A 144179-nucleotide genomic window follows, 5' to 3' on the forward strand; every position below is an offset into this window, starting at 1 on the left:
CATCCTTCCAGGGTCAGTAAAATGTGGACTCAGATTGTTGGGGGCCATAGGCTGACTCTGTAAAGCGCTTAGAGAGGGCTGTAAAGCACTGTGAAGCTGGTATACTGTGAAGCTGGTATATAAATCTAAGCGCTATTGCTACTGCTACAATTCCAAGGGAATTTCCTGTTAAAATGATAAGAAGTCAGTATGTTCCATCTTGATCTTTTGATACCCCCAACCTTATTCGCTTTAGGCACGTATGCATCTTGGCCAGGGGAGGGGCACCCAGATGCCATTTCTGGACAAGATCTTTGCCAAGAGAAATGACAGCAGGCTGCCTCAAATACAGCAGACAGGCACCCCCTCCCTCCCCCTCCCCCCCAAATCTAAATGGGGCTTCCAGACACTTTAAACCAGGGGTCTTCAAACTTGGCCCTTTTATGACTTGTGGACTTCAACTCCCAGAATTCCTCAGCCAGCATACGCTGGCTGAGGAATTCTGGGAGTTGAAGTCCACAAGTCATAAAAGGGCCAAGTTTGAAGACCCCTGCTTTAAACTTCCAGTATCTGGCCTTGTCTGGAACTGTGCAAGGTGTTGACTTGCAAACCATCTGGAAAGGCACCAGGTGGCCTCGGGGTACCTCCCCCCAACCCAACAGTACGCACAGGTGTGAGGGTCGATAAACAAGACCTCGGAGGGGGGTGTGGGGGGGGGCGAATCGCCTTTCCTCCGCCGCCTCCCTCTCGGTCACGTGGTTGCGAGGAGAGCCGCCTCCTGCTCCCAGCGCGGAGGCGCTTGCCGGGGAGTCAGGAGCTTCTCCTTCGCGTCGCAGCGGCTGAGCTGCGGCCGGCCGGGGAGGTCTGCGCTCCCGCCGTTTGGCCGCTCTTTCCTCGCCCGCAATATGCCTCCGCTGCCTTCCGGCTGGTCGCCATGCCTGGGATTCGCGGGCGTCCGCCGGCCTCCACGCTGCTGGGATTGGCCGCCGCGTCGTTTTTCCTCTTCTTGTTGCTGAAGAGCCGCCCGGGCTCCGCAGCAGCCGCCACCGGCGCCGTCGGCTTCACCAGGCGGCCTCAGCAGCAGCAGCAACAGCAACAGCAGCGAGCCGGCTTGTCGACACCCTCTTCCTCCATGGCTGCTCCGGGTAGGTGCCCTCGATTTGCAAAGGGTTTCTGCCGGCGACCCAAACGCCGGGCTTTGAACGGCATCCTCGGCGTCCCCTGGCACCTTTCGACGCCTGTGTGTGTGTGTGTGTGTAGGTAGGTAGGTAGGTTGGTTGGTTGGTTGGTTGGTTGGTTGCGAGGGATGCCTCTCCTCCCTGCTTTCAGTCACCCGGAGAACCAGCCATCCCCTTTCCTTTGCATCGGCTTCCTTCCGTCCGTCCTTCTCTCTTCATTTTATTCCTCGGCGTGGAGCACTTCGCGCTTCCTTTTTTTTTCCTCCTTTTTTTTCCTTCCCCCCCACTCCCCGCTCCGCCTGCAGTAGGACTTGGCTGGCTTTCCTCTGGGGATGGCGGATTTCTGCCTGGCGCTTGGAAGGCTGGACCCGGGAGGGCTCGCCCTGGAGGAAGAGAGCATCTAGTCGTTCCTCGGGCGGGCCCGCTGCGCCGACATGCTCTTGGCCGCCTCCCTCCCCCCCCAGCAATGATGTAAACGGCCTCCTTGTTTTCTCACCCACTTGGCGGCCACTTCGCCCCCCCCTCCCTCCCTCCCCGCTGCCTTTCCCCGTCGCGTCCTTTTCTCCCTCGCTTTTGGCAATCGGAGCCGTCTCACTTGACTCGCCTTCAGGTGGACGGGTAAAAGCCAGGATGCTAGAATGGATTATTTCTTTCCCCCACCTCGGTTAAAAAGAAAAAAAAAAGAAAAGCAATCGAGCTCGAGAAGAGCGATCTTCATCAAAAGGTTCCTCGATGGTTAATGAGGCGGGGGGGGGAGGGCGAAAGGTTGGTTTCCCCTCTGTAGGGAAATGAGGTTGGCTTCCTCCCGTGGGAGGATTGTAATGGTGTTAGTACAGGGGTAGGCAACCTCGGCTCTTTTATGACTCGTGGACTTCAACTCCCAGAATTCCTGAGTCAGCTCTGCTGACTCAGGAATTCTGGGAGTTGAAGTCCACGAGTCATAAAAGAGCCGAGGTTGCCTACCCCTGGTGTAGTAGCATAAACCTCCTCTGGTCCCCAATGCTCTCTGTCTGGAGAATGTGATCTGCCTCTTCTTTCTCCACCACCTTAACTTTTATTTCTTCTAGGTTAAACCCTCCCCTCCTTTTAGCTTGCTTCCATCCCCTCAATTTGTGCCTGAGTCATAATAATAATAATAATAATAATAATAATAATAATAATAATAATAATAATAATAATAATAATAATAATAATAATAATAATAATCCTTTATTGTCAAAGTACAACATGTGTACATTGAGATTAGCTGAGCCTCCCCCCCTGCTCTCTCCCCCCCAACACACAGTGACAACAAACCCTCCGGCCCACCACACTATGTGAACCAACTACTACACCACACACCGGCCTCCCAAGTCAATTCTGCATAAGATTATGTCCCATTTAAAAGCCTAACAGCCCACAGATCAAAGCTATTTTTCAGCCTGTTGGTACGGCTGGCTATATTCCTATATCATATAACAGGATTTTCATTATTTTTCTCCCTGGAACGGTAACCTGCAAATTTCGGAAACCACAGTATGTAGCTCGGCTGTGGATCAACAAATCGGGTCTGTTCCTGGCCTGTTAAGTTTCACATTGGGGGGGGGCTATAATAAATTCATTCAATTTTAGTAGCACGTTGATTTTTTAAAAAAAAAATCCCCAAGGATTTTTCCCCAGGTAGCAGTTGAAATTGATCGGTTCTATGAAGCCCTACAGCACCTTATAGAACTAACACCAAAAAATGATGTCCTTATCATCATGGGGGATTGGAATGCTAAAGTAGGAAGCCAAAAGATAACCGGAATAACAGGCAAGTTTGGCCTTGGAGTACAAAATGAAGCAGGGCACAGGCTGATAGAATTTTGTCAAGAGAATACGATGGTCATAGCAAACACTCTTTTCCAACAACCCAAGAGACGGCTCTACACATGGACATCACCAGACGGTCAACACAGAAATCAGATTGACTATATGCTCTGCAGCCAAAGATGGAGAAGCTCTATACAGTCAGTAAAAACAAGACCAGGAGCTGACTGTGGCTCAGACCATGAGCTTCTTGTTGCAAAGTTTAGGCTTAAACTGAAGAAAGTTGGGAAAAGCACCAGGCCAGTCAGGTATGAATTAAATCATATCCCCGTTGAATATACAGTAGAGGTGACAAATAGATTTAAGGAATTAGATCTGATAGACAGGGTGCCTGAAGAACTATGGACAGAGGTTCGCAACATTGTACAAGAGGTAGCAACCAAAACCATCCCAAAGAAAAAGAAATGCAAGAAAGCAAAATGGCTGTCTGAGGAAGCTTTGCAAATAGCTGAGGAAAGGAGGGAAGCAAAAGGCAAGGGAGAAAAAGAAAGATACGCCCAATTGAATGCAGAATTCCAGAGAATAGCTAGAAGAGATAAGAATGCCTTCTTAAATGAACAGTGCAAAGAAATAGAAGAAAACAATAGAATAGGGAGGACCAGAGATCTTTTCAAGAAAATTGGAGAGATGAAGGGAACGTTCAATGCAAAAATGGGCATGATAAAGGACCAAAATGGCAGGGACCTAACAGAGGCAGAAGAGATTAAGAAGAGATGGCAAAATTACACAGAAGAACTATACAAGAATGAGCTTAACGTCCCTGATAATCACAATGAGGTGGTCACTGACCTCGAGCCAGACATCCTAGAATGTGAAGTGAAGTGGGCCTTAGAAAAGCTGAGCAACAACAAAGCTAGTGGAGGTGACAGTATTCCAGCTGAGCTATTCAAAATCTTAAAAGACGATGCAGTAAAAGTGCTACACTCAATTTGCCAGCAAATTTGGAAAACTCAACAGTGGCCACAGGATTGGAAAAGATCAGTTTACATTCCAATTCCAAAGAAAGGCAGTGCCAAAGAATGTTCAAACTATCGCACCATTGCACTCATTTCTCATGCTAGTAAAGTTATGCTTAAAATCCTACAAGCTAGACTCCAGCAGTATGTGGATCGAGAACTACCAGAAGTACAGGCAGGATTTCGAAGAGGCAGAGGAACTAGAGATCAAATAGCCAACATACGCTGGATCATGGAGAAAGCTAGAGAGTTCCAGAAAAACATCTACTTCTGCTTCATTGACTATGCTAAAGCCTTTGATTGTGTGGATCATAACAAACTGTGGCAAGTTCTTAAAGAGATGGGAGTACCAGAACATCTTATTTGTCTCTTGAGAAACCTATATGCGGGCCAAGAAGCAACAGTGAGAACTGGACACGGAACCACTGATTGGTTCCAAATTGGGAAAGGAGTCCGGCAAGGCTGTATACTGTCGCCTTGCCTATTTAACTTATATGCAGAGCACATCATGAGAAAGGCAGGGCTAGATGAATCAAAAGTTGGAATTAAGATTGCTGGAAGAAATATCAACAACCTAAGATATGCAGATGATACCACTCTAATGGCAGAAAGTGAAGAGGAACTGAAGAGTCTTGTTGCGAGTGAAGAAGGAGAGTGCAAAAGTTGGGTTGAAACTAAACATTAAGAAAACCAAGATCATGGCATCCGGCCCTCTCAATTCCTGGCAAATAGATGGGGAAGAAATGGAGGTAGTGACAGATTTTATTTTCCTGGGCTCTAAGATCACTGCAGATGGGGACTGTAGTCAAGAAATTAAAAGACGCTTGCTCCTCGGTAGGAAAGCCATGGCAAATCTAGACAGCACACTAAAAAGCAGAGACATCACCCTGTCAACAAAAGTGCGTATAGTCAAGGCTATGGTCTTCCCAGTTGCAATGTATGGCAGTGAAAGTTGGACCATAAGAAAGGCTGAGCGCAAAAGAATTGAGGCCTTTGAACTCTGGTGCTGGAGAAGACTCCTGCGAGTCCCTTGGACTGCAAGGCGATCAAACCGGTCAGTCCTAGAGGAGATCAACCCTGACTGCTCTTTAGAAGGCCAGATCCTGAAGCTAAAACTCAAATACTTTGGCCACCTAATGAGGAGGAAGGACTCACTGGAGAAGAGCCTAATGCTGGGAAAGATTGAGGGCAATAGAAGAAGGGGACGACAGAGAATGAGGTGGCTGGATGGAGTCACTGAAGCAGTAGGCGTGAGCTTAAATGGACTCCAGAAGATGGTAGAGGACAGGAAAGCCTGGAGGAACATTGTCCATAGGGTCGCGATGGGTCGGACACGACTTCGCAACTAACAACAACAACAGCAGTTGAGGTGCCTTCCCTTTGATGCCTTAGCTTTTCCTTTAAGTCTGGCAGACTCCCCTTTTCTCAGGGGATTAGGCTAGACACATGGTGTCACTTGTTATTTATGGATTGCGCTGCCGGGGAAAGGTCTTGACCATTGTGTGCTTAATGAAGCGGCTTCCTTGCCTCCTGGGAGGTGTGAATTAGCCCTCCAGTTGCTCTTCCTTCCCCACTATGCGATTTAATTGCTCCAGGAGAGCAGCTGCAGTTCTACTTTAAAGCGAATACGAAAGCAGCTCCTTTGGCATATGGCCACTTGATTGTCTTTCACAATTACCCTGTAATCACAGAAAGGAAAATATTTTATTCTTACTTGTACAAGATGTCTGTGATCTGTAAGGCCCGGGGACCAAAATTTAAGCAGAAGAGAGTTTTGGATTTATTTTATTTTTTTTTTGCATTTTGTCTGTGTAGGTGCACATATGTATTCAGTATATATCTAGATGTCATTTACACTTCTACATTAGTGCAAATGCTAGTGTTCGAATGTGCTGTTGAGCAACTCCATTTTCTGCTTTCATTGGGAATTGGTTCAAATAATGTCATCTATGACACATCCAGCCAGGAGTGTAGATATCTACAGGGAGTGCAGAATTAGTAGGCAAGTTGTATTTGTGAGGATTAATTTTATTATTGAACAACAACCATGTTCTCAATGAACCCAAAAAACTCATTAATATCAAAGCTGAATATTTTTGGAAGTAGTTTTTAGTTTGTTTTTAGTTATAGCTATTTTAGGGGGATATCTGTGTGTGCAGGTGACTATTACTGTGCATAATTATTAGGCAACTTAACAAAAAACAAATATATACCCATTTCAATTATTTATTTTTACTAGTGAAACCAATATAACATCTCAACATTCACAAATATACATTTCTGACATTCAAAAACATAACAAAAACAAATCAGTGACCAATATAGCCACCTTTCTTTGCAAGGACACTCAAAAGCCTGCCATCCATGGATTCTGTCAGTGTTTTGATCTGTTCACCATCAACATTGCGTGCAGCAGCAACCACAGCCTCCCAGACACTGTTCAGAGAGGTGTACTGTTTTCCCTCCTTGTAAATCTCACATTTGATGATGGACCACAGGTTCTCAATGGGGTTCAGATCAGGTGAACAAGGAGGCCATGTCATTAGATTTCCTTCTTTTATACCCTTTCTTGCCAGCCACGCTGTGGAGTACTTGGACGCGTGTGATGGAGCATTGTCCTGCATGAAAATCATGTTTTTCTTGAAGGATGCAGACTTCTTCCTGTACCACTGCTTGAAGAAGGTGTCTTCCAGAAACTGGCAGTAGGACTGGGAGTTGAGCTTGACTCCATCCTCAACCCGAAAAGGCCCCACAAGCTCATCTTTGATGATACCAGCCCAAACCAGTACTCCACCTCCACCTTGCTGGCGTCTGAGTCGGACTGGAGCTCTCTGCCCTTTACCAATCCAGCCACGGGCCCATCCATCTGGCCCATCAAGACTCACTCTCATTTCATCAGTCCATAAAACCTTAGAAAAATCAGTCTTGAGATATTTCTTGGCCCAGTCTTGACGTTTCAGCTTGTGTGTCTTGTTCAGTGGTGGTCGTCTTTCAGCCTTTCTTACCTTGGCCATGTCTCTGAGTATTGCACACCTTGTGCTTTTGGGCACTCCAGTGATGTTGCAGCTCTGAAATATGGCCAAACTGGTGGCAAGTGGCATCTTGGCAGCTGCACGCTTGACTTTTCTCAGTTCATGGGCAGTTATTTTGCGCCTTGGTTTCTCCACACGCTTCTTGCGACCCTGTTGACTATTTTGAATGAAACGCTTGATTGTTCGATGATCACGCTTCAGAAGCTTTGCAATTTTAAGAGTGCTGCATCCCTCTGCAAGATATCTCACTATTTTTGACTTTTCTGAGCCTGTCAAGTCCTTCTTTGACCCATTTTGCCAAAGGAAAGGAAGTTGCCTAATAATTATGCACACCTGATACAGGGTGTTGATGTCATTAGACCACACCCCTTCTCATTACAGAGATGCACATCACCTAATATGCTTAATTGGTAGTAGGCTTTCGAGCCTATACAGCTTGGAGTAAGACAACATGCATAAAGAGGATGATGTGGTCAAAATACTCATTTGCCTAATAATTCTGCACTCCCTGTAGTGATCTGTGACTGCATCTTTGGTGGTTTAATTTATGGTTTAATTTACAAAAGAAGTGTTGGCTTGTGACATTGCCTATAATTTTTAATGATAAAGAAAGGTGGGGGTTTTTCCCCTTCCTAATCAGAGTGTACTTTGCTGACTCCTTTTCTCTTAAATCTTCAAATGTTATATCATTTTGTGTTATCCTTTTAAGGATAAGTGGTGGCTTTGCAGTATATTCTGTATGCCGCTTAAAAGTGGTCTTTAGTTTGTAAGTAATATTGAACATGTCTTAAAAGTAAGTATATCTTAGAAGTTCAAGTTTGGATCTTCGCCGCAAAGGTTGATTTGAATCTTATCTCTCTTCTGATAAAAATCTATATTTGGAGAGCACACTTCCATATATATATATATATATATATATATATATATATATATATATATATATATATATATATATATATATATATATATATATATGCCATAAGAAGATTCTGAAATGAATCTTGCTTTGCAGATTCTCCTACGTTGTGTTATGAAACCATTGATACTCATAGTTGTATTATGAAGCCTTATTTTTTTATTAAAGAGTTTTACAGAAACAAAATTTTACAATATATCCCCAAATCCCCCCACCCCACTTCCCCCCCACTTCACAGAGCTAAATACAGGATTATATTATAATAATCATATTCTAAATAAGAATTATCCATAATGTACAATTAAGCAAATTCATAATGTGCTTTAACTCCCCTTTAACATAGATACATACAAAGTACTAACACTAAGATAACAATATCCCTCTAAAATCTACTCATAAGCTAAATGGAACTTTTTAGTCCCATATTTATTCTGAATATAATCTATCCATCTCCTCCAAACTGAAATATATCTTTCCTGTGAATGATCTTTCAAATAAGCAGAAATCTTAGACATTTCTGCAAGATTCGAAACTTTAAACACCCATTCTTCTATAGTAGGCAAACTATCCTTCCAATATTGTCCCACCAGTAACCGTGCTGCTGTTATCATATTCAACATCAAATTAGTTTCTTTAACATCACAATCTACAACAATACCCAATAAAAACAATTGCGGAGAAAACTTTATCTTCCTCTTAAAAATCTTTTGAATGTTCCACCAAATTTTAATCCAAAAAGCTTTTATATTTCTACAAGTCCACCACATATGAAAATAGGTGGCTTCTAAACTACCACATCTCCAACATTTAGACTGCAAGTTAGGATACATGTTAGACAACTTCTTGGGATTCAAATGCCATCTATAAAACATTTTATAAAAATTTTCTCTTAAGTTTTGAGCCTGAGTAAATTTAACATTTCTGACCCAAATTATCTCCCAAGTATCCAGCGCAATTGGTTGCTGAATATTTTGTGCCCACTTTATCATACAATCTTTAACTAATTCTGTTTCCAAGTCCAATTCAATTAAAACATTATATACCGTATATACTTGAGTATAAGCCGAATTTTTCAGCCCACTTTTTGGGCTGAAAAATCCACTTTGGCTTATACTCCAGTGAACAAAAAAAAAGAACTTCCACCCCCCAGTTTGGAGAGCTGCTGCTTTCATCAAACATGGACGAAGGCAGCAGCTCTCCAAACGGGCTGCGGCGGTTTGGAGAGCTGCGCGTGCAGCTCCGCCGCCACCTCTGCAAGCCTCCGCTGAGAGAATGGGGCGGTGGAAGCTTGCCACCCATTTTCTCGGCGAAGACTTCTTTCAGGGGATCCAGCCTCTGCCGCCCCCTTCTCTCAGCTGCCCGGGCAGCTGAGAGAAAGGGGCGGCAGAAGCTGCATCCCCCGAAAGAAGTCTTCGCCGAGAAAATAGGCGCTGAGATTTTCTCGGCGAAGACTTCTTTCGGGGGATGCAGCTTCTGCCGCCCCTTTCTCTCAGCTGCCCGGGCAGCTGAGAGAAAGGGGCGGCAGAAGCTGCATCCCCCGAAAGAAGTCTTCGCCGAGAAAATGGGCGCTGAGATTTTCTCGGCGAAGACTTCTTTCGGGGGATGCAGCTTCTGCCGCCCCTTTCTCTCAGCTGCCCAGCTGAGAGAAGGGGGTGACAGAGGCTGGATCCCCCGAAAGAATTCTCCACCGAGATGAGAGAACAGGGTGGTAAGCCGCCGAGAGAATGGGGCAGTGGAGCGCTCCGCGAAGTATGGGGCGGGGAAGCTTGCCGCCCATTCTCTCAGCGGTGAAGACTTCTTTCGGGGGATCCAGCCTCTGTTGCCCCCTTCTCTCAGCTGCCCAGCTGAGAGAAGGGGATGACAGAGGCTGGATCCCCTGAAAGAAGTCTCCGCTGAGACGAGAGAACGAGGCGTTGGAGCGCTCCGCGAAGTATGGGGCGGGGAAGCTTGCCGCCCATTCTCTCAGCGGCGAAGACTTCTTTCGGGGGATCCAGCCTCTGTCACCCCCTTCTCTCAGCTGCCCAGCTGAGAGAAGGGGGTGACAGAGGCTGGATCCCCCGAAAGAAGTCTCCGCTGAGACGAGAGAACGAGGCGTTGGAGCGCTCCGCGAAGTATGGGACGGGGAAGCTTGCCGCCCATTCTCTCAGCGGCGAAGACTTCTTTCGGGGGATCCAGCCTCTGTCGCCCCCTTCTCTCAGCTGCCCAGCTGAGAGAAGGGGGTGACAGAGGCTGGATCCCCCGAAACAAGTCTCCGCTGAGATGAGAGAACGAGGCGTTGGAGCGCTCCGCGAAGTATGGGGCGGGGAAGCTTGCCGCCCATTCTCTCAGCGGCGAAGACTTCTTTTGGGGGATCCAGCCTCTGTCGCCCCCTTCTCTCAGCTGCCCAGCTGAGAGAAGGGGGTGACAGAGGCTGGATCCCCCGAAAGAATTCTCCACCGATATGAGAGAACAGGGTGGCAAGCCGCCGAGAGAATGGGGCAGTGGAGCGCTCCGCCGAGAGAATGGGGCGGCTTGCTGTTTTCTCGGTGCAGCACGGCAGAGGCTGGATCTCCCGAAAGACGTCTCTGCTGAGATGAGAGAACGGGGTGGCAAGCTGCCAAGAGAATGGGGCGGCTTGCTGTTTTCTCGGTGCAGCACGGCAGAGGCTGGATCTCCCGAAAGACGTCTCTGCTGAGATGAGAGAACGGGGTGGCAAGCTGCCGAGAGAATGGGGTGGCTTGCTGTTTTCTCGGTGCAGCACGGCAGAGGCTGGATCTCCCGAAAGACGTCTCTGCTGAGATGAGAGAACGGGGTGGCAAGCTGCCGAGAGAATGGGGTGGCTTGCTGTTTTCTCGGTGCAGCACGGCAGAGGCTGGATCTCCTGAAAGACGTCTCTGCTGAGATGAGAGAACGGGGTGGCAAGCTGCCAAGAGAATGGGGCAGTGGAGCGCTCCGCCGAGAGAATGGGGTGGCTTGCTGTTTTCTCGGTGCAGCACGGCAGAGGCTGGATCTCCCGAAAGACGTCTCTGCTGAGATGAGAGAACGGGGTGGCAAGCTGCCGAGAGAATGGGGCAGTGGAGCGCTCCGCTGAGAGAATGGGGTGGTGGAGGCTTGCCGCCCATTCTCTCAGCAGAGACTTCTTTCGCGAGATCCAGCCTCTGCCGTGCTGCACCGAGAGAACAGCAGGCCGCCCCATTCTCTCGGCGGCTTGCCACCCCGTTCTCTCATCTCAGCAGAGACGTCTTTCGGGGGATCCAGCCTCCAGCTGCTGCATTTCCCAGCCTCGGCTTATACTCGAGTCAATAACTTTTTTTCAGTTTTTTGGGGTAAAATTAGGGGTCTCGGCTTATACTCGAGTCGGCTTATACTCAAGTATATACGGTATCCTCTTTATATGTGCACAATTTAAGTCTCTAATTTGTTTTACTAAATTTTGATCTGTAATTGTGATGCCAACCTTTTGATCTAACTTCCACCTAGCTTTCAATTGGGTATATTGAAACCAAGAGTAGCTTATATTTTCTTGTCTTAACTCCTCTAATGATTTAAGTTGCCAATCATTCCCTTCCAATCTAAGTAATTCCTTATAGGAAACCATATCCAAACTCACTCCCATAGATACGCCCTCTATCGCGTGTCCAGGAATTCCCCAAATCGGTATTTTATAATTTAACTTATAATAATACTTTTTCCAGACACGCAACAAGGCACTTCTAAGAATATGAGATTTAAAAGCCCTATCCACCTTCTTGTCATAAAGCAAATATGCATGCCATCCATATACCAAATCCCAACCCTCAAGATGAAATATTCTCTTATTAGTTATATTAAGCCAATCACTAACCCACGTCAAGGCAACCGCATCATAATACAATTTCAAATTTGGCGCCTTAAGTCCACCTCTTTCCCTAGCATCTTGTAAAATCTTAAGTTTAACTCTTGGTTTTTTACCCGCCCAAATAAATTTATTAATACCCTTCTGCCATTGATCAAGGTTGGCATCCTTTTTCAATATAGGTATCATTTGAAACAAAAAGAGAAGCTTTGGCAGAACATTCATTTTAACAACGGCAATTCTTCCCAATAAGGATAATTGTAATTTTTTCCAATTATTTAAATCCCTTTGTACCTTCAACCATAGTGTTTCATAATTATTCTTATATGAAGCCTTATTTTTAATGTTTGGATCAGGACTACTTGAAATTAGCAGCTTATCATTTATGTCTTAAGCATCATCATGTTAATTCAGTGTAGCTTGAATTTCTTTCCAGTGAGAGAGTCAAGAATACATTATTCTTTATGGAGATGTGATTTTATAATGGGTTAAGCAGCATCCATGTGAAAGATAAAGTGATATGACTAAACGAACCTGGGTTTTTTAATAAGATTAAGAGTGGGAGATAATTTTGATCCACATTTTTATGCAACCTGAGCTTATTTGCATTTATCTGATAATAGGTAGACCATAGCATAGTTATGATTTAGCTTGTGTATTCCTCTGAATTTTCCAATTCAGTTAGTGCTTCAATAGCTGAATAATAAGCGAGGAACAGCTTATTATTCAATAGTTAAATAATAAGTGAGGATTTAAAACGTATTATGGAAAATGTCATGGAAATAATTGCAAATATTTTGTGAGGCTTTTTAAAAATTCAGTATGCTACTAAAACTGAATTTATTATGGCCTGAATGTGAAACTGACAGACCAAGAACAGACTGATTTATTGCTCCATAGCTGAGCTACATAGTTTCTGAAATTTGCACCTTACTGTTCCAGAGAAAATAATGAAAATTCTGTTACATGGGATTTCAGCCAACTAATTGCCATTTTAAATAATGGGAAATTTATTGTTTTTCTTAAAATCAGAGAAACATAGATAAAACAGGAATGAAATCTAATTGTTTACCATGTTTAAAACAATGACATCAAATATTTTACAGTGAGTAGTCATAAAACAGATATAAACACTTCAAAATTTGCTCAGCTTATAAACCATCTTGGATTTTTATTTGGTTTGCATGAGATTCAGGATGAGGGACTATGGTGGAATAGGGGAATACTTGAAGATAATCTGAAACTAGTGCCACAAAATTTTAGCTTGAAAATATATATATATATTTGGAAAGAGACAAGAAATCCAGAAGAATCCCAGTAGAGGTGAAATAAATGAATACACTGGTAAAAATTATGCATGAAATTGTTTTATCGCAAGAATAATGTTTATAAACGTGTCACTTCTTATTCTGAAAGGCTATTCAGAAAAGTAAAAGGGAAGTAATTTTTATGGAAATAAAAATAACTGATCAAGAACCTTTTAAAATAGGATGTGAGGACACAAATTCTGATAAAAGAATTTAGGTATAATAATTATGTATTTAAATATATATCATAGAACGTGTAGTATACAAGTCATGAATGCTTCAAGAAAAGAATGGAAAGCAAATGTAAGAAAAATTGTGAGATCCCAAACAATAATAACCTGAGAAATACATGAAGGCCTTGAAGTGCCATCATTGGACTCAAGAGAAGAAGAAGTTCATTGGAGACCAAGAGAATTTTGGAACAATCTTGGGAAGGCACTACGAAGAGGATCAATGTTCTAACAGTGTATGGGATGAGAAGGGGAAGATGTGGATACAAAAACAGGGTGGACAGAACCGGCACAAACATGTTTCAAGCAAAATATCTATGCCCTCGGTCTGGAAGATGACAAGAGATCAAGTTATAGAATTCAACACTAAGTTAATTCCACCCAAAGAAGCTTCTATTGGAAGATACTTTACAAGGAAAGAACACAAAATTGTTTTGTTTGATCAGGGGTAAAATAAGTACTTTTGTAAATGTTGAAAATCTTATATGACTTTTCTTCCTGAAAATAGTTAAAATGTCTTGGGTGATTTTTGCTTTTCTTAATTAAAAAGGATTGAATATAGGAAGAGAAGAAAAGCGTATGAAAGCTAAAAGAGGAGGAGAGAAAATAAAAGTTGCTCATGACTACTGTAAAGAAGACTGGAAGTCGTCCTTTCTTTATAGTAGACATGTCAAACTCGCGACGTCACATTATGTTGCACAACGTATCAGGACTGTTTTGCCATTGCCGGCAACGGGGTGGGTGCGGCTTCTGCGTGATGCATCCGGCCCGTGGGCCGGCAGTTTGACACCCCTGGTTTTATAGGATCTTTTTCTTTCTTTTTTTTCTTTTCTGCATTTTCTTTCATCTTTTTCCTTTTCCTTCTGTTTTATATTTTTTCCATTTTCTTTTACTCATCTAAAAAAATTTTCCAATAAAAAGTATAAGAAAAGAATGATTTACACAGGAATTCTGTATGTGAACAAATCTATTATTATACCAAATATCAGAATACATCTGTGTTTATATACAGTAATGAGAAAGAGGATGTATAACTCTTTTGTTTGTACTTGTTTCCTTGCCTTAACCATGGTTTTACTAGAGGCACTATATTTCTTCACCATATTCAGGCTCAAGAGATTAGTCTTGAGAATTGATCCTGTAGAATAGGAGATTGCTTTACATTTTAAGAACAAAGGGAAAATGTCATGGCCAAAGTTTATCAGTCTCAGTATGCAAAATTTAGAATAAGGGAATAATAAATGAATAGTAATAACAAATAATAAAAATAATAAATTTCATGAATAATGGAAGGATTTGAACCCAGGTGTCCTTAGTCGAAATTTAACATGTAGCTGGTCTCACTAGCTTTTATTGGATAGCAACTTATATAATACTCAATCCCCGTTGGGCATTCAAGTTGGTATGATGGTATATGTAGGGCCAACCATTTAGATAGTTTAGGAAAGCTGATATAAGAATTGAATATTTCCTGCTTTTTAATTGCATGGACATTCGTGATTTGATTATTTATGTGGAGTTATTCTATAGAAATTGATCTTTTTGTTGAAATAATACATATTAGTCCACGTTTCTTCATTATAATTTGAGGTATTTGAAAGTAATGACTCGGCATATGATACATTTTCTCTTAAATTCTTTTGTAAGAGAATTGATTCTATAAGGATTGTATAAGATTAATGATTTATCTTAGCTCACTGGGCTTGTTAGTTCTTTGTCCTCATATTTGCCTCTATTGATTACTTTTCTATGAAAAATTCAATGGACAAAGTTGAAAAAACCCACTTTCCACAAATTAGCTTGCCTTCATGTAAATATCAACTTTGCCTTCTAAATATTTTATCACATATATATTATTTATTAACATGTATTTAGCTTTTAAGTTTCATGAGCAGTGCCTGAATTAATTTGACAGCAGGTGTTTGATACATTATCTTGAAGCAGAAAAGAAGGATGCCAAGTAATGGCACATATTTAAATACATTAGATTCTGTAGTTATCTCTGATTATAAATAGTAACTTTAAGATGGTGACCCTACCCCAAATTGAGGGATTACAGGGTTATAAAAAGGGAATTTAAAAAGGAGTTGTGTATGGTAATCTGTCCCTGCCTTGGCACCAGTGCAACAGAAGTTGTGACACTGAATTGAAAATACGGTACTTAGGTTGCAGCGTGTGCACACGTATGCGTATGAACCAGTTATATCTGCTAAGTTCTTTTTCATATAAATTTCTCTCGGAGAAGCTGAAGCCGTTTTTATCTCCTTCTGTATTTCATACCTAACTGTTCCTGAGCAGTGCCTTGCCTTCTGTTTTTCTACAGTAAAATTATGGCTGCTTAACATCACATTCCCTGTGGTGTGTCACACCACACGGAAAACTGTTGGTAAGCTCTATCTGGAGATTGTATTTTTATTGCTTCAAAATTGACAGGTGGTCTGGTCACCCAAGCGACTTTTTAAATTGGCACCTTTATGGCAATTGTTTGGTTCGGGGGGGGGGGGGAGTCATGTATTTATAGTTATCAGAACCAGAAACATTTCAACCAGCTCTGAAAGATTCGAAAGTAGTGCATGGAATTCTTTCATAGTGCAGGATGGTGATAGGAATCTTAGAGCTTGAACGGATTTACTGTCAAACATCATTTTCCCCCAAATGTATCTCTTGGATTAAAAATTATCTATATAGTATATGTTATATGTTATTTCTTTGCATGAGAAGGAAGGACTCACTGGAGAAGAGCCTAATGCTGGGAAAGGTTGAGGGCAAGAGAAGAAGGGGATGACAGAAAATGAGGTGGCTGGATGGAGTCACTGAAGCAGTAGGCGTGAGCCTAAATGGACTCCAGAAGATGGTAGAGGATAGGAAGGCCTGGAGGAAGGTTGTCCGTGGGGTCGCGATGGGTCGGACACGACTTCACAACTAATGACAACAACATGTATTTATTTCCTTGTTTGCTACCTTTAAGATAAAAGCCATGGCTAGAAGAAGGAGCCTGTTCTAAATCATTGGTCCATGCTGTCCTACCACTGCTAGTTCAAATCTTTCAATTATAGCCATGTGAGTTGGATTAATTCTGAGTTTGAACAGCTAGTAAGGTGTGGCTGCTTCTCCTCTCACAAGAGCAGCCTGACATTGCACACTGAAGCATTGACAGCTCTAGCTACAAGCCAATCCTACATAGGTCAGGACTACTAGCTAGATAGTAACTGAATCTTGCAAGTTCAAATGAGTCTCTTTTTCTTCACTTTATCTTTGTGTGAACTAGGTAGAGAGGCCTTGTCTGAGAGCTTTTCTCAAATTAATTTCCTGGAGAGGGCTTAAGCCCTGCTTATCTGAACACTTCTTTGTTAACAGCTTTTCTTGCTGACCTTTAAGGCCATTCTCTATGTGCCCTCTACAAGCATTAGCAGAATGAAAAGTCGATTGATCCCATCATTATGCCAAATCCCTAAGAATGCCAGGTATTGTGTAAGTTACATGCATGTAACTAATGAAAGGGTGTCAAAAGGTTGGTGGAGAGCTGTCCAGTTTTTTTTCTGTATGAATTGTGATTATAACTGTTGTAGTTCATGGCTTATTTTTACAAAGAATCCTAATCTAACGCTTGGTTGAAGAAAATGTGATATTCTTCAGACAGAAATCCATTCAACTAAATAGTACATGCCATTTGGACATTTTAGCTTTTACAAAGAGGTGTTCAGGGTATTTTTTTTATTGTAATTTCAAATGAATCTGAAATTATAGGGCAGCGGCTCCCAACCTTTTCTATACCCTGCACTCCTAGAACGCTTCTGATATATTCTCGTACCCCTTACAAAAATTCAAAATAACGGCAACGAATTATGCAATATACACTATAATTTTGAAAACTCAAGTTTTTGCACCCCCTGGAATATCATCTCGCACCCCCAGGAGGTGCAAGCACCCCAGTTGGGAACCCCTGTTGTAGGGATTTTAGTAGGAGGAAATTAAATTATTCAAGTGTAACATCTTGCTGATAGTAATTTTTTCTGAGTTCTGGAAATGAGTTTATTTGGGTTTTTATTTTCCTTCTGTGCTAGCTATCCACATCTTTGTACTATTGTTGCTTCAGAAAGTAGCTTCTCTTGGTCACTAGGATGATGTACAGAGGTTTCTAAAAAATACGCTGAATGATAAAATGCTGAAAGTGGGTCCTGTTTTTTAATTATGATGATCATAATTATTAAGACGTTTAATTCAGTTGTCTACCTCAAAAGTTCCTAAACTTTCTTGGTTTCCTTGGTGACATAATTTTTTAATTGTGTGCCTAGGCCAAAAGAACTGTATTGTTTAGTTTTGTGAAGTCACTTGCTTCAGATGGGAGGCCATATAAATTACATAAATAAAAATAAAAAATATCTAAATATCTAACAGTTGCATCTATTAAATAGTTAGGTTCAAAGTTAAAATACCCTGTGGAAATCCTGTGAATTTGCCACAGCATTCCAGGATACTGCAGCACACCATTTAGGAATTGCAGATTTACAGATGATGCTTGTGATGATCACATAAATTTTACTCCTTGGCTGGATGTGTCTGTAATGGATGTGAGAATGACAGGAGGAGACAGGAGGGAGAGCCACAGCCTGGACAACTGCATGCAAGAGGAATGGCAGCCCACAGAAGGAAAGGCGATATTGGAAAGGAAAAGTAAACCAGGGGAGAAATATTTGCAAACTTACAGGATTCTGCTACTATACACTTACAATAAGTGTTAGCTGCATGGTTTGTGTGTCTTGTCTGGATTACTCTGAAGAGCAGATAGTCTTGGTGAGTTAATGCTGTTGTGCTTTGAGTCCTCTTTATCTGGAGCAGAAAGTGATGCTATGGCTTACTGGTCTCCCCATCGTATTTATAGCATAACTTGAACATCTGGCGTCTCCATGGCTGTAGTCTGTATTGGATGGTCCTAAGCAGGGTTTGTGTGTGCGTGTGTGTGCGTGCGCGTGCTTATTTGTGGATTTACAGATATTGTATGATACTTTCCAGACTATTGAGTTTCTTTTCGTTGATATTTGTATAGACCTCTTCCAAGGCCTTTTTTCCAACTGGTTCTCCATCAATCCCAAAGGAAAAATCTTTGATCCCAACTGTATATTACCGTAATCTTTAAAGTCCTCTGAACCAGTGAATATATTTGAATCCAAAATTTTCTAGCTTTTTCACATATCAAGCATGATAAAATTTACCTAATTATTGTTGACATTTCTAATATGAATTTGAATTGCCTTGTACTTTCTAATCTAGACCATTTCTCTGATAACAAATCAACAGTACATCATTTTTATTTAAAAAATCCCTTTAAGACTTATAGCGTAACATAAATTTCAATCCTTTCATCTGTTGATACAGGCAGTGGTGGGATTCAGCCGGTTCGCACCACTTCGGCAGAAACGGTAGCTAATTTTTTATTGCCCAGGCCCAGAATGGACTTCCGGAGGCGGCATCCACACAGAGAACCGGTTGTTCCCATAATTGAATCCCACCACTGCATACAGGTATCATTTGGGTTATATAAAGACTGTTAGGAATTAAATCATTGGATTAGCAAAAATTGATAAATTATCCTTGTGCTTCATTTTGGCACAAGGTTATATAGTCCAACTATATTTTTGTTAATATTCCCAACTGTGGCATTCCGTTTCTAGCACTATACCACCACCACTAACATCCAAAAATGGTAGCACAGTAGGATGTGGAGGCAATACATAATGTTTGCATGCCTGATGCACACACATATAAATAAAAGAAACAGTGAAATCACTTGCCCATAGAGGAAAAAATTTAATTTAATTTAATTTAATTTAATAATATTTATATACCGCCCTTCTCCCTGAGGACTCAGGGCGGTTCACAGGGCAAAAGTCAAATACAAAGTACAAACATTAAAAAGAGATTAAATAATTGCCCAAGTTAAAACAATTAATAAAATTATAAAACCCCAAAAATAAAATTAAGAATACAAAAAAATAAAAACCCCACCAATCCCCATCAGGCTAGGCCGGCTTGTACAAACAAAAACGTCTTGAGATCGCGACGAAAGGAGCGAAGATCGGACGCCATCCGGAGCTCTACCGGCAACTGATTCCACAGCTCCGGAGCGCCCACAGAGAAGGATCTCCCCCTGGGCGCCACCAATCGACATTCTCTGATCGGTGGCACCCTGAGGAGGCCCTCTCTGTGGGAACGCACAGGGCGCAGGGAGCTTGATGCCGGCAGCAGATGTTCCCTAAGGTACTCCGGCCCCATGCCATGAAGGGCTTTGAACACCATTACCAGTACCTTGAATCTCACCCGGAAGGCAACTGGCAACCAATGCAGCTCACGGAGCAAAGGTGTAACGTGGGAGTATCGGGAGACTCCCAACACAACTCTCGCGGCTGCATTCTGTACCAGTTGGAGCTTCCGGGTGGTCCTCAAGGGCAGCCCCATGTAGAGAGCGTTGCAGTAGTCCAGACGAGAGGCCACGAGCGCATGAGTGACCGTGCATAAATCATCCCAGCTAAGATAGGGCCGCAACTGGCGCACCAGGCGAACCTGGGCGAAAGCCCCCCTAGTCACAGCTCCTATATGGTCTTCCAAGGTGAGCCGTGAATCTAGGAGGACTCCCAAGTTGCGAGCCCTATCTACGGGGGGTAATAGTTCACCCCCCATAGCAAGAGGTGGAATGTCCGAATAGACCCGGGATGAAGATATGCAAAGCCACTCAGTCTTGTCGGGGTTGAGTTGAAGTCTGTTCCTCCCCATCCAGACCCGAACCGCCTCCAGGCAACGGGACATCACGTTGAGGGCATCACTGGGGTGGTTTGGGGTCGAAAGGAAAAGTTGGGTATCATCCGCGTACTGATGATACCCAACTCCAAAACCACGAATGATCTCACCCAGCGGTTTCATGTAGATGTTGAACAGGAGAGGCGAGAGGACCGACCCCTGAGGAACTCCACAAACGAGAGACCTCGCGGTCGACCTCTGCCCTCCTGCCAACACCGACTGCGAACGTCCCTGGAGATAGGAGGAGAACCACTGTAAAACTGTGCCTCCCACTCCCAGTCCCCTGAGACGCCGCAGCAAGATACCATGGTCGATGGTATCGAAAGCCGCCGAGAGGTCTAATAGGACTAGAACAGAGGAATATCCCCTGTCCCGAGCCCTCCAGAGATCATTCACCAGCGCGACCAATGCCGTCTCCGTGCTGTGCCCGGGCCTGAAACCCGATTGGTACGGGTCTAGATAATCCGCTTCATCCAGGACCAGAGGGAGCTGATGCGCCACCACACTCTCAACAACCTTCGCAAGAAAGCGAAGGTTGGAGACAGGACGAAAGTTGTTCAATACAGCTGGGTCCAAGGCAGGCTTCTTGAGGAGAGGCCTCACCACCGCCTCTTTCAAGACGGCGGGGAAGCTACCCTCACCCAAAGAAGCCGATATAACTGCCTGGAACCAGCTGCGTGTCCTCTCCCGGGCTGCATAGACCAGCCAGGAAGGGCACGGGTCCAGTAAACATGTGGTGGTGCTCAGCCTCCCCATGATCCTGTCCACTTCCTCCGGAGTCACAGAATCAAACTCATCCCAGGTGGTATCGACAAGACCGCCCGTGTCCTGATCGCCAGACTCTGCCCAGTCAGAGTCCAGACCGGTCCGAATCCGAGCGATTTTGTCCGACAGATGCTGGTTAAACTCCTCGGCACGACCCTGCAAGGGATCCTCCCTCACCTCCTGATTTAGGAGGGAGCGAGTCACCCTGAACAGGGCGGCCGGACAAATGAAATTATTCTCGTTTGCAGACACAATTAATAGCTATAAGAAGTGGAATAGCGATAGGAAGAGTGCTCTTTAAAAGATTTATGAATCTTGATAGCGTAGCACTAACAACAACAAAATCACTATCCCTAGCATTATGCAGTTGATAAAGCAGTCTAAGTGGGGGTTGAGACTGAGAAATCAGCAAGGTTGGAGTTTATATCAAGACTATAAGTTCACCTGAGTTTTAGCGTTCGAAACAAATCTGTTCTTATTTCTCAGAGTTCTGAATTTGGAATGTGACTATTTGAAAATAAAATAAGAGATATGTAGAGAATCTCAGCTTTGCCATGGAAACAACTATTTCCTGAGATAATGTGCATACATTTGTGTATTTTTTTAATCACCTTCAGCTTTAAATGATTTTCCAAAATGTGTATTTTGTACTTAGTTATAGCAAATAACTGTAAGAAATAGTTGTGGTTCCAGCATTGTCATGTTTGTTTCCTAGTTGCTGCATACTCAGCTCCTCTTGCTTTCTGCAAATTTTTGCAATGTTGGCTGGGGAATTCTGGGAGTTGAAGTCCACACATTTCAAGCCACCAAGGTTGGCAGACACTGGTGCAGACAAAAGAGGAGATGGGCATTAAAACAATCCAATTTTATCAACCTTTGACATTTACTTTCAGCATATTGCTCAGAAGCTTCTTTGTTTCATCAGATTTGTCTCTTATACAAGTGATCCTCGACTTACAACCATTTATTTAGTGGCTGTTTGAAGTTACAAGAGCACTGAAAAAAGTGATTTCTGACCATTTCTGACCATTTTTCTTACGAACATTGCAGCATCGCCCCATGGTCACGTGATCAAGGTTCGGACGTTTGGCAACTGACTCGTATTTATGACGGTTGCAGTGTCCCAGGGTCATGTGATCACCTTTTGTGACCTTTTGACAAGCAAACTCATTGGGGAAGCCAGATTCTAATTTAATTGCTTGTTACTAGTTTAACAACTGCAGTGATTCACTTAACAATTGTATCAAGAAAGGTTGTAAAATGGGACAAAACTCACTTAACAATTGTCTTGTTCAGCAACAGAAAATGAGAACTACCTGTACATCTACAAAAGCCTGCACAAATAGCATGTGGATCATACTGATCCAAGAGATGTGTTCAGACTTGAAAGAACTGGAATACATTTATTTGCTGCTGCTTCTACAGATAAACACTTTGTTTTAGTCACAATTACTTAAAATGGATGTCACCAGATAGATAGATAGATGCACCTGAGGAAGAAAGAGAAGAAGAGGAGGAGGAGGAAGAAGGAAGAAGAAGGAAGAAGAAGAAAGAAGAAAGAAGAAAGAAGAAAGAAGAAGAAGAAGAAGAAGAAGAAGAAGAAGAAGAAGAAGAAGAAGAAGAAGAAGAAGAAGAAGAAGAAGAAGAAGAAGAAGAAGAAGATCATCCATTCAGTTGTGTCATTCTGTGGGTCAGGTCTCCCCACATCTTCCAATCTTGCACTACTTTGAGTTGCTCTATGTCTATGCTCTAGAGCTGGTGTCATCTTTGATGGTGTCCTGCCACTGTATTCTTCCTTTTACTGCTAATTCTTCCAAACATAAGTGAATTCCCATGCATGGCAGGGCCAAAATAAATGAGCAGTTTTGTGATTTTACTTTCCAGTAACACCTCTGGTATTATACTCTCCAGTACTTGTTAGTTAGTCATTTTTGCTGTCCAACAAATAACACAGGAGCCTTCTCCAGCATCACAGCTCAGATGAGTCAGTTTTCTTTCTGTCACACGTACAACACATAAAACACATTTGAATATAAAGCGTTGTACTTTACCATTACACCAATTGTGGTTTATTTAGAACAAGGGGGTCAAACCCGCAATGTTACGTGACGTGTCACGACGTATCGCGACATTTTTTCCATTGCTGGCAATGGGGTGGGCACGTTTTTGGCATGACACATCTGGCCCACGGGCCGGCAGTTTGACACCCCCGATTTAGAAGACCATCATTATGTGGAATAGAAGAGAATATTTGTAGCTGAGGGTTGAACTATGAGTCTGTAGTGCTGTCTGAGCTTGGTTGTTTTCTCACAAACGTTTCATTAGCCAACTAGGTAACGTCATCAGAGCTGGAAGGGAATAGCCTTAATTTTTGGAATCCATCAAAAATCCAAAGCCCTTTATTCATAATATAATTTGCTCATGGCCTTTGTCATGATATGGGGTTTAAAAAACACTATTTCCTGTTCTATTAATTTAAAATATGATTTATTCACCTAAAAGTTAAAACAGTCCCATTTATCTAAGTTTTTGAATTAATATTTGAATGTAAATGGTAATCAGTTTAAATGTCCTCTTTCTTGAAGTATTCATTGTGAATTTTAAAAATGCACAGAACATATGTGGTACAATTAAATGCAAGTGTCAGTTTTTCCCAGTTAACTTCGTTGTTTTTTTAAGACTCTGGTGGCAGCACAATAGCCGCTCCTTTTCCTACAGCAACTTCCTAGGGGAAATTAAACTCCTATTCTCACCTTCCACTTATCAGTTCACTAGAAGAAAAAGTCTGTGTTTGTGTGCCTGGCCCACCTCCAGACCTGTGACAGACTCTTACAGAGAGGCACAGCTTCCCCATGAGTTGTCTTACTGGGGTGAGCTGAATCTATTGACTACTTTTATTGTTGGCCTTCTGTGATAACTGTGCATGCCGAGTTAATGTATGTAGTAAGAAGACTGGTATCTCCAGCTTAGCAGATTTCTTCTTTATAGGTCAGTGCACCTTTCATATCACCAATACGTCTGAGCAGGAGATAGCACGAATGAGACATGGAAAATGATGTTCATTCAGCCATGACCAAATAAATCACCCTGGGTGAGATCCTTAGCAAGTGAGATGGAAATGCATATTGGAGATAGCTTTTGGAAAATCTGAAGCATACATCAGGAATTTTTTGAAATAAGGCAAACTGAAAAGACAGGGAAAAGATTTCTGGGCTGATTTAGTGCTGAGTGTTCTGTTCCAGCCTACGACCGGCCCTGTTTGTGTGTTGGCGACAACTCCTTTTTACAGTCAATAGGCTGAAAAAACCCAACCCAAATTTATTTACAGTTCAAACAAAAAAGCAACAGAATATTTCCTTCAATAAATAAATCAAAATATCAAACAAGAGTCAACAAACAAGAGTCAAACAGATTAGCAAGAACAGACCAGAATTCTCTTAGAATGTCTTCAAATGGTTGCCTTCAGCAACCAGCCCCGCCCACACCTTCCCCTTTTATTATCAGTCCCAAGGCGTGGCTTCTCACTGCCTTCTCCTCTCACTGAGTTGCCTCATTGATTTTCTCTGCTCTGCTCTGCTGGATTGCCTTCTGCTCCTAGCGTCTCTGAACAGATTCAGCTGTGACTCTTCTGAGTCCGACACCTTGTACTCACACAGCTGAGCCTCATGAGGAACATGACTGGAGGGGCCAGGCTGAGAGTCCTGCAGTGTATCAGAGCCTCCCTCTGACACCAAAGGCTCTCCAAACCCCTCTTCCTCCTCCTATTCATTGGACTCAGCTGCTAGGAGCACAGGCTGACACTGAATCACAACACTGAGGAAGAGAATGTGAGAACCCCCCTCCTCCCTCTCCTTTCTTTCCGGTGCAAGCCAGCCCCTTGCTCTTTATATCCCAAACCTCTATATTTAATTGATAGTAATTCCTTTACAGTTTGGTCCTTGGCTGTAAGCATAGATTTGTGTAATTGAAGCTTTTATATGGTACCATATAAAATATATTTGACAACACTGAGCAAAACTAGGCCGCTAAATAGCTGTGGAAAGGATGATACCAGTTATTAGGAACTGAGGAAGTGAGATTTCTCAATAACAATAAACAAATGAACAACCTGTTACTGGAGATCACTGCCTCCACATGTATTAAAGGACTGTCAGAATCTTGATCTTTTTTATAAGCAAAACAGAAGCTGTTGCTACAAGTATTTGTCCTTACATTAGCTATAGAAAACGTGAGCCAGCCTTCATTGACAGTAATTCAAGTGGTAATAAATCATATCTGAAGGGACAGCGTCCAGAAATCCATTGCTGTCTCCACTGAGGAGCCTTGAAATATACATTCTTTTTATATGTATTCACCCATTATTGATTACATTAATAAGTAGCACTAATAAATAAATAAAAAGCACTTAAAGTTTATTTCTGATCACCAGAACTAAGTGCTTGCTAGCATAGAGCCAAAATGGGAGCTGCCTTGCACAATAATGAATGTGTGCTAGTAAACTTTAAAGTCTTGAATAGATTAGATTATTTATTGCAATGGTATTCTGTATTTCTTCTTGAAGCTCAAGATGGTCTAGTAGAGAGGGAGGATATCCCTTTATATTATGGCCACATCAGCAAATCTATGAGGGAAAACAGGATGAGAGGAGACTGTCCTGAAAGAATTCCATTAAGTTCTGTAGTGAACTGGGGAGCATAAATGTGAGTTTTCTTAGTTCTACAACAAACAATCAGTACAATACTTGGACTCACCTGATTTTAATAATAATAAAGTTGGAAGGGACCTTGGAGGTCATCTAGTTCAACCCCCTGCTCATGCAGGAAACGCTATACCATTTCAGACAAATGGCTGTACAGTCTCTTCTTAAAGACTTCCAGCGTTGGAGCATTCACAGCTTCTGGAGGGAGGTTGTTCCACTGGTTAATTGTTCTAACTGTCAGGAAGTTTCTCCTTAGTTCCAGGTTGCTTCTCTCTTTGATTAGTTTCCATCCATTGCTTCTTGTCCTGCCTCTTCAGGTGCTTTGGGTAATAGCTTGACTCCCTCTTCTTTGTGGCAACCCCTGAGATATTGGAACACTGCTATCATGTCCCCCCTTGTCCTTCTCTTCATTAAACTAGACATAACCAATTCCAGAAACCGTTCCTTGTAGGTTTTAGCCTCCAGTCCCCTAATCATCTCTGTTGCTCTTCTCTGTACTCTTTCTAGAGTCTCAACATCTTTTTTTACGTCATAGTGACCAAAACTGGATGCCGTATTTCACGTGTGGCATTACCAAGGCATTGTAAAGTGGTATTAACACTTCACGTGATCTTGATTCTATCCCTCTATTAATGCATCCTACCACTGTGTTGGCTTTTTTGGCAGCTGCAGCACACTGCTGGCTCGTATTTAAGTGATTGTCCACTAGGATTCCGAGATCCCTCTCACAGTTACTACTATTGAGCAAGGCACCTCCTAAACTATACCTGTGCATTTGGTTTTTCTTGCCTAAATGTAAAACCTTACTTTTTTCAACATTTTCCAAGAAGGACTATCTTCCAGTGCTTGAAAAGGTCCATTGAAAGCAACAGTTGTGTTCCCCTTCCCTGCATCTTTCTACATTCATTATCAGAAACATGACTGGATGGCATGAGATGGGCCCAGCACCTCAGCCAACCCAGCCCAGCAACATGGTGCAAAGCCTCAGTTGACCTCATTGCCCTATACTCCAAAGCATCTGTAGCTTCATGCTTTACTACTCCATCACCCTACCAGACCTTCTGCATCTTCTTGCGTCTGAGGCATGCCTAATCTGCTGAGGCATGCCTAATCTGGCCCTTCATGAGGCAAATGCTGGCCACATGTAATTCTGTAATCTTATGAGGAAACCACCCCATGTGATCTTGGGAAGAAGACCTCATGCAGCCAGTAGTTGCTTGTGAAAGGCCAGGCTGGGTATGCTTGATCAGTGAGAATAAGAAGTAATAAGTGAGAGCGAGCTGCCAAGTGCCCAAGTATTGATCACATGACCTCAGAGGCACTGCAGCAGCTGAAACTTTGGGGATTGGGCCTACGTACTTTTTGTTCACCTTTGCCATAACTTGAAACAGCTGATGAAAAATTGATTGCAACTGGAGGGCTATCAGTACAGTCCATCCAAGAATCTCATATTAATTACTAATGGTATTTTCTAACTGGTAATTGAGGAAATTGTGAGTCAAAGATGACATGTTTTATCTGAGTTGATCAATCTTTATTTAATCTCTATTCCAGAACATGAAAGTGCAGGTCTAAAGTGGTTAGAGATTCAGTAGTATGATCTTGTTCTCCTACTTGTGCTTCCATACTTGATGTCTTCATTTTCCAATCTGGACCAATTCTGTCATGCATAAACATTATTTATCTTTCCTGATTCATGTTTCTAACCTTTGCATTTTGATTCCAGGGTAAATTTTCTTGGCCTTAAAATCAAAACGGTAGGTAAAGAATTACAGCATTAGCTGTTGTAGGGAAATGGCATCTTCAGGTGGCATGGGAATTTGCTTTTCAGGAACAAAGTATTCCAGGAAAAATAGGATTTAAAATTCTCCACTATTTCAGGATGTGAATAATCTTGCTTTCTGCATTTGCAAACGTATAGAGTACCACAAATCTTTTATCTCTCTGTAGGTGTAATTTTTCAGAGAACGTCAGCTTCTAAATTATATAAAACTTACGTTTAGCTTCAGATGAGATAATCTTTTGATTGCTCTTGGTTGAAAAAAACTGTGAACTAACAAATAGGAAATGTGACTGAAATCAACCTATCTTGCGTGGTGAACTGTATTCTATTCCCTTCATGTACGTCATTAATATGCAGAGGAACTTTATATTGATACTGTGCCACACACTTTTTCTTCCTCCACTTTTTCACTTAAGGGTTTGTGCTTAAATTGTAAGCTGCCCTGAGTCTTCGGAGAAGGGCGGGATATAAATGGGATTAAAAAAAATATGCATGAGTCATCCTTATGGATATGCAAAATCAGTGCACGCTTTATGGGATATAAGTAAGAAAATGCATAGATCTATTTCTCTGTAGAAGTCTCAACAATCCAGTAATATGAATCGTGTTTTGCTTTCTCTCAAGTCATGAAACCTGCAAATATTTTTCTAGATGTTCAAAAGTGCATCCCCAAGAAATCAGACTCTCTTTTTTTTAAAGTAATTAAAATAATTGAGATTGCTCTTTTCTTTTCTTTCTTGTAGGACCTATGTTTACCCTGAAAGTGCAAGTTAATGATATAATCAGTCGTCAATATCTACACCAAGCTGTTGTAGACATCTTTGTCAACTATACTAAAACAAATTCTACTCTAACTGGAAAAAATGGAGCAGTATTGATACAGGTTCCCTATCAGCTAGGTCTGAGTTTAACCATTATTTCTTATAAAGATGGTTATATGTTAACATCTTTACCTTGGAAAACTGGGAGAATGCCAAGTAAGTAAACAAGCTACAAGAAATATTTTCTTTAAACCAATTTTTGGGTAATTTAGGTGGCATATACTTTTCATCTAACCTTTACTTTCTACATTTTCCTCTTCCTTCTATTCATTTAACCTCCTTTTTTATATTTGTTGTGATTCAGTTTTCATTTTTGCTGAGCAAAACAATTCATTTATTTCATACTGATTTTTTTTCTATATTCATCACCCTTTCAGTCTTTACCCAGTCTCTTTTATTTATCATTTAACTAATCTCTTCTCACTGTATTAAATTTACCTTTGTTCCTCCTAACATACCAAATCCTCACTTCCATATAATAAAATGAGTAGAAGAATGCTCTTATGCACAGACATTTGTTTTAATAGAACACTCATTTCTCACACCACACCACATGTGATATACTATCTTTCTACTAGCCTTTGCACAATTACATTTTGTCAATCTGTTTTTTCCTCTTTACTAAATGTTCTACCATGGTACAAAATTTCATGTATTTGCTCTGTTTTTTGCCATTTATGTATAATTTGCATTCATTGGCTTTCCCAATGGCTTTCCCAGTTTTTTGGATTTCTATTTCTTGTTGTATCATCCGGTCTAATCTTTATTGTGGATAACTTTTGTTTTCAGCTAACAACATGAGACATTCTGCATACATAAATGGACATATATTCATTCTTCCTCCCATGGAAGAATACTAAAAGTATTCCTTATATATTTACTCATATAAAATCTAAAATAGATTATGCTCAGTTCAACCTGAAAAGCGCATTTCACAGTCTTGAGATAGATATAAAATTAGTACCAAATAATCCAGTCAAATGGTTTTAAATAATAATAACAACAACAACTTTATTGTCACTTTGAATGTACACCAATCGGCATACATCAGAATGAAATTTCATTGCATGCAGCTCTCAAAGGGTGACCACCTCTGATATACACTCCTTGTTCATGGCCAGCTCAAGTTTCAAAACATCCATTTTAGTCTCTAGGGAGCAAACCATGGCAAACAGGACAGATGGAAACGTTTTACACTTAATATACTGTACACATATTAGATTACTTTTAAAAAATATCACATTTAGAGATGAAATGTAAATTTACAATCCATATTAAGTTGTTGTCTGTTGGGAATGTATGTATTGAAAACTCCAATTTTTAATTAAGGTACATATGAATAAAAAATCTGAATATATTCTTCACCCAAAAGGTAAAGAGTCTGTCTAGCAAAATTGCAAAGAATCATGCTCAAAATGACATAAAGCTTCTATTTCCTTCTCCCCAAGGCAAGAAAAAAGGAAAGCAAATCCTATCCTGATCTCTGTAAAAAATCAGATTCCTACTAGTACATCTATACTCCTAAATTTTCCATACTTTTCCCACTGTTAGTTAATGTCATACATAAAATTTTCTATACAATCCAATGTATTAGACCTGTACAAAAATCTATAAATTCCCATTATTTTTAAAATAAAGTATGGTAAGTGTATGAGTTGATTTATAGAAAAATATTAAAAAGTGTTGAGAAACTTAGGACTTTTCTCATACAATGATCATCCTATGAAAGTTTTATCATGAGAAAAACTTGATTTAGCAGAGCCCTGAGAAAAGTAACTTGCCTGATGCTTCTTTACCAAGCAACAGGCATCCTTTGTCCAAAATGAAAGGTGATCCCCTTGTCTCCGAAGTCTGCTAAATGGAACTGAACTTTTGCTTTACTTAATCAAAATCAGTATAATCCTTATGTTTTTCAGAGGATATAGCCTTTTCTACCTAGCTTTTACTACTCTTCATGGCAACAGTGTTATAATACATACTTATGTAATAATATATTATTATTTTATCTCCCACAGTATATTCATCTGTTACACTTTCATTGTTCCCTCAAAGCCAGGCAAATATATGGCTATTTGATGATACAGTTTTAATCACTGGGAAACTATCTGGTAAGTAGGAACAGAACATACCCATGTTTGCAAACCATCTTCTCTTGCAATATAGCCATGTGATATAGCCAACAGGCTGAAAAACAGCTTTTATCCGTGGGCTGTTAGGCTTTTGAATGAGAAATAACTTTTGTGAATTTTATACAGAATTGACTTGGGAGGCCGGTGTGTGGTGTAGTTGGTTCACATGGTATAGTAAGATGGAGGGTTTGTTGTCACTGTGTGTTGGGGGGGGTGGGAGCACAAAGGGAGGCTCAGCTAATCTCAATGTACACATAGTTGTACTTTGACAATAAAGGTTCATTTTATGCGCTGAAGTCAGCACAGTTTCCAGCTTGTGTTTTTAAGCATGGGTTGCAAGCAATAGATGCAAAGAGTTAGAGGCATTTTGGTTATTTTACATTTTAGTAAAACAACAATTGCAGACTTGTATTGAATGGTTAATTTGCTAATTCGTGTTAGTGGATTCGTTGGCTGGACAGAAGTTGCGGATCTTTTCTGGCCTTATATTTAATAATAATAATAATATAATTAATAATAATAATAATAATAATAATAATAATAATAATAATAAGAAGAAGAAGAAGAAGAAGAAGAAGAAGAAGAAGAAGAAGAAGTTGTTGGAAGGGACCTTGGAAGTCATCTAGTCCAACCCCCTGCTAAGGCAGGAAACCCTATACCATTTCAGACAAATGGCTGTCCAGTCTCTTGTTAAAAACTTCCAGTGTTGGAGCATTCACCACTTCTGCAGGCAGGTTGTTCCACTGGTTAGTTGTTCTAACCGTCAGGAAGTTTCTCCTTAGTTCTAGGTTGCTTCTCTCCTTGACTAGTTTCCATCCATTGCTTCTTGTCCTGCTTTCAGGTGCTTTGGAGAATAGCTTGGCTCCCTCTTCTTTGTGGCAGCCCCTGAGATATTGGAACACTGCTATCATGTCACCCCTCACCCTTCTCTTCATTAAACTACACATACCCAATTCCAGCAACCGTTCCCTGTATCTTTTAGCCTCCAGTCCCCCAATCATCTTTGTTGCTCTTCTCTGTACTCTTTCTAGAGTCTCGACATCTTTTTTACATCGTGGTGACCAAAACTGGATGCAGTTTATCCTCTTGGAAGCTCAGTAATGGAGGTTAAGTTGAGAGGCAGTGACTATTTCAAGCACAAAAGAGAGAGTTGACTAAAGCCTGAGAGTCCTAAGCCCTAGTCGCACCCTTCTTTACCACAACATCATACGTACTCATTTTAATGCCATTCTAGAATGGGTTCTCTTCAGCACTAAAATAGGGGTTGAATTGTTTCAGTTCAGTGGTAACCCACAGTGAATGGCTTATAGAACTGTTGGAGGTTATGCCCCTGTTTTGCTCCATCTATTTGTGTTGAAGATGGAAATTGTCTTCTTGAAGGATCTCTCTCTGCTACATGTGGCAAACAAGGAAAAAGCTGTCTAAAAGCCGCCTTTGCACATTTTTATCAACACCTCTCCTTTTCCATTCCTCTATCTAATGAGGGGATGTTAATGGGTCACTGCACATAAATTAAATTAATCCTGCTTCTCCAGGCTTGCTGTCTAAAACACAAGCTACAAAATAAAGAGATATTTTGAGAAATATCTGTTAAGAAAAAAGGAACGAAAGGCTATTGTTGCTGTTTTTATAACAACTGATATTCTTTATAACAACTGATATTCTTTCATCAATGTCTTGTTTGTGAAGTAAGGGTGACTTAATTAATCCTACCTTTTCTGGGTTTCTTTTTTCATTTTTTAAAAATATTTTTTTTTAGTATTTACACCATATCCTAAGAGAAAAGAAAATGGACGTTGGATATTGAGAAAAACAGGATCATGCACTCGTGTCTTATCTGTCTAAGTCAAATAATATATCCTCGACTACAGCACTTATGAGGGGATAGATGGGGAACTCATCAAATTTGCAGATGACACCAAGCTGGCAGGAATAGCCAATACTCCAGAAGATAGGCTTAAGATACAAGAGGATCTGGACAGACTCGAACACTAGGCGCTATCTAACAAAATGAAATTCAATGGTGAAAAAAGTAAGGTTCTACATTTAGGCAGGAAAAATCAAATGCATAGGTATAGTATAGCTGGTACCTTGCTCAATAGTAGTAACTGTGAGAGGGATCTCGGAGTCCTAGTGGACAATCACTTCAATATGAGCCAGCAGTGTGCTGCAGCTGCCAAAAAAGCCAACACAGTGCTAGGCTGCATTAACAGAGGGATAGAATCAAGATCACGTGAAGTACTAATACCACTTTACAATGCCTTGGTAAGGCCATACCTGGAATACTGCATCCAGTTTTGGTCACCACGATGTAAAAAAGATGTTGAGACTCTAGAAAGGGCACAGAGAAGAGCAACAAAGATGATTGGGGGACTGGAGGCTAAAACATATAGGGAACGGTTGCTGGAATTGGGTATGTGTAGTTTAATGAAGAGAAGGAGTAGGGATGACATGATAGCAGTGTTCCAATATCTCAGGGGTTGCCACAAAAAAGAGGGAGTCAAGCTATTCTCCAAAGCACCTGAAGAGACAGGACAAGAAGCAACGGATGGAAACTAGTCAAGGAGAGAAGCAACCTAGAACTAAGGAGAAACTTCCTGACAGTTAGAACAACTAACCAGTGGAACAACCTGCCTCTAGAAGTGGTGAATGCCCCAACACTGGAAGTTTTTAAGAGGAGACTGGACAGCCATTTGCCTGAAATGGTATAGGGTTTCCTGCCTGATCAGGGGGTTGGACTAGATGACCTCCAAGGTCCCTTCCAACTACTACTACTACTACTACTACTACTACTACTTCTTCTTCTTCTTCTTCTTCTTCTTCTTCTTCTTCTTCTTCTTCTTCTTCTTCTTCTTCTTCTTCTTCTTCTTCTTCTTCTTCTTCTTCCTATTATTATTATTATTATTATTATTATTATTATTATTATTATTATTATTATTATTATTTTATTGCTTTGGAAGAATAAACATTTCTATTTTGACTAATAGTACGAATCTGTCTCTTTGATTAAATACTAATAAATAGAATTAGTTTTTTTGTTAGAGTCAAGAAGTTTAAAATTAAACAGTAATAAGGAGTTAGAAGAAAGTAATGAATTTAAAGCTAAGGGACTGAATCAAATGCAAGATTGCAAGGACAATTTTTTCCCATGTTATAGTTTACACAGACAGTCCTCACATATCAACCATTTGTTCAGTGACCTTTGGAAAGTTAATGGCGCACTATATAAGAGCACCTATGACCAATCCTTGAAATTGTGCTTATTGCAGCATTCCCATGGTCGCATGATCACAGTTCAGGTGCTTGGCATTGTGCCAGCAGAACTGATACCAACATTTGAGGGGAAAAAACTCAGATCTTGTGGGTGTGTTTATTCATTAAGTTTATTGGCCACTTACCTCATAATGAAATAACTCTGGGCGGCTGACAGCTTAAAAGATTAAAATCATAACATACAAATACCTCTAAAGGAATAAAATAGATGTCCCAATCCAGATACAATTATAATTAAAAGCTGAGGGAGGGAAGGAACAGAAGCTGCAGAGGGGAGAGGCAGGATTGCCTCTGAATTCATCAGCCGCCTCCAGTGTGATGCTCTCCATTAGGGCCCCAAGCCATCTCGCAGAGCCAGGTCTTTGGGCTCCTGTGGAAAGTCAGGAAGGTGGGAGCCAATCTCATCTCAGGGGTCGAGATGTTCCAAAGGGCAGGTTCTTCTCTTAGACGCTGCCTGCCAAAATTTCTTAGCTGACGGGGCCTCCAGCATGCCTCCTGTGCTGGCGTGGGTCAGGCGGGCCAGTCCCAGTGCTGTGTGGTGGTTCCTCAAGGAACCTAGGCTAATGCCCTGCAAGGCTTCAAAGGTAGTAATCAACACCTTGAATTGCTCCTAGAAGTAGACCGCTGGCCAGTGCACCTTGCAGAGCAGTGGTGTGAACATGGGTCATCCTAGGGACCTCAAGAACTGCCCACTCCACTGCACTGCACTCTGCGCCAGTTGAAGCTTCTGAATGCTCCACAAGGGCAGCCTCACGTAGGGCACGTTGCAGTAGTCCAAACATGAGATGACTCCTGATCCCAGAAATGCCTCAAATAGCACACCGACTGAAGTTGTGCAAACGCTGTCCTAATTGTAACTGCCACCCGCTCTTTGATTAGGAGTTATGAATCCAGGAAAAAACCTCAAGTTGCAAACCGTTGTCTTTCTGAGGTAGTGCAGCCCCATCCAGAACTAGGTAGGTTAAAGTCCCAGATCTTGGAGCTCTAAGCACCTCAAGGCCGTTTGGTCTTGTCAGGGTGCCATCCTGTTGCTCCCCATATAGGATGTGTTTAGATGTGGCACTTTAGAGCGAAAAGGTATGACATGCTGTACTGTTACGTATTAGTATTTAATGTGCTACAGGAGATTTTTTTTGTTACTTACAGAAAAATTGCTGGTGGCAAAGATAAAAATGAAGGAAAACAAATGTGTCAAATGAAAGCAGTAGACAAGTCTTGCTTCGTATTGTTTGTCTTTTATTTGCAGTTGAAAAAGGACTGGGGCAGATATTCTCTCTTGATTTTTCTGTCCAGATCTATTTCAGATTAGAATTAAAGTAAATGTAATGATGGAGCATTCTGAACTGGGATTAAAGAACAAGAATGTTTTTGTTAGGAAGAATTTTTTTTGCTTTGATGATATTTTTAGAAAGCTCTAAGCTCTTTTTGTATCACCTTAGTAATTGGGTACTGCATACATCATTGCTTTGTCTTTTATGATATCATTTTTTCTAAGGTTAGCCTTCATGTAGCGTATTTCCAGAATATTTTCAATTATATGTAATTGCTTGGAAAGAGTTAAAAAATAACAAGTATTTCTTATTTGGTCATATGATTATTTAAACAAAGCATTGCTAAATCCCTGGTTTAAAATTCTACCTATTTTTCAGATGCGAAATCTCAGCCAAGTGTTCAGTTTCCAAAATACCTAATTAAACTTCCTGTGAACCACCATATCACTAATGTAACAGCGTATCTTACAGTGCCGCAACAGTTTTTAAAAGTGGAACATTTTTTCTATACGACAGGAATTCTTTTAAATAAATCAGGTAGGTCAGACTGATCATTAATTCTTGAGATTTTATCCTTCTTACCTCATCTTTAAAAGCTCTATGCCAGTATTTATCCCCTTATTGTGGGCCTTGAAAATAACCTCCTAGATGAGTAATGGTTGACTGAGATATTTAGCAGACATATGGAGCCATTATCCTTGAGTCTATAAGCTGATAAAATTATGTGGTGATGATATGCTTTATGTTACAGATGTACTGCTGTTCCAAAGCCAAAATGCCCAAGCACATCCCTACTTGAAATGTTATGTTTATTTTTCATTCTAATGAAACAGATATACATCAGCAATAGGGAAAAATGATAAAAACGATAAGTTGGATGGTGAAAACAATAAACCAAAAAGTAGAAGAATTGAAGTTTATCTTAATTTGTATAGATCACAGGTCGGCAACCCGCGGCTCCGGAGCCGCATGCGGCTCTTTGAGCCGTCCCATGCGGCTCCCAGGCCTCCTCCCTCTTGAAAAAAAAAGTGGTACTAAAAAAACTTAATCAATTTAAACTTCTCACAAAAAAACTTGAAAAGTTTAAATTGATTGGTTGGTTTGTGGGACCGCCCACAAACAGTTTGTGGGCTACCCACAAACCTTTGTTTTTTTACTGCACTTGGCAGAGTGGAGGAAGAGAGGAAGAAGTAAAACGTAAGTAGATCTGCTTCTTTCCCCCCCCCCGTTCCCTCTCGTCGCCGGGGCTTTGCCCGCCCGCCCCCCCCTTGGCTCCTCTCGTCGCCGGGGCTGAGAGCCCCGCCGAGCGAAAGGCGCGCTTCACCCGCCCGCCCCCCGTTGGCTCCTGTCGTTGCCGGGGCTGAGAGCCCCGCCGAGTGAAAGGCGCGCTTCACCCGCCCGCCCCCGTTGGCTCCTGTCGTCGCCGGGGCTGAGAGCCCCGCCGAGCGAAAGGCGCGCTTCACCCGCCCGCCCCCCGTTGGCTCCTCTCGTCGCCGGGGCTGAGAGCCCCGGCAAGCGAAAGGCGCGCTTCGCCCACCCGCCCCCGTTGGCTCCTGTCGTCGCCGGGGCTGTGCGCGCTTCCCCCCCTTCCCTCTCGTCGCCGGGGCTGTGCGCGCTTCCCCCCCTTCCCTCTCGTCGCCGGGGCTGTGCGCGCTTCCCCACCTTCCCTTTCGTCGCCGGGGCTATGCGTGGTTCCCCACCTTCCCTTTCGTCGCCGGGGCTGTGCACGCTTCCCCACCTTCCCTCTCGTCGCCGGGGCTGTGCGCGCTTCCCCCCCTTCCCTCTCGTCGCCGGGGCTGTGCGTGGTTCCCCACCTTCCCTTTCGTCGCCGGGTCTGTGCGCGCTTCCCCACCTTCCCTCTCGTCGCCGGGGCTGTGCGCGCTTCCCCCCCTTCCCTTTCGTCGCCGGGGCTATGCGCGCTTCCCCACCTTCCCTCTCGTCGCCGGGGCTGTGCGTGGTTCCCCACCTTCCCTTTCGTCACCGGGGCTGTGCGCGCTTCCCCACCTTCCCTCTCGTCGCCGGGGCTGTGCGCGCTTCCCCACCTTCCCTCTCGTCGCCGGGGCTTGCAAAACGGCGGATAGAGCCTCTGCCGGCAACGGAGGCTTGCAAAACGGCGGATCGAGCCTCTGCCAGCGGCAGAGGCTTCCAAAACGGCGGATCCGCTGCCGGCAGAGGCTGGATCCGCCGTTTTGCAAGCCTCCGCCACCCCATTCTCTCAATGGGAGGCTTGCTTCGGCTGATTTTCTTTTGGCAGAGCCATCCATACTGGAGGTGGATGGAGGCAGGGCTGGTGCACGTTTTGCCTCTCTCGCCCGGTGGAGAAAAGGGGGCAGCAGGAGCCTCTGGGTGCCCAAGCCACGTCGGAGGGTCTCCAACCTGTGTGTGTGTGTGTGTGTGTGTGTGGCGGGGGGGGAAATCAAATTGGATCTTTTTATTGATGTATCGTACTTTTATTGTGTCCCCCCAAACTCCCCCCCCCCACTTCCCAGAGCTGAATACAGGGTATTAACCGGCGGCGGAGGCTTGCAGAATGGCGGATCCAGCCTCTGTCGGCGGCGGAGGCTCGATCCGCCTGCAAGCCTCCGCCGCCGACAGAGGCTGGATCCGCTGTTCTGCAAGCCTCCGCCGCCGGTTAATACCCTGTATTCAGCTCTGGGAAGTGGGGGGGAGGGGGAGGGAGGGGGAGTTTGGGGGGAAGGGGAGGGGGAGCTCCACGGTGCAAAAATAAAGCCCTGCCGCTCTTCGCGTTGCTTGCCCGACTGGCTGTCACGGGACCGCACAGATCGCCTCGCTCCCACCGGCAGCTGATTCCTTCGAGCTCGATCCGCCATTCTGCAAGCGTGTCTGCCGGCAGAGGCTGGATCCGCCGTTTTGCAAGCCGCCGGCAGAGGCTGGATCCGCCGTTTTGCAAGCCTCCGCCGCCCCATTCTCTCAATGGGAGGCTTGCTTCGGCTGCTTTTCTTTTGGCAGAGCCATCCATACTGGAGGTGGATGGGGGCAGGGCTGGTGCACGTTTTGCCTTGTTTTGCGCATGCGCGTGCGTGCATGCACGCGCGCGCACATTTTGCGGCTCCCACTTTTTTGTGTTTGTGACGGAACCGGTTCTGAGTGGCTCTTTGCCTTTTTCCGGTTGCCGACCCCTGGTATAGATGGATATATCATTTGAAGGAGAAATAGGTTTTAGGCATCTATACTCAATATTTCTGCTTCAGAAAAAGGTAATCTATACTAATGTAGCAACATAAAGGAGGAAAATGTGAATAAAAAATTGTTGAATTAAAATATTGCTCAAAATTTCTGTGGTTTTTTTTTAAAAATAAATTATGTATTGGGGGAAAAAGATTTACCTTAGTTTTTCAGTGTTTTTGAGATAGTAACTTTAGCCAACAGGAAAGATTATTGCATAATTGACCTGCTAATAATCCTCCCCCTTTTCCCTACCATTTAGGAGGAAATGTAGATAGTCCTCAATTTACTACAGTTCATTTAATAATAATGGTTCGAAGTTACAATAAATTTTGCACATTTGAAATAACATACAGTATTGTTAAACGGTATTTGCTGGTTAGTTTCTAGTTGCAATTGCAGCGTTGCAACTTAAACAACAAACTTAACTTCTAAACAACCAGAACTGATACCGACTGAGGATCAGGGTAGATATGTTTGGGTGGAAGCTGCTTTACCTATGGCCAAGATTTTGAGAATGAGGATTTATGCTCCAAATGAAGACAAAGTTACTTTTTACAAAGAAATTATGACTAAATCAATGGACTTACCATATGAAAGTGGATATTTAATGGGAGAGTGGAATGGAGTAGTTTATCCTCAAAAGGACAGAGCCTCCGAAAAAGATATTAAAACAACCCAAGGGAAACTATCAAAAGTTCTTTTTGACGAGGTGGACAATTTTGGAGATACAAAAAACGGTGATGAAAAAAATATACATACTTTTTTGAAAAGCACCATTTTTTAAAAGAATTGATATATTTTGGCTATCTAGGAATTTTTATTTATTTATTTATTTATTTTAATTCCATTTATATCCCGCCCTTCTCCGAAGACTCAGGGCGGCTTACAAGCTTAGCAGTAGCCTTCATTCTATGTATATGCCTGCTTATTAGGGCTTTCGCCCCCCCCCCCCCAAGCAGCATTATTACAAAGTCAGCTTATTGCCCCCAACAATCTGGGTCCTCATTTTACCTACCTCGGAAGGATGGAAGGCTGAGTCAACCTTGAGCCTGGTGGGACTCGAACCTGCACTAATTGCAGGCAGCTGGTGTTACTTAAGGAGGCATTAGCCCACTGCTCCACCAAGGCTGTGTAATGTGTGCAAATGAAAAATCAGATTGAGAGAGCCCCTACAATCCAACCATTGTAACATTAGTAGCTCTAAGTAATAGCTTGGAATTTGGAGGTAAGGTATACACATACTCTCAAAAGTTCAGTACCTTCTTCTTTGTTAAATACCTGGAAGTCATGAATTCATTAATGAGTATAGTAATAATGAAGTCTAGTATCAGCCATTACCTGGTAGGTCTTGGGGTGGTTGAGATACATCAGTGTAGTTTTTTTCATCTGTTCCAAGCTCCAGTACAGGGAGCTGGAGATGGCTGAAATCAATAATACATAACTCCCCCTTTTGCATTTAAAAAACTAGCAAACAGGGTACAGTTAGGGCATTCTGTTTTTCATCTTTAGATTATGCTGAAATTTCTGATGTTTCTTTCAAATAATTTCTATGTATATTAAAATAAAAACAAACCTAAGGGCATGCAGTAGTTTATGAGTATTTTGGTGCTGGAGGGGCATTGCAGTGTGGCTGTCATTGTTTTTCAGCTTCATGTGGCCTGATTAATTAATTAACTGCAGTGCTTCCAAATAAGTGCATACAGCACGGGTGTCAAACTTAAATCAGACCTCTGATTAAATGTGTATATGACTGTGCTGCACATAGCTCTTTGTGGGACTGGTATCAGTGCATTTATTTCTGTAACTTGTTCATGTAGTATAGCCTTGTACAAAAATGGAAATAAGATTTATCTTGTGAAGTATCTAATACTTCTCATTGATAGCAATTGTCTGAATATGTGGAAGGCTGTTGTACCCCAGCTTAGGCAATACTGAGGTAGATGTAAGGCAGATTCGTTATTTTTTGATACAGTATCAAATGTCATCCCATACAAAAGTCACTGTTTATAATATCCTTGCACGATTCGCTTAGATCATTTGGCTTGAAAGGAGTATCAGATCAATAAATTCAACCAAGGTGAGCTAATTTACAGCAGGGCTTTTCAACCAATGGTACGGGTACCACCTGTGGTACATTGGCACCTGGCAGGTGGTACGCGACCATCCTAGAAAAGTGGTAGCGGGGGAAGGGGAATGAGCTGAACTGGTGGCAGCACCGCACAAGCCTGAGCAAGAGATGGCTGGAGCTGCAGGGCTGTCAGGGCTCAGGGGAAGGGCCAGGCTCCAGCTTGGAGCTTGGTGCTGATCCTGGCGCTTCTAAGCCCAGCAAAAGCACCGATCAGCTGGAATGTTGCAGCATCTCCAGGGTCTTGTGATTTACATTCAGATGCTTGGCAACTGATTCATATTTATGACGGTCACAGTGTCCTGGGATCATGTGAAATGACCAAAACCTGCTGCAACCACCCAGCAGAGGGAAGGAATAAAAACCAAACACCCCCCACCCTACCCCCAGCAGAAATGCTCACAACAATGAAAACCTTGGACAGGAGGAAGAGTGCCACCGGGCAGTCAGGCAGGTGTTGTTCTGTACCAGCCTGCTACCAGCCCTGCAGAAAAGGCAGGGACAACCCCTTTACAAACGGCAAGAGGCTGGAATTAAGCCTGCCAAATTTATTAACATAAAACAGAGCAAAACAAGACACCAACCATGAAACAGGAGCTATGAAACAGGAACTATTCAAGCGGTTGCCTTCAGCAAACCAGCCCTCCCACGCATTCCCCTTTTATACAGTTCAGGGCGTGGCTTCTCTCTGCCTCCTTCCGAGGTGCCCCATTGCCTTCCTCTGTTTACTCCTGATTGACTGCCTCCTGCGTCGGGCATCCTTGAACAGGGCCAGCTGTGGGTCATCTTCATCCACGCTGTCAGGCTCACACAGCTGGGTCTTCGTCGTGACCAGGTGGGAGAGGCCTGGCTGAGGGCTCTCATCAGCAAGCTCTCCAACCCCCTCAGCAAGCTCTTCAACACCCCCCCCTCCTCTGAGTCGTCCAACCCAACTGCCGAACCCACAGGCTGACCCTGAATCACAACAGGTGTCCTGCTCGGCTGTGGCTTGGGGGGCACTTTTTTCAGTGCCATTGTAACTTCGAACAGTCACTAAGCAAACTGTTGTAAGTCGAGGACTACCCGTACTTCATCACTTTTTTCCCTTTTTTTTGGTCATCAAGTTTTTGACACCTTGCTAGGCGACTGGTGGTACTCAGATGTTGCCATATCCTAAAAGTGGTACAATGGGTGAAAAGGTTGAAAAGCCCTGATTTACAGTACTGCTTGTTTGGCTTGAATGCCTCCAGAGATAAAACTCTACAAATCAGAACTGGTGCTTGGTCCCTTTTGCTGTATCAATCCATTGGCAAGTATTCATATGCCAATATTCCTTGGAAAATACTTTAGTAGGAATTATTCACTTGCCAAAACCTTCCTGGGTGGTGAATGGGACCTGTCACTTCTTAATCTCTCTCTTGGATTGGGTGTCATCTAAAACATGCTTGGATATTTAATTATGAACAGTTGGAAATGTAACTGCTTTTCTGTTTTTATCTCCATCTGGTGGTTAAGTTCAATATTGCCCACATTTCTAAACTCAAGTGAAATGAAGCTCATGAGAGCATATGTTTATTTTTATTTTAGTGGGCTAATGTTACCTCCAATCTAATTTGATAATCAGATAATTAGAAAAATACAGGTGAAAGGAAAAGGGGGTTGGCTCAGCAGAAAATAGGCTATAGGATGAGGAGGATAACCATCTGCTTTTTTTCCAAAAAAAAAAAAGATACTAAAATCTTGACAGTACTCATTCTTAATTTTAAATTCACATATGATTACTTTAATCAACTACTATGGTAAATGTCACTTTATTTTACAGTCGTAACAATCTATGTGTGCATCTGTTGATTGGAATGTAACAAAACATTAAATAAAACAAAGCTGGCATTTCCAGTAGTTATGCAGAAGCACTTTTGCTTCCAGGAGTGGGATATTCCCAGGTTCAGATTAAATAGCTATAATAGTAGTTTCACAGGAGCCCATAGGAGATGGGGGGGGGGGGGGAAACAAACCAACCTCTATGACTTGGAAATAGCACTGATTTTATGAAGCTGCCTCAAAACTGTTATTTGTTCCCATTATCAGGAAAAGTCAATTAACACCACCTTTTCTGTATGTTTAGGTTTCAAAAGTATTGAATTGACTCCCCTTGCTGCAATATGCGTAAAGATACTTTCAGGCGGGAAAGAGCTGCAGGTGGATGGCTCCATCCAGATCACCTTACCGCTTCTGCCTACAAGTGAGGTAAAAGCAGGGCAACCTATCTCAGCCTGGACTTTTGACATGAAAACCGGTGAGTGCTTTCCTATGGCCAAATAGTATTGCTTACGATTGGAAGAAAGCTTAGCTTTTGAAAGCTTCCTTTATTTGTAAAAAATAAAAATAAAAAAATCCCGATCGAGATTATCCTAAATATGCTTTCTTAGATGCAAATCCAGCTGATGCAGGATGCCTATTTCCAGTTTTTGAGTACAGATTGCAGTCTACAGATAGTCCTCAGTTTACGTCTCTTCATTCAGTGGCTCTTCAAAGCAGTGGCAGAGTTGGAAAAAAAAATAAACCTACGACATTTTTTTAAAGTTGTCGCCGTTGCGGCATCCCCACAGCCTTGTGATTGCAATCTGGGCACTCTGGTATCCAACTTACAATGACGACGTTGTAGTGAGGGATGTCATGCGATCGCCATTTGTGACCTTCCTGGCCAGCTTCTCACAAACAAAGTCAAAGAAGAAGCCAGCAGGGAAAGTTACAGGTTCCCCAGTAACAAGCTCTCACCACCTTATTATTATTATTATTATTGTTTTTGGAGGAGTCCATTGTGGAGGACCAGATCCCGGGGATCATAGTCTGTAGCACCTCCTGCCCAACTGCAGCACAATCCCACCTGCCTGAAGCCTCTGCCTGCCCTCCCACACCGACCTACCTGAGCCCCCCCCCCGAGACCTGACCAAGCTCTCTAGCATCCATCTATAGCACTCTCCACTCAGCAGCCGTAACCCCCCTCCACACTCTGCCTCCACCTGCTGCTTGGAGGACCGGACTGGTGGTTGCAGCGCTCGGACCCCCCTCTGCTGCGTGGGCTGTGGACTCCCGGCTGCCTCTTGGGGATGGGGGCTCCACGCCCTTGCTGTACACCAGGGCTGTCGCAGATGGGGCAGTGGGTGGGGGACTCCTGCATATGCAGCAGAGTTGGAGGATGAGGTTGGACGGAGGGGGCCAAGTGCAGGGGCCATGCCGTGGCATTACCCCTACCCCGCCACCTGCGTTGCCTCACCAGCACGCGCACAGGTGGCAAGCGCGCGGAGACCTACAGTGTCGGGCAGCAGAGGGCCTTGTGTTTGACATGTCTGAGCTAAGGTCTACATTTTAATAATAAATGCTTAGCTGCTTCGAGTCATAACTTGGAATATAGGTAATCCTCAATTTATGATCCTAATTGAGCCTGAAATTATGATTGTAAATCATTGTGGTCATAAGTGGAGACACCCATGAGATCAGAAGCAATTTTCCAGCCTTTATTGTGGTGGGTCGTTAAGCAAATACTACAGTTGTAAAGCCAACTCATTCATTTGAAACCAGCAAAAAAGAGTCACGTGACCATGTAATGCTGCGATCTGTCATAAAACTGGCCTGCCTGACACATGATCATGTGATGCCCGGGGGTACTTTATATGGCTATCCTAACTTTGTATAGTGGTAGAACCACCTGTTTTTAAATGAGGCCTACCTTGTTCTAGGTATTAAAGATAGATCAGTATATCTTTAACTACTTTTAGAAAAACAATGCTGGACTAGATGGATCTGCCTCTAATACATTTATTACGAGTATGCCATTATGAGTATAAAAGAGTTGCCTAAAGTTTGATACATCCGTTTTTAGTTGAAAGTCTGAAAGAATACATGTCATTTTTATTTATTTTTTTGTCTTACAGGTGCTTGGATTAACCGTGGCTTGGGAATGGTAAAGAACATGGATGATCACTTAGTATGGACATATACTGCTGCAAGTCTGGGATATTGGATAGCAGCCCCATTGCCCGGAACTAGAGGTAAACTGGGGAAATGGAAATTATTTTGTCTTAATTTTTATTACTTTCACAAAGTCAGAACACAAGACATAGAAGTCTAACTCTTCCCAAATTTAATTGAGATGATGAGATTTATCTCTTGTTTATGTTGAAGGTGGAGTTTCTTTAGGCTTATGAAATGTGACTTTGGGTCATAATAAATTGTGGTCTTGTAATATTCTAAATGATGCCAAAGTAAGTGCAATTAGGTATTACAAGATATGCACAGATTTATATTCGTAAACATCTAGCACACATGGTAATTCAGTTCCTAACAAGAGCCTAGGAAAGAGTTCCTAGAGCAGGGGTCTTGAAACTTGGCCCTTTTATGACATGTGGACTTCAACTGCCAGAATTCCTCAGCCAGCATGCCTGGCTGAGGAATTCTGGGAATTGAAGTCCACAAGTCATAAAAGGGCCAGGTTGGAAGACCCCTGTTCGAGAGTGAGGGAATGTCCTATTTAGAGGAGATGTTGTAAAATCTAATATGCATGAGAGGTCATCAGCTTCACTCCTAATGCAGTCTAAGGTTGGATATTAAATTTTTGCTTGAACGTGAATTTAAACCTTCAGGGGGGAGGAGAAGCGCATGTGCTTATAGTATGCCTTACTTGTGTAGTATGATCCAGATCTATGTATCTTGTTGGATTAATTCTCTCTATATATAGGTAGTCCTCCGGTAACAACCACTCATTCAGCAATGTTTTAAGTTATGACAGTGCTGATTGAGAGGGATTTACAGCCATTCCTTGGGAGTTCCAGCCATTGCAGCATCCCCACGGTCACATGATTGTAATCTGGGTGCCCACTGTCTGGCTTGCAATTATGACATTGCAGTAAGCCCACGGTCACATAATCATGATTTCTGACATTCCCTGCTGGTTTCCCCACAAGCAAAGTCAATGGGAAAGCCATCAGGTGTTAAATCATTCCTGCTCCCACTGCTCCTGCTCCCACCAGCTTGCTTTCTACAATACCTGCCTGTGGCACCTCTCACCCAATGTGGCACCCATACCCTCACCACGTGTGCTCTGTAACACCCAACTGTGGCACCCACCCATGTGCAGGCCTAGGTGGTCATCTGTACTCCATAGTGCCTCCCAGCCACTGAAGCTACACACCTGCCTCCCTTCCCTAGCATTTGCTTGTTCATAGCTCTCACCTGCAGCTCTCACCCACTGGCTTCTTTGCCTCGAACTCCCACCTCTTCCTGCTTAACAGTCTGTGGGGGTCTTAAGGGTACAACAGCAGCCAAATTCTTACCCCAATTGCTGTTGTAACCCGCGAACTACTTGTAGGCATATTGCTTGAATGTTTTTGACTTAGGTAGAACCCGCATCAGTATAGAGACGATGAATGAAACTGATCTCAGGGCCTTCTGGGTACCATTGCGTACCATGGTGGCACAGTGGTTAGAATGCAGTACTGCAGGCTACCTCTGCTGACTGCTGGCTGCCTGCAGTTTGGCAGTTCGATTCTCACCAGCTCAAGGTAGACTCAGCCTTCCATCCTTCTGAGGTCAGTAAAATGAGGACCCAGATTGTTGGGGGCAAGATGCCGGCTCTATAAACCGCTTAGAGTGGGCTGTAAAGTACTGAGAAGCGGTATAAAAGTCTAAATGCCGTTGCTATTGAACTGCTTCTATAATAAATAAATTGTGGACCTCATGCTCTCTGATGTGAACCTCCCTCTATTCCGTCTTTGCTGGAGGCTTTCATCCATGTCTCCTTGTATGCTGAACGATCCAGAGTCAGAACGTAAAGGAAGAACAGTCAGGAAAAATAGGAATGCTTTCTGTGATAGTACAAAACCAGTAATTTTTATTCTCTTCTCTTCATCTCTCCCTGCATCTCCTTTCTCTGATTAAAAACACAGATTCCATTATTACAACAGTTACTAAAGATATCACTGCCTACCACACAGTGTTCCTCACAGCGATATTAGGAGGCACCATCACCATCATTGCTGGGTTCTTTGCACTTCTGCTTTGCTATTGTGGGTAAGATGGAAAATGATGGTAATGCATTTTTTGCCGTAGCCAATTACAGTATGCACTGTTTGAAAGCATAGGATTAGTGCTCAGGTTGATTTCGCTTTTGAAAGATAATTGATTTACAATTTAATGCCCATTTTCTGCGCCTAAAGGAAACGCTAATTTGTCCTATGTGATCCGTAACACTCTTGTTTTATACCGGTTTTGAAGCTAAGGAATCTTGCTGAATGTATAATTAAATATATATAGATATAGATATAGATAGATATATTTATATAGATAGAGAGATAGAAAGATGCTACAGTATATCCATACTTGTTATCTTCCCTTTTGTCTTGCTTGCTCTATTCCTCTACCTTTTTCCTCTGTCTAGAGATAGAGATAGATAGCTAGATAGAAAGAGACATAGATAGATAGATAGATAGATAGATAGATAGATAGATAGATAGATAGATAGATAGATAGATAGATAGATAGATTGATTGATTGATTGATTTAGTGGTGGTGCTAGTGTGCTTCAAAGATAGGTAGGTACATATATGATTTGGTAAAATCCAAAATTAAGTGCATATTTTCTTCTTCTACAATAAAGATAAGTTTATAAATTACATGAATAAACAAGCCTAGTGGTGTTAGACTATTACTAATTGCATAGACATACTTTAAAGCATAGTTTTAATATTTCTTTTTTTATTTTGCTTCTTTTTTTAGGGATAAATGTGGTCGTCCAAAGAAGAGAAAGAAAGGTCCAACTAAACTAGACATTTTAAAAAAAGACCAAACAACTTCAACAACTCACATAAACCGCATCGGTGCAGCCAAAGGATCTTTGAAGCCAGAGGACAAATCTAGATTGTATTCACCCAAAGTAGCATCTTACAGCCCCCAGAGACGGGTTTCAGCTGAAGGTGAGGAGAAGAAAGCCCAAGACAGTTTTAAAGTTTACACAGAAGGCACTCCGTACCAATTCTCTGGTAAAATTCTCCAGTGTAGGAGCTCACCCCAGTCCTTAGAAGTTAAAACAGATTTGAGGCACCTTCCGCCAGTGAAACACCTCAGTGGAAGCCTTCCCCCTTCTCAAAATGCGCAAGAGCAGAATCAGTATCTCCCAACGACTGAGGAGATTTATGGGCTGTCTTCCCTCCCAGAACAATTGATGCACCTCTATAGCCAGCCCGGTGCTACGCTTCAAACATCTGAGCTATTTCACTCCCAAGAGCAACTGCATGCTGCAAAGTCAGCTACTTTACCAAGAAAAGGACAGTTGGTCTACACCCCTGCGATGGAGAGTATGAGTCACGAAAACTACATCCAGACATTGCCCAAAATACCAATGCACGTTCCCTTGCAGGAGCCAACTTCCAGAGATGAAACAGTTGCTCTAGATAGGCAAGAAGGCTTGTCCCCTCAGACTGCCAACTGGGGCCGCTACACTAGTAGCTTGCTGGAGTCGGTTTCTGTCCCAGGAACGTTAAACGAAGCTGTGGTGATGACACCGTTTTCATCAGAACTTCAGGGCATTTCAGAGCAAACCTTACTGGAGCTTTCCAAAGGGAAACAGTGTCCACATCCGAGAGCCTGGTTTGTGTCATTGGATGGCAAGCCAATAGCTCAAGTGAGGCATTCATTCATTGATCTCAAGAAGGGCAAGAAGACGGAGAGCAATGATACTAGCTTAGACTCAGGTGTGGACATGAATGAGCATCACCCAAGTCGAAAATTGGAGAGGGAGAAAACCTTTATTAAAAGCATGCCCCATTCTAAGGTACTTTACCTAGAAGACTTGGATCTGAGTGCCAGTGAATGTGGGACCACGGTTTCAACCCCTGAGGATCAAGCTGTGAAGCATATGCCAGAAGGAGGTATTAATGACCCCATCGTAAAGCAAGAGCTCCTGGAAGAGATGCCCAGAAGAAAAATCAAGGCAAAAAAGCAGGAGGACAGCCCTCCCCCTGGGAAGAAACAGGGAAGACCACGTCTAACTAAGACAGACAGCAAAACAAACATCTGGAAAAAGAGAGAGGAGAGACCACTCATTCCAATAAATTAACATTGCAGTGATGTCTATCTTCTGGTTGTTTCATGTCCTGTAGACTGCACCTCCTCTTGTCATTTTATTTGTAAATTTGCACTGGTCATTTTCAGCCGGGCAGTCAGATTTAGGCGACGTTGCTTTTTTTAAGACACGGAGCAGATTACACCTTCATAAGGAGTATTGTTTTCTGAAAACCAGCTCATCTTGCTTTCAACAGTGGTTATAATTTCAGGGCTTTAGTAAAACTATACCTGAAAAATTATTCTGTGGTGTATCTGCAAGGACGTACATGTTTTCTGTAAAAGGCACCAACCAGTATGGTATCTCATTTACCCGCTTTGAAATTAGACAACTGGCAGGGAAGACGGTTTGTTGATACCAAATTGTGTTGGTTTAGGGGGGAAAAAAAGCATACATAGATAACAAGTGTTTGTTATTTTTGCAACTATGGTGTCTAACAATGGACGTTGTCATAATATAGTTTGATATTGGGTAGTATGGTATTTTTCATCTAGATGCTGATAGGAGATCTTTTTCTTTTGTATCTTAACATAACCTCCTGCCTCACTATAATTCCTATATAGCTTTTTCTGGTGGGGGAGGGAAAATTAAGGACTCGTTATCCAGAAGGTATTTCCAGTGTGAAGATTTCTGCCATTCCAATTTGTATTGAGCCAAATTGTGCTCCATTTTTAGGATAGCTGGATTTATATTATTGTAATAAAGGCAGAGTTTGGCCCTTTATGCCCACAATGTGTGCCATTGTAAACATGGCCAAAAAGATGCCTTTTTAGATATTTCCACCAGAAGCAGCATTCTGTATACTAGCCTTAAAAAAGACAAAAGAAATGCGGTATTAACTTGATAACGTGCCTCCCTTTTCAAGCTAGCTTTGTCATAAGTCTTAAAAGTCAATTGTTCCTTATGAACTCTTGAAATCTGCTGGAATTAAATTTAGCCATATCTATAATTTGTTAATGAAAAAATGGGGATGGTGGGACCTCTTTGTTATACACAGGTTTTCTAATCTGAGAGTAAATCTCTTAGGCAGACAACATAAAGGGGAACACCATAGTTTGATAGTATGCAAAACGGAAGATTTTGGAAAGTTCTCTGGAGAAGGATTCCAACATGTATAAATAAGCCTTTCTTAATGAAAGTTATATGGATTTTGGAATCTACATGGAGACCTCTGAAATAGACATATTATAGCCCTAAATATAGTTTCTTGGAAATAGGTTCTGTCGATTTCAGTGGAACTTGTTTCACATAAAAGCATCCACAATTAAAAGCTAAAAATGCATACATCTCTACCTGAAATTACAAAACAACTTATTATTTTCCCCTGAACAACTTTTCACCATTATCTTTTCAGTGGAGATGGCAATTAAGATATTAATAAGTTTGTGCTATCTTTCGTAATTTTTTTTAACACAAAATGGAAATACATTTGATGAGTTAGGAGACACATTTAAGTAGAATTGGTGTAAAAATGGGAGGTGAACATATTTGGGGATGGAAGAAGGACTTAACAAATAGGCATCAGAATGGCCAAGTGCTAAATGGCACTAGCCATTTCTGCAAATAGGGCAAAAGTAAAATTTCATCCCTGACAATTGTACATTATGTCTTTGTACTAAACATAGCAAATGTACTTTTATCAACTGACTTAACATTCACTAGAAGCATCTAACTTGTGGGTCCTAACTAGATTGTGCACTATGGACGTGTTCAGGGACTATCAGTTGGGGCTTCTGTATATACTGAACGGAAACTGGGATTTGGCCTATAGGGCAACAGCCATCCTTAGGCATAGAATTCATTATAGAGTTAAAAGACTGATTGTATGAAGAATTGATTGTATGAAATATAAAAGAGAGCACTATGGAAGAAAGAAATGTACACAAATGTTCATTTGTTTTTTGAATAATAAACTTGTTGCTGATAATTCATTTTTGGCTAAGAGAAAAATAGATATCTCTCTTGCTAGAGAATCCTGTTAACCAAAGTATTTTTCCAGCATTTTGATTTTTGCAATCAGCTAGAAAATCTAATGATACTAATTTTGTTATCAGGAAGTTCCTAAAGTCAAAGTAAAATTAAACATGCAAACCATGTCCTTTTCCATTCATCATCTCATCATCATTTGAGGACTGGCTTATTTTTATTGCAGTAAGGCTGTAGCCTTTGAAATCATGGCTTGAAGCGTTAGCCACCCTACCTTTTCAGTTCAAAACTCATTTGTCTCCTTCATACTGAAATAAATACAAAATCTGGATATCAGGAACTATAGGTTCATGGTGGACAGGTGGCACTGAAATCTTGCTCCAACTTATAGCAAGGCAATGGTCTTTAAGCATGAACAGAAAATACCCTACCTTGCTAAATATCTAACATTAAATGTTAGAAGCTTCAGATTTATTAATGGACAGGGAATCACTTTTAATTATATATGATCAGAAAAAAATCTTGAGTTATCTTTTTCATATTTTCATAGAACTGTCTTGTTTTGAAACTACAGAGAAATGAATTATATAATTATTAAAAAGGCCTTCATAAATTTGTTACTATGGGTGGAAGGATAGTAACATTTTAATCAAAATCAAAGATTTGCCTGAACAAAAATGGAGTAGTTCTGAATGACACAACTTTTATTGAAAGGTTATAATATGGAATTGCACAATTACCTATGTTTTGGGTTTGATTTTATTAAAAAGAAAAAGAAAAAATGGAACTTCAAAAGGCACAATGATTCAGAAATAATGGATTTTGAGTAAAATATTCTAGTTGGTTTGTCTTAACTTACGAGATTTGAATTTCTACTTATTTGCAGGCCATTGTGTATGACCTGATGGGAAAGAAATAAACGGATCCCCCAAGGATTTGGAGATCACTTTTACTGGACTAGTGTAATAATGCATACCAGTCTGCAGTAGTAGATTTTTAAAATGAAAATATGTATGTGCTTATAGAACATATCTGAGACAAGATGGACATTTTCTTTAGTTTGGAGATAAATGGAGCCAAATACTAATTGGCTGCCTAGAGATGATAAACTCATTTGTTATCCTGTTCTTGCATTGAATCCTACAATAGTAGTATATCCAAAGGCTTTTTTTTAAAAAAGTACAATTTACATTTTACATTCAAACATTTTACTGTCTCATCTGCAGCTTGGTGGTACAGATCAGAAAAATCTTTATCTCTTTAACTGTTTACTACATTAATTAGTTCTTACCAGAGTGTGCATGAAATGGTAAGACTTAATATTTCAGATTTAATCTAAGCACAAATGTCTCTCTGGGTATGTGGGAGATATATTAATGATTTAAATATAATTAAAAATATTTTTGGAAGTCAGTTTCAGAAGATAAGTGCTTTTCCCCTCATATATGACACATGCACTGAAATAGCATCAGACATTTTAAGCATTTTGGAATATTAAATAATTTTCAAACAAAAAATGTTTTTGCCATTTTATATTTTAACAGCACTGATAGAATTATGCCTAGTAAATTTTTGATGGTCTTGTTCCCCTTAATCCCTAATCAATCTTTCTGAAATAATTGATTTTTAGCATTTTGTATCAATTAGTTGTATTGGCTGAAATTTAAACTGATTTTGAAAATTACAAAAACAATTGTCAAATAATTGTATATTTCCCAATTGTAATACACTGTTCTTTAAAATATACTGGTGTGTAATTCTTCAGCATATATAGAATTTTTGTGGTTTTTTAAAAAAATGTATTTCTACATCATATCGGTTCAGTTTTACTGTATTGCATGCATGTTAATAGAGCAGTTCTATGCATGCTTATTCAGAAGGAAGTTCTTTATGGTTGAATGGAATTTCCTGCTAAATAAGCAAATATACATATGCTTACAATCTTAAGAGTATACTTTGTATTGGGAATCCAATTTTGTGAGCTGCAATGGCTGGAACAGTATGTGGAAACAGACATGGAAACAGTCTTCACTGAAATTAGCCCTTTATTTGAAATGAACCTTTATTGTCAAAGTACAACTATGTGTACATTGAGATTAGCTGAGCCTCCCTTTGTGCTCCCACCCCCCAACACACAGTGACAACAAACCCTCCATCTTACTACACCATGTGAACCAACTACACCACACACCGGCCTCCCAAGTCAATTCTGCATAAAATTCACAAAAGTTATTTCTCATTCAGAAGCCTAACAGCCCACGGATAAAAGCTGTTTTTCAGCTTGTTGGTGCGGCTGGCTATACTCCTATATCTCCTACCCGATGGAGAGTAAAGAGATACCGTCCAGGGTGTGAGTCATCCCTGAGAATTTTCCTCACTCTTCCAAGGCAGCGAGCCTTGGCGATGTCATCCAGTGGTATCAGGGAACAGCCCACAATGTCTTGTGCTGTACTCACCACCCTCTGTAATACTTTCCACGGCTGTCAGACCAGCATGCCAAACCACAATACCACACGAGAGGATGCTCTATAGTAGATCGGTAAAAGAGGGTCATTAGCTGTTGTTCTACCCTGTTCTTCTGCAAGACCCTGAGAAAGTGAAGCCTCTGTTGGGCCTTTCTAGCCACCTGGGTTGTATTAACTTTCCAGGTCAGATCTTCGCAGAGGTAGACTCCCAGAAATTTAAAGGAGGAAACTCTCTCCACACAGTCCTCCCCGATGTAAAGTGGGGCAGGTTCCTCCTTTTTTCTCCGGAAGTCTAGCACCATCTCTTTCGTCTTGCCGATGTTCAGGTGCAAGTTGTTACTACACCATATGGATAGTTTTTGTACCTCCGCCCTGTATGCTGTCACATCCTCACCTTATGACATCTATTATTAAAAGTTGAGTTATTCTCTAATAGAGGAACTGCTGAATACTCAGCAATTCCTACCCCATGTGATATTCAGCAATGTTATTTAGATAAATTTAGACACTGGATTTACAAAATTGGCCATTAAGATTACATCATCATTTAGGTCAGTCTTGCTGCATTGGGGCCCACCTGTATATCCTGCCAAGTAGAGGCCTGAAATTTGCCCCTCTCGCTATCATTCAGTGCAATTATTTTTACCCACCACCAAAGCAGGCAGCCCATTTTCCATTGTTGCTGTTTCAGAGACTAGCTTGACATTTTCTCACACATGTGCTGTGCCAAATTCCTCCCAGGTGAGAGCTCTATGGGGTATGCTTCACCCAGAGTGGGTCCTGGACCACCCCCAGAAGCAGAATCACAACCCATCGTGAGAGGATGGGGAGTGGCCTGCTTCTGGGGTTCACCCAACCAAGTGGCAGTGGCTGGGTGACGGTCCAGATACCCACCTACCCGACTAGACCCTCCTTCTAATGCTCCACCCAGGGCACCGCCTTCCCAATGCTCCCCAATGCTCCCTATGCGTCTTCAATATTCTTGCATAGATCTACTCGCCCTCAGGAGTTCCCCCCTCTCCTGGGTTCGTCCTGCCTTCAATACATCAAACCTCGATGACTGGCCCGACCATTGGGCCTCTGAGAGATGGCCAGGCAGGGTCAGGGGCCTCCATCACAAGACCAACAAGAGGCCCCTGGTTAAGTTTCTTGTTAAGTTTTTTGTCGGGTTAGGGAGGGGGGCGGGAAAGAGTATGGCTGCTCGGGGAAGGCAGGCCTTCCGGGTACCATAACGCAGGCCAGGCCTACGACCATTCGCGATGGTGAGAAACGAGGACCAGTCACCGACAATAACCAATGGCGTACTGACGAACATCCTATTCCCAGGATGGTGGGGAACGGCAGAAGGTGCACAAACAGAGGGCCGTATCGTCACCGGGAGTGTCATCTCCGCTCTGTACAAGCGGTGAGACGCTCCGACCCTCTGTACTTCCCCGGAGGACCCGGGAGCGAAGGTGTGCAGCCTCCTATGCTAAGGCTGGTCTACCTGAATGCCAGGTCCGTAGCTAACAAGGCACACCTTGTTCGTGACCTAGTGGAGAGCGAGCACGCGGACCTGGCTTGCATCACGGAAACCTGGCTGGGCCAAGAGGGTGGTGTCCCTCTGGTTGACCTCTGCCCGCCAGGTTTCCAGGTGCTGCACCAGCCTCGGACCCATGGGAGGGGCGGGGGAGTGGCAGTTATCATCAGGGAATCCCTTAGCCCGCGAGAGATCACCGTCCCTCAGATGGTCGGGTGTGAGTCTCTCCTACTGAGATACAGCCCGGGGGCGCAGTTGGGCCTGCTGCTGGCATACCTACCACCTAATCGTGCAGCGGCAGCCCTGCCCGAGCTACTCGATGTCCTCTCAGGGTTGGTGGTTGAATTCCCAAGACTCATGGTCTTGGGCGACTTTAACCTACCGTCCCTGGGAGGATCGTCCGATCTGGCTCGGGAGTTCATGGCTTCCATGGCGGCCATGGACCTGTCGCAAATAATTTCTGGACCGACTCATGAGAGAGGCCACACCCCAGACTTGGTGCTCTTGTCTGGACGGTGGCGCGATGATATCGGTGGGGGTGCCACGACTGTTATGCCCCTGTCATGGACCGATCATCACCTCGTGCGGCTAGACTTCCCCTTTGCCACCCCCCGCCGTGGGTGCGCGGTGCCAACCAGATGGTACCGCCCTAGGCGCCTAATGGACCCTGATAGGTTCCAGGCAGCGCTTGGGGACGCACATGCACTCCCTGCTCACAGCTCGGCGGATGCCTTAGTGGAAGCCTGGGAAAAGGCAGCCACGGAGGCTCTGGACCGAGTTGTACCCTTGCGGCCTCTGACCCGGCGCAGATCCCAGCGAGCCCCATGGTTCACCGCGGAGCTCCGGGAGATGAAGCGTCGGAGACGGGGCCTAGAGAGCCGTTGGAGATCCAGTCGATCCGAATCCGACCGATTGCGATTAAGAATCCTCACCAGGTCTTATCTCGCTGCGATAAGGGTGGCAAAATCCAACTACTTTTCCACCCTCATCGCGTCCGCAGATAATCGCCCGGCTGCCTTGTTCAGGGTGACTCGCTCCCTACTGAACCAAGAGGTGAGGGAGGAACCCTTGCAGGGTCGAGCCGAGGAATTCGGTCAATATCTGCTGGATAAAATTGCTCGGATCCGAACCGGCCTGGACTCCAACTGGGCTGAGCTGGAAGAACAAGGCATGGACAGTCTTGTCGACGTCATCTGGGAGGAATTTGATCCTGTGACTCCTAAGGAAGTGGACAGGATTATGAGGAGGTTGAGCTCCTCCACATGCTTACTGGACCCGTGCCCTTCCTGGCTGGCATATGCAGCTCGAGAGGGGACACGAGGCTGGTTCCTGGCGGTCATCTCCGCTTCTCTGAGTGAGGGTCACTTCCCCACCGCCTTGAAGGAGGCGGTGGTGAGACCTCTCCTCAAGAAGCCCACCTTGGACCCATCCTCTTTGAATAACTTTCGTCCAGTCTCCAATCTTCGCTTCCTTGCGAAGGTTGTTGAGAGCGTGGTGGCGCACCAACTCCCTCAGATCCTGGATGAAGCGGTTTATCTAGACCCGTACCAATCGGGCTTCAGGCCGGGCTACAGCACGGAGACAGCATTGGTCGCTCTGATAAATGATCTCTGGAGAGCCCGGGACAGGGGCCATTCCTCTGTCCTAGTCTTATTAGACCTCTCGGCGGCTTTCGATACCATCGACCATGGTATCTTGCTGCGACGCCTCAGGGGACTGGGAGTGGGAGGCACGGTTCTGCGTTGGTTCTCCTCCTTCTCCAGGGTCGCTCGCAGTCGTTGTTGGCAGGGGGACAGAGGTCGACCCCGAGGCCTCTCGCTTGCGGAGTCCCTCAGGGGTCGGTCCTCTCGCCTCTCCTGTTCAACATCTACATGAAACCGCTGGGCGAGATCATTCGCAGCTTTGGAGTAGGGTACCATCAGTATGCTGATGACACCCAGCTTTTCATCTCAACTCCAAACAACATCAGTGATGCCCTCGACGTGATGTCCCGCTGCCTGAAAGCGGTCCGGGAATGGATGGGGAGGAACAGGCTTCAACTGAACCCGGACAAGACTGAATGGCTGTACGTACCGGCAAGCCAGGATACTCAGAACATCCCATCCCTTAACATCGGGGACAAGTTACTACCCCCTGTTGATAGGGCCCGCAACCTGGGTGTCCTCCTTGACTCGCAGCTCTCCCTGGAAGATCACATAGGAGCTGTGACCAAGGGGGCCTTCTCCCGGGTTCGACTAGTTCGCCAATTACGGCCTTATCTGGACCTGGATGCCTTACGTACAGTCACCCATGCTCTTGTGACCTCTCGCCTAGACTACTGTAACGCTCTCTACATGGGGCTGCCCTTGAGATCCACTCGGAAGCTTCAACTGGTGCAAAGTGCAGCGGCACGGACACTCTTGGGAGCCTCCCGATACTCCCATATCACACCTCTCCTCCGTGCGCTGCACTGGCTTCCAGTTGCCTTCCGTGTGAAGTTCAAGGTGCTAACAATGACATACAAAGCCCTACATGGCATGGGTCCGGACTACCTACGGGAGCACCTTCTGCCAATGTCAGCACCCCACCGTCCTGTGCGCTCCCACAGAGAGGGCCTCCTCAGGGTGCCACCGCTCAAGGAATGTCGGCTGGTGGCCCCCAGGGGGAGGGCATTCTCAGTGGGTGCGCCAGCCCTCTGGAACAGCTTACCAACCGAAATCCGGATGGCCCCCGACCTCCGCACCTTCCGGCGCGAATTAAAAACTTACCTGTTCCAGCAGTCCGGCCTGGCCTGATAGCTCTAATTGGGGTCCCAGTTTGTATTTTACTATTGTTTTTTTCACTATTGTTCACTCTGTATGCCTACCTATTCTGTACACCGCCCCGAGTCCCTCGGGAGAAGGGCGGTTTATAAAAACAAATAAATAAATAAATAAATAAATATTGCCGTAGTGCTTTGTGTTAAGGGAAAGAAATGCAGAGTGGTTTCTTTCAAAAGAAGCTCACAGTACTAATGAAGACTAGTCACTGAATCATGTAAAGTTGATAATCTAATCCACTGCAGAAATAGGAGCCCGGCTCTTGCCAAGATACTAGTCTTTACTTACTAGATTTATGTTGTAAATAATGACTCTTTTCTCACAGCATATTTTAAATTTGTTTTACGGTTTATTAGTGCTGATCCTTTTCATTTTCCTACCAGTAGCAGCTGTTCATGTCTGTGCAACTACTGCAGTGCCAATGGATTGTCTACAACTTAAAATTTATAAGACACTGCTAAGTTTAATTTAAAAAAAATCTTACCAATAACCTTGTGATTCTTGATTGTTTTAAAAAAAGAAATTGATTATTGCGTCTCGCGGACTACGTGTTACAGCCATTCACTGCATGGCTATACAAGTGAATACCAGTATCAACCCCTTCATGGATTACTGCCTTGTCGTGGCGAAGGGGCTTGCGTAATTCAATGAAGCTATGAGCTATGCCGTGCAGGGCCACCCAAGACGGACAGGTCATAGCCGAGAGTTCTGACAAAACGTGATCCACTGGAGAAGGAAATGGCAACCCACTCCAGTATCTTTGCCATGAAAACCCTATGGACAGTACCAAAAGGAAAAACGATATGACGCTGGAAGATGAGCCCCTCAGGTCGGAAGGCGTCCAATATGCTACTGGGGAAGAGCAGAGGGCTAGTACTAGTAGCGCCAGAAAGAATGAAGCGACTGGGCCAAAGCCGAAAGGACGCTCAGCTGTGGATGTGTCTGGTGGTGAAAGGAAAGTCCGATGCTGTAAAGATTTTTTCTCCATAGGAACCTGGAATGTAAGATCCATGAATCAAGGAAAGCTGGACGTGGTCAAACAAGAGATGACAAGACTGAACATCGACATCTTAGGTATCAGCGAACTAAAATGGACAGGAATGGGTGAATTTAATTCAGATGACCATCAGGTATACTACTGCGGGCAAGAATCCCTCAGAAGAAATGGAGTAGCCTTCATAGTCAATAAAAGAGTAGGAAAAGCAATACTGGGATACAATCCTCAAAATGACAGAATGATCTCAGTTCGAATCCAAGGCAAACCATTCAATATCACAGTAGTCCAAGTCTATGCCCCAACCACCAGTGCTGAAGAGGATGAAATTGACCAGTTCTATGAAGCTCTACAGCACCTTATAGAACTAACACCAAAAAATGATGTTCTTATCATCATGGGGGATTGGAATGCTAAAGTAGGAAGCCAAAAGATAACCGGAATAACAGGCAAGTTTGGCCTTGGAATGCAAAATGAAGCAAGGCACAGGCTGATAGAATTCTGTCAAGAGAATACAATGGTCATAGCAAACACTCTTTTCCAACAACCCAAGAGACGGCTCTACACATGGACATCACCAGACGGTCAACACAGAAATCAGATTGACTATATGCTCTGCAGCCAAAGATGGAGAAGCTCTATACAGTCAATAAAAACAAGACCAGGAGCTGACTGTGGCTCAGACCATGAGCTTCTCCTTGCAAAGTTTAGGCTTAAACTGAAGAAAGTAGGGAAAAGCACTAGGCCACTGAGGTATGAATTAAATCATATCCCTGTTGAATATACAGTAGAGGTGACAAATAGATTTAAGGAATTAGATCTGATAGACAGAGTGCCTGAAGAACTATGGACAGAGGTTCGTGACATTGTACAACAGGTAGCAACCAAAACCATCCCAAAGAAAAAGAAATGCAAGAAAGCAAAATGGCTGTCTGAGGAAGCTTTGCAAATAGCTGAGAAAAGGAGGGAAGCGAAAGGCAAGGGAGAAAAAGAAAGATACGCCCAATTGAATGCAGAATTCCAGAGAATAGCTAGAAGAGATAAGAATGCCTTCTTAAATGAACAGTGCAAAGAAATAGAAGAAGACAATAGAATAGGGAGGACCAGAGATCTTTTCAAAAAAATTGGAGAGATGAAGGGAACGTTTAATGCAAAAATGGGCATGATAAAGGACCAAAATGGCAGGGACCTAACAGAGGCAGAAGAGATTAAGAAGAGGTGGCAAAATTACACAGAAGAACTATACAAGAATGAGCTTAACGTCCCTGATAATCACAATGAGGTGGTCACTGACCTCGAGCCAGATATCCTAGAATGTGAAGTGAAGTGGGCCTTAGAAAAGCTGAGCAACAACAAAGCTAGTGGAGGTGACAGTATTCCAGCTGAGCTATTCAAAATCTTAAAAGACAATGCAGTAAAAGTGCTACACTCAATTTGCCAGCAAATTTGGAAAACTCAACAGTGGCCACAGGATTGGAAAAGATCAGTTTACATTCCAATTCCAAAGAAAGGCAGTGCCAAAGAATGTTCAAACTATCGCACCATTGCACTCATTTCTCATGCTAGTAAAGTCATGCTTAAAATCCTACAAGCTAGACTTCAGCAGTATGTGGATCGAGAACTACCAGAAGTACAGGCCGGATTTCGAAGAGGCAGAGGAACTAGAGATCAAATTGCCAACATACGCTGGATCATGGAGAAAGCTAGGGAGTTCCAGAAAAACATCTACTTCTGCTTCATTGACTATGCTAAAGCCTTTGATTGTGTGGATCATAACAAACTGTGGCAAGTTCTTAAAGAGATGGGAGTACCAGACCATCTTATTTGTCTCTTGAGAAACCTATATGCGGGCCAAGAAGCAACAGTGAGAACTGGACACGGAACCACTGATTGGTTCCAAATTGGGAAAGGAGTCCGGCAAGGCTGTATACTGTCACCCTGCCTATTTAACTTATATGCAGAGCACATCATGAGAAAGGCATGGTTAGATGAATCAAAAGTTGGAATTAAGATTGCCGGAAGAAATATCAACAACCTAAGATACGCAGATGATACCACTCTAATGGCAGAAAGTGAAGAAGAACTAAAGAGCCTCTTGTTGCGGGTGAAGAAGGAGAGTGCAAAACTTGGGTTGAAACTTAACATTAAGAAAACCAAGATCATGGCATCCGGCCCTCTCAATTCCTGGCAAATAGATGGGGAAGAAATGGAGGTAGTGACAGATTTTATTTTCCTGGGCTCCAAGATCACTGCAGATGGGGACTGTAGCCAAGAAATTAAAAGACGCTTGCTCCTGGGGAGGAAAGCCATGGCAAATCTAGACAGCACACTAAAAAGCAGAGACATCACCCTGTCAACAAAAGTGCGTATAGTCAAGGCTATGGTCTTCCCAGTTGCAATGTATGGCAGTGAAAGTTGGACCATAAGAAAGGCTGAGCGCCAAAGAATTGAGGCCTTTGAACTATGGTGCTGGAGAAGACTCCTGCGAGTCCCTTGGACTGCAAGGCGATCAAACCGGTCAGTCCTAGAGGAGATCAATCCTGACTGCTCTTTAGAAGGCCAGATCCTGAAATTGAAACTCAAATACTTTGGCCACCTGATGAGAAGGAAGGACTCGCTGGAGAAGAGCCTAATGCTGGGAAAGATTGAGGGCAATAGAAGAAGGGGACGACAGAGAATGAGGTGGCTGGATGGAGTCACTGAAGCAGTAGGCGTGAGCTTAAATGGACTCCAGAAGATGGTAGAGGACAGGAAGGCCTGGAGGAACGTTGTCCATAGGGTCGCGATGGGTCGGACACGACTTCGCAGCTAACAACAACACCAGTATCAAGGATTTTTGAAAGGAATAGCTTGCTGAAATTGTTAAGATGCCATGCTTCAAAAAGTGAGCTAGGCAACATTACATAATACCTGGAGGTGCTGCTTCTTCAGAATGACAAGCTTGGTAATAATGAATAATCTTAGGTTTAAAGGGTTGTGACAGGCTTGACAGTCATGCATGGTAAACCCATTATATTGAGAGTTGGAAATCTAGTCATTGTTCATCCATATGGATGTTGTAGTATTAATTATAACCTTGGTTAGAAGATCAGCTCATGACATGAAATGGCACATATGAATGACTGACTGGTTCAGGTATTCCCGTTATTTTACTCCTTGTTCTATCATTGTTCAGTGATCATGGTGACTTTGCAATTCCGTATGTACATCCTGAACGTATATGGTGTTTTCTCCATAAAAGAAAATATCTCTTTGAATAGAGCATATAGTTCTTAAATGTGCATGGGTTACTAGTGCATCAGTTCAAATCCAACATTCTGATTTTCACCCATATTCTGAGGTTTTTTAAAAACCATCCCAAATCTCTTTCTAGGAGATTCCACTTTTATCAGCAAGAAAGAATAAATGTTTTTATTAATCATCTCTTTATCTCCTGAGGGACATAAAACACTGAAGATGCTAATGTATAAACGTGGTTTAGATTAACATTATTAGTCATTTAAAGTCACCAAATGCAGCAAAAAACACAAAAATCCACAGAAATGTGTTGTTCCAGTTCAAGCTGAAATTAGAGTTTAAATCACTTAAGAAACAGAATTAGGACAAATAGGTGAATATCTTTTATCATTTTATGTATTCAAAAATGTAGTTTGGATACTTAAGACTTAAAGAAAATTTGAATTTACTGGAGCCAAAAAAACCTTAGAGACTTTTTTTATGGTGATAAATACTATTTTATGTAAAACTTTATTGAATATCAAACCAAATAAAATGATTTTCACACTATTTTTTAAACATTTATATAAAAAGCTAAAGCATCTGGATCCTTTGTACATCCAAATAACTACAATGTAATCTATTTTCTTAAAAAATGTGTAGCACTATAATTTTAATCTGTTTTATAATTTGCACATAATCTTAAATCAGTACCAACTACTTTATCGGTAAATTTATCGACACGAGCCTTTGGAATAAGGACTAAACCCTTTATATGTCTAGAAAATTTCAAATGTCTTGGTTTTTGAGTGTTAAGCAAGGTAGAACCAGCATCTCTTATAGAAGGATAGCTGAAACCATTCAATGTTAAATTTTGCTCAGTCTCTGCAGAATTTGTTTTCTTGTTATAGTTTCCTTGAAAACTACTTTGAGATACCTCCGTGACACGGTGAGACTTTATTTGTTTGGTAGACAATCCAGTACCTGGTATAAAAAGATCCATCCCAGACTGCTTTGCAAGGAAGTGTTTTGCTTGAGACCCTAACTGATTTACTTTGTCTTTGGTTGTTGCCGTCTCCCAAGTTAATGGATTATATACAACATGGTCATCAATAGGACATGCATTTTCTTTCTGCAGCCAACGGTCAATGCATTTGCTGTGGAACTAAATAAAATACATAATGTATAAGCTTTGGTAATTTTCTGCCAACATTATTTATGTATCTTGCATGAGTCAAATACTGCATGCGAAATGAAATCATACATCTGAACTGCCATTCAGTTCTTGAGACAGGTGAATTCCATGATCAAAGAGACATCTCTTGATGTCTGCTAACATCCATATTAATCTCTTGTGTCATGCATTTTAACAGAATTGTTAGTTAAGGTCTATTGGACTTGCTAGGAAACAACCAGGAAGTTGTTGACTTGCTTCCTTTGAAGCAACAGAAGTTGCCTTTTTATGTATTCAAAAGCTTAAAATGATCACCTGAAAATGAGTTCAGGTTACTGAGGGATGCTAAAAATAATAAAAGCTAATTTAGAAGGTTTTGAAATAGTTAGTAGTCACTGATCACTGAAGGTAATGTTATTTAATAGTCTGTAGAACTGTTGTAATGGGTCTTAGTTTCAGCAAAATACTACATAAATTATTCCAATAGTCTAGTTTTAAGTATAGGTTGAATAACATAAATGGATGCAAGGCTGGAATAAAAAATGTGTTGAAAGAGTGCAGGATATGGTCACGTTCCTCAAATATCTGAAAAGTTATTTGCACTTACTCCTGACTGCAGGACAGGAGATACTGGATTTAACTTAGAGGGGGGCAGATTCTGAATGAAAAGCTTCCTAAAGGGAACCAGTCACTTTGAGAGGGAAAAGGCTCCATTCATTGAATGTCTTCAAGCAGGGATTGCCATTTGTCTGGGATGCTTGAATTTGCCTATAATTGAACTTAAGGATCTAAATGGCTTCTGCCAACTCTTTAATGATACTAAAAACATCTGTAAATAGAAAATAATAACTGAAAAATACGTGAGTAAATCTTGCTCATGTTAAGGGTAGCCACACAGGCATAGCCAAGTTTATAATGGATTCTGGGGAAGTGAAGTAACAGCTGAATTTACCCCAATAAATATTTATTTATTTGATTTACATGGCTGCCCATCTTGCAAATGTGACTTATGGGTGGCTAACATGTTTAAGACTGGTTTTTTTTAAAAAAAAAGAAAAATATATTACAGGGTGAAACCCCCCAACCCCTCAAAAAAGTAAAAGCCAACATTGGAGCACATCCAGATCTTCAATGCTTTATGAAAGGTGAGCAGGGATGGGCCAATCTAATGGGATTATGTCACAAGGTGCTGTGACAGAAAAGGCATTGTTCCAGTGATATTTTTTTTAACAGAAAGGACCTGAAGTGTGTCCCTTTTGTTGAATCTAGTGGGACGGGTAGATAGCTTCCTTATCTTGTCAACTTAAGAGTTGCCAGTGGCTGGAGCTATCCCAATTTATATATGTGCAGATATATCCTTACATGTACAGTATCACTGCGTTGTCTTTCTCCCCCCGCGTCTTCCCAAACAGCACAAATAGGACAAAATAAGCATATATTAATTAAAAATCCCTATAAAATAAGGTAACCTATTTACAGAAATAATTGAGCCTCATTTGCATATTCCAACCATTTTCTCTCCTACATAAAATGTAATAGTATGCAAATGCATATTTTGTTTTCTCCTTTTAGCCAAATTAACAGAAAATCAAGAAGATGGTGATAGGAAAAGGGACCTATAGTGAGAAAGGAAGAAAGCAAAGAGAAAAGAGCAACAAAAACTGGATGCAGAGGAAGACATAACAATGCGGGGAAAAGAAAAAGTTGAGCTAATATTTAGGCTAATCTTCAAAAACCATTGGGCATTGTACAGCTATATCTGCAGAGATTAGTGATTTTCATACCCAACCTGGAGGAGCATATGGGGATCCTCTATTTTATGCCCACAGCTGCTCCGTGGCGTAGGTTGGGATGACAGTGCGACTGTTCCAAACTCATCCAGTGAGTTTACATGGTTGAGGCTGGACTTGACTCACAGTCATGCATTGTACAGTCTAACTTGAATTTAGTAAAATCCAAAGTAGTTGTGACAATACAGTATCTTAATTAACACCAAAGGAATGTTTAGAAATTATAAATTCTATCTTGATTGTGAACAAGGCACTATTTTATCCTGAAACACTATTCTGGGAGTGGCTGTGGCTCTAGTTCTAAAAATCAGGGGAACTGTGGTAGACAAGAGCCTTGATACTTCAACACTAAAGATCGAAACAGAATTCCTTGATTTCACAAATAGATGTTTCAGACACCAGACTCTACTCTGCTTGCTAGCTCTATAGAGACTGTTTCAATGCAAAACAATAATCAAAAAGGTATGCCACAGCAGCATGCAGGCTTTGCATTATATCACACAGACATTAAATCATTTCATGTTTTTGCAATGGCTTGAAAAATCATGCATTAGAAATTAATCTGGAAAAACAACTAAGGTCCTGCTCAAGTGTATCTTCAGTTTACCTTGTGATTACACGGTAAGGTCCTTGAAACTTGACCAAGGCAGAATATCTTCAAACAGAGTCTACACTGTAAACCTGGATCAAGTAAAGGGCTGCCCTTCCTAATCACCATATTGGGCATTGAGTTCAGTACCTGCTGTGGTATGCAGCTGAATCTGAAAGAGAAGTAATAAGAGTATCTATTCCACATGGGTTTACCCGTCTATCTGATTTTAAAATCTTATTTCAAAGAAACAATGCAAACAGTGCTGACGTACAGGTAGTCCTTACTTACGTTTGGTCACTTAGCAACCATTCAAAGTTACAGCAGGCACCTCCAAGGGCTATTTATGACCTGGTCTGAAAGTTACGACCACTGCAACGTTCCCATGGTCATTCACCCTTACAACCAGCTGCAGGGATGCTGCAGTGTCTCTCACCTAACTCCCATCCCCATCCCCCACTCTGGGTCCCCACACACCTTAGACACCCCCCCTTTGGGTCCCACACACTCCTCCTTACTTATGTTTCATTGATCTCCAAAGCTCAGGAGGTTGGGGGGAGGGAACAGAAAGATTTGCTTTGCTTCAGTGAAGCAAAGGAAGCCTCTCCACTTTGGGATCCCACAAGGGGTCCATCTTTTTCCAAAATGGCGCTTCTGCAATTACACAGCTGCCAGTTGCTTCGGCCCAGCGATCTATGTGGCTAGCAATGGCGGCGTGCCCTGTCCTCCTTTCCCACCCTAACCTCCTGAGCTCCGGAGATCTTTGAAACGTAAGTGTGCAATTGTGACAGGGAGTGGGGAAGAGGCCCCTGTAGGGATGTGAAGGGGGAAAGAAAGGCTTGCAGGGAAGAGGAAGGAGGCCCAAGGGGTGTGGGGATCCCGGGGGGGGGGGAAAGTGGAGCACAGGGGTGTCTCAGAGCGTGGAAACCCTGGGGCAGGGGGCGCTTGTGCTAGGCCCCCGAGGGCCTCTGCTATCTGAGGCACCTTGTGCTCCAGTTATCCTCCTGTGTGGTCATTTAAAAACTGCATCAAGGAGAGCAGGGAGTGGGGATTGTTAAGCAAGATCATTTCACTTAATGGCCATCACCACTTGCGAACATGATGAGCAAGTAAGCTCAGGGCTGCCTTTAGTTATAATAATAATAAGTTGGAAGGGACCTTGGAGGTCATCTAGTCCAGGGGTAGGCAACCTTGGCTCTTTTATGACTCGTGGACTTCAACTCCCAGAATTCCGGAGCCAGCTGGCTCAGGAATTCTGGAAATTGAAGTCCACGAGTCATAAAAGAGCCAAGGTTGCCTACCCTTGATCTAGTCCAACCCCCTGCTCAGGCAGGAAACCCTATACCATTTCAGGCACTGTCCAGTTAGAAAAAATTAAAATCATAAAGATGAAAGATTTCTAATGGATTTCATATAAATACTCCAGACTGATGCCTGACAAAAAGTTACTAATAATGTCAATAAATAATACAGGAATGTTTGTTTCACTGTAACTATGGAAGCCCATTGGGAATAAATCACAATTCTTTATAAATACCATGGAATATTAAAATAAAAGGGATGAAAAGCTATAATTAATACCACTGCTTTCTTAAATCATATACTTCTCCTTCCTTAAGTTTTTTTTTAATTACAAACCACTGAAATGGATTTCATTGAATTTTTCATCTTACTGCTCCTTGTTTTTTTCTTGAAACTTCTCTTCTGGATTAACCTTCAAGTTTTCTTCTGCTGTTGACAGTTGCCCTTTTGGTTCAAATGATTTCCATCTCTGATTCCTTTTCTGAAGTAGAGATATAAAGAAACCAAGCAATCGGACAGAGTGCTTAAAGGGAATTATTAACAATTATCATTTCAGTAAAACTGATAGCAGAAAAAACATGAAAGATGATACTTGAAAAAAACAGCTGAATAATTGCTAATTTGTCAGATCACTGCGGTAACTTTTGCTTAGAAAAGAAGACAAAAACCAGCAACAATGTGAATGGACTCAGTTACAATGATGATAAAGACCATGGGAAGATCCAAAAAGCCAGGTTGGGACAGATTATCCAGGGGGAAGATAGAGTGATCACACATTGTATGATGACTAAGTGTTGATACCAACTTGATGGCACAGGGCAGGGGGGTCAGCAACCTTAAACACTCGAAGAGCCACTTGGACCTGTTTCCCAGAGGAAAACAAAACCATTCGGAGCTGCAAAACTCATGCGCGCGGGGGGGGGGGGGAGCTTGATTGAAGAGTTTAATTAAAAAGAAATAAGAGGCTGCTGTGCATGAGTTCTCTCTCTCTCTCTCTCTCCCTCTCTTTCTCTCCCTCCCTCTCTCTCTCCCCCCCTTCCAACACTCAGTCCTCTTCCAACACTCAGTGTCTGTGTGTGTGTGTGTGTGTGTGTGTGAGAGAGAGAGAGAGAGAGAGAGAGAGCTGCTGCTTTCTGCTGCTTCCTGCTGAGACGCAGCAAAGGCAGAAGCCCCGCCCAATAAGCTTGTCAGCTTTTCGGAGAACAGCGTGAGGCCACACACACACACACACACAGAGAGAGAGAGAGAGAGAGAGAGAGAGAGAGAGAGAGAGAGAGAGAGAGAGAGAGGAAGCGCAAGTGCCTCTCTTTGTCTCTGTCTCTCTCTCTGCAAATGGCGGAGGACGACTGGGAGCCGCAGGACAAGACTGAAAGAGTCGCATGGGCTCCAGAGCCACAGGTTGCCGACCTGTGGCCTAGAGTAACAGTTTATCCTAATTAGTAAGTAGAACATAGGCTGTGAAAAAAAGAAGAAGCAGGTCAAATAGGATGGCAGAATCCACTTTGTATAAATAATTCTGATTCAGGATTGGTATTAGTAAGTTTTATAAGCTTCACTTGGGCTGGGTCTGTTTGGATCTCAGTATTCCTGACAGAAGAGATGAAAAATTATGTATGTTATATGAGCAAATAAAACTGTACCAGGGCATACCAAGACTATCAGTATTATAGGCAGGTTCAACAAGAGGTAAAAATCCCCAAACAAGACAGTAAATAAACTCTACAAAGCTTTCATCAATTGAAGTCTTCAGGATGAAAAGCCAGCTTCTTTTTGAAATACCTTTACACATTTACACACATATGACATTTCAAAATATCTTTTGAACTAGATCTGGGGTGTCAAACTGCGGGCACGTGGGCCGGTTGCATCATACAGAGGCCGTGCTCACCCGCTCTGGCAGTGCAAAAAAAGTGGTGATACGTCACTACACATCACGTGACGCGGCAAGTTTGACACCCGTGAACTAGATCAAATAGCTCATTTTATAAAGTTCTAGTTCTATTAATCCTTAGAATTATATTCTAGGATTCATGGTTTGTAACATCTTCTGCCCATGAAGGAGTGGTCAAGCATAGATAACACTTTCTTCTCATCCTTTCTTCCAGAGAAGCAGATAGGGAGGCATTTACGATGCATGACTTGAGAAGCTACATTTCTACACAACCAACACCTTGCTTTTCCCAGAGAATTGCAGAAAGCTACACCAACAGCCACAGAATATTTACGCTCATTTCAGGAAGAAGGAAGCAGGTCACAGAGGAAGGATAATTGGGAAAATATTGTTTTTAAAAAGCTATATTTCATCCCTATTGTGTTCATTAGAGCGCCTTGTTTTCTTCAGAGGCTATGAATTGTCCACACCCAGTAGTGGGATGCTCAACTCAGGATTTGGGAGGGGTTGTATTGCTCACACATACACTGAACTAGGCTAGTGGGCCACTGGTTAAGTTAAAAGCACCACAGCTATTAACCAAGGACTTGGTTGAAAGGAAACCCAATATTCTATCCAGAAAAGGAAAGAAGCTAAAAGAAGAAGGCTTCAAATTAACCTTGCTTGCTGTAGCATAGCATCTCACAAGCATATCAACTCAAATGTAAACATTCCTACCAGAGAGATCCTTATTGGATTGAAACAGTGCTTAGGATCTCATCTTTATTTTGATTTTTAGACTACAGTACAGAATTATTCATCGCTGTCGAAAAAACAAGAAAATAAAATCACGGAATCATTCTTCAATAAAACTGATTTGCAGACAAGGCAAGATAAGAAGAATGAAGTTTCCTTTACCATTGCTTGCTTTTTAAATTCCTGTGATAAGCTTTTTCTTTTTTTTTTTAAAGGAAGGGAATTTATACTATACCTCTCGGAAAGCAAAAGTATGTGACGGATGGCAAAAGCTTTGAAAACATCCATGGCATAGATGATAATTACTACACTCAGTACACCTTGAAATAATGATAATATTAATATTAATAATAACATTTATACAAATCTTGTTTGATTTAAAGAAATGTTCTACTTTAAAATAAAATAGGCCAAACAAGCTAAAATTTCTAATTAATAAGCATATGCATTTGCAGAGGGGCAACTGAGCGGAAAGTGAAGAAACCTGGCTCATGACGCCATGGCACCAATTTTATGACTTCTGTATTTGCACCAAATTGTCAGAATGCAATGACAATAGGGTGAAATTGCCTCATTTTGTCATGACTGTGGCCCGTTGTGGACACCTGTGCTAAGATGGGAAGACTCGACTCTAAATGTACAATCTTGCATTACGTGCTGAAATAGTGTAATACCCACAGTAATTTAGAAGGTCTTCATGCTCTTGGATGCTATCAATAAATTGATTTATATTTTCTTCAGATGAAATCAAGAAAGCTGGAAAAAAATATATTCTCAAACAGACACTAGGTGGTGCAAAAGTCTTTTTTTTCCCCTTCTGATTTAATTTGCGTGCTAGTCGTTTCCGACTCTAGGGGCCGGTGCTCATCTCTGTTTCAAAGCCGAAGAGCCAGCGCTTGTCCGAGGACGTCTCCGTGGTCATGTGGCCGGCATGACTAGACGCCAAAGGCGCACGGAACGCTGTTACCTTCCCACCGGAGTGGTCCCTATTTTTCTACTTGCATTTTTACGTGCTTTCGCACTGCTAGGTTGGCAGGAGCTGGGACGAGTAACAGGCGCTCACTCTGCTACGCGGCACTCGGGACTCGACCCGCCAAACTGCCGACCTTCAGATCGACAAGCTCAGCGTCCTAACCCACTGAGCCACCGCGTCCCTTATTTATAATGTACTTATTTATTTATAATAATTTTGAGGTATAATGTACCTCAAAATTATTTTTCCTCAATGAATCAAGAGTATCAATTAAATCTGAAGAAAAAAAGACTTTTGCACCACCTAGTGTCTATTTGAGAATGGTTTGAGTGTCTGAGAGTATGCTATTGTGTAAATATATAATTAACCTTAAAATTAATTGTACAGCCAAATATTTACATTTTTAGTGTCAACCATATTTTTAAAGAAACTAGAGTCTAATCATTTCCTATTACAGATCTTTAAAAACAGTTACAAATGTCACATTGAATTTTAATACTTCTTAATGGAAAACCTCATCTAGCTAACTATATACATTGCAATTATTAATGTGAATAAAACTTGAACCCTATGATCCAAGATATATAGTCACTGATAAAGTAGATTTTTGTTATATCTTTCTGTTAGGGAGCTAGTTGTTCTGGGTGCCACAGAGCTTATTCACTAGGCAGTGAGTGAGGTTAAGATTTTCACCAATAAACGCTTCATAAAACTATTTTGAGATGAGGCATTATCTAAATATATAAACTTAGATGAAAATTTGAGCCAATAATTGACATATGGCTACTCATAATAATCACAAAGGTTACATTTTTGATTCCTTACAGAAAAAAATGTTTAAAACATTACAAATAAATTAATTCAGGTATAACTACTTAAATGCCTTAAATGCTTACTTGTAGCAATTTCCCTCAATGGGTAGGACTCTGCAATTATTGCAAGGGATTCCAAGGTGCTTGTTAAGACTTTGTTTTTCTGCTGCAGTAACAAGTTTTTTGCAGTTTCTGAATTCTTCCATGATAAGCTTCAGCGGGGCAAAATTTTCCCTGCATAGAGGGCACTTCACTAAAGAATTTTTCTCTAAATCTCGCTGATGATCAATCCAAATTTTCATACACACTATATGTATGTTGTTCCCACAACTAAACCTGCACAGAAGAAATTTACTTCATTTTCTTTTTGAAATGTTACATAACTTAAATAAATTTAATAATTATTCTAATAAATTTAAATTTCATTAGAGTTACATTATTTTTTCAATTGTTATCATGGAATTTTATGTATCAAATTCTTAATGACAAATTTTCAAGAAGTAACTATTTTTCTGTGACCACATAAACAACTCCTACTAAAAATAATGAAATTCAAGGCGATCCATTAGAAAAGGGACAGACAATGTTTTCACACTAGAAAACCACACTGGCACCATGATGTGAAAGTTGTGTGAAGCAAAAATAATCTCCAAATTTAAAAAAAATAAAAAGACAATTAAAAAAAGAAACTTCAAATCCTCAAAATATTGTAACTGATAAAAAATAAAGAAATATTTTAAAAATAAAGATTGAAGTCATGTGGACCAAGGGATTCCATCTTCAACTCTGCCAGTTATCTATAACATGATTTACCAAAATGTGGTTAGCAATTTCTTTCAGAAATTCTGTTTGTTTTGTATAAAAGCAAAAAGGAGATAACAGAGCTTTATCAAATATGCTTAAATGCTTTTTTAATTTGTGTGTATTTGGTAACTAAAGAACCATAGACTGCTTTTAATGAAGAAAAAGTTAAAAGTTTGAATTCCAAATAAAAAAGAATACTTTACCTATTTATCTACTTAGAAAAAAGAAACAATTATTAATACTGATGCAGGGCTTTCACAGCCAGCATATATTTGATAATCATGAGTTTTCAGGCTAATCTGAATAGAATGAGAAAATAGATCCTACAGCTGTGGTGGGATTCAAAAATGGGAACAACCAGTTCTCTGTGTGGATGCTGCTTCCGGAAGCCCATTCTGGGCCTGGGCAACAAAAAATTAGCTACCGGTTCTGCCAAAGTGGTGCGAACTGGCTGAATCCCACCACTGTCCTACAGTAACCTGAAAACCAACATGGATTGTTGTTTACATTTTTTAAAAAAATCTAACCTGCAGGAAGAGAAATATCACTAAAACTCTCACAAAGAGTACTAGATGTATTTGTGAGCCTGAAAATTATGGGTCCAAATATCAAGCAGCCTACCCAGGGATCAATTTGTGGTTTTCCACATGTTGCTGCCAAACTCACAGCAGCAGTGCCTACCAAACAAGGCCATTCTTAGGAGAGCTGCAAGTTTTTGCCCAGTGACACATGGAATACCTCTACTAGAGCAAACTGGAATTATGGATATGGGTCCAAATGAGGCAGCGATATGCATCCTAAAATTCCTCCCAAACATGATCTCTTGCAAATGTATAAGAAAATATAAGAAAATGCCATCAGTCAAAGTGCATGATTACAAATATGATACTTCCTCCCAGCAATTTAAATCCAACAGGAACTCACCTGCAATAAGTGACAGGAAGCATTTTTTTGAGTAGCATATCCTGGCAAACAGGACATATATCCTCACTGTCAATACTTTTTTGTTTAACATACCCATCATCAACTGTTATTAATTTTTTAACAGAATCGGCAATTATTTTTACTTGAGGGGCAAGTTGTGGATTTTGAAGCACATAGTTAATTTCTCGTTCTAACAAACCAATCTGTAAAGCATCTGTTGAGGAAGAAAAAAATAATGTTCATTGTATAATGAAGCCCTAAAATATACAATACATTTGTTTGTTGGAAATTCTTGCCCTCCCTCCCAGCAATCCTGGTTGCCCACTGCCAGCTATGGGATGGCCATCTGAGTGATGGGGAATAGGGTTTCTGAGGGATACAAACACAAAAACAAATGTTCCATGCAATGAGTTCCAAACAGGAAATGAAATGACAAGATTAACCTATACCTACATTCATGGTCTCTTGGAAGTTTGAACTTTTTTAGTAATAACCTAAAAATAAAAGAACAAATTGAATACAATTTATTTAGTAACTTGACGATTTAAATGCAGTTGGCTTTTCAATTTTAAATACATACAAACATAAGCACAATTATGAAAAAATGCCAGACAGTTCCCTATATTCCTTAAAGTTGCATACCATCTGCATGAAATTTAGTAAAATGTAGTTGCTTAATAGTGGACAATCACTTCAATATGAGCCAGCAGTGTGCTACAGCTGCCAAAAAAGCCAACACAGTGCTAGGCTGCATTAACAGAGGGATAGAATCAAGATCACGTGAAGTACTAATACCACTTTACAATGCCTTGGGAAGGCCACACCTGGAATACTGCATCCAGTTTTGGTTACCACGATGTAAAAAAGATGTCGAGACTCTAGAAAGAGTACAGAGAAAAGCAACAAAGATGATTGGGGGACTGGAGGCTAAAAGATATAGGGAACGGTTGCTGGAATTGGGTATGTGTAGTTTAATGAAGAGAAGGGTGAGGGGTGACATGATAGCAGTGTTCCAATATCTCAGGGGCTGCCACAAAGAAGAGGGAGCCAGGCTGTTCTCCAGAGCACCCGAGAGCAGGACAAGAAGCAACGGATGGAAACTAGTCAAGGAGAGAAGCAACCTAGAACTAAGGAGAAACTTCCTGACAGTTAGAACAATTAACCAGTGGAACAACCTGCCTCCAGAAGTGGTGAATGCTCCAACACTGGAAGTTTTTAAGAAGAGACTGGACAGCCATTTGTCTGAAATGGTATAGGGTTTCCTGCCTTAGCAGGGGGTTGGACTAGATGACCTCCAAGGTCCCTTCCAACTTATTATTATTATTAACTGTCATTCATATTTCTTATGGTATCTTGTAACCCATAGCAAACAAAGTGATGAATTATTTGACCCTCCTCCCCAACTTGTATTTGGTTTATGCTGTATTCTCTTTTCCCTGATGGATGTTTAGGAGTTCTCCTTATGCACAGATTTAACTTAATTTCCAAACCAGATATTTCCTCTTTTGGTACATGCATACTCCCATATCCCTTTTTGTAAATTAAAGAAAAATAAAAATGGAATATTACAAAGTGCCAGACCTTCAATATTATCTTTATTTCCAAAAGTGCCTCTGAGTCTGAATGAATCCCCTGAGCATTTTGTCTTCCAATGCTAAAAAAAACCAACCTAAAACTTTCTAGAAGAAAACCTTATAAATTGCCTCTATCTTCTTCATACTCATTTTTTTTCTTATCTTTCAGCATCCTTTCCTTTCCTCTCTTCTTTTGTCCTTTTCTCTATTTTATCCTATCTTGATTCCTCCCTCCCTTTTGGCAGAATAATATCTGACTTTTAAAAAGCTGAATAACATTAAGAGGCACTGCAGAATGCACACCAAATATAGATTTTTTAATCATTTTACATTTTAATAAAAATAATTTACCAGCAGATATGTTTACAAAGGTCCTTCTCTTTCAGAAATACTGAGCAGCTGCATGAATGAGGGTTCCCCAGGGAAACCTTATACCAAAACAATAGAAAACATGTTTAATAATTATGCCACCACATTTATAAAATGGAGAACAATGAAAACTAAGATGCGGAAAGACAGTATTTACTAAAACCATGTCTATTTTACTCATATTATCTATACAGTGTATCTAAAATAGTACTAGAAAACAGAAATAATAGTGCTAGAAATAGTGTAACAATTATTTCTCTTCTAATGGACTATTTCTCAGAAAAATCTATTTATATTCACATACTTTCAAATATATGATATCAACATCTATCATTCAATGAAACAGAACAAAAAGATAACAGGAGTCCATTAATGACATCAAAATGCACTTCTGAAAAGCTATAAGCAATAGGCACTTAGATTTATATACTGCTTTACAGCCGTCTCTAAGCAGTTTACAGAGTCAGCATTTTGCCCCCAACAATCTGAGTCCTTATTTTACTGACCTTGGAAGGATGGAAGGCTTGAGTCTACCTCTCTGAGCCTGGTGAGAATTGAACTGCCAAACTGCTGGTAATCAGCAGTCAGCAGAATTAGCCTGCAGTACTGCATTCTAGCCACTGCGCCACCACAGCCCTTATAAGAATATATGTACAGGTTTGCTTCAATGATTAGGGTGTGCACTCCACATTATGAATCATAGGTTTTAACTATTAAAGCGTAACAATAAAATCAGGTCAGATTGATCAGATACTCCCATCAGCATGGGAAATTTTTCCTCCAGACTAGAAATGTTGTGACATATATCAAATTCCCATTTGAAAAGCATTGTTCACTGTCTCACTTTTGCTCTGTGTGTATTATACAGAAGACGTAGACTATTTCTATTCTTTTTCTTTCATCTTTTAAATCATTTTATATTGCAAGTAGGGAATATATATATATATATATATATATATATATATATATATATATATTACCTTGCAACTTAAGTTTTTAATCTCATACAGGCAGTCCTCGACTTACGACGATAATGGAGCCTGCCCATCATGGTTTTAAGTTGTGAGTCATAAAACAGGTCGGTCATGTGACCGACCCAATTTTATGACCGTTTTGGGGATAGTCGAGTTAACACAATTGTTAAGCAAACCAATGGATGTAAATGACAGTTTTAGCAAAACTGATGTAAAATGCACTCATAAGACCGGGGACACTGCAAATGATTAGGGTTATGTGGCTTGGCTGCTGAATGCCCAAAATTTGGTCATGTGAAGTGGGGTGTGTGACCGCCGGAACTTCAAATCCAGGTCATAACTAGCCCCCAGGTAGGTCTGTCATAACTCTGAATGGTCGCTATCTGACCAGTTGTAAAACGAGAACTATCTGTGTTGACAGAATTTCAAAATGTGAGTTGAAGCTGCTCATCGATAAGGAAACCGGAATACACCTAATGGAGAAAATGTGAATGATATTTTTAATACTTTTAAAATTGGCTAAGCCTATACTTGAGAAGTTTGATATGTGAGTAAAGTTTTATGACACAAGATGTGTAGCTTTATCCCTTGCGAGTATGGAGAATAACAGCAACTAGTACTCTCCCTGAAGAGAAACGAGACTGGCAGGAGAAAACTGTTCATATCTCCCCCAAAAAGAAAAAGAACTCACAAAAATAATGTGATAGGATCCCAATAGGCATCTTAACTTGCAGGAGGAGAAAAAGAAATGAGCAGGTTTGCTACAAAGTGCAATGCAAGAAGTCCAATAGGGAGTTTTCCTTTCAACTACTAGCAGGTGCGTATTTCTGCATGGAGCAGCATTCTCTCACTAAATCGGGTAATAAATCCATCACTGTAGGCCTATCACTTGGGCTGGGATGATGAGAGGATACTAACAAGCAAGGAGATCTATGGAATGACTATACAGTGACAAATACTACTTGTCAAGTGATAGAGCTTCAGTGTAAAGAAAAATATTTGTGGCTCATGCACGTGAAAGCAAACAGCAGTAATCGCACCTGAATAATCAATTAGTTTTACATACTGTATAGCAAACCTTATTTTAATCTTAATCAGATCAAGCTCAAATCAGCAATATTGCTTGGCTATAGTATCCCTTCTCTAGTAGCAATACTGCTATAGTCCAACCCTAAACCAATGAAAGTGAACATATAATCACTATTTCACTTGATTTATGAACTGTCTGTATGAGTATGCAAAAGGAAAATACCGACACTCATTCAATTAATCCTTTTTTAAAAAAAATGTCTTTACCCTGTGTTTTGTTTTGTAGGGTGTGATTTCTAGTTGAGGGAACACCTGCTGCCGGCATCAAATGCCCTTCGCCCAGTGCGCTCCCACAGGGAGGGTCTGCTCAGGGTCCCACCGGTAAGAGATTGCCGGCGGGTGACACCCAGGGATAGGGCCTTCTCAGTGGGGGCGCCTGCCCTCTGGAACCAGCTGCCAGTGGAGCTGAGGACTGCCCCCGACCTCCGGTCATTCCGCCGGGACCTGAAGACCTGGCTCTTTGAGCTCTCGGGCCCAGGCTGAGGAGAAATTTATTTTAATTGGGGTTTTTAATTGTACAGGGTTGGTTTAATCTTTTTTTAAATTGGCTTTTTAACTTTTGTATGGTTGATTTTTAACTCCCTGTAAACCGCCCTGAGTCCTCAGGGAAAGGGCGGTATATAAATGCAATAAATAAATAAATAAATAAATAGTAGGGATTGGTATGTACGCATAGGCAGGCACATTCAAACACATGGGAATCAAATGCACACGTTTATTAAGAAAGGAAGCCACAGCAGGCAACCTTGGGTTAATAAGGTAGCAATTTCAGAGAAGTCCCCCCCCCCACATTTTAATTTTGTTAATCATTTGCTTTTCCTGGAGTGGTTGGGCTAAAGTTATTTTTAAATCAGTTGAATTAAATTGTACAGTTAAATGTTGAACTGTATAATACAGTCAAACATCAGCACATAAAATGTTTCTAACCTTTTGTATTATGTCATAACTACTTTATGATGTTTATATAATGAAACGTTTTATAAAGTTTGCCGGATTTCAAATCCATGGGTGTCATGGATACCGGATTTTGGACATTTGAGGTACCTAGGTTCAAAAAGTTTTTTTCCCCTTGGTGCATCATTTTACCAGTTAAAGTTGACAGGAATCAGTGTTTTAATAGTATATGGAACAGATAAAGAGATGCTGCAAAGATGACCACCTCCCAGAAGGAAAAGTCCAGAACAGATTGGTGAATATAGCAATACAACCCAGGGAGAGAAAACATCTTCAGAACAATAAAACAAGATCAAATCAGCAGTATTGCCAGTACAAATAGAATTGGCCATAGGATTATACAGGTAATCCTCAACTTACAACCATTCAAAGTTGCAACAGCACTGGAAAAAGTGACTTACAACTGTTTTTCACACTTACAACCGTTGCAGCATCCTCATTCACATGATCAGAATTTGGACACTTGGCAACTGGTTCATACTTATGACCGTTGCACTGTCCCAGGGTCATGTGAGCACTTTTTGCGACCTTCTGACAAGCAAACGTCAATGGAGAAGCCAGATTCACTTAACAACTGCAGCGATTCACTTGACAACTGTGGCAAGAAAGGTCGTAAATTGGGACAAAACTCATTTAACAAATTTTTCACTTAGCAACAGAAATGTTGGGCTCAGTTGGGGTCCTAAGAAGACTATCTATATAGTATCCCTTCTCTAATATCACTATAATCCACCCGTAAATCAACGAAAGCGAGCATATAATCACTATTTCACTTGGTTTATGAACTTCCTGTATGAGTATGAAAAAGGAAAACACTGACACTCTTAAAATGCAAAAAATAAAAATAAAAAAAAATGAAGTGCAGTGTTTGGGCAGAACATGCCCTGGCTTCACTTTCAAGCATTCAGGCTTTTCTAAGGGAAGGGAACCTGTTGAACTGAGATGTGAACTCTAGGGGAGCAAAAGGCACTTTGTACAGTGTTCAGAAGTATGTTTTTAGTTTCATTTTACGAATGGAGGGGAAAAAAGAAGGAAGTTCTTCTATAAGACCCAGATTGTTGGGGGCAATTAAGCTGACTTTGTAATAATGCCGCTTGGGGGGCCCCAAAAGCCCTAATAAGCAGGCATATACATAGAATGAAGGCTACTGCTAAGCTTGTAAGCCGCCCTGAGTCTTCGGAGAAGGACGGGATATAAATGGAATTAAAATAAAAAAATAAAAAAATAAAATAAGTAGGAAAAGGTTAATTGGGAATGTATAGTGGTATATAAATATGTAATAGTTACTTTCTAATGTACCACATGCAAGACCAGATCTCTGGTCCTTTCGCCGCGGCCTCAAAACATTCCTTTTCCACCAGGCTGACCTGGACTGACAGGGATTTTAATTAATTTTTATAATTTTTAACTTTAATTTTTAACTTATTTTAATTTTAATTTATTCTACAGGGGCCATTAATTTAATTTTCTTTTAACTTCTGTATTATTGTATGTTATTGTTGTTAGCCGCCCTGCGTCCTTCGGGAGATAGGGCGGCATATAAGTCCCATTAATTAATTAATTAAATAAATAAATAAATAAATAATAAATAAATAAATAAATAAATAAATAAATAAATAAATAAATAAATAAATGTTGGAATGACATGGAATGATCAGACAAAGATTTATGTCAAAGATGATACACTAGGTTCAATCTTTTTAAACTTTTGTACTTAATAAAATGTTTTGGTTTTTGTTTTTTTTTTCCAAAAGAAGAAGTATGTTTTTAGTTTCAAAATTAATTGTGGAGCTAAAAGCGGGGGAAGGGGTGAGGGGGGGAGAAGAGCCAGGTTCGCCTTGCAAGAGACAAGTACTTAAATCCGGCATCCAGCGCGGCATCCCCGGCTGTGTAAACGGGAACGAGGGTCCCATTTCTCTCGCCCTCCGCCTCCCTCGCCTCCCTCTCCCCTCTTCTACCCTGAGCTCCGCCGCCCTCTGGTCTTCCTCCTGCAGGACGAAAGCGGTCGGGCCCAGCTCCCGCACGATACGCAGGGTTGTGCCCAGCGCCTGATCCTGCCGCCAACTCAGCTCCGGGCTGGCGGAGACGCGCCTTCGCCACATGAACGCCGCCGCCGCTGCCGCCCCTGAAACCAAGCCGTCTCCCAGGGAAGCGGAGCCGCCTGGCGAGTGGAGCGCGGGTCTCCGAGAGAAGGAGAGCGGCCCGCGCGCGAGCGGGCGGACGGCCTCACGCGACTGAAGGAAGAACGGTCGCTTCCCTCCCCCCTCCCATCCTTCCTCCTCCTCCTCCTCCTCCTCCGCCGCCGCCTCCTGAGGAACGCGAAAGAGCTGAGAAGCGCGCGGGTGGTTTCCATGGAGACGGGCGTCCGGGCTTGGACTCAAGGTGACTGAAAGGAGAGCCGGGCGTGGTTTCTCTCACGCTCCTCCAGCCGACGTTTGAGCTTTGTCCTTGGGTTCTGATTCGTTGAAAGGTGCGGAAAGTATATTATCCGTGCTCGTTATCTTCCCTGCTGTCTCGCTCAGACATGTCAAACTCGCGACTGCTCTATTCCTCTACCTTTTGGCCTCCGCCTAGAGATAGAGATAGCTAGCTAGATAGCAAGAGACGTAGGTAGGTAGGTAGGTAGGTAGGTAGGTAGGTAGGTAGGTAGGTATAGGTAGGTAAGTAGGTAGGTAGGGGGTGGGTGGGTGGATGGATGGATGGATGGATGAATGAATGTTGGATGGATATTGATAGATATTGATAGATAGCTAGAGAGATGGATAGATAGCAAGATAGCAAGAGACATAGATAGATAGATATAGATAGGTAGGTAGGTAGGTAGATAGATAGATAGATAGATAGATAGATAGATAGATAGATAGATAGATAGATAGATGATAGATAGATAGATAGATAGATAGATAGAGAGATAGATAGCAAGAGATTGATGATAGATAGATAGATAGATAGATAGATAGATAGATAGATAGATAGATAGATAGATAGATAGATAGATAGATAGATAGATAGATAGATGTTGGATGGATATCGATAGATATCGATAGCTAGCTAGAGAGATGGATGGATAGATAGTTAGATAGCAAGATAGCAAGAGACATAGATAGATGATGATAGATAAATAGATAGATAGATAGATAGATAGATAGATAGATAGATAGATAGATAGATAGATAGATAGATAGATGAGGATGGTGCAGATTAGTTTAAATGTATCATGCTGCATAAAAAGAGATGAAAGGAAGAAATACATTTTAAATATTCCTTGGTTGATTGGAAGTGATGAAGTCTTATCAGCTCAGTTAATTGATAAAATTTATTAAGACTCCAACTATTGCATTTTTATGAAGTTACAGAGAGTCACTATTGTATAGTCAACAAAGTAAAAATAGAGTCCTATTCTAGTGATTTTATTTTTATCACAACCATTCTTCATCTGGGAAATACAGAAGCTTCAGGAATTATTTCCATTTCTGGTATATTTACAAAATACTGTAGAATTCACTGGCAAATATTTAATGGATTTTCAATGCTATATTTTTGCCAGTTCAAATATAAATTATTTTTAGACATTTCCAAAATGATCTATTCATTTGATAATTTCAGTTCTCTCTCTCCTTCCTTCCTTCCTTCCTTCCTTCCCTCCCTCCCTCCCTCCCTCCCTCCCTCCTTTTCATAGAATCAGAATAATAGAGTAATCCTTTATATCTTTAAGAATCCCAAAGAATTTCTCAGTCTGTATAATAGAGAAAATTAGAAAAATAAGTCATAAGAACAATGTATTTCATATAGTTGAAATCAATATATTTCATTTTGAAATCACACAAGTCATCACAGAGTAAATTTAAAGAATACACATAATGTGCCGAATAAAGTGTTTGCCTTGCTTTCTCCCCCCACCCCATTCTGCAAAGTGCATTGTCTGGAAAGAGTAGACTCAAGTGTACAGAAAATGCTTATCTAATGACAATTTAAAAAATGATTATTAGCAACGTAAGAAAAGTAACATTTCCTAAATAGGGCGAACCCTCATTGTCTATTTCCTTAAGAAATATCTGGAAAGGATCTGATAAGATTCTTCGGTTTTCCCTGGGTCAGAGGGCATTGTCTTCTCCTTTATTTCACCACCCAGTAATAAAGCCAGACATACATTAGCGTTGCCATACAGGAAACCCAGCATGGCCTTGTGCTTGGCAGAATACAAATGCAGGAAAAGAGTCAGGTTGGTCTGAAATGGAAGGCTGGTTTGCTGAAATTCATTCAGCTCATGACACAGTCTTGTACGTGTGATAAGATTTGACCACAAAGGCGCCAAGTAATGTACTTCGGCTGCCGGTACGTGGTAGAGAAAGCATAGTAATCCTCATTGGATACGAATCATTAGCAAGGAGCAGCAGGAGGCAGGACTCCTTAAATGGCCAAGTCCCCGTTCTCCAACCCTTGAGGACCTGAAAAGGAATTCACGTGTGAATGCCTGTACAGAGTTCTGCCTAAGAAACCCTGCAGATGAATTCGGCCGTAGTTGGGCACTTTCTGCTCCACGGGGAAAAAAAGTGAAGGAGCAAAGGGAAAACTAGGGAAGTAAAGAGCAGGACTCTCTGCTTCTGCCCTGCCTTCTAGGTCTCCTGCAAGTGCCTGAGAACATTTGAGAAGAGATCATGGATAACTGAGCAAGTCCACAGCAAGTCCACAAGTCTTTTGTTTCTTGAAGCAGACATGAGCAAAATACTGTTTTATTTTAATGAATCTGAGCAGCGCTTTTTTTTCCCCAGGCTCCGGTGGAGTGAGAGTGGGATCAAGAAAGGGAATATAGGAAATATAGACATTTCCATTTCCAGGCCATTTCCATTTCAGTTCTTTCACTCTCTTGATGATATCCTATAATTTTGTTTGTTCTCTAACCTAAAACGAGATGGATCGAGGACATCAGCAAGTATTGCGGGCCCAATTGGCAAAGGAAAACTCAGGTTGGAAACATGCAGAAGAGGCCTTCATCCTGCAGTGGGTAGACAAAGGCTAAAATGATGGTGATATATATCACACACACACACACACACACACACACACACACACAAACGTATGTTGGGGAGAAGTATTAGGTATGTTCACCTTCTGGAGTTATATATATATATATATATCATCATCTCATATAGATGATGATGATGATGATGATGATGATGATGATGATGATGATGATTCTGGCCTTTATTTTTCCCACAGCCTGTGAGGTGGCTTGGGCTGAGACAGAATGAATGGTGCCATGTCTTAGTATACTATGAAAATACTTTCTATAAGGCAATGAAAATGAACTCCTAGTGATCTAATTGAAAGAAAAAAATTGTAGGTAGAAAAACTTTTCTTTTTAAGTGTGTTGCTTTGATAGTGACATGGTGATTTTACCAACTCTACCTCTTGTTAATTATTGCTTTGAAACAGACTTTTTAGGTACTGTATGGATGTTCCATAGGAGATTTAGACAGAACAGTTGTACAGTATTTCTTGATAACAGAAATTGATTTGTTATCAATTTATAGAAAAATATAAACTCATGCTACTAACATTGTGCTGCATTATATAATGCTGCACTGTATTACATTACATCAAATTATACTACAACAACCAATTTAACTGTACTATATAACATGGAGTATGGGATCAAATATGGGACATGTCTGTACTGTACCTATTCATATCAGAATTGTGCATCCAAAATCTTTCCCTTTGACATTCTATGAAAGTGCAAAGTAGGCTTTGAAGAAGTAGGATAGAAAGAGTAGTGACATTTTTTTTTGAACTCTGGTTCCTGAGAAGACCTGTGAGAACATCATGAATAATGAAGAAAATTAGCAAATGGATCATAAAATAAATCAATCCATTCTCACTCAAGGCAGAAATGGTCAGATTATTGTATTTTGGATTTATCTCGTAGAATTAAGAACACTTATAATGCTGGAAAAAGTTGGAAGGTCAGAAGTGGAGAACAATCAGCAGCATTGGTGGATGGACTCAAATACAATGGCAATGGGTATGCCATGGGAAGATCTGAAAGACTAAGGTTGATTTAGAGTTTCCTGGAGAAAATCAATGCATTTGCTGAGTTGACATTGACTTGACAGCATATAATCAGTTAATGGGACCAAGAAAAATCTCTTATAATGCACATAGAATAATACAAATGAAACTGATAAGCAAACTGGGGCATTCTCTTCAATTCAAGAACATATATGCCTTCCTCACAAATATAGGTAAGATAATAATACATAAAATTTTCAAATCTGATGCAACTTAGTTGTTACAAGTAACCTTTTTTTTAAACTTAGCTGACTATATCTATTAACGTTACAGAGATGCCACAGAGTAATGATGATGGGCATTAGTTTCAACAAGTAAGAATAGATAGATGCCAGTGGGGGAAAAATATGTATGGGTGTGGTATCTTTCTGGACCATCTGGTGTGGTTAGGCTTTAGTGGCACTGTTTTGTAGTAACCATCCTTAATTTGATTCAATATTTTTGTGCTGATTTTACTTTTATGTTTTGTTATGTTTAATTTGTTCTAATTATTGTAAGCTACAATGGTATTTGGGACGCGGTGGCTCAGTGGGTTAGGACGCTGAGCTTGTTGATCAGAAGGTCAGCAGTTTGGCGGGTTGAATCCCGAGTGCCGCGTAACAGAGTGAGCGCCTGTTACTTGTCCCAGCTTCTGCCAACCTAGCAGTTCGAAAGCACGTAAAAATGCAAGTAGAAAAATAGGAACCACTCCGGTGGGAAGGTAACAGCGTTCCGTGCACCTTTGGTGTCTACTCATGCCGGCCACATGACCACGGAGACGTCTTCGGACAAGCGCTGGCTCTTCGGCTTTGAAACGGAGATGAGCACCGGCCCCTAGAGTCGGAGACGACTAGCACGCATGTGCAGGGGAAACTTTACCTTTACCTTTTACAATGGTATTTATGTAAGCAGAAAGACAGGTATGAAACACACACACACACACACAGACACAGACACACACAGACACACATTTCATTCAATTATATCCAATTTTCAAAAACTGCCTGGACAACTCCCTGTAGTTTTCTTGATAGGGTTTTTCAGGTTGCCATTGCTTCTTTTCTAGTACTGAAGGGAAAGTCGCCCAAGATCATTCAGCTGGCTTTGTTTTATTTATACACATACACACAAAAACACAAACACATATGCACATACAGTATACATGCACAAACAGAAAAAAGTTTTCTCTTCCCTCCCCCCTCCCCCGAATAGATGACTGCAATTAGGCTTCTATAACCTGTACAAAGAAAAGTGCATTTTCGCTCATGGTTAAACAGTCACAAGAGGGCAGCAGAAATCCATATTTGTAGTTTTTGGAAGCATTGCTTTAATCAGAGTTGCAATAGTTTTCTTTCTTATTGATGAATGTATGAGTTAATCAAGACAGTTGCAACCACACTTGCTTCTTAATGTAGTGCATTCTCTGTACCTTCACTGTTCTGTATTTATTTATTTATACCCCACATTGCCCACCATACCGGTCTACTATAGAGAGCGTCCTCTCGTATGGTATTGTGGTTTGGTATGCTGGTCTGACAGCCGCGGACAGGAAAGTATTACAGAGGGTAGTGAGCACAGCACAAGACATTGTGGGCTGTTCCCTGACACCACTGGATGACATCGCCAGGGCTCGTTGCCTTGGAAGAGTGAGGAAGATTCTCAGGGATGACTCACACCCTGGACGGTATCTCTTTACTCTCCTACCATCCGGTAGGAGATATAGGAGTATAGCCAGCCGTACCAACAGGCTGAAAAATAGCTTTTATCTGTGGGCTGTTAGGCTTTTAAATGGGATATAATCTCTGTGAACTTATGTAGAATTGACTTGGGAGGCCGGTGTGTGGTGTAGTTGGTTCACATGGTGTGGTAGGGTGGAGGGTTTGTTGTCACTGTGTGTTGGGGGGAGAGAGCACGGGGGGGGGGAGGCTCAGCTAATCTCAATGTACACATGTTGTACTTTGACAATAAAGGTTTATTTATTTATTATTATTTATAAGAATACCTAGCAATAATATCAGTTTGTTCATACAGGTAGGTTGTGATTAGTGCAAATTTAAATAATGCAACATTCAGTTTAGTGTGAATTGTAAATTGATACCTGTTTAAGGTGAGTCAAAAACAATTAATCTGAGGGTAGTGTATGCAGTTGCAATTGGGATTGTAGATGCTGCCAATTTCCTATGTGCCAAATGGAGTAAAGGAAGATTCCGTCACCAAAAAGAAACTTAAAAAAGAAGAGTCTTATTGCATTAGAACAAAAAACAGATGTATTTGACAGACATGAATGTGACCATAGCAATGTTAAAGTAGGACGAGATCTTGAATTGTCTGAGTTTTCAATAAACACTTTTGTTATTTTGCTTTCTATAATTATTCTGTGACTTTGTTAACCATAAATTTAAATTATCAATATATTCTTTTTATCATTTACCACAATGCATACGGTAAACATATATAAAAATGTATCTTTGAATTTTTTCATTGTTTATTACTATCGAGCTGGAACCAATTACCATATTTTCCGTAGAAATATCACTTCAAATAGTGTGATTTTTTTAAAAAAAAAATGCAACATTTTGTGAGATTCATGAACCACACTAATCGAGACTGATGTGTAAGTGTGGATTTAACTTTTAAAACTCAGGGTAGCTCATTATAGTCATGATTCACATTTGATCATGAAGCCTTAGATTATAAAACGTGCAAAACATTTCGGATTCAAAGCAGCAGCTCTGACTGTTGCAGGTATGAGAGAGAGAGAGAGAAAAAATCATGCATTTTCAGAGTTTCTTTGAAAGTGGGTGCTCTGAGCAGACATCATTCAGGGGTGTTGGCTATTTTTGAGCTCTTTGCGCTGCTCTCTTCTCAAACTTCTTCCAGCCTGATCATTATTGTAGCAGGGGGCCTGGTCTGGATGAGCCTGGAGTCCTCAGAGGAACAAAGCACTTTTCTGGTCAGAGAGCAGATGAAGACCGCAAGATGAAAGTTTGCCAGCCTGTCTCGTAAATCTATTGCAGACATGTCAAACACAAGGCCCGGGGGCCGGATCCAGCCCGCGAAGTGGCTTCATGTGGCCCGCGAAGCCATCCTGGAAACAGTGAGGGAACGGCCCCCACTGCCTTGGCCCTGGCCCAGAGACCCTCCTTCTGCCAGAGACCCTCAGATCTGTCCCACTCCTGCCCAGGCCCCCATAGGCACCCTTGATGCGAATGATGTAGAGCTGGCCACGCCCGCCCAGTAGGCCATACGCACTCTAGCCACGCCCACCCAGTAGGCCACGCCCACCCTGACCATACCCACCCGGCCCCTTGAGGGCAACCGCAATGCTGATGCGGCCCTCAATGAAATTGAGTTTGGCACCCCTGATCTATTGGCTGCTGTTGGTTTTCTTTTCTTTTCTTTTTGTTAAGAGGCTGTGTGTACTGGTGAATAAATGGGAAATATGCTGCACATGCCTTGTGCTGTGCTTTATTCTGTGGCCAAGTCAGGCAAAGATCTGCAGGTGCCACATTAATATTTCAGATGCATCATCAGCCCTCCTTGTATTTTTCTACAGCCAGCGGTCAGTATGTGCATTCAAAAGTGTCAACAAACGATGACACAGGTGCTTGTTCCTTGGTTTACCCCTGGCAGATCGGTGCAAAAAGGAAAACAAAAAACCCAACAACAGATCGAATCGTTTGATGCAGTTAAAGAGTTGGGCAGATCTACCTATGGAAAAAATCAGGAGGCGATTTTTCTTAAAAAAAAAGTTAATAAAATCACATAAGAACGAAGAAATGCAATCTTGTGCCTACTCGGATTGCTTATTTATTTTTAAGGCTGCCTTTTTTATTTTCACGCTGGGAAATGTGCCATCTAACCTTTAACCTGTTCATTAAAGTGGCTAGTGTTCTCTTAAATAAGGAGAAAGCTCAGGAGTGAGATGTTATATTTAAACAAATTAGAACAATGAAGGAGAATATTTGTAGCTCAGGGTTGAAATGAGGGGTCTTTAGCGCTCTCTGAACTTGCTTGTTTTCTTGCAGATTTTTCATTTACCCTAACTAGGTAACATCATCAGTGCTAGCACTGGACCCCTCAAATTAAAACACTGGAGCACCCAAGGACCCTTCAAATTAAAACAGCCTCTATCTATTTTCTCTTCTTGAGAAGCAGAGAGGGTGGGGGAGAAAGAAACTGCTTGCAATAGATTCTAATCTAAACAGATTTTTGAGTAATTGAGAGGGAAGGTATGGTCCCATTGTTTTTGATGGGGATTTATTTTCATTTTTTTAAACACATGGTTTAAAATGAACCCCTTGGCCAACTCTTCTGAAAAGTGATTGTTTGCTAGCACTCTTGTGGCCCTGGGATGAAAAACAAGGGAATAGCTGTATCCACCTATTGTTTCCTATGGCCAGAACATATGGCACATTTCAACATTTATTCTAGGGGCACTGTCGATTTGGTTCAGCCGGAACACAACTAACGCAACATTTTCTGACAGAATGCCTTTTATGGACTTCTTGCTGAAGGTGGATAAAAATGCATTGGGGGTTTGGGGATTTATTGATTAAAAGGTCTGTCAGAAAAAAGGAACCATGATATGCAATTTGGCAGGATAGAAATAGTAATTACTATATTTGTAACTACTGAAAAGGAAGATCAAAAATCATTATATATATATATATATATATATATATATATATATATATATATATATATATATATATATATATATATATATATATATATATATATATATATATATATATATATATATATATATATATATATATATATATATATTCTTTGCTATCTTTCACCTTTTTTTCTTTTTTTCCCCTATTTTTCCTTTTGGGTTTTTAATCTTATGCAAGATTTTCTTTTAATAAAAATTATACTTAAAAAGCCCAAAAAATGTTTTGAGTGCCGCCGTTTTGTTCCAAGCTAAAACACAACACTTCTTACTGTAACAGTTCTAAATGGCCAAGTCATTTAAAGAGAATCTGAGCTGCCCCCAAAACAAAAAGGAAAGAAAAACCTTTTCTGTCACAACACCTGGCCTTTGGAACATCCTTTTCCCAAGATCTGTCTTTCCTGCACCCTGACCATGTTTAAAAGAATCTTAAAACTTGATTCCTTCTCCCAGGCCTTGGACTAGACAGGATGTTGGGTCTTCCATGCTGTATTATTTTTAGAATGAACAGTGTCTGTTATTCTAGAAACCTGTGATTGTTTAATTTGTATGTTTTTATTAATGATTTTATCACTGTACATTGTCTAACATTGTAACAGAGTTGGTTTAATGTATTAAACATAATAAATAAATATAATACTTCTGATTGCCACCAAAATCTGGCTTGCATTGGAGAAGCTGGATTCATACTTACAACCACATAATTTGCTTAATGACCATTGTAAAAAATGATTATAAAATCACCTCCAGTCACACGATAATTTGACTTACAGCCGCAGTGACTTATGACCAAAACTCCAGGCTCAATTGTAAGTTGAGGACTATCTGTTACTATATTGGGATCGGCCATTTTATGTGATGCCAATAAAATCATTTCAACGTTATAATCCTACCTCTCAATTAAATCAGACTGGGAACCTCTGATTCATGGGATTGTCTGTTGGCCAGGACAGTTTTGTTTTTATTATTATTAAATTTTATTGAAGGGATTTTTTTTAACAGAAAAAAAAACAAATTTAAAGAAAACTGAAGAAAAGTAAAGAAAACTGATAAGTGAATAAGTAAAAATGAGAAAAGAAATATTCTACCCAGAGGTGGTGAATGCTCCAACACTGGAGGTTTTTAAGAAGAGACTGGACAGCCATTTGTCTGAAATGGTATAAGGTTTCCTCCCTGAGCAGGGGGTTGGACTAGATGACCTCCAAGATCCCTTCCAACTTTATTATTATTATTATTATTATTATTATTATTATTATTATTATTATTATTATTATTATTATTATTATTATTATTATTATTATTATTATCCATAAATCCTAAGCTCATTTTTTGCCATTTTCAATAAATAGTAAAAAAAAAATAGTTTCCAGTCACTGACAAATTTAGCTGTCTTTTCCCTCATCAGGCAAGTCAATTTTGCCATCTCTCCAAATTCGAGTATCTTCACCAACTTAGAATGAAATGGAATAGTAGCTGGAAGGGGCCTTGGAAGTTTTCTAGTCCAGCCCCCTGCTCAAGCAGGAGAACCTGTCCTATACTATCTCAGACAAGTGACTGTTCAGCCCCTTCTTAAAAGTCTCCAGTGATGGAGCGCCCATAATTTCTGGAGGCAAACTGTTCCACTGGTTAATTGTCCTTATTGTCAGGAAGTTTCTCCTTAATTCCAGGTTGCTTCTCTCTTTGATCAGTTTCCAACCATAGTTTCTTGTCCTGCCCTCGGGTACTTTGGTGAATAACGTGACCCCCCTCTTCTTGGTGGCAGCCCCTCAAATACTGGAATACTGGTATCATGTCTCCCCTATTTCTTCTTTTCTTTAGACTAGCCAAACCCAAGTCCTGCAGCTGTTCTTGGTATGTTTTAGTCTCCAGGCCTTTAACCATCTTAATTGCTCTTCTCTGAATTTTCTCCAAACTCTCAACATCTTTTTTGTGATATGGTAACCAGAATTGGTTGCAGTATTCTAGGTATGGCCTTACTAGCATTTTATAAAGCGGTACTAATACTTCTTGATTCTACTGTATGCCTCTGTTTATACAACCCAGGATTGTATTAGCTTTTTTGGCTGCTGCTGCACACTGCTGGCTCATTAAGTGATCGTCCTCTAGGACTCCAAGGTCCTTCTCACAGTTACTGTTTTTAACCCTTTGATTTTTGCTGCCTAAATGTAAAGCTTTGCTTTTCTCCACATTGAAACTCATTTTTACTGGATAGGGCCTATTGTTCAAGTTTGTCAAGATCTTTTTGGATGCTGAGTTTGTCATCTGAGGTGTTGGCTGCCAGTTTGGTGTCATCTGCAGATTTGATGAGTTCCCATTCAATTCCCTCATCTAAATCACTGATGAAGATATTGAAGAGTACGGGGCCTAAGACGGAACCTTGTGGTACCCCACTGCTTACTTCTTTCCATGTGGATGTAGTGCCATTGAGGACTACTTGTTGAGTACAGTTTGCCAGCCAGCTACAGATCCATCTGGTGGTGATGTTGTCTATTCCACCTTTTTCTAGCTTACCAAGGAGTAGGTTGTGGTCTACTTTATCCAATGCCTTACTGAAATCCAGTGCTTTTTTTGTAAAAAAAAAAAGGTGCTGGAACTCACACATGTCATACAACCCGCCTTACCTACCCTAGAAAGTTCCATCCAAAAAAGGTGCCGGAACTCCGTTCTGGGCGTTCTATGACAAAAAAAAAGCCCTGCTGAAATCTAAGTATACTACATCCATAGCATGTCACTGGTCTACTAGTTTAGTCACTTTATCAAATAATGAAATAAGATTGGTTTGGCATGATCTGTTTTTAACAAACCTGTGCTGCTTACTAGTTATAACTTTGTTTGCTTCTAGTTGTTCGCAGATCTGTTTTTTGATTATCTTTTCTAGGGTCTTCCCAGGTATTGATGTTAAACTGATTAGTCTGTAGTTTCCTGGGTCCATTTTCTTCCCTTTCTTGAAGATGGGAACCACAGCAGCCCTTTTGCAATCCTCAGGTGCTTCCCTGGTGCTCCAGAATTTATGAAAGATGTGGTGCAATGGTTCTGAGATAACATCTGCCAGCTCCTTCAGAACTCTGGGATGTAATTTGTCGAGTCCTGGTGATTTGTATTCATCGAGGTCAGATCGGTGTTCTCTTACCATTTCCTTGCTTATTTTAATTTTTGTTTCTAGTTTGTTTTTTGCATTTTTTGGGGAGGGGGAGGGGTATGTTGGGTGGTAGTTTCTTTTTGTGTAAAGACTGATGCAAAGTATGAGTTAAGCAACTCTGCTTTCTCTCTTTTGCCTATTATTTCCTTGACATCTTCTCTTTTTTGTTTCCTTGACTTTTTTCTTGTTGTTAATATATTGGAAAAAACTTTTTTATTATCTTTGTTTTCTGTTGCAAGTCTTTGTTTGTTCTGAGCCTTTGCTTTCCTGACTTCATCTTTGCATGTTCTGGCTGGCTGCTGATAATCAGCCTTAGTTATGTGCCCCTCTTTCCATTTTTTGTATTTGTTCTTTTTGTCTTTCAGTTTGTCAGAGAGATCTTTGTGCAGCCATGTTGATTTGTTCTTGATTTTCTTGTTTTTCTTTTTCACTGGTATTGTGCTTGTTTGGGCTTTTATGATCGCATTTTTCAGTTTCCCATGCTTCTTGGGTTGTTTTCCCCTTTAGGAAACTGTTCCTCCATTGTGTGTATTTCAGAGTTTTAATGTTATTTATTTATTTAATAAAGTTATTGGCCATCCATCTTACTACAGGTTAACTCTGGGCAGCTTACAATATTGTTTCAGGTTCTAGTACAATTTTTGGATTACTACAGGCCTTATTGAAAATAACCCAGTTCACGTCTAGTTTATGTCAGGAAAATGGAAGCACGAGAAAAGTGTTTAAAAACTAAGCAGTAGAATCCTAACGGCCACTTTGTAAATACTTCTTGATGCCTTTCACAATTTGGCTAGGAAACACAAGGGTGGTCCATTTCCTGGAAGTACAATAGAAGCTGACACAGGAGCACAAGAGTACTAATTTATCAGAGAGTGAACAGGCAGACTAAAGAGAAAAAGAAAGAGTTGGAAGGACCACTCTACAACTGCAGGGAGAGCTGGTAGCTTTGTCCCAATATTAAAAAAGTAAGTTTAGTGCTATTATCAATTTTGGCAAGAAAACAGGTGTATAGAAGTCAATATGAAAATCAAAAACTGACTCAGTCTTTTTTCCTTTCCTTTCCTTTCCTACCTTTCCTTTCCTTTCCCTTCCCTTCTCTTCTCTTCCCTTTCCCTTCCCTTCCCTTCCCTTCCCTGCCTTTCCCTTCCCTTCCCTTCTCTTCCTTTCCTTTCCCTTCCCTTCCCTTCCTTTCCCTTCTCTTCTCTTCCCTTCTCTTCCCTTCCCTTCCCTTCCCTTCCCTTCCCCTTCCCTTCCCTTCCTTTCCTTTCCTTTCCTTTCCTTTCCTTTCCTTTCCTTTCCTTTTCCTTTCCTTTCCTTTCCTTTCTCCTTTCCTTTCCCTTTCCCTTCCCTTCTCTCCTCTTCTCTTCCCTTCCCTTCCCTTCCCTTCCCTTTCCTTTCTTCCTTTCCTTTCCCTTCCCTTCCCTTCCCTTTCCCTTCCCTTCCCTGCCTTTCCCTTCCTTCCTTCCTTTCCCTTCCTTCCCTTCTCTTCCCTTCCCTTCCTTCTTTCCTTCTTCTTTCCTTTCCTTTCCTTTCCCTTCCCTTCCCTTCCCTTCCTTTCCCTTCCCTTCCCTTCCTTCCCTTCCCTTCCCTTCCCTTCCCCTTCCCTTCCCTTCCTTTCCTCTTTCCTTTCCTTTCCTTTCCTTTCCTTTCTTTCCTTTCCTTTCCTTTCCTTTCCTTTCCTTTCCTTCCCTTCCCCTTCCCTTTCCCTTCCCTTCCCTTCCCTTCCCTTCCCTTCCCTTCCCTTCCTTCCCTCCCTTCCTTCCCTTCCCCTCCTTCCTTCCCTTCCCTTCCCTTCCCTTCCTTCCCTTCCCTTCCCCTTCCCTTCCCTTCCTCCCTTCCCTTCCCTCCCTTCCTTCCCTTCCCTTTCCTTCCCTTTCCCTTCCCTTCCCTTTCCCTTCCCTTCCCTTCCCTTCCCTTCCTTCCCTTCCCTTCCCTTCCCTTCCCTTCCCTTCCTTTCCCTTCCCTTTCCTTCCCTTCTCCTTCCCTTCCCTTCCCTTCCCTTCCCTTCCCTTCCCTTCCCTTCCCTTCCCTTCCCTTCCTTTCCTTTCCTTTCCTTTCCCTTCCCTTCCTTTCCTTTCCTTTCCTTTCCTTTCCTTTTCCTTTCCCTTCCCTTCCCTTCCCTTCCCTTCCCTTCCCTTCCCTGCCTTTCCCTTCCCTTCCTTTCTCTTCCTTTCCCTTCCCTTCCCTTCCCTTCCCTTCCCTTCCTTCCCTTCCCTTCCCTTCCCTTCCCTCCCTTCCCTTCCCTTCCCTTCCCTTCCTTTCCTCTCCCTTCCCTTCCCTTCCCTTCCCTTCCCTTCCCTTCCCTCCTCTTCCCTTCCCTTCCCTTCCCTTCCCTTTCCCTTCCCTTCCTTTCCTTTCCCTTCCCTTCCCTTCCCTTCCCTTCCCTTCCCTTCCCTTCCCTTCCCTCCCTTTCCCTTCCCTTCCCTCCTCTTCTCTTCCCTTCCCTTCCCTTTCCCTTCCCTTCCCTTTCCCTTCCCTTCCCTTCCCTTTCCCTTCCCTTCCCTTCCTTTCCCTTCCCTTCCCTTCCCTTCCCTTCCCTTCCCTTCCCTTCCCTTCCCTTCCCTTCCCTTCCCTTCCCTTCCCTTCCCTCCTCTTCTCTTCCCTTCCCTTTCCCTTCCCTTCCCTTCCCTTCCCTTCCCTTCCCTTTCCCTTCCCTTCCCTTCCTTTCCTTCCCTTCCCTTCCCTTCCCTTCCCTTCCCTTCCCTTCCCTTCCCTTCCCTTCCCTTCCCTTCCCTTCCCTTCCTTTCTTTTCCTTTCCCTTGCCTTCCCTTCCTTTCCTTTCCTTCCCTTCCCTTCCTTTCCCTTCCTTTCCCTTCCCTTCCCTTCCCTTTCCTTCTTTCCTTTTCCCTTTTAGACAGTGATGACTCCTAGTGATGATCTGGATTAGTCCCTGCACAGTGTTTTGGCAAGATTTCAGAAGTGGCTTCCCCTTGCCTGTTTGCTAGGGCCGAAAGTACACGATTGGTCCAAGATCACTCAACTGTCTTTGTGCCTCATGCAGGACTAGAACTCAGTCTCCCCATTTTCTAGCTTGGTGCCTTAACCCCTACACCACACTGGCTCTCCTTTGTTTCTAGAAAGCATTTATTCATATGCCACCCCCACCCAAGTACTTTAATAGGCTTACGGTGTCCTTAAGCCTTTAATAATCATTTGCAGAACTTTCCTGAGGACTTTGCTCAGTTCTGTGTTTATGGTGTTTTCAAAATGTTTTATACTCCTGTCTGTGACTTGCTTTGCAATAGGGCTTCTCTCAAGTTGAACTGAGCACTTGGGACTAATTCAAAATCCATGTCTTGATGGCTCTAATCCAATACATATAAATCTTCAGAAGAACTGGAAGCACTCCATTTCAGCGACGGCCTATCATTCAGACCATATTTTTTTTAGAGACACTTTTTTTTACAAAAAAAAATAAATATCGCAAATATAACTATTCCATCTGGGGGAAAAGTCATAGAATACACAGTCTACACAAACGTTTCTGAAGCACTGAATTCTCCGATATTTCCAGAACATGGCTGCAGCTTAAGATAATCATTTTGCTTTTTTAAAACTCCAATGGGAAAAAGCAGGATGATTCCGAAACCTTTTAAAGGGTTAAATGTGTAATTAAGCAAAGGCTTAAAGCACTCATTTCTCTTCCTAAATATCTCAAGCCATCCCCCTCCCCCCCCAAATAAGCTGAATATTTAGCTCTGAGTGCCTGGGGGCTGCACAACTATATTAGGAGCACAGGTAGCTGATGGACCAAGAGCTGCCCCCCCCTGAGTTTCAAGTAGGCATCTCCAACCATTTGGACACATACAGCGAAGAGGAATGGTCCTGCGTTGCATAAATAATATGTGTGTGTGTGTATGCACACATTCATAAATAATGTTAAACATTTTCAGTATAGTGGTGCCCCATTATTAGTTGTACAGGGCTTCATGCAGCCTTGAGGCTGCAGGTTGGACATGCCTGGTTTAAAGAGCCAGATAATCTCTGGAGCCAGGATCTCTGTCTAAGGCTTTGAACAACCACCACCATTAGCATTCATGAACCTTCCATAACTTAGGTACACTTTAAATGTGTGAACTTCAGTTCCCAAATTTTCCGCTATGGTTATATTGTTTGGGAAACCTAAGCTGTCAGGACTGCATTGTTCTAGCATGTGCATATTTCCCTGACCTTGTATGCCATACGATAAATAAATAAATAATAAATAAATAAATAAATAAATAAATAAACAAACAAACAAACAAACAACAACAAAAAAAGTAAGTTTGGGAATTTTGGGGGGGGGATTGAAACCCACACATTAGAAGAGGGACCTAGTTAGGAAAAAACCTATGTAGGTTAAGAGTAAACTACACAGAGTAGCAATAGAGCAGGGTTTTTTCTTCTTCTCAACCTTGGATATCTGAAGACTTGGGAATGCTGGCTGGGAATTCTGGGAGTTAAAGGCCATACGATGTCAAATTGCCAAAGTTGAGAAACATAGCAGTAGAACAATGAGGGAAAGGTAACCTCTCAATGAGTCTTAATCATCCTGTTACTGAGGCTTCATGGTTGGCCCCAACATTGAGAAGACTTCTAAAGAGGAAAATGCATACAGTAATCCCGTGGGCGTAAAATAGCCATTTAAAGCTCATATGTCTCTAAAATTTATGGCATTTCTCCTGCAATGGGAAAGATTTCCAATCTTTCCCCTTACTAATATTGTTTTTAGGAGGACAGTCATATTTCCAAATCAAGTCTAGTGACTTGGAAAAGATACCCACATTTTATGAGTTGCAGTACACTTTGAATCTGTCTCTGGGAATGCCTGACAAAGGTCACCCTTAGCTATGCCATCTCCATGTTCTATTCGGATTTTCCCACACTCCTTTCTTTTCCCACACTAGGGTGTCCCTGTAGCCTTTTCTCTTTCAGAGTGGACTCTCTGGCCTTCAGTGAGGGGCAGACTTGACTGTCTTTGTGTCAAGACACTTTGAATAAATTTATTTCTAAATTTCTCTCTGACTTATTGGGCATATGAGCAATACTTGGCGTATTCCCTTGAAACACTGAAGCATATGGATGATTCATGTTTCCAACAGGAAGAACATTTCCTTGAATATTACTCTGCTTTTTTGAGAGAGACAGACAGACAGGCAGACACACACAGACACACACACACACACACAGACACACACAGAGAGAGAGATAGAGAGAGATTGGGCAATAGCAGTTTATTATACTTCCTTTGGGGAGAGGTAAGATTTTTTTTGTACTCTATGCCTGGTGGTGGGTCAACAACCAACCACTGAGTGACATTCTTCGTACTTTCTTATTAGCCAGCTGGTGGGAAAGAAGAGGAACAATATTAGGCTTATAGTGTTCTCTGTATATCAGGGTCATTATAGTGAAGACAATCAAAGTTCTGTTTCAAACTATTTGGAAGTTTGTTCAGCTCATGTTATGCATGGGGGGGGGGGTTATGTTGTGAAGAAAGGAGTTTTGAGAAACTCAGTGTAGATGTGCCCTTCAATTGCCATTGCTGGATCCCTGACGCAAGAGTTCTACATTGTTCTCATCTGGAAAGTGAGACAAAGGGATAGTCTGTGTAGGTTCTGTAGTGTTCGGGCAGGAAGACATTCAAGCTCTCTTATGCTACTGGTGATATCTTCAAAAGAACAAGGAAGCCTGGTGAGTTTTAAGCATGCATCCACACAAACAGCAGCAATAGATACCATAATACCAAATTCAGAAGGATCAAGATTAGGATAGCCATATCAATAGCTCTTGGACAGATACCGCTTCATAGTGCTTTACAGCCCTCTCTAAGTGGATTATAGAGTGAGCATGCTGCCCCCCATAATCTGAGTCCTCATTTTACCAGCCTTGGATGGATGGAAGGCTGAGTCAACCTTGAGTCAGTCAGGATTGAAATCCTGGCTGTGGGCAGAGTTAGCCTGAAATATTGCATTCTAACCACTACGCCACCCAGCTGAATTCTTTCTGCCACAATGATTTTCAAACTCATTCCTCAGAAGATTTTGAGAGAACAGGTTTAACTTTTGTTGTCTGGAGCAACTTATGCCATGAGCTCCTCTGTTTGTAGATTTTGTGTCCCAAATCTACTGTTGCACATGAAGTTTGCTAAAACCTTGCCTATCAGTCCGCACACCTCTCCTAGGCTTGCATGTATCAAAGGGCACCAAGGTTAGAGCAAACTTTCTTAAAGAATATACAGGATTCTCTATCATTAAGTAGGGAGAAACAATTTCCCTTAAGAATTGATTTTGCTGTCAAGAAAGTGTAACACAATAACCAATAGATTATTTAATGTATTTTTACTGCAATTTTTAAGTAAAAGACATGGGGAAGATTTTTGGAGGATTTTTTTTTCCTGGTTTCAGTCAAGCAGTTAAACCAGACTGTGGAATATTTATCTTATCTAGAGGTTAGGAGTGCCCTTTGATTTTCTGCCTTAGACAATAAAGTGTCATAATTCAGGACTGGAATGAATACAGAGCAGAAAATTATTGTTATAATGATGCACGATTTTAACTACAAATAAGAACATTTCTCAGTATCTGTATAAATATATTAAAATAGATGATAAACACTATGAAGATGAACCTTATGATGAAATACAATTCTAGTGTTTGGGTTAAGAATGTCTATGTATTCTTCACTGAATTAACAGAAGAATTCAGTGGCCCTCGCATTTGTGTAGCTGTTCAGCACAGCTGCCAACATAGAGTGTCTGCAGGTCAGAATATTCCCATCGTAAAGTCTCTGAATTGATCTTCAGCTGTTCAAATAATGTATTTTTTCTTATAGTTCCCCTGCTGAGACAGTTCTTTGCAAGCCTAAAGAAACAAGTGCAATATAGAAAAGTTTCGTTTCCAACATTTTTTTACAAGTGATCACAATTTGTACAATTGTCTTAAAGAAAAAAAGCTATTTCATACCTTCAGGTTCATAAGGTATCCACAAAATTATCAATTCATTTAACCAAAAGTGACCATTGTGCAGATAAAACCTAGAATTATCCTCTTCCAGTGCAATGTGAACTTGTGCATTTCAAAAATGTCTCCCCAAAACTAGATGGATGATAATGCAAATGTAGCTATTAGGCATTACCTAACCCTGGGGTAGGCAACCTTGGCTCTTTTATAACTTTTATGACTTGTGGACTTCAACTCCTAGAATTCCTGAGCCAGCCATGCTCTTGTAATAGTTTAGAGGGTGTCAAACCTGATCACGTCACATGACATATCATGACGTATCGTGACATTTTTTGCCTTTGCAGAGCTGGGGTGGGTGTGGCCTGCGCATGATGCATCCAGCCTGCAGGGCGCCAGTTTGCCACCCACGGTTTAGAGGTTTCAGTCAGACGGAGGATCTTTTAACTACTCTCTCAAAGTACTAAGTGCAAGAGCCTAAAGATGATTAGCTGATCCCAGAAGCATGCCAATTCTTTTTCTCAGTCTGAACCAACTGTAAAGGGCTTTTTTGTTTCATCTCCCTCATAACTGATCACCTGGTCTACGCACAACTCACTTGTGTCAGCATCTTTTGCTTCTAATCCCCAGTTGCTCAGAACCACATTATCTCTCTCTGGCTCTAACAACTACCAACATGTACCAGACTTTGTGGCTCAGAGCCTGCTGCTATAACCTAATTTGGATAGCTTCCTTTGTGACTGCTTAGGAATCAGGCAGGCAGACAGGCAGACAGGGAGAATAAAAATAGGATGATAATGCCTTATTCTATCTAGGCCATGGGTGTCAAACTTGCCACGTCACATGATGTGTCACGACATATCGCGACTTTTTTCGCATTGCTGGAGCTGGGGTGGGCACAGCCTCCCCATAATGCAACCGGCCCACGGGCTGGCAGTTTGACACCCTTGTTCTAGGCAGTTTTCTTTGAATGAGAACTTCCCAATTAGCTTACAAATTATTACTTTATCATCATTGACTGATGTAAGGGTCAATAAACCATTCAATCATTGGTAGTCAGCAGCGAAAGGGATCCTTCCTTCCTTCCTTCCTTCCTTCCTTCCTTCCTTCCTTCCTTCCTTCCTTCCTTCCTTCCTCCCTCCCTCCCTCCCTCCCTCCCTTCCTTCCTTCCTTCCTTCCTTCCTTCCTTCCTTTCCCCCCCCCCCCTTGAAGTCAGTGTTATGTCTTGCAACTGCCTGGATCAATCCCAGCAGTTTTCTTCACAAGAATTCAGAAGTGATTTGTCATTGTCTTCTTCCTAGGGCTGAGGGAGAATGACTGGTCCAAGATCACCCAGCTGTTTTTGCTTAATGGTATTTGAGAATGACCTTTTAAGATGGGGAGGAGACCCAGCTGGAGGAATGGTGAGGCAAGCGGCAACTGAATTGGGGCAAAAGGAAATTGGGCATAGCAAATATCTCAGAAGGAACCCTTCCTCGTTTCTTGGACTGTATAGGCCAGGGGTAGGCAACCTCGGCTCTTTTATGACTCATGGACTTCAACTCCCAGAATTCCTGAGCCAGCCATGAGTCCATGAGTCATAAAAGAGCCAAGGTTGCCTACCCATGGTATAGGCCATAGGGAAGAAATGTACTTTCAGATTTACAAAAGTCTGTTAATATAACTTACAATGAAGTAGAATTAGCCCTTCTGGTTGTGCTTCCTACATGGACTACTCGACAAGCACCACCCTCATCTACAAGGAGTCCTTGGTGCAACAACAACAACAACAATAAAGTTGGAAGGGACCTTGGAGGTCTTCTAGTCCAACCCCCTGCTCAGGCAGGAAACCCTATACCATTTCAGACAAATGGCTGTCCAGTCTCTTCTTAAAAACTTCCAGCGTTGGAGCATTCACCACTTCCGGAGGCAGGTGGTTCCACTGGTTAATTGTTCTGTCAGGAAGTTTCTCCTTAGTTCTAGGTTGCTTCTCTCTTTGTTTAGGTTACTCACAATGCTGACATAATTCTCGCTAGATTTAACATACATTTCTCCCCAGTTGCCTTTGAGTTCTGCTAGAGGATACAGATTATTCTCTTATATAAACAGTGCCATGAACTTAGTTGAATGACTGATTCAACTGTGGCCATGCTCTCTGCTGGTTTTGCAAGACAAAGGTCTTTCCCAGGACCTTTCTTTCCCCAGCTTTTACCACCACACATATGCAACCAACATGAGTGTGACACAATTGTGAGTCTGTTTAGCCAGGCAAAGGTGGGGAACTCTTTATTATTTAGAAATAATGCTGGGACTTTCTTGAAGTTCTTTCCCTGTCATGACCTCTTCCATTAAAAGGACTGCCCTAGAGAGTGCTGTCCATCAGTTGCGCTTTCCGATTTGATTGTCAGGATATGTGAGGGACAGGCAGCTAACAGATTTTATTTGAAGAAAGGGAGGGGGAAGGCCCGTTCTGCATCTTGTTCTTTGCAATTATTGTGATGAGATTTTAAAGTTCAGATGTTGGATATGCAGTCTTTGCTTAAACTTGATCTTCCTTCTTACCATAGAAAGTCTGTGAGAAAAACTTTTTGTGAAGTTATTTTTGTCCTTTACTCGGCTGTTCATTAAGCTTGCCAGTGGGAACTCCCTTTTTCAAATGTGGGAAATACATATCTTTCTCCACAGATTTTTTTTTTTGAGTGAGCCTATCTTTGGAATCTACTGAACAAAGTCTATTTCTGATTTTTTTTTCTTCTTTTTTTTAGAGGCAAAATAAAGTCAAAGTCTGACTGTGTCACATTTGCCTTGTAGTATTTTCTTGTTTATTTAAATGTAAGTTGCGTATGTGTTTGTACTCAGAGACTTGGGGCACAATGTTTATATTCTTTTCTGAGAAATGTAAATATTTACATAACAAAATCTATATAATGGTTCAGTACTAGCAGCACATTCTTCCATAGACTAGAAGCACAACTTCTCTGAGCAATTTATTTGGGATTATTTTTTCCATCAATCTTGCTGAGAAAAGCACTACTTAGACTATGTAGATTTCACAACTATTGCTGTGAGAAGTTCAAATTTAAATCACAATTATGGCTGTGAGAAGTGTATAAATAAAATTCCTAGCTTTTCTACATCGATGCCAAACTCATTAAGGATATTACATTCTGTCCTGCCAAAAAAAAAATACTTGATAATTCCATAAGCCACAATGAATTGTTTTAAAGGAAGAATACCTATGTTTAAAGGAAGAATATGTGGGAACGTCAGAAAATTAGCTCCTTTTCTGATTCTTGGCTGTATATTATCCATTTTGTATAACCTGCATAAGATGTTAGGCTGCTGCTGCTGTTATTATATTATTATTGTTATCCTTGGGATGGTGACATTGTTTGATGGGTGGTTTTTTTTCTTTAAAAAGAATTTCATTTTAATGTGTGCCATTGTGTACACTGAAAAATGACAATAAAGGTTATCTTATGTTATAATTCTATTTCTCTTCCCCCCCCCCATTTTATTCCATTCCAAGGAAATGTGTTGTGCCTCTTTATTTTGAATAACACATCAGCACACACTGGTTATGCAAAAATGATCACCTGGAATTCATTATAATGTAGAATTATAATCCACTACCGTGAATATTTCATTGTTATATAATATGCCTCTTATTTTTGTTACCACAGGGCATTTGGTTGTGATGACTCTAATGGAGAATGATAACGCAATAATCCTGAATCGGAAGTCGAGGGAAAAAAGAAAAACCACCCCAAAGTGGGTGTGCTTTTCCTTCTTATGAGAGAATTTGATGATCATTTGCCACATTGCACCATGGTTTCAGCTAAACCACAGAGAGAAAGGAATGAGAAGGGATGATTGGGGGTGGGGCATAATGATTAAGGTGAAATTGGAAAAGTGTTGCCTGCACTGAAGCATAATCAGCTGTAAATTGTTCACTTCATACAGTGCTCCTACAGAGAACCCATTTAAAAGTATAAAGCAGGTTTCCGAAGTGTGTCCTCTCAAGTAACTCCTATGAACCTATAACTGGATACGACTGGATAGAAGAAGAAGAAAAAATTTAGACAATAGAAATTCCCCTCTTGTTTTCTGCCTGTTTCTAGAGGAGCCTCTAAATTATGTAAAGAGGACTAAGCAGTGCTTTTTTTGTAAAAGTAAAAGGTGCCGGAACTCACACATGTCATACAACCCGCCTTGCCTACCCTACAAGGTTCCATCCAAAAAAGGTGCCGGAACTCCATTCTGAGCGTTCTATGAGAAAAAAAGCCCTGGGACTAAGTTAGAACGCAATGGTTAGAATGCACTATTGCAGGCTGATTCTGCTGACTGCCGACTGCCAGCAGTTTGACACTTTGATTCTCACCAACTCAAGGTTGACTCAGCCTTCTATCCTTCCGAGGTGAAGTAAAATGAGGACCCAGATTGTTGGGGGCAATAGGCTGACTCTGTAAACTGCTTAGAGAGGGCTGTAAAGCACCGTGAAGCGGTATATAAGTCTAAGTGATATTGCTATTGCTAAGTATCTCAGAATGCTGGATGAATATTGCAACATGGGTGGGAGATTGGCGGTGCTGGTTGGTTAGAAGAATAATTCACAGCCCAACATTTGGCTGTCGCTCCATATCTTAAAGAGTCACTCATGATTTCAATTTCACTTTTTAACATATTTATTTAAAAGATTTATATGCCACCTGCCAGCAAAACATCCAAGTTATTATAGCAATAGTACTTAGACTTACATACTGCTTCATAGTGCTTTGCAACCCTCTCTAAGCAGTCCCCGTCCCGCAACAATCTGGGTCCTCCTTTTACTGACTTTGGAAGGATGGAAGGCTGAGTCAACCTTGAGCCGGTCTGGCAGAATGCATCCTACATTTTAACCACTGTGCCACCACGTTATTATGTCTGATTCTTCAGATGAACTGAATGTACATCTTATTTAATCATATTTCCTTTGATGCACTTTTACAGCAAAGGGTAAGAGAATTGTCAGTAGATAGGAAGACAAACCATTTTGCTTATTTGTTTGTTCCATAGTTCTAGTTTCATGATTTATCACTGTACTCTATTTTTGGCTGATCTGGAAAGCTAAGCAGGTCAGCATTAGTTCCTTCTTGGATGAGAGATTCCCAAGAAATGTCAGAGTCCTGGACTAAATAAGGAAGGAAGCAATAGAAAACCATATCCATATTATTGCCAAGAAAATTATATGTACTGTACGGTATGTCTTCATGAAATCACCAAGGAGCCAAACTCAAGTTCAAGAAGACTTTACTTTTAATGGTCCATTTATACTTAGACCAAAATATTTTATTCTGTTTTATGTGCCAAACATTTTTTAAAAATCAGTGATGTAATTTCATCCTCAGTTACAGACGTAATTTCAGACTTAAGCCCCCCCCCCCCCCCCCCCGGGTTATATATTTGAAAGACCACAATGCAGTGATTTAGATGTTGGTTGTACTAAACTTTATGATACTATTTAGTTTTTGTCTGTGCCAGTAAAAGAAGAATTATTTCACCTTGGGTTGGTGTGAATTGCAGCCTGTATCATGTTCTGTTCAAAAGTGCTCTGTTGCTCTATATTTGGTGTACAAAAGGTAACTAATTCCAAAGATGCTAAAATTAAAACAGCTTTCACTCATGAGGTTTAATTTTTAAGAGACATTTTATTTCTATTCTTCTTATGATCGCAGTGGTCAATTATTTTAAAGGATAGGAGGTCTTAGGTAATTTCCCCATTAGAAACGCACAGTGCTTTCTAGAGGGAATCAACCAGCATTTTGCCAAAGAAATAGTAATGAGGACAGGCTTTGTATCATTTTAATAAGGGTGAATGATGCAAAGACCCTGAAAGTCACTGGTAGAAGAATTGCTGTAGGATGCAACAAAGGCCAATATGATATACAGTATGGTTGTTACTATTTTACATATGTGGGTAAAGCCAATATTTCTACATACTATGATGGTTAAGCGCTAAAAATTATCTGATGTACTAAAAGATTTTTTTACACACTCAGATGAACAAAGCATAAACAGTGTAGTATAGTCCTAAAGCAATGATATGTAATCCTATTGCATTGCTGAAGAAAAGTAAACATGATCCCATTAAGACTCTTCCGTATGCATGGTTGACCAAAAATTCCCATTACTTTAGGAGTAGAAAATGATTAGATGAATTCTCTCTAGAAGACAGTATAGAAGGATTTCAAATTTAGAAGTGGAGCATGATTCTGGTAGGAGCCTAGCTGACCCTTGAAACATGAAGGCAACCAGAAAGCTTGTTAGAATCACTCCTGAATGGCCACTCCTTCACATTAATGGCGGGGCCTCTTGATTTTCTCTGGAGTTTTTAAAAATGAAACGGCACAGTATGGGGGGATGATAAGTGAATTTTACTTGACCAAGGTATGAGAGCACATTTGACCTTTTACCTTGGGAAGCAGAATTACTTCTTCACTCCTATCGTATCTCTATATGCCATTTTGCAATTCTTTTTTTTTTAAATTATTTAAAAAATAAGCAAGATCCTTTTAGAGTAGAATGGGCTGGAGAAATTATCAATAAATCACTTTATCAATAGAGCACTTTGTAGATTAAAATCGCCGATATCAGCTGAGAGTCAGAAGCTATCTGAACAGAGTGGGAGATGATGCCAAGAGTTGAGGCTAGTTATCTGGAAAGATCGATGGTTCCTGAGGAATTGGACTGAATCCTTGGTGGAATGATCTCTGACTCCTGTGGACTGTATTTCAGCCTCAACTGGGCCTGTCCATGATGCCAGAGAGGAGCCAGATGGTTGTGATAAATGTCTCATTGCAGGAGGGAAAGTGCTGATAAAGTTGGTATTAGTGCATTCCCACCTTAATGGGCAAATTCTGGGCCTTGCTGTATAATGCAACTGTTATCCAATTTTAACCTTTTCTTTTTAAGGAAGCTGACTAATCTATAAGCTCAAAATGCTTTGGACAAAATAGATGGTCTGGGTCAGACCTATATATGGAAGGTAAATTGTGCAGTCACATTTTTTTGATGAACTATGATGGAATGGGACGCGGTGGCTCAGTGGGTTAGGACACTGAGCTTGTCGATCAGATGGTCGGCAGTTTGGCAGGTCGAATCCTGAGTGCCACGTAACAGAGTGAGTGCTTGTTACTTGTCCCAGCTTCTGCCAACCTAGCAGTTCGAAAGCACGTAAAAATTCAAGTAGAAAAATAGGGACCACTACGGTGGGAAGGTAACAGCGTTCCGTGCGCCTTTGGCATCCAGTCATGCCGGCCACATGACCACGGAGATGTCCTCGGACAAGCGCTGGCTCTTCGGCTTTGAAACAGAGATGAGCACCGACCCCTAGAGTCAGAAACGACTAGCACGCATGTGCGGGGGAACCTTTACCTTTACCTATGATAGAATTTAGATGAGAGGTGGAGCATAACTCTAATAATTTTATGTGATCACTCAGGATCCTTCAGAACTATCAACTATGATATCATCTGGGCAGTCTGCAAAGGGTTTGGGTGACCAGGGCACTCCTGCTGCACAGCATTCATCTGCTGAAGGTCGTGCAGCCTTATTCAAACCACTGAAGCTATTAATTGATAGCGCCAACTTGTTATATTACTTCATTATTTATTTTGCCTTGCGGTTGTTTGATATCAGGTCACGCCTCTTCCATCCCTCTTGAGAATGTTTTCTTTTAGTTTGGCTTTAAAATGGAAACATAAACTGTTAACAATCGAAAGGACTGAGTTATTTTTAAAAGGCTTCTCTGATTTAGCATTACTGGGACATACCATAGGGTTACATATCATAGTGCTCAAAGAGGATTAATGTGCCTCCTCTTTTTAGAGAGCAGTGTTTCTCAATCTTGGCAACTTTAAGAAGTGTGGATGTCTGCTTTAAAGGGAGGATTCCCAACACTACCAAAGAACAGCATTTTGATGATTTTTGTTGTTGTTGTTTCTTAACCCTAATGGAAAGAAGATGGAAGGAATGGTGGTAAAACAATGTAGTAAAAGAAATATCCCAGAAATGAGGTTGTGTTATTAAGAATGAAACCATTCTAGAGCTTCTAAAAATTCTGGAGGAGCTCTCCCTTCACTACTTGTCTCTGTAACACATATGCAATCAATTATAATATTGTTTTATGAGGAATGTCAGCCCACTTCTAGTGTTTACGGTTCATCAATTTTGGTGGTGTATATTTTAAGAACAAGAGCATGATCCCTACAACTTGGATAGACCTACGTATTGTAAACTGCTCTGTACTTTGGACAGACATGTAATTCCTTCCTTGGTAACAAGCCACATTGGCCATAACAGGGCCTTTAAGCAAGATTCCTAAGATGGTTTGTCTCCTTTTACTGCCATGTTGTTGTTATTAATATTATTTAAAGAGCCCTGGTGGTACTGTGGTTAGAATGTAATACTGCAGGCTGACTCTGCCCGCTGCCAGGAGTTCGATTCTGACTGGCTCAAGGTTGACTCAGCCTTCCACCCTTCCAAGGTCAGTAAAATGAGGACCCAGATTGTGAGGGGCAATATGCTGACATTGTAAACCACTCTGACATTGCTATAAAGCACTATGAAGTGATATGTAAATCTAAGTGCTATTGCTATTGCTTTTTGCTGTTTACTTTACCCAAAGCAAAACCAGATTTCCACTCACCTATATGTATTCCTCAGCTCTCATTACTGAATACCCTGATTGTTAGCAACTATAAACCAGCCATGTCCCAATTAAATATGTGACCTGGGTATGACTTTACAAATCCTCCCTTTTTTATTGAAAAGTTTTAAGATACATTTTTAAAAACATAAACTCCCTCCCTCCCCCTCCCCCCCCTTACCCTCCCCCCCCCCGACTTCCCAGAGCTGAATACAGGGTATTAACTTTACAAACTTAAGCTAAAATATGCTAACTAACTAAAAAAAAACCACATTAAATTCTATCGCACTTTAACTCCCCTTAAACATAACTAAATTACTAACAAATAATGAATAACTAATAATACATCATATAAAACTAATACTTATTCAAATGCTAAATGAAACTTTTTAGTCCCATATTTATTCTGAATATATTCGATCCATCTCCATTCCACAGTGTATCTCTGTTGCGATTGTTCTTTCAAATATGCTGAAATCTTTGCCATTTCCACCAGGTTTGACACTTTCAAAGTCCAATCTTCTACAGTAGGCAGTTCCTCCTTCTTCCAATATTGCGCTACTAAAAGTCTTGCTGCCGTAATTAAATTCAACATCAATTTAGTATCTATGACAGTACAATCTGTAATAATACCCAACAGAAATAACTGTGGAGAAAACCTTATCTTTTTCTTAAATATCTTCTGCATGTTCCACCAAATTTTAATCCAAAAATCTTTGACTTTTTTTACAAGTCCACCATATATGATAATACGTTGCATCCTCACAACCACACCTCCAACATTTAGGCTGGCAGTTCGGATACATACTTGCTAAATTTTTAGGGTCTAAATGCCATCTATAAAACATTTTATAAAAATTTTCTCTTAAATTTTGAGCCTGTGTAAATTTTACATTTCTGACCCATATCTTTTCCCAAGTGTCCATTGTAATAACCTCCTGAAAATTCTGGGCCCACTTTATCATACAATCTTTAACAAGTTCACAAATCCTCCCTTTAAATAGTCTCTAAACAGGGACAGCCAGTATCAACAAGAGATTCACATGGAGGCAGAAAATATAACAACATTTTTATCGTTATTTGGATTGTGCACATGGACCACTGGAATGCCAAAGGGCATGTTTTTGTTCAAGCCCACAGTCCTCAACTTATCTTGAAATATCTATTCCAAACTGTGTACATGTGTGGATGGAACTCTATGCTCATGATTAACAAATGAGATTTAAGCAATAGCTTACAGATAGGCTTTCAGCTTCCCCCTCTTTAATCTGTTGTCTTTCACATTTCCTTCCTTTTTCTCTTTTTATCAAAGGGATTTTCCCTAACTATATCTAATTCTGGCATCCATACACCCTTGAAATATATTTTGACATTGCCTTATTTTCCCCCACAATCTAAGTGTGAAACAATCTTAAGTCATCCTTAGAGATACTCATCTTAAATAGTGTTACCATCTCCCCGTTAAGTAGACAGCATCCTGAGGCACTTGTAACATATGTAAAGTCTGCTGTTTTTTACTGCCCGTCCCACCAGTGGCACACTCAGGTGATCCTTAGCGGATAGGATCTGCTGGAACCTCTTAACCAGTTGAATTTGTGCAAACCACTTCTGTCCTCCAGTCAATTTTTACCTCTGTCACGTTGTTCTCTCATCTCCTTATACGTTAAACATTCTCATCGCATGCTTACAGTTTCCTTTTATTTCAGGCCTTGGACTTTGGCTTCAGCTATGCTAGCTAACGACGTATTTATACCATCTTTTAGATTCTACCAACAATCGTTGTGCCAAAAGACCAGATTTGGAATATTGCATCCAGTTTTGTTTGCCACGGTATAAAAAAAAGATGTTGAGACTAGAAAGAATGCAGAGAAAAGTAACAAAGAAGATTAGAGGACTGGAGGCTAAAACATACAACTAATGATTGCAGGAATTGGGTATATTTAATTTAATGAAAAGAAGGACTAAGGGGAACATGATAGCGATGTTCCAATATTTTAGGGACTGCCACAAAGAAGAGGGGGAATCAACCTATTCTCCAAAGCACTTGAAGGTAGAATAAGAAGCAATGGATGGAAATTAATGAAGGAGAGGCCCAACCTAAACTAAGGAAAACTTTCTTGACAGTCAGAACAATTAATCAGTGGAACCGCTTGCCTTCAGAAGTTGTGAGTGCTCCATCACTGGAGGCTTTTAAGAAGAGACTGGACAGCTACTTGTCTGACATAGTATAGGGCTGTGATGGTGAACCTATGGCACCTGTGCCCCAGGTGGCACGCAGAGCCCTCTCTGTGGGCACGTGTGATGTTGCCCCAGTCCTAGACCTTCAACTGGGTTTTATAAAACCTTTTCGCTTTAGGCCTCCGCCACCGTGTGCAAAAAAAAAGGTTCAATCAATCAATCAATTTCAACTTCTCGCAGGGAAAAAAAAGATCTCGCAAAGTTGGAATTGATTGATTGAACTTTTTAGTCCCACCCAGTCTGCAGCCACACCCACCCAATGTGCCCACCTGGCACCCGACAATACATAAGTGGGTTTTAGGTTGCAGTTTGGGCACTCAGTCTCTAAAAGGTTTGCCATCACTGGTATAGGGTCTTCTGCTTGTGGAGAGGGTTGGACTAGAAGACCTTCAAGATCCCTTCCAACTCTGTTATTCTTTTAAAAGAACAGTACTGTAATATGGACTAGCTATATAACAAGAATTTCTGGATCTGCCTATTCTTTCCTTTAGCTCTGTAGCAATCAGAGACTTATGGGTTTCTCCCTCCTTTAGCATCTTCAGGTCACCAAGGTATTGTGCTGCTTGAAAGAAATGGTAAAATGATGTTCTCATACTACATAAAGTTGATCAAATGGACTATTGGGTCTCTTCTTCAATCCCTCCCCAATGCTAACAATGTTATTAAGCATTCCACATTGCATGAAAGGTTGTTTTTTTTAACTTTTTCTTTGCTTCTCTATAAATGAAGTTCTTCAGGATGACCTTTGTACTGTTCATTTGCTTTGGATTTCTACATAGAAAAATTCAAACTGTGCCTCTTAAATTGCTTTATGATGTGCCCAGAGATGAAAATGACTCTTTCTGCAGGCAATTATTCCCAGGCATATTCTAAGTCACTTGTTTGAGATGGCTGGTCATACAAGTTGAATAAATAAATTAAAAGTAGCGTAGGAGAAAATATTAACTGCTCATCTTAATGTTAAAATCATCCTGATGGTGAGATCTGTATCCATAGATGAAAAGATTATGATTAACCCTTTAATGTCTTAAGACCTAGCACTAGCAAAAAAAGGTAATAATTTGTAAATATTCACCAATTATGACTATGGCCATCTTAATGTTAAAGCAGTCACCAGGTGTCACTAGGTGAAAGGTTTGTGATAGCTAAATGTCTAGAAAATTTTCTAACCAATTTGTGCTTAAAAATTTGAATGTTCCTTATGATCGATTGCTCATCTCCAATATTGTATTATATAATAATCTTTACTCCTCCAAAGAGGGAGGAAGTTGAAGTGTGAGCTCTGTTTTTTTTCTTCTCTGTCAAACTTTTATTCAGTTATCTTGGAGAAATCCGGCAACTTTCCCTTCTTTGAATTTTACCAAGTTTTCAGAATTTCTGTGTGAGTGTAGGCATAGGCATGAATTCTGGAAAGAATTTATCACTTATGCCTAGTTATTGTATGTCATCAGCTAAGCTGTTTTATTATTCATCATAATATTTTGTGGCATTGTTACTTTAAATGATGCTTGAGTCATAGTCTAGGACATTTATACAGCAAACAATTGAGCAGCCTGAAATAATGCCGTACTTTGAATGTTTAAAAATGCAGTTATCTTTTTAAAGAGAGCTTTTTAAAAGATCAAGTTTTGCATTAGTTTGCAGCTTAAAACAAACTCAGCAGGTTCACAGTAGGCACCAGGGCAGGTTTCCTTCCTTGATTTTTTTTAAAATGCGGATCAGAATGTGCGATGTGTTAGGATGATTTGGCAGAGGGAGTAGGCTCTACTGCAACACCTGTTATGTCCAATTTTACTCAAGGCAAGTCTCAAGGGGTGACTGGTCTAAGGTTTCAAGAGCCACCTCAATATAGATTTTGATGTTTGTCTACAGATGTCAGACTGACAAACGGTTTCCGAGAGTACCTGGGCAGAGATCAAAAGTAATTAATTTTTTGCAGTTATCTACCAACGCTAGCAGCTGCAACACCTACATTGAAAAAATACATATCTGTTATGCTAGATATGTATTGCATTTAAATGGATTATTTTCTGTAGAATAACATCTAAGATTGTTTATTTTCACTTTAACATGAACCCATTATTCCCTTCCTAGCCAGGGAAACAGCATATCTTATCGAAGTAGGAGAAGGTATGATAAATGAAAGATACGCAATGCTGGATAAAGTTACATGAGCAGGTTGAACGAACGTTTCCCTTGACAGCACTTGCCTTAATATCAATTTCTGTAGATAAGAAAGTCTGAACTCTATATCCGTCTTGGCCACATGACAGTTCTGTAATCTTTGAGAATTTGACATGGAGGAGATAAAAGAAAAATGTAGATGAAAAAACTGTGCAACTTATAATGAGTGAAGTTTACCACCGCACATGTAGAACTTTCACTTGTACAATAAAGGTTTCTCCTGCTCCTCCTCTCTTTCCTCCCAAATCCATTCTGGAAGTTCCTCTGAAGAGGTTTTAGGTGCTCCCGGAAGTCTGTAGGGGTGTAGAAGGAAGAAGGAATGGCCTTGAAGGGTAGGAAGAAGAGCTGCTGTGGCGAGATAGCAATGGTCACATAAAAGGAGTCTGAATACAATTAGTTTTACACCTCTGTGGGATTAGTTTTTTAATCTGGTCTACTTCATAGGGCTTGAAAAGGGTGAAGATATATTCCAGAATCACAGAACAGAGCTGGGAGGGGCCATTTAGACCGCTAAGCCTGAACCCAGCATAGGAATCTAAATTTATTGATCGAATGAAATTTTGATGCCCCTGATTCCATAGCAACATTGGGTGCAAAGAAAACAATAACAGAAGATAGCTCTCTGGAATCAAAACCTCCAAAGCCAAGCAACCAGTTACTAGCTCATAGGGGTTAACCATACATCCTCCTTGTAGCTCAGAGCCTGGGAGAACAATCAGGTTTTCCCTGTTACAAAAGATCAGAAGGGTGGGAGCAGTGCAATTTTTTTCAAGGGGATGCAATTTTTCAAAGTAGGAACCATCACCAAGAAGGCCTGCTTCCGAGGTCCTGCAAGGTAACACTGCTTAGTATATGGGGCTTGGAACATGGACCTAACTAACTTGACTGGTTGGGCAGAAACATGTAGAGATGCATGGCTGCTCAAGTAACCAGGCTCTATGCCATGCAGGGCTTTGTAAACGATAATTAATAAATTAAAACATCCTGGACAGAAGCTGCCTAGCAGCTGAGACTGAAGTCTGTCTCTGTGTGTGTGTGTGTGTGTGTGTGTGTGTGTGTGTGTATGTGAAAAAAAATCAAGATGGCAGTTATGACCCCATGATCAAAGCCTTGTCCCTTGGTAGGGACATGAGATATTGAAACGTGTACAAAATGGATGGGGCTTTGATCAGAGTTGTCATTCTTTTGTACACCCTCCTGTATCGTGCTTGTAATTTTGCTGTTTGCCTTTCTTGTTCATTTGCATCTGTAATGTTTACAAGGTTTAGGTAGAAATTATTAACATCTCACAAGAAGAATATTTGCATTAGCAACAAGAATAATACTGATCCAACTAGTTATGCCACATTCTATTATAACTACAGATTTTAGCTATCATATTCTGTTGGTTTATATAATAGATTAATTATTAAGCTTATTAGTATGGCTGATCTAAGCCAAGAAAGGAGACATCATTGGGAGTGAAAATGAATTTTAAGTTACAGTAATTGAATATGGATGGATATGTTCCTAAGGAGTCCAGTGAAAGTATTGGCAAATCTAGCCAAAATGGCAAACAAGTAGCTTTGAATGTTCTGTCAAGAAGTTCATAACTTTATTAGTATCACTGAACTATTTTAGGATGAGGTCCAAGTTTAGTGTGAAATAGTAAATAGTAAGTACAGACCTGATGTCCATCTTCACTATTTTTTTCTGGCAAAAAAATCCTATGGCATTAATGGTTTAGAATTCTTTACATATTTATCTTCAAAAGGTTTCTGGTCCCAAAACTGACAAATCTCTCCATGCTAGATAAGGCAAACTCAGAAGTATATTAAAACATCAAGATAGATATTTCCTAACCAAACTGTAACTATGCTTCTCATGCTTCCATTTAAGATAATTTGAACCTACCTTCCTTCCTTCCTTCCTTCCTTCCTTCCTTCCTTCCTTCCTTCCTTCCTTCCTTCCTTCCCTCCCTCCCTCCCTCCCTCCCTCCCTCCCTCCCTCCCTCCCTCCCTCCCTCCTTTCTTTCTTTCTTTCTTTCTTTCTTTCTTTCTTTCTTTCTTTCTTTCTTTCTTTCTTTCTTTCTTTCTTTCTTTCTTTCTTTCTTTCTTTCTTTCTTTCTTTCTCTACTTAATTTTTATGGTGCAACAATCAAAGAATACAATATTACAGGCGAACTCTGCCCACAGCCAGAAGTTTGATCCTGACAGGGCTTAAGGTTGGCTTAGCCTTCCATCCTTCCAAGGTCAGTAAAATGAGGACTCAGATTGATGGGGCAATATACAAATAATGCCTTTACATTGTAAAACACCCAGATAGTGCGTAAAGCACTATGGGATGATATATAAACCTAAATGCTATTGCTATTGCTATTGCTAATGCTATTGTTATCTTTTCTTTTTAATTATCATGGCTTTTCTGGTCTCGAATTGGAACCCTTCCCCCATGTATGTTTCCACTGGCCATAGGTGGTGGTGATGTTTCTTTCTTTGTCTGATAGTTTTCCTTTTCTCTGGAATACTGACAGTGGTTTGGCTGTGACTCTGAGAGAATAGATTTCTTTTTAAAAATGTTATAATGCATTTCTCATTTTTAAGTAGGTTTTCTTCAAGATTGTATGCCTTCGGGGTTTCTTAAATATGTAAACAACCTTAAGTCCATGAGCAGATGTAAAAACATTAACTTTGTATTGGCAACCGTGGCCTTGTAAATTAAATGTATAAGATGTCTCATAATTTTGCCAAGCTGAACAGTGGCTGAGCCTTTGGCAAGTTTAATTTGTACTAGCCTCTTAACAGACACAGACAAATTGGAAAGGGGTAACATTATACAGAGAGTTTTGTTTCCATTTTGCATAGTCTGGTTCCAACATGGGAATCCATTATAGCAAAGACTCCCAACACTATCCCTGCTGTGGGAGCATTATAAGCTCAGTAAGATGAGCCAATAAAAATGACATTGTACAATATTTGTTGACTTGTGATTTGTACCAGACTACAGATAGAGTCTTTAAAGCTTCATGGATGGGTGAGAAAGAGGGAGGAAGGATTTGCCTAGTCTAGTCAAATCTTTCCCCCCCCTTAAAATATTAGTCCCTTTTCTCTTTCTTTCTGTTTGGGAGCCAAAATACACATTTCACAATCAGAACTGTCAAAATGCAGCAATTCAACCATTTCTTTAATACGTGGTTCTGTAGGTTATTCTCATGATAGGAAGCACTTAACTGCCCATAATTACATATATACGTATATACGTACTGCGGTTGAAAGCCTATACTAAACTGGAAAGGGGACCAAATCCCACCCAGTGGAGATCGCTACTGAAGAGACACATAGGACTCTCCTGCTTAGCCTTGTATTCATATGAACTCCCTGGAGGAAAAGGTTTGTTGGAGGTTCTGTCTTTGCTAGACTGAAACAGACACTTCGAATACCAGATTGTTTCTTCAGTTGAACGTGGAAAGGGAGTATACAGTGAAAGAGCTGAGACTGGTAAAGCACGGACCAGTAGTTACCAAACTAGAGAGAGTTGTTATATCAAACATATTTCAGCTGCCTTCCAGGTACATTAAGGTATGAGCCAAGTCCCCATTAACTTGGAAGGGCAGGAAGGAGAAGCATAGAGTTTAAACTCTGCAATGCAGATACATGCGTACAGTAACATTCTGGCTTCTTAGGACAGCAGTTGGTGATCAGCTGTTGTGTTAAAATTCCAACCTTTTCAGATCGTAATGAAGCCTGGAGGTTCCTCTGAAAAGCAATGGGTGTGTGTGTCTTTTAATTTAAGACTCCAAATATACTGAAAAAGCTACTAGGAAGGAGAGAAAAATCTGACATGCATTCTGCCTATCAGAAGACCACCTGCTCCAACATCGTGCTTTACCTTCCACCATTTTCTAACCAATAATCATGGGTGGGGATATAGCTGGTTATTAGCTCTTCTTACACCTGCATCTGGAGTGTTCTTTGCTACTTTTGATCCTTCTGAAATAAGGGCAATTGAACAGTTTAAGTGTTGTAGGGGTGATCATTCCTATATATGCTTGACTAAAAACAAAGTAAATGAAAAATAAGCATAACGAGGAATTATCTTTTGCTGTTTGGGGTATTGCATGTGACATAGGAATAGGTTCCAAAGCCTCACAGGATTTTATGAGTCAGAGAACCTAGGACTTCTGGGTGATGAAAATGGTGAACTAGACATCTCCCAAACAGTGGACCAATGGACAGATGACAGGTTCGGTGCAATGGAACCTGTCCAGATAAGGGTAGGATGAGAGTTTCCACTGGGTAGCTACTCCTCATCAGGAGTCTACAGGACAGTAGTCACCTCATGGGTCTGAGCAGTGGTAGATGAAGGAAGACATTCAGCTCTGAAAGATAGTGGAGATTATAAGGACATTGGGTTCATCCACCTCACTTTCTAAACAGTCTCTGTTTACAAAACTCTGTCTCCTCTTGCCTGAGTCAGTCTCCATTCCCAAACTGAAGCCGTGATACTTGGTAGGAAGCATGATGGGAGGGATGTACCAAATCCTGTCAGCATATGTAATGGGACAACTTGCCACGGTCAACTCAACACAGGACAATTCACCATGGAACAATTCACCACGGAACAATTCAACAATTCAATTTGATTGTTTAAAATAAATTATAAAATTATTTTATGATTTAAGTTTAAAACGTTTTAATTTTTATCATTCGTATTTCATGTGGTCCCTTCTTTTGCATTATTTCTTTAAAGATTCTGTTCCACCATTTCTTCGATATGTGTAACTATTGTCCTGTGGTGAGTTGTCTGTGGCAGGTTGGCTGTTGCGAGTTTGCCGTGGCGAGTTGTCCTAAAGCCCTTGGCACAAACTACTCTGTGAGAAGAGCAGCTGGGTGGGTCTGAGTGCTCATGATCAAGTCAAAACATGTTTCGTTTGGAAAATGGCTTTTACAGGAAGAAGTGTTTTGTAAGGCTGGGGGGAAAAAACAAGTCTGATGACTCTAATTGCTGACTGTGTTTGTGGACAGTGATGACTAAAAGAAGGGAAAGAAGATGGGAGACTAGAATGAACTTCCTGGATATTTTATGCTGGGACATTGAAGGTAGCTGATGTTTTATATATTTTGCAGAGCTCAGCAGAAGTATGGGATAATATCTCTCAATGGTGAGAAAGGTCACTGGTATAGCTGTATTTACTCTGTACTAATAGGGAAAACATAACATTTGGCAGTAATCTTGCTTGAGAGAAGCTAGGTTTGTGTAGAAAGAAAGGTAGTATTTTAGTGTGACATAGATGGGGAGAAGGGGAAAGGCAGAGACTGGGGGTGGGGGGAGAGATAAGTTACTGGTATGTGTGAAACCAACTTAGGTTACATTAGAATATCAACTTCTCATCCAAAAGAGCACAGGTGACGTTTGCCTTTTCAGCAGCATCTCCGTTACTCGCATAGTATAAAATGTGTCCTTTGGGGTGAAGGGAGAAAAAAGCTGCAGGATTAGTAAACAAAAAATGTTTGGCACAAATGATAAGGTTATATTGCTGTAAGAGGATTTCTTCTACTTGTTCACATTCTTGGGTTTCAAGGATTCCCATCATGGAATGACAAGCTACCCTAAAAATTCCAAGGAGCGTTCAGAAAACAACAATGAAACACAACAGGAAATATCTTTTATAAAATGCATGGGTTTATTCTGTAGAAACAAAACTTTGCCACGATGAATTATTGGGATTCCTTCCCTCCCCCTTCACCTTTGCCCTGAGGAAGAAACAGAAGGAGAATATCTGCGAACATTTTTATGTATGAACCACCTCACAGGTTGTGATTAAGAGAAATTCAGTAGTAACCCAACTCCCACTCTGCAAATTGTTAATTAATCTATTTACTACTAGACTCTTGTGTCTGTAACCTTTCACTGGGTGAAATGGTGCATGATACGACAAAACCTTTTCAAACAAGGTACTTTAAATGAGCTAACTTACAGAGTGCATATAACATCCAAGACTCATGACTCCTGTAGAACTGAACTTTGGGGAATTCAATAAAACATTTTATGATATAAACATTATCCTAGAACATTTTACAACATATATAAAATGTCAGGAAACATTTCCTGTAGGCAGCTTCTGATATTTGACTATGCTATATAGTTCAACATGAAGTGCTTTCAAGTCAGATCCATGTCCCACTATCTCCCTGGCTTATTAAAAACTTTTCAAGTACGGTACATTAGAAGCTCTGCATTGAGGAATCTGGCTAGGAAATATTCCTGACACAGTGACTCAAGAGGTCATGAGTTGTCTAGTGATATCTATTAATTTATAATCTAAAGCCACATAATAGATTGTGAGGCATTAAAATAATGTAATTTTCAAATGTCAGCCTTTGGACAGAAGCTTCTGTAAAATGGCAAGATATTTCGTGCCTGAAATGGGGCGTTTTGAATTTGAGAAACCTCAGTTTTGCAATGTTTTGTATATTTCTAGCATTTAGTTAAAACTATGCAGAATGGGCAACATATTTCCCCAAATGACCAAGAAGTATGCAGAGATATTCAGAGATATTCAAAGAAGTATACACAGAGATATCCATTAGATATACAGTGGTTCTCAAGCATTGGAGAACAGTCTTTTTTTTCCTGATCACATACAAAACACGACCACTCTCACATGCTGACAGCTTATGTTTAAGTGATGATATTGAGTGAAGCCCTGAGAAAATATGGCAATGGTTTTTTCTAAAATTAATCAGAACAATCCTATTAAATAAGACGTTAAAAATGCATGCCTTGAATCCCAAATTTATTTTTCATTCAAAATGATAACTTGTTATGATGGGGGGCTGGTGAAAAAAATTCCATTATACCATCATTTGAAGATCTATTTTTTGTCCCCCAAATGTCATAGTTTTCTGTAGGACATGACCTTTTAATTGGTTCCCTTTTATTAGTCATATTTTTGGCTATCTGTGACAATGTTGAAAGATCTAGTGAAAACAGCTGAATTGAGGTTGATATAAATATTTTGGTGGATGCACTTAAATCTTCAAATAGAATCCAAGATAGTCTTTTTTTTAAAAACACCAGATCCAAATATTTCATTGGAGAGCTAAACTGGGTAATGCTTCTCATATGCAACATGATTTACACAGCTCTGCTTATTGATATGAAACACATATCAGCAAAAAAGGATTGTTTATGTATTTCTGTGAAGTGTTGGTCATGAACTTGCTTTGTTTTATAAAACTGATTTAGCTTTGGCTGAAAGTTCTTTACAGATGTATAGAATCATATATACTTTGCTTATGATACAACTGTATTTCTATCGTATAAAATAAATCTAGCAAAAATAAAGAAAAGAAAAGAAAAGAAAAGAGAAAAAAGAAAGAAAGAAAGAAAGAAAGAAAGAAAGAAAGAAAGAAAGAAAGAAAGAAAGAAAGAAAGAAAGAAAGAAAGAAAGAAAGAATCATGGCAAGTAATCTTATAGACTGGAAACATATTTGTAATTTTGAGTTATGTTTGTTTGTTTGTTTGAATGTATTATGGCAGGGAAATCAGAGATACATCTTTCTTCAGAAAGTGGCTCCTATAATGGATAAGTGTATATGTCCATTTGCTAAAAGTAAATTTGCTTTCCATATTCTCTTTGGTATCTTTACAATACTCAACAGCAATTGTGTAAATACCGTAATGATGATGCTAAAGGCTAGAAGACCTTTGCTTTGCACCATGCCAAGTTGATCTTTATTTTATTCCTTCAATAAAAAGGATTTCTTCAAAAGTCAGAAGGGAGAAGGAATCTGGTTAGTATTGGGAAAACTGTCTGAGGGTATGTCTGTGAGCACCACATTGCCTACCTTTGTTCTAGATAAAATTTATCTTAAATTGTTAGCATTCCTAACACAATTTCATAGTGGATTAAATTATTTATTCAAAAGTAAGCAAGCGTTGAGGAAAAGTTCTCAGACTGGCTACTCTTAATGTAGATGGAGCACCTTATTGGTTGTGAGATACAGTATATGTTTGATTGAATTCACCACCTTGTTTAATATTTTCTATCTTGACTGCGTATTTGTTATTTTGTTTCTTATAGTGGGAGCTACCCACAGTTGACCTGGGGTTGGGCTTGTACCTACATCAAATAAACAAATAAGCAAGCTTGGGAAACTCATCTATTGCCCCTGGAAATATCTTGATAAAAAAATTTCACTGTTCAAACCCTCCAGGTTAAGAAAGCTGTGTGGAAAGCCAATTTATTTTGAGGAGATACTGGGTAGATAAAATGTAAATTTTTCTTCCTCTCCTCTGCTTTTCCACTGTAAAAATTCCTTCCTAGAAACAGGTTTTTTAGGAGGCTAGCATGGCAGTGCTATGATGTATTGCAGGGGTCTCAAACTGCCGGGCCGGATGCATCATGCTGAAACCATGCCCATCCCATTGTTGGCAATGGAAAAAAAAGTCACGATACATTGTGACGTTGCGAGTTTGACACCCCTGATGTATTGTATATGTTGTGTGCAGTGCTTTTTTTGTAAAAGAAAAAGGTGCCAGAACTCACACATGTCATACAACCCGCCTTGCCTACCCTACAAGGTTCCATCCAAAAAAGGTGCCAGAACTCCGTTCTGAGCGTTCTATGAGAAAAAAAGCCCTGGTTGTGTGGCTTAACCCCAATTCTGCTATGAAAAAGAGAAAGAAATACATTAGAGTAGAACAGAAACTGTAATGTATTGGTGCCTCGGCGATGCCTAACCGAACCGAATACATAACAGAAACCTTCTCAGCATTGGCTTTGCGAGACATCAGTTAAGATGTCTTTTCATTTTGACTTCTGTAATTGTCATTTAAGAACAGACATCAAGCAGGTAAAAGTTCACCTTCCAGCTATATTGGAAAGAATCCTTTGTCTCTGATGACACGTACCCTCCATTTGTTTGAAAGGCTTGTTGTTGCCCACATTACTCCTACAAAGCAGACAAGACTTGTGCTTCCTCTTCAATCTTTGGTTTTCATCTACTGTTATTGTAATGAGATCTGTAGAAAAAAGCTAATGGGAAAAAAGATGTTACCATGAAAGTCAACATTTATTTTTATCTCATAATAACTGTATCTAAGTAATTTGTTGAGGAATATGAACTGATCATGGAGGCCTAACTTAATAAACAAGCACCTGGATCAAATTTTAATTTCAGTTGATATATTTGTAATGTCAATCTATTAGTATTATAATTTGGGCCTGCTTAAATTTCACTTCAGATGCTTTTCTTGCATTTGATAGCTTGATCACACTAAGTTATTTAGCACAGTTCCTTCATTTTTATTAACTTATTTTACAGTTGTATGCAATATTTACAGATTTCATTTTGAGTTATTAAATTAAACCCAGCCCTGTTGTTAAACAATACAGTTAAGTCCATTATACAAACCAGGAAGGCCAAAATTAATTGGGTTTAATCCTCAACACCTTTACTTAAAGGAAACTGAGAGAGGAGATAATATGAAAGACTCTCAGTTTGAAACCCCCAAGATTATTTAACTCCAGAGGTGAAAAGACTAGCCAGAGTTACTTTTAGTTATTGAAGAAATGGTATTAAAACTTTACATTAAATTACGCTGGTATATTTGAACCTTTACCTTTATCCACTGGGATTGTAACTACAGCAGGATATTAAAAACGTTAAGGGTATCTTGCTTTCTAATATCATTTTGTTTTACTCTGAAAGTAATGTAATGAAATATAGCATCAAAAGCAGGTTTACTGCATTTAATCATTATCACTGTATAGTGCTTAGTCCTTGGATTCTGACATTAAATTGCACTTTCCCAGCCTTGTCATAAGAGAGAGAGAGAGAGAGAGAGAGAGAGAGAGAGAGAGAGAGAGAGAGAGAGAAATTTGCAGCTGTTGGATTCAAAAACGATGATAATATTGAATCTCTCCTAAAATTCATGTTATTTGGGAGCCCCAGTGTAATGTATTGGGCTTGCTTGTTAACACCACGTGGTAACGGCTGGTAGGTTGCTAGAGCAGAGAGCTAGCTAACGGCTCCCAGAATCTCAGACAAGCCTATCTCCAGCGCTGCTATTGGTTGCCCCTAGGCGGCAATAGGTTGCTTCAAACCTATTGGCCGCCGCCTAGGGGCCAAGGTATAAATTGCTGCAGCTGCAGCCCTGTTCTCTAGTTCAGATCCTGCAAGCAATAAACCATGTTCTTTGCTGAACTCACTCGCCTCGTCTTCATTCCTGCGCAACGAACCCAGTACACAACACCCAGTCACTTCATTTAGGCTTCCAATCCTAATTAATCCATCATGATTACATCTTAGAAAGGTGGGAAGAACTGTGCAAAAGAATCTCCATGCAAAATTTGCATAACAACTTCTTATAGAGAGTGGAAAAAATGACTGTGAATGTCAACCTTTAACCCATTTCTAACCAGAACAAAGAAATGGTATCCTATAATTTTCCCAGAGGGTTGTTTGCCTGCATGTGGATAACCTGCTTTCTTTCTAGTTTAGATTTGCATCTTGAAACTTACCTTGGAAATAGAAACTTTTTTAAAAAGGTATTTATTTATGATCTAATTCTAAACCAAAACATCTTGAGGGTAGAGATGTGATAACAAAACAAAACAAAAATCCCAGAAGCTGTAGTTGTGTGCTTACACAATCTTTTTCTATGGATCAGCCTTTCTCAAACTGATGTCTTGAAAATTGTCCAAAGTGACCTTATTATTCTGATAGAGGCTACAGTAGTTGAAGCTTATCGGAATTGTAGCCAAGAGTTCTGGAAAGCACCACTCTGGTGGACTACCTTATTGTTAGAAATTGGGTTTCCCCTAATTGTTGAAGGACTCTACAAATCTGCCAAAGCATCTTGGGGAATTACAAAATCACTAGGGGGAGGCATTTAGCTATTCCTCTACCAATATTTTCCTTCCTTGGGCAGTCATAGTTTGCTCTTTATTTTACTGACTATAGTTCCTGAGCTTGTAGCAGCTGCAAGAGAAGTAAAAATTAGTGAGGACTTCTTCTCATTTCTCATATCTTCATCTCATTTGTGTGTGTGTGTTTGTCTCTCTCTCTCTGTGTGTGTGTATGAGAGAGAGAGAGGGGGGGGGAGAGAGAGAGAGTTGCAGCTGTTGGATTTTTATTTGTCATCCAGTTGTGAAAAGCAGAAGCAGAAGAGACAGGTCAGGGGTAGGGAAAACAGGTGCCATGCCTTTTTTGGGAGGGTGTTGGTAACTTTATGCTCTGTTGCAATCAAAGGGATGCTCACCCATAGTTTAAATCCTAGAGATCAGAAGCAGTAGATTAAGGGGTAAACCTCCATCCAGAGGAGCTACTTCTAACATAAAGGGGAGCTCACGTAGCTTCAGAGGAGTCTGAATGAAAGGATTTCTAGTGTCATCTTCTCCATGGCAAATGAGATTAATACATGCAGAGATTGTATTTTTCTTTTATGTTGTTTGGGGCTAAGACAGATTTCTATTGCAGACTCCCTCATGCAGCTAACATCTGAAAGAAACTTGCGTCCTTTTCTGATACCAGTAATAAGTAGGCCTCAGGGACTCAGGAAGACATCCAAGAGAAATGTATGTTCATTGTTGAATCTAATATAAGATCTACTTCTTATAAATAGTATATGTCCTGGGAGCTGTATATCAGAATTATGCTACTTTAGACTGCAGACTCCAAAGTCTTGGAGCATTACATTTAATAATGACAATAACGGAAGAGAGTGAGAAAGTATACAAATTAAAGTGCTATGATAAACTATGAATCAGTGATTTTATACAAAGGCCATATCATTGTGACTGGTAGGTGAATTGTACTGGAGACATTTTTAAAAACTAACTTAGCTGTTTTGCTACCAATACATTTCCTTTATATTTAGCACGTATATTATAGAATTTCATTTACCTTTTTACTAGCGATACTGTACAAGATCTGGGCTGCACAATTACAGATGACCAGTAGATGGCAGCATCAAGTTAGAATTTGCTATCACTCCTTGATGACATCTTGCGTCTGTCCAAATGCTCATTGCCTAGATTTAGAAGCCCAAATTTAATTAATCGCACCCTGACAAATGTGGGAAAGGTCAATGACAGAAGAAATGATTAACCCGTTACATAGACTTTTCCTACAGCCAATGGAATTTCTCATTTTTGAGAGAGGTTTTGTGTTATAGCATATTATAGCAAAGATAACAGTCTTGTGACACCTTTAGGACTGAATATAATAAAACCTTATATTATAAATATTATAAAATCTGGAATACTTGATTCATTTTTAGTCACCACATTACAAATAATAATAATAATAATAATAATAATAATAATAATAATAATAATAATAATAATAAGAAGAAGAAGAAGAAGAAGAAGAAGAAGAAGAAGAAGAAGTTGGAAGGGACCTTGGAGGTCATCTAGTCCAACCCCCTGCTCAGGCAGGAAACCCTATACCATTTCAGACAAGTGGCTGGCCAGTCTCTTCTTAAAAACTTCCAGTGTTGGAGCATTCACCACTTCTGGAGGCAGGTTGTTCCACTGGTTAATTGTTCTAACTGTCAGGAAGTTTCTCCTTAGTTCTAGGTTGCTTCTCTCCTTACTGAGACTTTGGAAAAAGCGCAGAGAAGAGCAATTAAAATAATTAAAGGCCTGGAAATAAAACACATGGAGAATGGTTGTCGGATTTGGGTATGGACTAATCTAGAGAAAAGAAGGACTAGAGGTGACATGATAGCAGTATTTCAGTATTTGAGGGGCTGCCACAATGAAGAGGGGGTCAACTTATTTTCCAAAGCACCAGAGGGCAGGACAAGAAACAGTGGATGAAAACTAATCAAGGAGAGAAGCGACTTGGAATTAAGGATTTTCTAACAATGAGAACAGTTAACTAGGGGAACAGCTTGCCTTCAGAAGTTGTGGGTGCTCCATCACTGGAGGTTTTTAAAAAGAGACTGCAGAGCCACTTTTCTGAAACCATATAAGGTCTTCTGCTTGACCAGGGATTTCTACTAGAAGATCTTCAAACCCCCTTCCAGTATTATTCTGAATCTCAGCCAGCTCCCAACTATGAGATTTAATTTCATCATATTGAAGATCAACAGACTGAAGAAGGCTAACATAAATAATTATGTTCTACTGTACACCACATTAAAGTAATATATTGATGAAATTTCACGATAACTTAAAATGCTTCATTGTACATTGTAGTGTGCAAACTAACTTCAATACAAATAGGAACATTACAGTCCCACCACAGAGTGTAGCATTTTTGCTAGATTGGGAGAGACCCAGTGGTGGGATTCAAATATGTGAACAACCGGTTCTCTGTGTGGATGCCACCTCCGGAAGTCCATTCTGGGCCTGGGCAACAAAAAAATTAGCTACCAGTTCTGCCGAAGTGGTGCGAACCAGCTGAATCCCACCACAGGAGAGACCTCTCTGAATCTCATTATGGCACCCATGCTGATTAAGAAAAAGATGATTTTGGCTATGATTAGCACAGTTGGAGATAACCATGATCCCTAGAAAAGGCAATTGTAACAGATAAACAGAAGAGAAGATAGTGAGATATTACTGCAATATGGTCGTGGGTAGCTCTTTAAGTAGGACAGGGAGATCTAGTAAACCAATGTTGGCAGAATATATATTACTCGCCGAACTCGCCATGTTGAAGAGATGGTATGACAATATCCCTTTTGTGCTGTTACATCAGCCATAAAGTATTATGCAGTGCATATTGTGCTGCCACCATGTAGTTGTTTGGGAACTACAACATTTATGTTAATTTGTTCAACCAACTCCTCCCATTTGTGACGTGCTTCCTCCTTCTTCTTAACCCTGAATGTTCTATCACTTTCGGGCACCATTCACATGTGGTCTGCTCTCATGGTAGGATCATTACTGTCTTTGACCTTGAAATACTGTCCATTTCATCATCTACTACATCTTGTCTGCTGTAATCTTCTCTGCATGCAAATAAAGGTCCTTGTGGATGATAAAAAGGTAATTTCATGAGTTCTGCTTTCTGGCAAAGGCTGTTAGCAGTGATAGTATCTACTTATATACAGGCCAGGCACAGGGGTCTCAGCAAGGGGATACATCATTAAACAACAGCCAGTGTCAGAATACCTTTGGCAGACTGAACTATTGTGACCTAAAAAAACAGAGTCCCTGTGTATTTTACTCTGCTAGTCATTGCTGACTTTAAGGGCCTGTGCTCATCTCAGTTTCATGGCCATTGAGACATTTCTGCAGTCATGATTGTGACCTAGAAGAAAGTGACACTCTAGCCCCTGCTTTTCTTCATTGTTCTTCCAACAGTAGTTTGGGCCCACTCGCACAATTCTGTTCACAAATAAAAACTCTACCCATTCTGAGGACGATTTCATTTGTTTTTTTTACAGCTAGACCCAAACTGTAACATCTCCAGAAGAGTTACAAAAATTCTCTCAATTGTAATGATTTACCACAGGAAAATGTTAACTTAGTTTTGGGGTCGTATGTGTGTTTCGGTGTCCCTGTACACATGCACAATTTTCTTAACACTTTTTGTGGAATTTATTGTGTGTCTCTGTGTCTTTCCATCACAGATCATTGGTCAGTGATATCAACAAAATTATTTGCATAGTTTTGATAATTTAGTATGTTAGTATTTTATCCCCAAAGTTATTGCATATACTAATGAATTAGTTCTAATTATTTAATTTCATTTAATTTTCTACTCTTTGTATTTGTAGTGTAGTTTAGTTTGTCCCATTTTATTTCCCTCAGTGCAGAAATCTTAATGTCAACTTTATAATCCTTTTTATTGTATAAAATGGGGTCACTAGTGGTGCTGAAGATAAAGCACCACTAGTGGTGCTGAAGATAAAGGTTTTCCCTGTCCAATCATGCCTAACTCTACAGGGTGGCGCTCATCTCTGTTTCTTAACCGAGGGAGCTTGTGTTGTCCGAAGACATTTCTGTGGTCATGTGGCTAGCATGACTATACACTGTTACCTTCCCATCAAAGGAGTACCTCTTTATCTACTCATATTTGCATACCTTTGAGCTGTTGGAAGGGGAGGGTAGAAGCTGGGGCAAATAATGGGTCTTGAACTCAGCCTGTCAGCTTTCCAGCTGACAAGCTCAGCATCTTTAACCCCGGAGCCATCACGCCTCCCCCCCTCCCCGACAAAGTTACTAGGTGTTTTTAAAGATACTAGATATTACTTCAGTTGACAATACTTCATACTACTAACAGACAGTACAGGCAAAGTGATGTCCATCAGATCACAGGGACTGAACTTAGAGAGTAAGGAAGGGGACCAGGAAAGAAATATGCAAGGACCTGTGGAAAAAGGACTGAAATTTTTAAAGTTCAGAATAACAAGATAACACTCAGATGCTTCCCTAATCACACAATTATAAGAAGGGGCAGAAGTACAATCAGACATCCAAAATTCTGTTATTATAACCAGCCCTTAGAAAAGATTATACTCTGTGTATACGATCCATTATCCAGAGTAGTTTACCCCCTGTGGATAAATTTTTATGAATTCACTGTGTCTTTCAACTGGACACACCACAGGCTATCAATGTCTCAGTTCCCATCTCCCTGCAACTACCACTAGCCCTTTTTATAAAAATAGATCAGTGGGTGAAAATTGCTTTATTAAAGAGTACAAGTGATAATACAAGTAGCAGCTAACTAAAATTCAGAAAACTGACAAATTGTTAGCAAGCTTCGAGTGCAGTTATACATAATAAGGTCTCATGTGTTATCTAAGTTGAACTGTGATCTCACATAAGCAGGCTGAAAAGAAAAAGAACAAACAGGCCATGTGAATAATACACAGACGTGTGTGTGTGTGTGTGTGTGTGTGTGTGTGTGTGTGTGTTTCTTTGAGCTGGTAATCCATTTGCTCCAAGCTCCTTATTTAGAGATTTCTGATGAAGTAAATTCTTGACCAGCAAGTTTTATTAATAGCTGTTATTATGATGACATAAGTACATGAAGTAATTTAATTGGTAAATATTGAATGGGGGAAAGTATACAAAATTTAATTTACAAATGGCCCTGAAAGATGGGATGGAATAATATACACAAACACAATCATAATCACCATTTCATTTGCAGAAAAATGTGAACACTTATGACCTTAAAGTCAAAAACATAGGAAAAGGATGGTTATATACATGGGTGGTCCTTATATTTTCCAACATACACAATTGCCCACAACTGAAGAAACACTTGATTAAAATTAAACTTTGAACATTACAGAATATTCATTCATAGATGATAGATGTTGCACTCATGATTGCCCAATTTTGTACATGGCTTTTGCACCTCCAAACCAGAGTGAGTGAAGGCAGGGAATTCCCTCCTGGTTGCATTCGTCATTCCTATATGAGAACTACATAAACCATATCCATGTGAAAATAGGCAGCCCAAGAAACTCCATTTTGCAAGCCTGCATGAGGTCGACTTAGTCAACATGTACACTATCCATATTATTCCGACTTATGAAGCAGAAAGGTTTTGCAAGGACTGTCTCTGTCTAATGGTAGGGCTACCTTTATGTGGAAAATCTGTGTATTTTGTGACATAACCTTATTAAAAAATTCCCCACCTCGTCCTCTCCCAACATACAGGCTTCTGCATTTTGCAGTGATTTGAGTCTGCAATTTGTCTTCAAGAAGAGTACTTTGTAATAATCCAGTTGTGAAATAATGACTCTCAAATATATTAAATAATGAAATGTAGACCTCTCAAATATAATATTTTGTTTTATTTTATGAAGTATTTTAAAGGGAAAAGAAACAAAGCAGACCGGCCTTTCCAAACTTCATATTGTCCTACCACATCAGGTGCTTAACATAGCTTATAGAGTGGATTGCACCTGCTAATATCCTGGCTATCTCCCTGGAAAGGACACACTTTCCAGACGGTCTGATAAAAAAGTGATAAAGAGATTGTGCAGTCATATGTAATGTATTGAATAGATGGGATAAATACAAGAAAAGTATAAGCCTGAATTCTCTTCCTCTTTTTTCATTATTAAACATTCACTTTTTTGAAGATGAAAATACAAAGAACAATTTGCTTGGATAGTAAGGCTTGATTCTTTCTTTAATAAATTGAAGGCAAATTCTTTTGAGATTTTTGCTTCGCAGTGATCTAGCTCACCTGTTTCAATATCTTCCAATAGCAGAATAATATAAAAATAATAAGAAACAAAGGAGGGACACCTAGAGACTTGACTGAAAATCTTATAACATGTAACGTGGAAGATTTGCTGAGCCTTATTTAGAAATTGCTGGTGAAGAACGCCTTAGAAACTGAATAAGTTAAAATTGTAATGATTAAATAGATGAAGAAATTAGATATAGTAATAGATATGTAATATTGGGAATTTTAACAAAAATGCTCGTTCGTTTGTATTTTTGTACTGTTTTGTATATGTTTGTTATTATTATAGTTGCTTATGATAGTTCATGACCATTTGTTTTTTAAAAAGGTTTTATAAAGAGTTATATATTACATATGACATTACTTTGTTACCAGGTAAATTAAGAATATTGTGTGATAGTTTGCCCACTCTGTTAAGACACCTTTCTTTGACATTGGTATGTAGACTGATCTTGTCTGATTTTTATTGCTCACTGTGTCATTCTCGACCGTTTTATTAGAATCTTTACTATTTTTTTGTTGCTTGCCATTTTTCTGTAGATATTCCATCATTCCTCTAGCCTTCTGACTTAATAATGATCAGGATGCTGATTTAATCTCATGATCTAATGCTACAGGTTATTGTAGATAGGGAATATTTTCTAAGGTAGAATGGATGTTGTTCTGTTTACTGAATTTCAGTATATCTCTTCCCTCTCTTTGATTTTAATTGAATAAATTACAATCTATTTATTGGAATCTTTTAGCATATTGTATATAGTATGTTGCATATAGTATGTTTTAATTGTGTGTTGTGTATGTGTACACTTTGAGAGCAAGCAAATAAATTTCATTTTTAATGTGTGCAATTGTGCCCACAGGAAAAAATGAAAATAAAGGTAATCTAATCTAATCTAATCTAATCTAATCTAATCTCATCTCATCTCATCTCATCTCATCTCATCTCATCTAATCATCTAATCTAATCTAATTAATTCAAGGTTGGAACATCCTGAATTTGAAATCTCTTGCTTTTTCTGGGCCTATTTCCATCTCCAGTGTCTTTACAGATATAGTACTGCTTCTTGCCTTTTTTAAACAGTTCTCTGAAATTTTTTGTTAGGTTTCATCTTGAGATTTTTCCCTTTCTTGGCATTGCTTTCTCTTCTCTTCTTGACAATTTCCTCTGTGAGTTCTGACCTCCAGCCTGTTCGCTTTCATCCTTGACAGTCTTTTTCAACATTACTTCTTAACTATTTCTTTGATTTTATTCCACAATAGACCTGGTTCCCTATCGAGGGCATTCAGGATGTCTAAATGAGTCATGATGTTCTCCTTGTAAATGGTAGGTAGATATGCTTAGGATCATATCATGGAAATTGGTTGGCTTCCTCTTGCTGCTTTAGCTTGACTTGGAATTTGTATATGACCAGCTCGTGACCTGCTCCACCGTCACCTTGCCTGAATGTTCTATAATCTATTGATTTCAAATTGAACCTGATTAGAAAACTCTTCACCCTCTTGTTCTTCTGCAGCAGCCCCTGGAGCATAAACCCAGAAAGCTGAAAAAGTCCTTTAACATCATTATAAAAAAGTGAATTGAAATCGCCTCCAGAAAATATGAGTGTTGGTAGGAATTCATTCTTGCCTTGCTACCTTTCCTAAAGGAGGAGAAAGGAGAGTGGGGAGGAGAGAATATTGCTAATGTCCCTGGCAGTGCGGTATTGAAACAGAAGTACTCTATAATATATTTTGTGTGTGTTTGTGCCCTGTGAGTCAGTGTTGTTTCCTGATGACTGCTGACAAGGTTTCAGAAGTAATTTGCCCCTGCCTGCATCTCATGGCTGAGAGAAAATGAAAGGCCCAAAGTCACTTAGCTGGTTTTATGCCTAAGGAAGGACTAAAACTCATGATCTATTTTCTAACCTTGTGTCTTAACCACACTGTTACCAGTCAGAACAACATGCTTCAGTTTAATCAGTTTTTTTTTTGAGGAATAAGGATGTGAGTGATGCTTTTTAAGTGGAGACCTATATCAAGCAAAGGTTTGATTATAAAACTCTTGAAATGGGCGAGGAAAAATAGGATTTTCTGAGGCGTTTACATTTCAGTGACTATATCACAGCACAATATACGTAGATGCATAATCTCCCAGGTGGGTTGATCGAAACAAATGAAGGAATCTACCCTGGAAAGGAAATCACAAACCCTAAGTATATCTTAAATGAGCTCTGGAGGAAATGGTGGCAAATAGCTCATACCAATTCAGAATGGGCTTGAGCAAAAAGAGTCACATTTATGAAGGAACACTGCTCAGTTCATGAATCCCATTGCAATATATTAATGAGGTGGGTCTGTGCTGGATAATTTCCTCACCTAGGAATACCTATGGCAGAAGCTGCCACAGATTGTTGTAACAAATTCTACTTCTTCAACCTTTGCTATGGTAACTGCAATAAGGAATACTTGAACTGAGATCTAGGTCTCTCTTCACACTAAGTACTAGAACCATCCAGAACTGTTGAGACACAGAGTGATAAAAATCTGACAGCTTTCTCTGTTGACAAAGGGAATTCTGACCTTCAGCAGAGATACTTAACTCTTTTTTTCTGCTGTCACATTGCCAACACAATTTGATGTGGCTGTTTCACCTTGAGATATAGTCTATCCTTCACCGGTAGACAGTTTGGCTAAGAAGACCAGACATTAAATGTCCGTTTTTACCTTAATGAAGCTCAATGAAGGGAGGAATATTTGTTAACAAATCATGGTGGAGCCTTGGTGGAGCAGTGGGCTAATGCCTCCTTAAGGAACACCAGCTGCCTGCAATTAGTGCAGGTTCGCATCCCACCAGGCTCAAGGTTGACTCAGCCTTCCATCCTTCTGAGGTAGGTAAAATGAGGACCCAGATTGTTGGGGGCAATTAAGCTGACTTTGTAATAATGCCGCTTGGGGTGTGTGTGAAAGCCCTAATAAGCAGGCATATACATAGAATGAAGGCTACTGCTAAGCTTGTAAGCTGCCCTGAGTCTTCGGAGAAGGGCGGGATATAAATGGAATTAAAATAAAATAAATAAAAAATAAAATAAATATTAAATGTCATAAATTCACTTTTCAAATACCACAGAAAACTGGTGGAATGGATGAAGACATTGTAATGGTAAAATCTTTTACCATAATTTGGCTTGTTTAGCTTGGCCCATGTAGTATGAACTAATCTGCTATGTCCTGCAGATTAGTGCCATTGTTCCCAAACTCTTTTTTCCCCATGTTGGAATCCATGAAAGGTTTGCAAGAAGGGTAGATGCCAAAGTAATTGTATGTGTATGACTATATATATATGGCTTTTCTTGAATGATATTTATAGGTCCTTATTTCTGGTAAAAACTTTGAAATTCCTTCAGAATTATGATTATAATTTTTTATCTCCCTTTTCTTTTTAGGGCTTCATTAATGCTATCTGCTATATCAAGTATGGTATGATGCCTACCTGATTTACCTGTTGCAAAATCTTTGAATTATTATGTCAAAGAAAATGCCAAAAATGTTGGGTTTGTATGATAAATGAAGCCAGATGCTTTTTATTTTTTACAAGTCCATCAAGTATAATAAAATGCCCCTTCACGTCATTCATGTTTCCAACATACTGTCAAACTCTCGTCTCCGCCGGGAATAACAAACACTCAGGAAAATCATGACGAAGTACGGATGACTTGCAGAGAGCACCTTTAATGTCAGGATCTCCAAGCATTAAAAAAGTCAGCGTTGAGAGCCACACGCTCTCAACGCACCTTTTATTCCAAACCTGTAACTAGGTAGCAGCCCCACCCCTAGGCCCCACCCCTCCCCCATGCAGACCAGCATCCGCCTGGCCTGCGTAAATACTCCACCCCCCTACTCCTTCAACCCACGCCCAGCTCCCTCCACCGGCACCGTGCTTCCCAGCGTGAAGGTAAGTACAAGCCCACCCCCCTCCTAACATCCTGAGCGTGCTCCCCGCCACCACTGCATCTCCCCGCGCCACACCCATAACCCCTTGGCAGCCCCCAAGGTCCGGGCGCAGCTGTTCAGCACCCCGCGTCGCTGCCGGCGTGCCCGCAGTAACAGCCACCGGGTCTGTAAAACCATCGCCCATAGCCACAACCGCCAGGCCGTCGTCAGCTCCAGAAAGTGTTGTGCTGCTTCTGCGGGCGTCCATAGCTGTTCTGGGCCGTCGCTCAGCTGACCGAGCTGCGCGACCATCAGCGGGCATCCCTGGCCGCCTCTCAGCTGCTTGAACGATACGAGCCCCGGTAACAGTTTCTGCCCGCCTGTCAGCTGACTGTGCCGGCGCGGACCATCTCCTGGCTGGCTGCCCCGGCGTAGCCTTCCTGCAGCCACTCACGACCGCCCTCAGCCGCCTCTCAGATCGCAGCACGCCCGTGGGTCCGGCGCTCGCCCGCCGGACAGCTGGAGGGCGTGGGCGTGGCTGGGCTCTCGGCGTCGCACGGCTACTCGCCCGCCGACCAGCTGGGGAGCTTGGGAGCGGCTGGGCTCTCGGCGTCGTGCGGCTGCTCGCCCGCCGGACAGCTGGGGAGCTTGGGAGCGGCTGGGCTCTCGGCGTCGCGCGGCAGCTCGCCCACCGGACAGCTGATGAGTGTGGGCGTGGCCGCTGCTGTTGCTGAGGGCTGCGGGCTGCCCGGTAAGTATGTCGGACCCGAAGGGCTCGACACATACATTTGAACTGCCTTTACACATTCTAGACCAGGGATAGGCAATCTTGGCTCTTTTATGACTCATGGACTTCAACTCCCAGAATTCCTGAGCCAGCATGGCTCAGCATGGAAACCTCTCTCTTTCTCCTCAGCATGGCTGGCTCAGGAATTCTGGGAGTTGAAGTCCACAAGTCATAAAGGAGCCAAGGTTGCCTACCCCTGTTCTAGACAAATACTCTGGTGTCATGTACTAACAGGGTCAGTCATAAAGGATTTAAATGTCTATACACCAACGCACAGAGTATGAGCAATAAACAGCGTGAATTAGAAATTCAGGTAAATGAGGGCAGATATGATATTGTTGCCATTACAGAAACTTGGTGGGATGAAACCCAGAAATGGAACACACAGGTAGAGGGATTTAAATTATTTAAAAGAAACAGACCAAATAAAAGAGGTGGTGGAGTTGCTCTCTATATAAGAAATAACTAGATCTCTACAGAAATAGAGCACAACAATGATGAAAACTGTCTTGAATGCATTTGGGTCAATATAAAAGGGGAAAAATGACATTGCCATGGGTGTATACTATAGGCCACCCAACCAAACAAAGGAAATAGATGAACTTTTTTGCTAGTTAGTTAACTAAGGTATGTAGTTAACAATAGTAATGGGGGACTTTACCCCGACATCAACTGGGAGACAAACTGTACCAAGTGGAAGATCAAACAGATTCCTGACAAACCTAGCAGACAACTTTGTCTCCCAAAAAGTAGAGAAGGGAACTAGGGAATCAGCCATATTGGACTTAATTCTCACTAACAGAGATGAAATGATAGAAGGTGTTGAAGCCACAGGAACATTGGGGGGGTGAGGATGATCATGCAATATTGGAATTCAAAATTATGCAAGCACAAACAATAGAACATAGTCAAAATAGAGTCTTGGACTTTAAGAGAGCTAATTTCAATAAAGTTAGAGAGAGCTTGGGAAGGATTCCATGGATGAGAATCCTCAAGGGGAAAACAACTCAAGAAGCTTGGAAATTTTGAAAAGTGAGATTATAAAAGCCCAGTCTAGCACAATACCAATGAAGAAAAGTAACAGCTCTCAAAAGAAACCAGCATGTCTGCATTAAAAACTCTCTGATAAATTGAAAGACAAAAAGGAAAAGGATAAAAAGTGGAAAGAGGGGCACATAACTTTGGCAGAACATCAGCTAATAGCCCTAGCCTGCAAAGATGAAGTGAGGAAAGCTAAGGCTGAAAATGAACTAAGGCTTGCGACGAAAGTAAAAAATAACAAAAAACCTTCTTTCAACATGTAAAAAACAAGAAAAAAGTCAAGGAAATGATTGGTCCATTAGTGGGAGAAAGTTGCAAGAAGATGAAAAGCAACAGGGAGAAAGCATAACTACTTAACTTGTTTTTTGCATCTGTCTTTACACAAAAGGAAAAAAACAGTCCATCCTATCAAAAACAGCACGGTAAAAAACAGATTAGAAACACAAGTTAATATAGGCAAGAAAATGGTAAATGAGTACCTGTCCACCCTAGATAAGTTCAAATCACCAGGACTTGACAGATTACCACCCAGAGTTCTGAAGGAGGTGGCAGATGTGATCTCAGAACCATTGAACTATATTTTTCAAAGTTCCTGGAGCACCAGGGAACTACCAGAGGATTGGAAAAGAGCTGATGTAGTTCCCATCACTTAAATATGAGCCAGCAGTGTGCTGCAGCTGCCAAAAAAGCCAACACAGTGCTAGACTGCATTAACAGAGGGATAGAATCAAGATCACGTGAAGTGTTAATACCACTTTGAATTGCCTTGGTAAGGCCACACTTGGAATATTGCATCCAGTTTTGGTCACCACAATGTAAAAATGATGTTGAGAATCTAGAAAGAGTACAGAGAAGAGCAACAAAGATGATTAGTGGACTGGAAGCTAAAACATATAAAGAACAGTTGCTGGAATTGGGTATGTCTAGTTTAATGAAGAGAAAGACTAGGGGGTGACATCATAGCGGTGTTCCAATATCTCAGGGGTTGCTACAAAGCAGAGTGAGTCAGGCTATTTTCAAAAGCACCTGAAGGCAAGATAAGAAGCAACAGATGGAAACTAATTAAAGAGAGAAGCAACCTAGAAGTAAGGAGAAATTTTCTGACAGTTAGAACAATTAATCATTGGAACAACCTGCCTCCAGAAGGTATGAATGCTCCAACACTGAAAGTTTTTAAGAAGAGACTGGACAGCCATTTGTCTGAAATGGTATAGGGTTTCCTGCCTTAGCAGGGGGTTGGACTAGATGACCTCCAAGGTCCCTTCCAACTTTATTATTATTATTATTATTATTATTATTATTATTATTATTATTATTATTATTATTATTATTATTGTTGTTGTTGTTGTTGTTGTTGTTGTTGTTGTTAAACTTTTATTCATTAAACATGAACCTCAGTCAATTGAACATTCAAATTGACTGGCACTAGTGGTTGACATGGGTTGTTGTTGTTATTATTCACACAGTCAGCCAAATATTCAGACTGGATTTGGCATTTTTGTCTACCCATCAAGTCCTTACCAAGGACCTGGGATAGGCAGATGTGGATGTTTGAATTGACGGTATTACAGATATCGTCACAGGATGGAAGCTATTCCTAGTAAGGCCGCCTTTTGCAATTGACTGATGGTGAATTTGTCAATGCCAATGGTGTCCAAGTGGTGCTCCAGTTGTTTTGGGACTGCACCCAAGGCGCCTATTACTGTTGCTACTACCCTTGCTTGGCTTTGCCACAGTCTTTCTATTTCTATTTGTAGGTCTTTGTATTTTGTTATCTTCTTCAGTTCTTTCTCGTCTATTCTGCTGTCTCCAGGCACTGCCACGTCCACTATCCAGACTTTTTTGTCTTTCTTATCAACAATTGTTAAGTCCGTGTGTTATGTGGCAGGTGCTTGTCTGTTTGAATTCTAAAATCCCAGAGCAATTTAAGATTTTCATTTTCTATGACTTAATCTATTTTGTGGTCCCACCAGTTCTTGCTTTCAGGCAAATGATATTTCTTGCAGATCTTCCAATGCGCTATTGTTGCTATTTTGTCATGCTGCTGCTTGTAGTCAGTCTGTGCAATCTTCTTGCAGCAGCTTACCAGGTGGTCCACTGTTTCTTCAGCTTCTTTGCATAGGCACTTACTCTCTGTTGCTGTCTTCTCAATTTTGACTTTGTATGCATTTGTCCCTCAGTCTCTTTCTTCAACTTTCTTGCCCTTAGCCATTGCCAGGTCTTGATATTATATGCTTTCCCAACTATTTTTTTAAATATACTTGTTATGTAGTGCTTTCTCTTCTCATGCCTCCATTCTGTTCTTCATTTGGTCTTTCTTGTAGGCCAGTTTGGTCTCTCCAGTAGTCAGCAAGCTTTCCTGATATACTAATTTCAGTGCATCTTCATCATTGTCCTTCAGATATTCTTCCAAAGCCATTTTTTCTTGTTCAACCATCTAATGTACTTGCAACATTCCATGCCCACCTATTTGCCTTGGTAGATAGAGTCTGTCAATGTCACTGCATGGATGAAAGGTATTATTATTATTATTGATACATTATTTTATAAAAGTTCTCTTTGAGATCAGAACAAGAGCAAACCATGGTAATTTGGTTGTGTACAGAATTTGTGGTCAATATTTATTGTTACCCTTTCAGAAAAAAACTATTTTGGTATCTATAAATACTTACAAAAATTAAAATTATCATTAATTTAACAATAAAACTGTTCCTTTAATATTGGAATCTTATTCATACTTTCAGGAAAAAAATGGGGATTCAGCACCCCAAATGATTAATAATCACCAAAAGTTGAATATAATAAAAATAGAGTTAGCCTTAAAAATATAAACAGTGAACATTAATGACTACAGTGATATGTTTATATCCAGATGATCACTATTTACAGTCATGAAGAAAATATAATGAGGTGTTTGGTTTTATGGTTTTTTTTTGCCACATCTGTTCTTACAGCACATATTCAAATAATTAGAAATTTACTTTAGGTTATATCTCAACAGTTTAGGATCTTCAATGTGATTGATGGCCCAGATTGGATAAAAGTCCAGCGCTGATTGCCAAGTATCTTATTTTACAGCTTTTGGCATTTTCATCTTGCTATAAAACATGGTTGTTTTTAATGCTGCTTGATTAAAAAAATGGGGATGGGGAAGATATTATACAGATAACTGTAAAGAAGGGGAGGAGGAGGACGGTACTTGAACGGTAGACTGAGCTATTTTGCACATTTTTTAAGTTCAGTACATTTCAGTCGCGTTTTATTTATTTATTTTTTTGCAGTCTGTAATGGTTCAAATAATATGGCATTCTTGAAGTTGCTGAGTTCATGATTGGAAAAGTTGAATCACCGACTTGCTGATAATGAAGCCTTTAAATCTGTTACTTTGCAGAGCTCAAAAACAGATAAACGCTTATGGCTGTTTTGTAGCCATTCTATTGAGTTCATTTATACCAGTATTTTTCAAGTGTGATCCTGGGACCTTTACAGGATTTCAAACAGTCTTCTGACTCTGTTGAAAAATAATACAGTATTAAAATCCCATCAAACAATCACGAACAGCAGTAGTGGTAGTAGCAGGGAATACATCATTTGTATTTTTTTTAATATGGTAAATATTTATAAACATAACCCATACAAAGAAAAGATCTTTCGGAGTCCTCCATAATTTTTAAAAGTGGGAACAGATCTTAGGAGAGAAAAGGTTTGTACTGCTTTTTGTACTAGCTTGCTACCTTTTCAGCAATACTTTTTATCTTCAGTTTTTGTATTTTTTTTCTTCATTTTTTATTATCTATGTGATCTTTACAGGAGGCTCAAAGTTGTTTTGGAATACAATAGCGGTCCTCTTAGTTTTTAAATTTGAAGTGAAGAAGTATGGCCTACTTTTAGACTCCTTAGCAGCCCCTTTCAGCTTTCTTTACTGAGCATGCTGAAGGATGGGGGGAAAAAACTTCTCCTGCCTCCATGGCACAGGGGTCACCCAAGCCAGAGGGCCTTGCTGAGGATTGCGGGAAGTCTCCTATTGCATGCTATAGATGGCCAACTTGAAGTCTTCTCAGAAGAGGACTCATAGCTTGGACCACTAAGTTCAGGGAGAGTTGAACCACAGACTCTACTTGGCAATGCTACCAGTTCCAGCATTGCCCCTACCCTGCCAGCCACTGCACAGCTGATTGGCAGGCCAACTATTTTCTGTAGCCTACATTATTTTAAATTTATTAGTATGCTTTGTAGGTATCAGATATGTTGACCCCTGAAAACATGGAATTCAGCTTTGGTTATCCTCTTCAGAAATACCATTTATATCAGGGTACATTTGGTGAAAACTAGCCTGTACTTTATTATTCCATCATTTTATTACCAGATAGGCTAGAACACCCTCCTTTGAAAATAATGTTTGGTAGAAGGACTAATAATTCTCCTACCAGAACTATCGGGATGTATTAATTTGTGAATATTGCAAAGGAGAAAGATGGGGGGGGATTAGAAGCACTGAGTTCCAAAGACAAGCAGATAATGGCTTTATAATTAGAGTTCAAAGAGTTTCAAAAAGAAGCACATGAAAGCTACATAGACAATTAAGACACTGGCCAATAGAGAATGTGAAGAATATAAATAATGGCTAATCCCAAGTCATGCATTTATGAAACAGTGCTAATTAATTTAAAAACCTTAAAATCATTCTTCCATCAATGTCAGCTAACAAAAAAGTTAACTGTCAGGAAATCTTCTAAGAAACTGAGTTACACCAGTATGAATCATAGCCAGATTTTGCTGCAATGTGCCCAGATTTTTCCCCCCAGAAATTCACTGCTTCGTATATAAATTCCTCCTTATTCCTAGTTTTAGGCCCACTTTACCATTGTAACCAATATGTTTCAGATGAATGAGATCAACTCCAATTCTTATGAAGCATGATTAATTAAACTGAAGGAAGCCAAAACATGTTCAGTATTCTCTATGAGGGATGTTGTGTTCTCTTTGGCTAATTTAGTAAATGATAAAGTATAACTAAAACAGATGTTTTTCTAGATATTGGCATCAAAATAAAATGGATGAATTCTAACTTCTTAATAAATCTAACAGTGAAGCAAAGGCCAATTGGTATGGAGAATGTTTATTTCCATAATAATACTTACTTTTATTGATATTAGATAAGTGGTTGCAAACAGTTTTTTAAATTAAGCCTACCACTTTGGAAACAAACATAGATGGGTCCAAACAAGCTGTACATGTTCCCTAATAAACAATTCTTCTTTGGCCAATATATTAGCTAATTCAGCATAATTCAGAAAATTATGAGAACTTTTAAAAAATACTCCAGGCTATTTACAAAACCAAGGGACACTCTGTTGACTCATGCATCTGTTTTGAAGATAAGATGCAGATGGTGAGTTTATTATGTCCTTGACTAATGTGTGAGAATATTAAATGCATGCAGCAGGATTGAATATTTCTCACCTGACTCCTCTGATATTCCAAAACAGATTGCAAAATATATGGATTCATCTGCAAGGGAGTCTGTACCTTGCAGCCTTCTACAGTATATTTTTCATAAAGTTAGGGTCAACAATTAATCTAGATTTCATCCAAAACATAAGTACAGGCAGGGCTTTTTTTCTCATAGAATGCTCAGAACGGAGTTCCGGCACCCTTTTTGGATGGAACCTTGTAGGGTAGGCAAGATGGGTTGTATGACATGTGTGAGTTCCGGCACCTTTTTCTTTTACAAAAAAAGCACTGAGTACAGGTGACCAAAATAGTTTTTATTTTAAAATTATGTGAGTTCCCATGGGGGTCTACCTATTGTGGTATCTGTAAAATGCACATTTAATCAATCATTAATTCTGCTTTTTTTCTGTAGCAGGGCTTGAATCAATATGCCACTGTAATTATAGTTTAGGTGCAGGCTCAAACGTATATTTTCAGCCAAGCCTTTTAAAGTTTTAGGTCATGTATATTTTTTTTCATTGTGCAAAATTATCTGTTTATAGGTTACTCAGATCATTTTGATTGGCGACATACAAATCTGTAAAATAAATATACAAACTACATATTGATTGAAGTCCACCTGTGGTAAATTTAATTGATTGGACATGATTTGAAAAGGCACACACTTCTCTATAGAAAGCCTCACAGCTGACAATGCCTACTGTAGCAGAGCATAAACCATGAGGTCAAAGGAACTGCCTGCAGAACTCGGAGACAGGATTATTGCAAGGCACAAATCTGGGATGGCTACTTTAAAACTTCTGCTACACTGAAGGCTCCTAAGAGCACAGTGGCCTCCATAATTCTCAAATGGAAGAAGTTTTGCACAACCAGAACTCTTCCAAGAGCTGGTCGCCTGGTCAAATGGAGCAACTGGGGGAAAAGGGCCTTGGTAAGAGAGGTGACCAAGAAACTGATGGTCACTCTGACTGAACTCCAGAGATCCTGTGTGAAGATGGGACAGAGTTCTAGAAGGACAACCATCACTGCAGCCCTCCACCGATCTGGGCTTTATGACAGAATGGCTAAATGGAAGCCTCTCCTCAGTGCAAAACACATGAAAGCCCGCTTGGAATTTGCAAAAAAAAAAAGCACTTGAAGGATTCTCAGATTCTAAGGAACAAGATTCTCAGGTCTGATGAAACCAAGATTGAAATGTTTGGCCTCAATTCTGAAGGTTATGTCTGGAGGAAACCAGGCACCACTCATCACCTGCCCAATATCATTCCAATAGTGAAACATAGTGGTGGCAGCATCATGCTGTGGGGGTGTTTTTCAGTAGCAGGGACTGGGAGACTGGTCAGGGTTGAGGGAAAGCTGAATGGAGCAAAGTTCAGGGATATCCTCAATGAAAACCTGTTCCACAGCATTCAGGACCTCAGACTTGGCTGAAGGTTCATGTTCCAATATGACAACGATCCTAAGCACACAGCCAAAACAACACAGGAGTGACTTAGAGACAACTCTATGAATGTCCTAGAGTGGACTAGTCAGAACCCTGACTTGAACCCTATTGAACATCTTTGGAGGGACTGGAAAATGGCTGTCCACCAATGGTTGCCATCCAATCTGACTGAGCTTTGAAAGGAGTTGCAAGAAAGAATGGCAGAAAATTCCCCAATCCAGGTATGCAAAACTTGTCGCATCATACCCCAAAAGATTCAAGGCTGTAATTGCTGCCAAAGGTGCTTCAACAAAGTACTGAATGAAGGGTCTGAATACTTATGCGAATGTGATATTTCAGTTTTTCCTTTTTAATAAAATTACAGACATTTCTAAAATTCTGTTTTCACTTTGTCATGATGGGGTAGTGAGTGTAGATTAATGGGGGGGAAAGAATTTCAACAATGGTAGAATAAGGCTGCAGCACAACAAAAATGACAAAAGTGAAGGGGGTCTGAATACTTTCTGAATGCACTCTATATACCACAGAGAAAGATGGTCTTCCAAATTAAAAAGAGAAGTTATATCATTCTATTCCAATATGTTCTTCCCAAAATGTATAGAAAATAGCCTTTTTTTCTACTCTTTTTGATGATTCAGCCTTCACCTCTTCTGCTGGATCTTTTCACTCATAACTGAAAATGCGTATGTTCCTTGATTTCTTCTTCATTTTGTGATTCATCAAAGTAAGGTCATTTCAATCTAGAGTGCTTTATGAAGGCATCTTTGAGTAATACAAGACCTAGAAGGCTGTCACACACTAACCGGGGAGGTTGTGTTCTACAGTGTAGATGTAAAAAATGGTGTTGTACATGTTATTGCCTCAGGCTCTCTGATTGTCGCTGTGATGATAGTCGACCCAAAAGAGTGTCGTCTATGTTAAAATAGTTATAGCACAGGAAGGTATCCCAGGTTTATTGATTTATTTATTCATTTTGTGTAAAACTGAATTTACAAATTAGACTCTCAGTGCATTATTCCCAAAGAAAAAGTGGTGAGGATGGGGGAGACCATCGTCTCTGGAGTTTGGGTACTAGTTTTCGTTCTCCTTGCTTCTCCATTATCAATTCTGCTGCTATGTTTCTTCCAGGGCCTTGGATTTAGCAGTTCCCCTTTCTTGGATTTTCCCTTCCTCATTGGATCACAAATGCAGAGAGTACATAGCGACAAGTCAGTTAACTAGCCCATTAATTTTTTCTGACTTAATCATACATTTCATTATAAAGTGATAATTGTTTCTACAGGGAATAATATAATTTAGTCTAAGTGTGCTATTATCATTTGTTAGCTCCTAACTGTCATACTTAAATAATGTTGAGACACATTTTCATTATTACATCTGTTTATCTAAAGAAAGATGTTGTTCTTTGAAGCAGATCTGCTGAGCAATGCTTTTTAGTTATGTGCAGAAACTTGGTCTCCTATTTTGGGGGAGGACAGGATTAGTACATATTACACAAAGTGTGCAAGATGGCTAAGGGGACTCCAGTCTTTTTGAAAAAAATATTTATAGTACCCTGCATAGTCATAGTAGGACATCACATTCCTGATAAGAGGTTCCACTTTAGAAGAACTTCTTGGATTGCCCAGAAGCCATGTATCTTTTTGGGGGGGAGGGGGGTGTCACCTGATCAATCCAGGAAGTGCTTTGAAAGAAGCCAGTCTATGAGGAACTTGCCATTGTTATGAGGAAGCAGGATGATTATTATTTTTTTTAAAAAAATCTAATAAAGAAAAGATTCATTAACCAGAATGTACACTTAAAAGTAAAATCCTTTGCCCACTCATGACAACTTTTTTTAAATAAATAAATAAATAAATATTAGATTCTTTTTGAAAAAATACGTCCTCCGCGAGCAACAAAGAACTTAGCAAAAGCAGGAAGCCACATTTGGAAGAGATTGATTTGGAATAAGTGTGGAATAAGTAAAACTCTGTTACAGTTTCCATTATTTCAAGATTTGTAGTCAAATTTCATGTAACGTTCTTCAGGGTCCAGTCCAAGCTGGGAATAAACAAAATGGAGACTGCTTTAGAAAGAAGGTTGCAGTTTACTGAAGAGCAGAGCCAGACAGAAAGATGGCTCTGGGAAAGCTGACCACCTGTAGCTGGGAGTGGTGGGTTTATATACCTTTTGGGTCTTTTGAGATAGTTTCCTGTTCCTGTTTGAGGCTTTGTATTTCCTGTGTCATGTACTTTGACCCGAGTCTGACTGTGCCATTTTGGTATTGGTGGGTTAATCCTATTATGTCCCCAAAGGTCATGTCTTTTAGAGTTTGGGTGGGTATGTAGATTTTAGGGTTCTTTGTCTTCCTAATTTCCTGGCTCCAACCTTCCTGAATGGATTATTACATCTGCATTTCTAAAAGCTGGTTTCTGCCTAATTTCTGCTTGAGGGAGAAAGGCTGGGGCTGGTTTCTGGGGGCTAATTTCTGTCTTTTTTTTTAAGATCTTCTCCACTATTCCTTTGGGGAAATATATTCTGCCTTTTTAATATTCCCTAAAATATTTCTTTCTCTGGATTCTTCCCACAATACAAAAAAATCATAAACTTTTTGTCATTTTTAAATATTTGCATGATGTATGTGATTTTGCATTTGTTTAAACTCTGAGCTGTAATATAATACATTTTTTTATTATTTTCAGTAATATGTAAATTTTGGTATGCATTTTTTCCATAGCATCCACATTTGTATTTTTTACACTTTCAATACATTAGGGAAGGTGTGAATTTTAAAAGGTTAACCTTTGTGTGGCATGTTGGTTTAAAAGTGCAACATTAGTTATGTTTGCATTAAAATATAAACCTGATTAATTTTCCTCATCACTATTGTTATTAGTTAGTTAGATTTCAAAATGGGTACATAATTTGTGGTCGCAATGCCTTTTTAATTATTTATTTGGGATGAAGTTTTAGAACTTTGGAAAAATGCAATTCGCAGTTCCTTCTGAGGGGAATTTATTGCCTGCTCTTTCCAAGCTTATGAAATGTAGCAGCAGAATAAATTAATTCAATCTTTGCAGTTAACTGGAAGGTTTACTTTCTCAAAACACTCCAGAACCAAACTATTTCACTCAATAGCATTTTCTGAAATATTAGCATAGGAGCAAAAAAAATATTCAAAGAACCCTTTAACCTAGAAATCTTATTCAGATTTGTGCTCCTTAGGATTACAAATGCTCTTATATTTCATAACTACATTTTCTTTTTACATTTATGCAGTGTTTGGTTTGTTGTTACTATTTTTGCATATGTGTGTATACATATGTGTGTGTGTGTGTGTATTATTTGAATAAAGCAAAAAGGTTTTTTTTTGTTGAAAACCTGGATATACTCCTGAGCTGGCACGTTACATGCGCCAAGGGCCCCGCTTCCTGGT

At 40.6% G+C, this 144179-nt stretch overlaps 2 protein-coding genes across 2 annotated transcripts; one reads left to right on the forward strand and one right to left on the reverse strand.

Annotated features, from left to right (window-relative positions):
- The first annotated feature begins 781 nt into the window (after positions 1-781).
- Positions 782-51723, forward strand: FAM171B (family with sequence similarity 171 member B). Its single transcript, XM_081312728.1, has 8 exons — positions 782-1124; positions 28046-28279; positions 30139-30231; positions 35175-35333; positions 42215-42385; positions 44025-44141; positions 46035-46158; positions 46864-51723. The coding sequence occupies exons 1-8, from the start codon at positions 914-916 to the stop codon at positions 48200-48202; spliced, it is 2448 nt and encodes an 815-aa protein (XP_081168854.1). The 5' UTR covers positions 782-913; the 3' UTR covers positions 48203-51723.
- Positions 51724-69814: 18091 nt separating this feature from the next.
- ZSWIM2 (zinc finger SWIM-type containing 2) lies at positions 69815-79182 on the reverse strand (the record flags this gene model as incomplete). The annotated part of the gene is made up of 6 exons (XM_081340492.1): positions 69815-69890; positions 70477-70728; positions 72121-72334; positions 72574-72614; positions 74046-74122; positions 79039-79182. 6 exons carry the CDS (start codon positions 79180-79182, stop codon positions 69884-69886), a joined length of 735 nt encoding a protein of 244 aa, XP_081196618.1. The 3' UTR covers positions 69815-69883.
- Between the last annotated feature and the right edge of the window lie 64997 nt (positions 79183-144179).

The sequence above is a fragment of the Vipera berus genome (assembly GCF_964194415.1).
Source record: "Vipera berus genome assembly, chromosome: 1".
Lineage (NCBI taxonomy): Eukaryota > Metazoa > Chordata > Lepidosauria > Squamata > Viperidae > Vipera > Vipera berus.

Bases quoted from the DNA above. Each gene is read 5' to 3' on its own strand.
- FAM171B (XM_081312728.1), top strand. From the start codon at position 914: ATGCCTGGGATTCGCGGGCGTCCGCCGGCCTCCACGCTGCTGGGATTG. The intron at 30,232-35,174 runs GTAAGTAGGAAC...CCTATTTTTCAG, and splicing joins AATCACTGGGAAACTATCTG to ATGCGAAATCTCAGCCAAGT. The intron at 42,386-44,024 runs GTGAGTGCTTTC...TTTGTCTTACAG, and splicing joins GACTTTTGACATGAAAACCG to GTGCTTGGATTAACCGTGGC.